We start from the raw sequence: 140771 nt of genomic DNA on the forward strand, positions 1-140771 counted from the left end.
GACACTTTGAATGCTTTTCTGGGTCTCGGTTTTCTTTTTTTGTAAAATAGAGATAATAACCTACTCCACAGAGCTGGTATAAGAATTAAATGAGAGAATCTATATGAAATATCTATTTCAGTACCTGAAATCTATGACTTTCCTTTGACCCTCTCCCCATCTCTAGACATTTTGACTACTGTGAGCCAATAGGGATGTATGGAGGGCTTCCCTGGTTGCTCAGCTGGCAAAGAATCCACCTGCAATGCAGGAGACCTGGGTTTGATCCCTGGGTTTGGAATATTCCCTGGAGGAGGGCATGGCAACCCACTGCAGTGTTTTTGCCTGAAGAATCGCCATGGACAGAGGAGCCTGGCAGTCTACAGTCCATGTGGTCACAAAGAGTTGGACACAGCTGAGTGACTAAACACAGAACAGGGATATATGGGAGCACCTCTTCCCCTCCTCTCCAGCAATGAGTGAATGAGCATCTTTCTGTTTGTAAGTGCTCTTGCAAAATAGATTGTTCTGTGTGGAAGTAATTTTATTTCTATAAATAGTATTATATATCTCATTCTATTTTTATTTAATTTTCTTTTGGTTTTGGCTTGGAGGAAGTTTTTTTTTTTTTTTATCTTCCTCTTATTGTGGTTTGGGAAAAGCATAAAATCTATTAACTATTAGTCCTTCACAATTCCTCTTCAAAGACAAATTCAAAAGCAAGATTTTCTGTTGGGTCTGCCCAAACTTGCTTGGAACAACTCTATCTGAAGAGATGATATATACATGCAAAGCTAAGACATAATGAAAGGGTGCAGACCTTTTTTTATATCATAAGTCTTTTTTTTTTTTTTTTGAGGAGGTGGGAGGGCGGAATGGATGCCCCAGGTGTACAGGGTTGAGTTAATCCTATTCTTCGCTTTGTGCTATATTATCATCACTGGTCTGTTCAAGGCCTGGCCCTTATTGTATTTATTTCCTTTAACCCCCTTTCCTCATGCCTTTCTCCTTCATTCCCCCCAGAGGCAACCATGCCAATGAGTTGAAAGGGTATCTTTCTGGTTCTTAAGTGCACTTACAAAATATATCATTTTGTGTAAATGATAATTACATTCCATCATCTTTGTGTAAAGATAATTTTGATTTATCTAAATAGTATTTTGCTACATCTTTCCATTTCTTTTATTTTTTCACTCTACACTGTGCTTTGTAAGTTCCTCTACACTGCTGCTGCTGCTGTTAAGTCGCTTCAGTCGTGTCCGACTCTGTGCAATCCCATAGACGGCAGCCCACCAGGCTCCCCCGTCCCTGGGATTCTCCAGGCAAGAACACTGGAGTGGGTTGCCATTTCCTTCTCCAATGCATGAAAATGAAAAGTGAAAGAGAAGTCATTCAGTCGTGTCCGACTCAGCGCTAGCATGTATAAATGTGCTCAGCTATTTCTGCTTATTACTTTGTTTCTCTGATGTGGAACCACCATACCCAGCCACTTTCCCAGGAATGGACTCTTTTTTTTTAATGATAGCATTTTTCTCAATTTTCTGTTTATCCTTTTTTAAATTATTTTAATTGGAGGCTAATTACTTTACAATATTGTGGTGGTTTTTGCCTTACATTCACATGAATCAGCCATGGGTGTACATGTGTTCCCCATCCTGAAGCCCCCTCCCAATTCCCTCCCCATCCCATCCCTCAGGGTCATCCCAGTGCACCAGCCCTGAGCACCCTGTCTCATGCATTGAACCTGGACTGATGATCTATTTCACATATGATAATATACATGTTTCAATGCTATTCTCTCAAATCGTGCCACCCTCGCCTTCTCCCACAGAGTCCAACAGTCTGTTCTTTATATCTGTGTCTCTTTTGCTGTCTCACATATAAGGTCATCATTACCATCTTTCTAAGTTCCATATATATGCATTAATATACTGCACTGGTGTTTTTCTTTCTGACTTACTTCACTCAGTATAATAGGCTCCAGTTTCATCCACCTCATTAGGACTGATTCTAATGCATTCTTTTTAATAACTGAGTAATATTCCATTGTGTATATGTACCACAGCTTTCTTATCCATTCATCTGCAGATGGACATCTAGGTTGCTATTGTAAACAGTGCTGTGATGAACATTGGGGTACACATGTCTCTTTCAATTCTGGTTTCCTCGGTGTGTATGCCCAGCAATGGGACTGCTGGGTTGTATGGCAGTTCTACTTCCAGTTTTTTAAGGAATCTCCACACTGTTCTCCATAGTGGCTGTACTAGTTTGCATCCCCACCAACAGTGTAAGAGGGTTCCCTTTTCTCCACACCCTCTCCAGCATTTATTGTTTGTAGACTTTTTGATAGCAGCCATTCTGACTGGCATGAGATGGTACCTCACTGTGGTTTTGATTTTCATTTCTCTGATAATGAGTGATGTTGAGCATCTTTTCATGTGTTTGTTAGAAGTCAATGGCGACCCACTTCATAGTCTTGCCTGGAAAATCCCAAGGATGGCGGAGCCTGGTAGGCTGCAGCCCATGCGGTTGCTAAGAGTTGGACACGACTAAGCGACTTCACTTTCACTTTTCACTTGCATGCATTGGAGAAGGAAATGGCAACCCACTCCAGTAATCTTGCCTTGAGAATCCCAGGGATGGGGGAGCCTGGTGGGCTGCCGTATATGGGGTCGCACAGAGTCGGACACGACTGAAGTGACTTAGCAGCAGCAGCAGCAGCCATCTGTATGTCTTCTTTGGAGAAATGTCTGTTTAGTTCTTTGGCCCATTTTTTGATTGGGTCATTTATTTTTCTGGAATTGAGCTGCAGGAGCTGCTTGTATACTTTTGAGATTAATTCTTTGTCTGTTTCTTTGTTTGCTATTATTTTCTCCCATTCTGAAGGCTGTCTTTTCACCTTGCTTATAGTTTCTTTTGCTGTGCAGAAGCTTTTTAATTTTAATTAGGTCCCATTTGTTTATTTTTGCTTTTATTTCCAATATTCTGGGAGGTGGGTCATAGAGGATCCTGCTATGATTTATGTCAGAGTGTTTTGCCTATGTTTTCCTCTAGGAGTTTTATAGTTTCTGGTCTTACATTTAGATCTTTAATCCATTTTGAGTTTATTTTTGTGTATGGTGTTAGGAAGTGTTCTAGTTTCATTCTTTTACAAGTGGTTGACCAGTTTAGGAATGGACTCTTAATGTACACCTACCAGTACAAATAATGATGAAATTAACATTTTTATATGCGTTCCCACATTTACCTATGTGGGATTTCCTCAGCATTCATGCCCAGGAACAGAATTGCTATATACTAAGATACATAACTTTTAATTTTATCAAGTACTGGTGGATTACACCTGTATACTGGTTCCAGCAGTCCCTGAGAGTTCCTGTAACTCCAAGCTTGGCCTGATATAGCTTTCTAATAAATGGAAACTAATATTTCACTGTTTTAATTTCTCTGATTATTGATGCAGTTAAGTATTTCTTATACATGCACTATATGGCAAATAGGAAGGAGGAAAGTAGAAGCAATGACAGATTTTATTTTCTTAGGCTCCAAAGTCACTGCTGATGGTGACTGCAGCCACAAACTTAAAAAACACTTGCTCCTTGGAAGGAAAACTCTGACAAACCTAAACAGTGTATTAAAAAGCAGAGACATCACTTTGTCAGCACAGTGATGTCAAAGTTATGGTTTTTCCAGTAGTCATGTTCTCCTCAAAGTTACGAGAGTTGAACCCTAAGGAACACCAAAGAACCCATGCTTTTGAATTGTGGTGCTGGAGAAGATACTTGAGAGTCCCTTGGACTGCAAGGAGATCCAACCAGTCAATCCTAAAAGAAATCAACCCTGAATATTCATTGGAAGGACTGATGCTGAAACTGAAGATCCAATACATTGGTCACCTAATCTGAAGAACTGACTCATTGGAAAAGACCCTGATGCTGGGAAAGATTGAGGGCTGGAGAAGAAGAGGGCAGCAGAGGATGAGGTGGTCAGAGAGCATCACTGACTCAACAGACATGAATTTGAGAAAACTCCAGGAGATAGTGAAGGACAGGGAAGCCTGACGTGCTACAGTCCAGAGGGTCACAAAGAGTTGGAAACGACTTAGTGACTGAATAACAAAGCATTTCTTCATTTGCTTGTTAGAGTTTCCTACACTGTAGACAACTCATGTTCTTATCCTTTGCACATTTTCTTATTAGAATTGTTGTCCTAGTCTCTAGAACATTACATGTTTTGAAAACTTGTCAAATCATTCCTGCCGTGGAAACATTAGGGTCTTTTCAACTAAAATACCACAATCTCTTTAGTAAGCTAAGTATGTACAAAATAATGCTTCCCAGCTTTAAATTGAGGAGTTTGGTTGCTAGAGGCAAAAAAAGGAGGGCAAAATTAAAGAAACATTCAAAATTTCATTTCTCATAGTAAAAAGTTATAGTATTAGTACAATGTTTGTACTAGGAGCCATATCAATAAAATTTATACTTTTCTCTTAGAAAGCATTTACAAAAATCTATTTATCAAATAACACTTGAATTCTGAATATCTGGAATACAGCTATGGAAGGCAATTAGTATCACATATCCAGTTTAGAAGATAATGTCTTGCTCAAAACCTGAAAATTTGCTCAAAAAACTGAAATTATGAATCACCTCTTAACTTTATATGTAGAGATGCACATGATGCCTTTATGCATTTAACGCTGAAAATACATGCTGCAGGGGGAGAAACTATGCTTAGCAAGTATTTTGTGCATCTGTGATATGAAATGAAAAATGTATGCTGGATTTATTAATGATGGAGTACCAGCTATATTCGAGCAAGGTATGTGTTGCTATGCAAATAAAAGAAGCAGCGTCTAAACTCAGATCCACAGCACAACAGGAAATCTACATACACCTGGGGGTCTTCACTCAGGTGAAGAAAATAGTGACAATTGTGCCAATGAACAAGGGCAGCTAATGAATGTTACTTCAAGTTTGCAATGAGAAGAGATATTTTAAAGAATAAAACTTTTTTCATGCCAAAGTTTGCCAACTGATCACACAAGTGTTTAAAATGAAGATTGAGAATATAAAATGAAGACTGAGAACAAAATTTTGGTCTAGATTCTGATAATGCTGCTGCTGCTGCTGCTGATAATGCTAGTGAACTCGTTTTTTAAGGTTTCAGATGACTTTCTTACGGTGCATATCTCAGAAACATGCCTAGTATTTTAACTTGCCAGAAACTTTCATTTTAAGGTGTTGTTTATAATGCTGAAGTTACAGTACTGAGATTTCATAAGAAATCTGAATTGTAGTGAAAATGATTCAAATTCAAGATTTTCATTCTGCCAATCCTTGATTCTTTTTTCTCCTCAAAGAAAAAAATCTATGGTCTATCGGGGGCATATTTTAAAACTATAACCAGATGTTGCAACAGATTATCAAGAACTAACTATAACCAGATGTTGCAACAGATTATCAAGAAATATTTCTTAGAGCCTCATACAGTAAAAGAGTGTGTTATTAGACATCCAAGTGTTTGAAACATTTGAAACGTTAGCATCTGACTGAGAAAAGAACCAAATGTGCTGTTCTGAGAAAAGTCTCTCCTACATTTTTGGATCTCTGTTCAACCCCAAAATTCAAAACTATCTGACAAAGTCAGCAAACATTTGTTTCCACTTCTGATGACTTATAAATTAGCATCTTCTAATTTAGAAGAAAATAAAGAGTAAAAAAAGAGAATATGTGCATATAACAAACTATAGTTAAGTCACCCATGATCAAGCCAATTGGAGATTATTATTAATAATTTCAATATGCTTTATTTTTAATGCTAATAGATTTTAAGGCTAAATTTGATTTTTCTCAATGTATGAGTCATGGTAGTGGGTATTATTACTATACTCACCTATTTTTAGAAACAAGAAAACTAATTTAAATAAGTAAAATGAGAAGAGTCATGCGAACTTTACACAGAAGCAGACTAAATTCAGGTCCTCTCACCCCTAATTCACACTCTACCATATACCATTCCTTCTCAGAATTGGAGCCTTTGGGGTGAATCTGGTATGTGTATGTGTGTGTGTGTGTGTGTGTTAGTCACTCAGCTGTGTCCAACTCTTTGTGACCCCATGGACTGTAGTCCACCAGGCTCCTCTCTCCATGGAATTCTCCAAGCAAGAATACTGGAGTGGGTTGCCACTCCTTTCTCCAGGGGATCTTCCCCACCCAGGGATCAAACCCAGGTCTCCTGCACTGGAAGCAGATTCTTTACCATCTGAGCCACCAGGGCAGCCCCAAATCTAGTATATCACAATGCTTTTGTTATTTAAATCATCAACCTAAAAGAATACTCACTCATCCTGGAACTCTCACTGGGTTGATGACTACTAGCTAACTGAACTTCTGACATCACCACTAGGTGCTCATTTTTAAGCTATCATTGTGAAACTTCCTGCCATCCTGAAAAATTGTCTTCTTTCTGTTCCTTGAAAGAGCATCCAGTGCAGCTCAAAGCAATGCATATTTGGGTATTATGGCTCTCTATTCTAATGGCACTCTGTTCCCTGGACCATATACAAAGGATCAGTTTCTCTCCCTATCCCACAACTTGCCTCCTCTCCCCCAGCTCACATAAGAAGTGGACATAAGCTTAGGAAAATTAGGACATAAGATCAGGAAGCATCTGAATACTTTTTAATATTTGTTTTTAAGCCTCAAACCAGCACCACATCTTGCAGTTGGACTAAAGGTTCATGTTGTTGTCGCTAAGTCACGTCCGACTCTTTTTTTTGACTCCATGGGCTATAGCCTGCCAGGCTCCTCTGTCCATGGGGTTTCCCAGGCAAGAATACTTGAGTGGGTTGCCATTTCCGTGTCCAGAAAGTGAAAGTGAAAGTCACTCAGTTGTGTCTGACCCTTTGCAACCCATGGATTATACAGTCCATGGAATTCTCCAGGTCAGAATACTGGAGTGGGTAGCCTTTCGCTTCTCCAGAGGATCTTCCCAACCAACCCAGGGATCAAACCCAGGTCTCTTGCATTGCAGGCGGATTCATCAGCCCCAAGGTTCATTCAGTTCAGTCGCTCAGTCGTGTCAGACTCTTCGCGACCCTGTGAACCGCAGCATGCCAGGCCTCCCTGTCCATCACCAACTCCCGGAATTCACCCAAACCCATATCCATTGAGTCGGTGATGCCATCCAACCATCTCATCCTCTGTCCTCCCCTTCTCTTCCTGCCCTCAATCTTTCCCAGCATCAGGGTCTTCTCCAATGAGTCAGCTCTTTGCATCAGGTGACCAAAGTATTGGAGTTTCAGCTTCAACATCAGTCCTTCCAATGAACACCCAGGATTGATCTCCTTTAGGATGGACTGGTTGGATCTCCTTGCCGTCCAAGGGACTCTCAAGAGTCTTCTCCAACACCACAGTTCAAAAATCAATTTTTTGGCTCTCAGCTTTCTTTATAGTTCAACTCTCACATCCATACATGACCATTGGAAAAACCATAGCCTTGACTAGACGGACCTTTGTTGGCAAAGTAATGTCTCTGCTTTTTAATATGCTGTCTAGCACGAGAGCGGCGGAGAGGAGCTACCCCTGGCGGGAGGTCCGCGGCGGCGGCAGAGAGGTGCTATCCGGCGCCCGAGGTCAGGGGAGGCGGCCAAGGTTCATAGTGAACACTATTTCAGTCTTTAAAAAATGAGTAAAGCTATTTCCACTAGGTGGCTGTCTTTACCAAGAACTGTAAGAGCCATGCCTACTGTAGCAATTTGCAAATTTTAAAGCCTACCTTTTACAGAGAACTGTATACATAGCCATTCAGTATATTTAATAATACAAAGCTTCTATGATTCCATTTTTGTAGCCCCCACTTTGTAAAAAGTCAGTAAATGTTAAAAACATGATATGCTTTTTAAAAAATACAGAAATTTTGTTTGCTCCTGTTTGAAATTTTTTTTCTTTTTTCTAATTGAACCTAAGATACTGTGTAAATTTTAGGTGAAAGTGAAGTCCCTCAGTTGTGTCTGACTCTTTGTGACTCTGTGGACTGTAGCCCATCATTCTTCTTTGTCCATCAGATTTTCTAGGCAAGAATACTGGAGTAGGTTGTCATTTCCTTCTCCAGGGGATCTTCCCAACCCAGGAATCAAACTGGGGTCTCCTGCATTTCAGGTGGATTCTTTACCAGATGAGCCACAAGGGAAGCCCAAGAATACTGGAGTGGGTAGGCTTTCCCTTCTTCAGGGGATCTTCATGACCCAGGAATCGAATCAGGGTCTCCTGCATTACAGGGAGATTCTTTACCAACTGAGCTACAGGGAAGCCCACCAGGGAATCCCAAATTTAAGGTGTACAGGTTAATTTGTTATATTGATATATTGTAATACAATTGCCATTATAGCAATAATTTAGCACCTCTATCACATTATATAATTGTCATTTCTTTTTAGTGGTTGGATCAGTTAAGTTCCAGTCTCTTAGCAAGTTCGATAATTATAATACAATATTGTATCTATATTTACTGCTGCTGCTGCTGCTGCTAAATCACTTCAGTCGTGTCCGACTCTGTGTGACCCCATAGACGGAAGCCCACCAGGCTCCCCTTTCCCTGGGATTCTCCAGGCAAGAACACTGGAGTGGGTTGCCATTTCCTTCTCCAATGTGTGAAAGTGAAAAGTGAAAGTGAAGTCGCTCAGTCGTGTCCGACCCTTAGCGATCCCACGGACTGCAGCCTACCAGGCTCCTCCATCCATGGGATTTTCCAGGCAAGAGTACTGGAGTGGCTTGCCATTGCCTTCTCCGATCTATATTTACTAGACTGTGCTAATGCACAGATTCCCAGAACTTGTTGACTCTTCGTTGCAAGTTGTAGACTTAAACAACAGCTGAAAATTTTCTTAAAGAAATAAGGGATTTTACCCAGAATAAAGACGGAGAGACATATATAAATGTTTTCTCTTTGTAATGTTGTTCATATTCTCTGATCAAAAAATACTTGTTGATTATAGAAATTAAGTGTTTGGTATTTCGGAGAAAAGTTTGGCTATTGCCATTTATAGTTGACATTTGTTTTACATTTCCCACCTCCCACCTCGGTCAATAAAGATGCTTTTGAGTTAAAACATAATCAATTGAGTAAAATTTATCATATGCTCGAATTTATATTTTGATCATCAGTGAGATTGTGTGTTCCCCATCACATGCTTTGCTATTGATTAGTATTTGATTTGTTATTTTATTAGCATAAAAATTGTGTACTTTGTAAACTTATTACTGAACTACAATATAACTAAAAAGAAGTGCACAAATTGTCAGTGTATATTCAATGAAAGTGAAAGTGTCCGACTCTCTGTGACCCCATGAACTATAATGTATCTCCAGGGGATCTTCCCAACCCAAGGACTGAACCCAGGTCTCCCACACTGCAGGCTGATTCTTTACCAGCTGAGCCACAAGGGAAGCCCAAGAATAGTGGAATGGGTAGCCTATCCCTTCTCCAGTGGATCTTCCCAACCCAGGAATTGAACCGGATCTCCTGCATTATAGACGGATTCTTTACCAACTGAGCTATCAAGGGTATAGTCGATAAATTTTCACAAAGTGAAATGATTATAAATGTTTTTGTGTAATTACAGTTACACAAAATAAAAGATTTTATCTTTTTAGATTTTGTTTGCTATTTGCTTGGTTATACCCAAGTTATCAGCCCCTAGATCAAAAAATAGAACACTACAGCCACCCAGAAGCCCATTCATTCTCCCTGCTGATCACCTGCCCACAATGGTGACCATAACTCTGACTTCCAATGCTATATATGACTCTTGCCTGTTTTTAAAACTTATGAGTCTTCACAATTCTTTTGCTTCCCACTGTGTTTGTGGGTCTCATCCATGTTGTTTCCATTGCTGTATATCACAACTTTTTATTCATTCTATTATTAATGGACAAGTATGCTTTTCTGTTTGAAACTATTATGAATAGAGCTTCTATTCAGTTCTTTAATGAAAACGCATTTCTTGGGGTAAATATCTACCTAGAAGTGAGATTTGCATATGTCATGTGATTTGCATATGATCAGCTTTGAAAGACAATGCCAGTTTACTAAAATGGTTGTGCTAATCTACAATCTCACCAGCAAGAACTAAGAGCTTCCATGTTCTATTTCCTCCCCAGCATTTGGTAGTTAGTCCTTTTATATGGTAGCCATTCTGATGGGTGATATCTCATTGTGATTTTAAACTGCATTTCCTAATGAAATTATTTATATGTTTATGGGTTAAGAATGTTCCAATCTTTTTTTTTTTCCATTTCTCCATAGTTTTTTATATCATTTTATTTGTTTTTGGCTGTGCTGGGTCTTCGTTGCTGCATGGGCTTTTCTCAAGCTGTGGAAAACGGGGACTACTCTCTGGATGTAGTGCATGGTCTTCTCATTGCGGTTACTTCTCTAGTTACCAGAGCCCAGGCTCCAGGCGCAGGGGCCTCAGTAAGTTACGGCACTCGGGCTCAGTAGTCGTGATGTGCAGGCTCTAGAGCACAGGCTCAACAGTTGTGGCAAATGGGCTTAGTTGCTCTGCAGCATGTGGGATCCTCCCGGGTCAGGGGCTAAAACCATGTCTCCCACACTGGCAGGTGGACTCTTCATCACTGAGTCAACAGGGAAGCCCTATGTCATTTTAAAAATTAATTTGCATGAGTTCTTTATACATCTGAGGCTTGTCGAATCAGTGGTCAGATACAAATAGATTGTAATCATCTCTTCCCATTTTGGGGTTTAACTTTTTACTGTCTCATTAATCACTGATGAACAAAATCCAATTTGTCATTTTTTTTCTTTATGGTTAACACATTCTTGGAGTCCTGGTTTTAAAATTCTTTGCCCATTCCAAATTCATGAATATATTATTCTATGATTTCTTCTTGGAGATTTATTATGTAACTGTTTACATTTAGATACAATCTATCTGCAGTTGCTTTTTGTGTATGGTGTCACGAAGGGACAAAAACTCAGTTTTTCACATGGCTACCAAGTTGTCCCCACACCATTTATTAAAATGCCCATCATGTCACTATTGTACAATAGTTTTGTCTTTGTCACAAATGAACTGTATATATCATTGTCATTGTTGTTCAGTCGCTAAGTCATGTCCAACTCTCTGCAACCCCATGGACTGCAGCATAATAGGCTCCCCTGTCTTTCAGAATCTCCCAAAGTTGGCTCAAATTCACATCCATTGAGTCAGTGAGGCTATCTTAACCCTCTCAGCCTCTGTCATCCCCTTGTCCTCCTGCCCTTAGTCTTTTCCAGCACCAGGGTCTTTTCCAATGAGTCAGCTCTTCACATCAGGCAGTCAAAGTATTGGAGCTTCAGCATCAGTCCTTCCAATGAATATTTGGGATTGATAACCTTCAGAATTGACTGGTTTGATTTCCTTGCAGTCCAAGGGACTCTCAAGATTCTTCTTCAGCACACAATTCAAAAGCATCAATTCTTTGACTCTATATATATATGTGTGTGTGTGTGTATCTGTAGATATGTATGTGTATATAATATATACATTAGGTATATATGTGTGTATGTTTATTTCTGGACTTTCTATTCTCTTTCATCTTTCTATTTTTCTCTCCTTGGGCCCATTATCTTCATTATTGTAACAATAAAACAAGTCTTGATAACTGGTAGTGTAAGTCCCCAAGCCTTGTTTTTCTTTTTCAAGGTTCTATTGACTGTTCTTGGTCTTTTACATTTGCAGATAAATTTTAGACTCAACTTGTTAATTTCTACAAAGAGAATAAAAACAGCTACTGGGATTGTTTTTGGAATTGGATTAAATCAGTAAGTCAGTTTGGGAGAAAATTCATATCTTTGGTGGCTTCATTTTTTTTAAACTTTTATTTTCTATTGGAGTATAGCCAGCCAATTAACAATATTGTGATAGTTTCAGGTTAACAGCAAAGGAATTCAGCCATACATATACGTATATCCATTCTCCCCCAAACTATCCTTCCATCCAGGCTGCCACATAACATTGAACAGAGTTCCAATGTGCTATACAGTAGGTCCTTGTTGGTTACCCATTTTAACTATAGCAGTGTGTACATGTCCATCCCAAACTCCCTAACTTATCCCTTTCCCACATCCTTCTCCCAGGTAACCATAAGTTCATACTCTAATTCCATGAGTCTCTTTCTGTTTTGTAAGCAAGTTCATTTGTATCATTTATTTTTAGATTCTACACATTAGTGATGCTAATGATATTTCTCCTTCTCTGTATGACTTACTTCACTCAGTATGACAATCTCTAGGTCCACCCATGTTGCTGCAGATGGCATTATTTCATTCGCTATAATGGCTGAGTAATATTCCATTGTATATATATAAAAGTCAGCAGTGGCCACAGGACTGGAAAAGGTCAGTTTTCATTCCAGTCCCAAAGAAAGGCAATGCTAAAGAATGCTCATACTACCACACAATTGCACTCATCTCACACGCTAGTAAAGTCATGCTCAAAATTATCCAAGACAGGCTTAAGCAATACGTGAACCTTGAACTTCCAGATGTTCAAGCTGGTTTTAGAAAAGGCAGAGGAACCAGAGATCAAATGGCCAACATCCGCTGGATCATGGAGAAAGCCAGAGAGTTCCAGAAAAACATCTATTTCTGCTTTATTGACTATGCCGAAGCCTTTGACTGTGTGGATCACAATAAACTGTGGAAAATTCTGAAAGAGATGGGAATCCCAGACCACCTGATCTGCCTCTTGAGAAACCTATATGCAGGTCAGGAAGCAAGAGTTAGAACTGGACATGGAACAACAGACTGGTTCCAAATAGGAAAAGGAGTACATCAAGGCTGTATATTGTCATCCTGCTCATTTAATTTATATGCAGAGTACATCATGAGAAACGCTGGGCTGGAGGAAGCACAAGCTGGAATCAAGATTGCTGGGAGAAATATCAATAACCTCAGATATGCAGATGACACCACCCTTATGGGAGAAAGTGAAGAACTAAAGAGCCTCTTGATGAAAGTGAAAGAGGAGAGTGAAAAAGTTAGCTTAAAGCTCAACATTCAGAAAACTAATATCATAGCATCTGGTCCCATCACTTCATGCCAAATAGATGGGGAAACAGTGGAAACAGTGTCAGACTTTATTTTTCTGGGCTCCAAAATCACTGCAGATGCTGATTGCAGCCATGAAATTCAGTTCAGTTCAGTCGCTCAGTCGTGTCCGACTCTCTGTGACCCTGTGAATCACAGCACACCAGGCCTCCCTGTCCATCACCAACTCCCGGAGTTCACTCAAACTCATGTCCACAGAGTCGGTGATGCCATCCAGCCATCTCATTCTCTGTCGTCCCCTTCTCCTCCCGCCCCCAACCTTTCCCAGCATCAGAGTCTTTTCCAGTGAGTCAACTCGTCGCATGAGGTGGCCAAAGTATTGCAGTTTCAGCTTTAGCATCAGTCCTTCCAATGAACACCCAGGATTGATCTCCTTTAGAATGGACTGGTTGGATCTCCTTGCAGTACAAAGGACTGCAACACCACAGTTCAAAAGCATCAATTCTTCGGCAATCAGCTTTCTTCACAGTCCAACTCTCACATCCATACATGACCACGGGAAAAACCATAGCCTTGACTAGACGGACCTTTGTTGGCAAAGGAATGTCTCTGCTTTTTAATATACTATCAAGGTTGGTCATACCTTTCCTTCCAAGGAGTAAGTGTCTTTTAATTTCATGGCTGCAATCAGCATCTGCAGTGATTTTGGAGCCCAAAAAAAATAAAGCCTGACACTGTTTCCACTGTTTTTCCATCTATGTCCCATGAAGTGATGGAATCAGATGCCATGATCTTTGTTTTCTGAATGTTGAGCTTCAAGCCAACCTTTTCACTCTCCTCTTTCACTTTCATCAAGAGGCTTTTAAGTTCCTCTTTACTTTCTGCCATAAGGGTGGTGTCATCTGCATATCTGAGGTTATTGATATTTCTCCCAGCAATCTTGATTCCAGCTTGTGCTTCTTCCAGCCCAGCGTTCCTCATGATGTACTCTGCATACAAGTTAAATAAGCAAGGTGACAATATACAGCCTTGACGTACTCCTTTTCCTAATTAAAAGACGCTTACTCCTTGGAAGGAAAGTTATGACCAACCTAGACAGCATATTAAAAAACAGAGACATTATTTTGTCAACAAAGGTCCATCTAGTCAAGGCTATGGTTTTCCATAAAGAAAGCTGAATTCCAAAGAATTGTTGCTTTTGAACTGTGGTGTTGGAGAAGACTCTTGAGAGTCCCTTGGACTGCAAGGAGATCCAACCAGTCCATCCTAAAGGAGATCAATCCTGGGTGTTCATTGGAAGGACTGATGTTGAAGCTGAAACTCCAATACTTTGGTCACCTGATGCAAAGAGCTGACTCATTGGAGAAGACCCTGATGCTGGGAAAGATTGAGGGCAGGAAGAGAAGGGGAGGACAGAGGATGAGATGGTTGGATGGCATCACCGACTCAATGGATATGGGTTTGGGTGAATTCCGGGAGTTGGTGATGGACAGGGAGGCCTGGCGTGCTGCAGTTCATGGGGTCGCAGAGTCTGAGACAACTGAGCAACTGAAGTGAACTGAAGTGAATATGTCAATGTATTTGTAAGCAAAAACTACATCTCCCATGGATAAATGTAAGGCTGAATCCCTTTACTATTCACCTGAAACTGTCACAACATTGTTTGTTAATTGGCTATACCCCCAATACAAAATAAAGTAAAAAGTAAATCTTGTTGCAATTTATGTCAAAGTATTCTGCCTATGTTTTCCTTTGGAGTGTTGTGGTATCCAGCCTTACACTTGGGTCTTCCATCCATTTTGAGTTTGTTTTGGCTATGGTGTTGGGGAGTATTCTGATTTCATTCTTTTACATGTAACTTTGTAATGGCATAGGGCTTCCCTGAAAATTCAGTTGATAAAGAATCCACCTGCAATGCAGGAGACCCCAGTTCTATTCCTGGGTTGGAAAGATCCGCTGGACAAAGAATAGGCTACCCACTCCAGTATTCATGGGCTTCCCTTGTGGCTCGGCTGGTAAAGAATACATCTGCAATGTGAGATCAAAATGGGTTTGATCCCTGGGTTGGGAAGATCCCCTGGAGAAGGGAAAGGCTACCCACTCCAGTATTCTGGCCTAGAGAATTCCATGGACTGTATAGTCCATGGGGTCGAAAAGAGTCAGACATGACTAAGCGACTTTCACTGTAACGCATATATGGGAAAAGAATCCAGAGTGGATATATGTGTGTATATATATGTGTGTGTGTGTGTATAACTGATTCACTTTGCTGTATACCTGAAACTAACATAACATTGTAAATCAACTGTTCCAATTAAAAAAATTTTTTTAATAAAGAAACTATATCTCCCAGAATTCGCTTCCCTGATTGCTTTGTTTTTTGGTGGGAGAGAGCCATAGGAGACTTTTTTTTGGCCTGAGACTTGGAGGGCAGAAGTGAAACAGTCGTATTTTTCATGTTCAGAATTCCAGAGCCGGCATTGTTAGAGCTCATGCACAATACCACTTATCTCTTGGCTCACTCACTTCATTGGGGTGGAAACAGCAGTTCAGCCTGTGATTACTCTAACTTCCTCTGAATCCTCTTTCAGCGTCTCTGACTCCTTGGCAGTGGGCACCAGTATCTCCTACAGGATGCCCATATCATTGAGGTTAGAGGCAGAAAGAGCTGAGCTCACACGTGTCCTCATGTGTTCCAACTCGTCCTTGTTCTACCCACTTATAGACATCCTCCCTTCTCCCATGGAGATTTCAAGGTCCAGCATGAGACACAAAGACAACAGCTTTACAGAGACCCTTTAATCAGCTTCCACATCATGAAAGGTCAAATTTCTATAACAAATCTCACACATATATACATAAACATAGATACACATGTGTGTATATATGTGTGTATTTATTCATCGTCTTAGTGATTCTGCTTTTCTGATTGATACATTTTTATAAATTGAGTCTTCCCATTCATGAACATGGTATTGACTTCTATTAATTTTATCATTTTAAATTTCTTTGAATAATTATTTGTAATTTTATTTATATTTTATTATTTAGTTTTGGCTGCACTTATTTATCTTTATCTTTGTTGCTCCACACAGGGTTTCTCCAGCTGTGGCAAGCAGGAGCTACTCTTCGTTGCAGTGCATGGGTTTCTCATTGAGGTGACTTTTCTTGTTGCAGAGCATGGGTGCATTAGTTGGAGCCCATGGGCTTAGCTGCCCCATGGCAAGTGGAATCTTCCAGGATCAGGGATCTAACCTGAGTGCCCGGCATGGGCAGGTGCATTCCCAACCCCTGGACCACCAAGGAAGCCCTGATTTGTATTTTTCAGTTAAGGTCAATTCAGTTCACTTTTTTTTTTTTTCCGTTTAAAGTAAGTTAGAAGTGTTCCATCTTTTTCTTTTCCCTGGAAAAGTTGTATAAAATAATATTTCTCTGTTAAATATTTGGGAGAATTCACCCATAAGGTCATGTGGGCCTGAAGACTTCTTTATTGGAAGGTTTTAAATTATCGAATCAACTTGTTTAGATGTGAGACTATACAACATGTGTTATGTACATCATTTTATTATATTTTTAATGTTTATAAGATCTGTAAAAATTTCTTATTTTATTCCTGATATTTAAATTTTGTGTTTTCTCTCTTTTTTTCCTTGACTTATCTTGATAGAGGTCTGTCAAATTTACTAGTCTTTTCAAAGATCCAACTATTTTTTAATGTGATTTATTTATGATAAAATAACTTTTACTTCTAGGATTACCAGTGGCCTATGCTTTCTCCAATTCAGGACAATACTTGTCAGCATCTCATATAAGCTCTATATTGTCACACCCCATGGTCACGTCCCTGTTCTCATCTTATTCATTTTTGACATAGCAGATATTTCTCAAAATAACATTTTTTTCCCTACTTCCTTATCTATTTCTCTCCAATCTCACTTGCTGTTTGTTTCCCTCTTCAAGGCTGCCTGGGGCTGCTGGTCTCTCATCCCTTCATCTGTATGCTTTCCGGGTGAGTGGTTTCAGTCCATCATGTGGGGCTGACTCACGAATCTATATCTGCAGTCCTACCTCTCTCTGGAGCCCTGGTCTTTTACAAACAACTGCACACTTGGTATCTCTCCTCAGATATCAGATACCTATATCACATCTAACATACCCCATATATCTCTTGACGTAGTCGCCCAACTTAGTTCCATGCTCTCCCCATCTTAAGAAACACCAGAATTCACAGAGTTGCTGAAATTCCAAGCTTGATTCAAAAGATCTAACTTCTTGCTCCGTTGGTTTTCTCTATTGTGCATTAGTTATATATTTATTTCTGCTTTTATCTTTATTTACTCTTCTACTTTTGTAGGTTTGTTTTGCTGTTTTACATCACACCCAGATGGTTTTTATCTTTCATTTATTATTTTATTTTGGTTTAATCAAGCAATGCTATATTATTTTTATTATTAAATAATACTATATTTCCCATCTATTAGTTATTTATACTTTTAAGCTATTCTTTTAGTGGTTAGCCTAAATAATGTAATTTATTACAGTATGTACTAGTTTCCTAGGGCTGCCATAATAAAGTACTACAACCTAGATGGCTTAAACCAACAAAAAGGTATTCTGTCATCGTTCTGGAGTCTAGAAGTCTAAAAATCAAGGTGCCAGAGGGTTGATTCTTTCTGAAGGCTCTGAAGGAGAACTATTCCATGCCTCTCCTCTAGATTCTAGTGATAGGCAGCAATCCTTGGCATTCCTTGGTCTGTAGATATATCATTCCAATCTTTACCTCCATCTTCATATGACATTCTTCTCATGGCTCTGGGTCTTCACATGGCTGTTTTCTTATAAGGATATTATATTAGAATGCGATTCTACCAACTCCAGTATGACCTTATCTCTATTTCACTCATAGTTCTCCAACGATCCTATTTCCAAATAAGATCACATTCTGAGTATCTGGGGTGAGCATTTCAACATATCTTTTTGGAGAAACACAATTTAACCCACAACACAGCCTAAAATTAATTATTACTTTTATTATTTCCCTGACAATGCTAAGACTTTAGAACACTTTAACTCAATTTACCATTTCCTGTCTGTTGTATTATTGTTATCATGGATTTAATTCCACATATTTTCAATTTCAAAGAACACTGCTATTGTTTTATACACTCATAATCCATTCACATTTATCCATATGCTTAGCTTTTTCACTGCCTTTCACTTTTTTCTTGCATTTTCTTTTCCATCTTGGAGCATTTGCTTTTTCCCTTAGTCTGATGGAATTATAGTTATATATGTTTTAGATCTATGTGCTATGTCCTATTTATTACTGGTGAAATTATCCTTCTCTTTTTTTAAAAAAATATTTTTATTTGGCTGCACCAGAGCAAGACCTTTAGTTGCAGCATGTGGCATCTAGTTCCCTGACTAGGGATTGAACCCAGCCCCTGCCTTGGGAGCATGGAGTTTTCGCCCCTGGACCACCAGAGAAGTCCCCTGTCCTTTTCTTAATCTAGCTCTTCCTTCTTTTCCTCTTTTTTTATGACTATATTTATCAATATTATATTAAAATTTTCTACCAGTGTCTATAATTCTGAATCACCTGTCTGATCCTGTCTGATTTTCCCCTTATGTTTTTGGTTACTGTGTCCTATTTCTTGGCATGCCTAATACTCTTAGTTGATGGTCAGACATTGTGTTGAGAAGTTGTAGAAATTCTGGATGATGAGGAACTCTCTAGAGAGTTCACGATTTCCTCTGCTAGGCAGGCTGAGTTAGGACTGATTACCTTAATCCAATCACATGTTAACATGTTAATTCACTTTCAGTGTGTCTGACTCCTTGTGACCCTGTGGACTGTAGCCTGCCAGGCTCCTCTGTCTATGGGATTCTCCAGGCTGAAGTGGGTCTCCATGCCCCTCTCCAGGGGAATCTTCCCAACCCAGAGATTGAACCCACATATCTTATGTCTCCTGCATTGGCAGGCGGGTTCTTTACCACTAGCGCCAGGTGATGCTGCAGTTTTACTAAAGCTCTTCCTTCATTACTCCCCACTTAGGGCACAACCTGTTGTTCAGTAGCTCATTTCCTGTCCTACTCTGTGACCCCACAGACTGCAGCATACCAGGCTTCCCTGTCCTTCACCATCTTCTGGATCTTGCTCAAATTCATGTCCGTTGAGTCACTGATGCCATCCAACCATCTCATCCTCTGTCTCCCACTTTTCCTCCTGCCCTCAAACTGATGCCCAGCATCAGTGTCTTTTCCAATGAGTTGATTCTTGGCATCAGGTGGCCAAAGTATTGGAGCTTCAGCTCCAATATCAGTCCTTCCATTTCCATTCAGCATTGAATTCCAAACCAAATTTCCATTAATTTCATTGACTGGTTTGATCTCCTTGCTGTCCAAGGGACTCCCAAGAGTCTTCTCCAGCACCATAGCTTGAAAGCATCAATTCTTCAGTGCCCAGCCTTCTTTATGGTCCAGCTCTCACATGTGTACATGACTAGTGGAAAAACCATAGCTTCAACCATATGGACCTTTGTCAGCAAAGTGACGTCTCTGCTTTTAATATGCTGTCTAGGTTTGTCATAGTTTTTCTTCCAAGGAGCGTCTTTTAATTTCATGGCTGCAGTGACTGTCCACATTGATTCTGGAGCCCAAGAAAATAAAATCTGCCACTGTTTCCATTGTTTCCCCATCTATTTGCCATGAAGTGATGAGACCGAAAGCCATGATCTTCATTTTTTCAATGCTGAGTTTTAAGTCAGCTTTTTTTACTCTCCTCTTTCACCTCTATCAAGAGGCTCTTTAGGACCTCTTTGCTTTCTGCCGTTAAAGTGGTATCACCTGCATATCTGAGGTTGCTGATATTTCTCCTGTGAATCTTGACTCTAGCTTGTGATTCATCCAGTCCAACATTTCACAAGATAAAAGTAAAATAAGTAAAATAAAATAAAAGTAAAATAAGCAGGTGACAATATACAGCCTTGAGGTACCCTTTTCCAATTTTGGACCAGTCTCTTGTTCAATGTCCAGTTCTAACTGTTGCTTCTTGACCTGCATACAGTTTTCTCAGGAGGCAGGTCAGGTGGTCTGGTATTTCCATCTCTTTAAGAATTTTCCACATTTTGTCATGATCCACAGAGTCAAATGATTTAGCATAGTCAGTGAAGTAGAAAGACATGTTTTTCTGAAGTTCCCTAGCTTTTTCTATGATCCAGTGATGCTGGCAATTTGATCTCTGGTTCTTCTGCTTTTTCTAAATCCATCTTGTACATCTGGAAATTCTTGGTTCACATACTGTTGAAACCTAGCTTGAAGGATTTTGAGCATTACCTTGCTAGCATGTGAAATATTTATCAAGAATGTACCCTCATCTTCTCCTGTGAGAACACTAAAATCACAAATATTGCTGAACAATCAATGACAGGAGGATGCTGGAACCCACCAAAAAAAGATACCCCAGGTCCAAGGACAAAAAAAGTCACTATGAGATAGTAGGGGAGCCACAGTCACGTTAAAATCAAACCCCAAACTCGCCAGAGATTTTTGAAGAGCACAAACAAAACCATGGGCACACCAGAACCCAGAAGAAAGGAGCAGTGACCCCCACAAGAGACTGAGCCAGACCTGCCTGAGTGTTTGAGAGTCTCCTGCAGAGGCATGGGTCAGTAGTGGCCTGCTGCTGGGACAGGGGCCCTGGCAGCAGCAGTCCTGGGAGGGACAGTGTGTGGCATAAGACCTCTTGGAGGAAGTTGCCATTAGCCCTACCATAGGGCCTGTAGACCTACCATAGAGCCGCCAGGTAAGTGACTCACAAATTGGAGAACAATTATACCAAAGAAGTTCTCACACTGTTGGTAAGGTTCTAGGCCCCACATCAGACTTCTCAACCTGGGGATCCGGCAAAGGAACTGAGAATCCCCAGGGAATCTGACTTGGAATGTTAGCAAAATTTGATTACAGAACTTCCACAGGACTGGGGGAAACATAGCCATCCATCAGATCTCCCTCTAAAAGCTTGGGTAGTTCCCCAGAGCCCCTCCTCCATGACTTGAACTTTGACTGCTGAGTAGCCTAGGGCAGTCAGAAACCACTCTGCTTTTCAGAAACCTTCTGTCCAGCTTCTTAGCCTCCTATACCTCACAGCCTCAGAGTTCAACAAAATGCTTTAAAAAAAAAACAAAAAAAACCTAACCAGTTGGATTCAGTTTTCTGCCCCTTCCAGCTCTAACTTGTTTCTTTAGATGCACAGGATTACCAAATGCTCAGGTGGTTGGTTTCTTGGCCCAAGACTTTTATTGCACATTCAGCCACATTCCCTGAGCCCAGAATTGTGAAATATCCCTTGGAAAACCATATCTGCACAATGTCAGTTCAACTCTCCATGGTTTTTCCCTCTCCAGAATCTTGACCTCTGAAGTTCCAAGTTGGCTTAGCAGCTTTCCCAATAACCATTAAAAGATTTTATTTGTTGCTGCTGTTTTATCCAACTTCTCTCTAGTTGTTCTAGAAGAAAGCATTTTTTTGATGCATGGCAAAAACCATCACAATATTGTAATTATCCTTCAATTAAAATTAATTTTTAAAAAATGAAATGTAAGAGAAATGAAGTTGAACAAAAAAGAGCAAGCAATTCTATCAACAGAAATTCTGTGGAATAAATTACAGTAAAATTATGCATTCGCGCTGGAAGGCAGCTGGCTCTGCAAGGTCTGTTCAGGGGCGAATTGATCGCCATAGCCAGCATAAGGCCGAGGCCCAGCATTCGCGCTGGAAGGCAGCTGGCTCTGCGGGAGAGAGGAGGTCTCTCCCGATCCGGAATCTGGTGGGCAGTGGACGCCCTTCGGTAAGGTTACTTTAAACTGCAGGAAGCCTCAGAGGTCTCAGAGACCTAGTAGTGTGTTTTTGGCCGACGTTTGTCCTCCGTTTGTCGTGTTATCGTGTGTGCCGGCATTGTTTCTGTCTCTCTCCTGTGTCTTTTCTCTCCCGTAATCTATTCTGTGGTCACGGGTCAAGGAAGCTCTACCCTGCTCTCCCTCATGATGGATCATTTCTCTGACTTTAAATCTAGGGCACGAGACTTGTCTCTGCTAGTGAAGAGGAATAAGCTGGTGACACTCTGCTCCTTGGAGTGGCCCACTTTTAATGTCGGGTGGCCGAGAGAGGGAACCTTCAGCCTGCCCACCATCCGGGCTGTTGGGGGAAGGTTCTCACGCCCGGCCCTTCCGGCCACCCGGACCAGATGCCCTATATCCTGGTCTGGCAAGATCTGGTGGAAAACCCACCAGCATGGATAAAGCCTTTTGTTTCTATCCTTTTCACCCATAATCCCACCTGGGATGACTGTCAGTAGCTGTTACAGGTGCTCTTCACCACGGAAGAACGGGAGCGGATTCTATTGGAAGCTCGGAAACATGTCCGGGGTGTGGATGGGAGGCCTACCCTGCAGCCGAACCTAATTGATGAGGGATTTCCATTGACCCGGCCCCAGTGGGACTTTGAGCGCGCAGAAGATAGGGAGCATCTCCAAGTGTACCGCCAGACTCTTATGGCAGGCCTCCGAGCAGCTGCCCAGAGACCAAGGAATTTGGCTAAGATAAAGTTGTTCAGGGATTGGTTTTGGCTATGGAGATTAAATTAAAATTACGCTGCTAATACAATCCCCAGAGCTCGGGTCAAGTAAAAAGGATGAATCGGACCCTAAAGGAAACATTGGCAAAATTGGCAATAGAGACTGGCGGGGACTGGGTGACTCTCCTTCCTTATGCCCTTTTATTGTTTATGGGGTCTCTCCACCGACCCCCTATATAATCGGTCCAACTGTTTTATAAACTAGTAAATTTTATATTGTAATGTCTAATTCATGACTAAAGACTCACACTGTGTCTGTCTTAATATGTCTTGGTATGTCTTTGTCTCTGAGTAATATTTTTGAAGTTAATTTGTAAATGAGCTCTATTTAATTGGCTTAAAGGGTAAGCGCTTACAAATCAGATAATTCTAAATTAATAAATTCCAGGTTCAAGTAAAGTGGAAAATATTCAGTATTAAATACCTGACATTAATGTTTGTTGATCTATCTAATATAGACATGTCTTAGAGTAATTAACATTAAGTAGAATATTTTCATTGCACCTAGGTTCAATATAAATTAAATATCATATTTGTTACAAGTTTGTCGACAAAGAAATTACCTTGAGTGAAAAAAAAAACTTCTAAGAAATGTAAATGAGACATGAGCTTTTAGATAAACTCTATTAAGATTAAAAATGTCTGTCTAAAACAGTTTCTCTAGATTTTGGTAACCTGAATTTCTAAGGTTGTGCTAAATTAAGTAACAAAAGTTTATTGAATAGCTAGGTCATTTCCAAATAAAATAAGATTCTGAAACATTCACTACTGAATACTAACTTACAGAAAAACTATTTTAGACTATTAATAAATAATGTTTTATGCCATCCTGAGATGTTTGCTAAAATTTTTTAAGTTATCACTGGTATTTATGTTCACCAATCTATAGAATGCTAATATAAAGGTCAATTCTTGGTTGCTTAAGGGAAGTAAGATGTGTGTGTTCAGTAAAGAAGTTATGAATAATGAAATTACATTTTATGAAGGAAAAAGGTAGTAGGTCTGACTTATAGTTGGCTGTTTCAGGATGGGAGAACAAATGGGTACAGAAAGTGATAAAATGGTTTTGTGGAAAGTGGACCCCAAGGAAAGAGTTTTGTGTATAAATAAACGTTTTCTTGAGATGTTAAAAAAAAAAATTATGCCATAAAAAGAAAGAATGCATGCTTTCTGCCAAAGTTACTCTATCATGCTAAAAGTAGAAGCTCCAACCACAGAGTTTAAGAGTTTTCCCTTCAGTGAAGCTACTGATTATGCTTTAGAAAGTCAGATTGCTCAATAAGAGAGTGTTTCTCTCTTTTTTAAGTCAGGTATATGATGGTCTCTAAATATTAACTATATAGTAATTAGTGTGTCCTTTGGCAAAATGTGAATTTAAATTAATTAATAGAAATTTCCATTGGACTATTTTCTCAAGAAATAAGTAAGAAAAATAAATTAAAAATAAAAAACAAACATGTAATTAATAAAGGACGTTGAAAGCAAACTTCATTCAAGATTGAAGCAAAAAGAGAATTTGGAAAGGTTTTCATGGAAATGGAAAATAAATTATACAGTTGATAATCAGTGCTCAAAAAAAAGAAGCAAAATGTTAATTTTATTTCATTTATTCATATTGGTATAAATGAACTAAAATATTTATAAAACAAAAATAGAATACTTTCAAAAGTGTTACACCTTAGTAAACTATTAACGGAGGTTTCTTTTTTACCTCAGGGATATAGAATTGAATTAATATTAATTTCATGGCAAGTTATCATTATCCATCTAAGTCTAATTAACATTTTTAATGTATTTATTCTCTTTTCTTATTTCTGTCCCCAGTCTCCAATTCTATTTTCTTTCTACATCATAAGCTCTGTCCCTTATGTATTAATATAATGTATGGCCTTATGGTCTACTTTTCATACATGTATTGTCCTTGAAAATATGTGGTATTATTTTGTGTATTTCTTAATTTACAAACATGAAACTATGCTTTCAACTGCATTCTTTTTCAGTTTTTGTACAGTCTTGTTTATGAGGTCTATCCATATTGCTCTATGAAAATTCAGTTCATTTCTTCTGGGCATTTCATCATATTCAATCATATGCTTATGATTTTATGCTCATTTTCCTTATCCATTCCTTTATGAAGGACATGTAAGTTGTCTCCAGCTCTTGGCTACCATGAGTAACTGCAGAGAACATCCTGAGCATGTCTATTTGTGCATTAGGTAAAAACTCCTGAAAGGAACTGCTACATCATAGCATATACACATATTTAACTTTATTGAATATTGAGAGCCTGCTCTCTAGAACAGCAGAATTGTACCATTCGACCATAAACAGTTTCCTAGTATTTCCACCTGCTCCTAATATTATCTGATGATCTAATGAGTATACATCAATCTCTTAAGTCTCATCATAAATGTCAGTCTTTCCCCCAATCATTAATCAATAAAAGCTATTTTAATTAGAATTCCAGAATTTTTGATGAAACAAACATTTTCATAGCCGCCAGCTTCCTCTGTCCATGGGATTCTCCAGGTATGAATATTGGAGTGGGTTGCCATGCCCTCCTCCAGGGGATCTTCCCAACCCAAGGATTGAACCCACGTCTCCTGAGTCTCTTGTACTGGCAAGTGGGTTCTTAACACTAGCGCCACCTGAGAAGCCCCAATATATATGTAGAAAAATTAATTCCACATATAGAAAAATCAATTTTATAAAAGAAAAGGAAAGAGGAGGAAAGTTAACCTACAAGATATGAAAGTATATTACACAGTTACAATAATAAAAACAGCTGTTTCTATTGCAGGAATAGACCATTGAAAGAGAACTGAAATTAAAATAATAATAACAAGAATATATGGAAGACAATATTGTCACAAATCTTCCTTTCATTTTGGCCCCTGCTGTAGTTTCACTGGGCTTCCCTTGTAGCTCAGTTGGCAAAGAATCTGCCTGCAGTGCAGGAGACCCGGGTTCGATCCCTGGATTGGGAAGATCCCCTGAAGAAGGAAATGGCAATCCAATCCAGTATCCTTGCCTGGAAAACCTCATGGACAGAGGAGCCTGGCAGGCCGCAGTCCATGGGGTCACAAAGAGTCAGACATAACTGAGTGACTAACACTTTCACTTTCTTTCACTGATTTGGCCATAGGACTTGCTTTGGTCAATGGAATGTGAGTGAATGTGACATGAGCAGAGCTTTACATGTGTTTCATGGTTTGGCTTCTCTTGTATATCTGCCATTTGCCATGAAACACACACACACAGATGACACACGTATCACAGAAAGAGCTAACACAAATATTAATAACCAATACTTACTATAGATTTTTTATTTACCAGGTACTGTCCTAAGTATTTTAGTTGTAACAACACAATTAATTACTTACCCCAGTCACCTCATGAGGTAAGTGCTATTATTATCATCATTTTACAGAAGAGGCAACTGAAACATAGAACTTGCATACAATTAAAGAATGAAATCAGAATTCTAGGTAATACCACAATACAATGGGGGAAATGGATTATTTAATACATGTTGTTGGGAAAATAGTTTATCCTATTAATTTTCATAATAATTTCACATCAATTTTTAAAAAGGTAAATTTGATATTGATCAAAGGCCTAAGTGTGAAATGCTAAGAGAATGAAAGAGTATATCTCTATGATCTTTGAGAGTGGAAAAACTTGTTTAAAAAGGCCCGAAAAGCACAAATCTTAAGGTAAAAATGAAAGGATCTGACTACATTAAAATAAAGGATTTTTTAAAGTAAGAAAACCATAGAAAAGTTAAACACCCAAGGATCCCATGCAGAAGATATTTGTAATGTCAACAACAACAAGGTTTTACAAACTAGGCCAGTGGTCAGTAAGCTTTTCCTGTAAAAACCCAGATACTCAATATTTTAGGTTTTGGGAATCAGACTGTTGCAACTACTCAATTCTGTTATAGTAAGAGAATCCCATGGACAGAGGAACCTGGCAGGCTACAGTCCATAGGGTCGCAATGAGTCGGACACAACTGAAGCAAGTTAGCACACATGCATTCACAAAAGCAACCATAGACAAGCCATAAATGAGTCGGCATGACTGTGCCCCAGTAAAAACTGAACAAGTCCCATATGATATCAGCTGTGCAAGAGGATTCTGGTTTCTGGTTTCTCCATATCATCCCCACATCTGACTTCCTTTTGTCATTCTGATCAATATAAAGTGGTAAGTCTGTTGTTTTAAATTTTCTAGTAACCACATTTTAAAAGTAAAATAGAAACTGGGTAAATTAATTTTAATGATAAATGTTCTTTAACCTAATATATCAAAATATTTTCATTTTATATGTAATATTAATGAAATATATTTATGCAGATGTATTTTAGGTTTATGGCACATCTCAATTCAAACTAGCTAAGCAGGCAAATTTGGCCTTGGAGCATGGAATGAAGCAGGGCAAAGGCTAATAGAGTTTTGCCAAGAGAGCGCACTGGTCATAGCAAACACCCTCTTTCAACAACACAAGAGAAGACTCTACACATGGACATCACCAGATGGTCAACACCAAAATCAGACTGATTATATTCTTTGCAGTCAAAGATGGAGAAGCTCCATACAGTTAGCAAAAACAAGACCAGGAGCTGACTGTGGCTCAGATTATGAGCTCCTTATTGCCAAATTCAGACTTAAATTGAAGAAAGTAGGGAAAAACCACTAGACCATTCAGATATGACCTAAATCAAATCCCTTATGATTATACAGTGGAAGTGAGAAATAGATTTAAGGGACTAGATCTGATTGACAGAGTGCCTGATGAACTATGGACGGAGGTTCATGACATTGTACAGGAGACAGGGACCAAGGCCATCCCCTTGGAAAAGAAATGCAAAGAAGCAAAATGGCTGTCTGAGGAGGCCTTACAAATAGCTGTGAAAAGAAGAGAAGCGAAAAGCAAAGGAGAAAAGGAAAGATATAAGCATCTGAATGCAGAGTTCCAAAGAATAGCAAGGAGAGATAAGAAAGCCTTCCTCAGTGATCAATGCAAAGAAATAGAGGAAAACAACAGAATAGGAAAGACAAGAGATCTCTTCAAGAAAATTAGAGATACCAAGGGAACATTTAATGCAAAGATCGGCTCAATAAAGGACAGCAATGGTATGGACCTAACAGAAGCAGAAGATATTAAGAAGAGGTGGAAGAATACAGAGAAGAACTGTACAAAAAAGATCTTCATGACCAAGATAATCATGATGGTGTGATCACTGACCTAGAGCCAGACATCCTGGAATGTGAAGTCAAGTGGGCCTTAGAAAGCATCACTACGAACAAAGCTAGTGGAGGTGATGGAATTCCAGTTGAGCTATTTCAAATCCTGAAAGATGATGCTGTGAAAGTGCTGCACTCAATATGCCAGCAAATTTGGAAAACTCAGCAGTGGCTACAGGACTGGAAAAGGTCAGTCTTCATTCCAATCCCAAAGAAAGGCAATGCCAAAGAATGCTCAAACTACCGCACAATTGCACTCATCTCACACGCTAGTAAAGTCATGCTCAAAATTCTCCAAGCCAGGCTTCAGCAATATGTAAACCGTGAACTTCCAGATGTTCAAGCTGGTTTTAGAAAAGGCAGAGGAACCAGAGATCAAATTGCCAACATCCGCTGGATCATGGAAAAAGCAATAGAGTTCCAGTAAAACATCTATTTCTGCTTCATTGACTATGCCGAAGCCTTTGACTGTGTGGATCACAACAAACTGTGGAAAATTCTGAAAGAGATGGGAATACCAGACCACCTGACCTGCCTCTTGAGAAACCTGTATGCGGGTCAGGAAGCAACAGTTAGAACTAGACATGGAACAACAGACTGGTTCCAAATAGGAAAAGGAGTACGTCAAGGCTGTATATTGTCACCCTGCTTATTTAACTTCTATGCAGAGTACATCATGAGGAACGCTGGGCTGGAAGAAGCACAGGCTGGAATCAAGATTGCCGGGAGAAATATCAATAACCTCAGATATGCAGATGACACCACCCTTATGGCAGAAAGTGAAGAGGAACTCAAAAGCCTCTTGATGAAAGTGAAAGAGGAGAATGAAAAGGTTGGCTTGAAGCTCAACATTCAGAAAACTAAGTTCATGGCATCTGGTCCCATCACTTCATGCCAAATAGATGGGGACACAGTGGAAACAGTGTAAGACTTTATTTTGGGGGGCTCCAAGATCACTGCGGATGCTGATTGCATCCATGAAATTAAAAGATGCTTACTCCTTGGAAGGAAAGTTATGACCAACCTAGATAGCATATTAAAAAGCAGAGACATTACTTTGTCAACAAAGGTCCATCTAGTCAAGGCTATGGTTTTTCCCGTGGTCATGTATGGATGTGAGAGTTGGACTGTGAAGAAAGCCGATCGCCGAAGAATTGATACTTTTGAACTGTGGTGTTGGAGAGGACTCTAGAGAGTCCCTTGGACTGCAAGGAGATCCAACCAGTCCATTCTAAAGGAGATCTGTCCTGGGTGTTCATTGGAAGGACTGATACTAAAGCTGAAGCTCCAATACTTTGGCCACCTCATGTGAAGAGTTGACTCACTGGAAAAGACCCTGGTGCTTGGAAAGATTGAAGGCAGGAGGAGAAGGGGACAACAGAGAATGAGATGGCTGGATGGCATCACCAACTCCATGGAGGTGAGTTTGAGTGAACTCCGAGAGTTGGTGATGGACAGGGAGGCCTGGCGTGCTGTGATTCATGGGGTCACAAAGAGTTGGACACAACTGAGCGACTGAACTGAACTGAACTGAAGGGCAACCTTAGAAGAAACTCAATGGAAAGTCAGAATTTCTAATTTCTATTACCCTGGATCCCTGAATGACCATGTGGGGAAAAAAATCTTCCCTCCATACAGCCTGTGTGTATTAGTCACTCAGTTGTGTCTGACTCTTTGCGACCCCATGAACTATAGCCCACCAAGGCTTCTCCGCCCATGGAATTCTCCAGCCGAGAATACTGGAGTGGATTGCCGTTCCTGTTTCCACCATACAGCCTAATCACATAGAATTTATGTATTTAAGAAATAAATTTCTATTAAGTCACTGCAATTTTGGTTGTTTTGTATCACTGATGAATACAGAATTAGAACCTGGAAGTTGGGTGTTGTAAAAGAAAATCTAAATTGTATATCATTGGCTTATATGTGGAGAGGTAGTGAGGAAATTACTGATTTGGGGGAAGTGGATATCCCATTCATGCAATGGTGGGATCCCTGGAGGCTCAGTTGGTAAAGAATCTGCCTGCAATGCAGCAGACCTGGGTTTGAACCCTAGGTCGGGAAGATCCCCTGGAGAAGGGAATGGCTACCCACTCCAGTATTCTGGCTTGGATAATTCCATGGACAGGGGAGCCTGGTGGGTTACAGTCCATGGGGTTGCAAAGAGTAGGACACAACTAATCAACTAACACACACACACATAAGCAATAGCAAAATATTTGGTTAACTATTGTCTGAGATAACTTGAAAGACAAACCAGGTATCTGTGAAGTTCATAGCTTAGAGGAAGACATTGGGAAAACAAAAAGTTAACTGAATGTTACGGTTCTTACTGATTAATTTAGCAAGTTATTTGAATACAAAATCATCTCAGGTAAAAATTAGCTAATTTCAAGAAGAAATAAAAATAAATAAAAAGAACCCAGAATATAGGGCCTAGGAGGGTTACAAAAGCTAGACAGAAGGAAATAGGATTGAGAAAACTCTTATGGAACTAAGGTAAGACTTGGCCAGGTAGCGGAGAATAAATTAAGATGTTGGCTCTCCTTCTCAAGCCTTATGGCCTTAATGTAGCTGTAATTATATTAAGAGAAACAGGCATGGCATCAAGGAAGCAAAAATTAAATTAAGATTGAGACTTACGTCTGTGAAAGAATTTAGCTGTGGTTACAGGCCCAAAGAATTGACTAGAAGCAAACTGACCAGAAACCTATAATGTTTTGGAAGGAATTATTTGTCTAGAACCAAAAACAGAGTTAAAAATAGAATCTACTAAAAATGCATTGAAGGAGTTTCCCAGAAGGCTCAGTGGCTAAGAATCTGCCTACCAAGCAGGAGACATGGGTTCAATCCTTGGGTCAGGAAGATCCCCTGGAGAAGGAAATGGCAACCCTCTCCAGTATTCTTGCCTGGGATCACAAAATAGCCAGACACTTAGCAACTAAAAAGCAACAGCAAAAAACCATTGACTCTTCTAATCTTCAACCTTACAATCTTCAAGTTTACATAGCTGCAAGCCAGCTGAGAAAACTACATAGTCCCCAAGAAAAGTTTACTCCTCAACTGCCTCTTCAACTACAGCCATGAAGAAGGTCTGTGTCTGTGTGTCCTCATCTTTTTTTGTAAGGACTTAAGTGATTGTATTTAGGGCCTATCCTAATTCAATATGACCTCAACTTAATCACATTAGCAAAGACCCTATTTCCAAATTAGGTCACATTCTGAAGTTGAAATTGGACATGAGTTTAGAGGGGACAATATCAGTATAGTCTGTCATCTGGTTCCCCCTGAACTTACATCCATCCTATGTACAAAATACATTCACCCATCCCACAGTCCCCCAAAGTCTTAACTCAATGCAATATTAAATCTAAATCAAAAATATTGTCAACTCATAATGATTCCAAATCTTGTCATCTAAATCAGATGTGGGTGACACTCTGGGTATGGTCCATCATGGGACAAAATCCTTTTCTGTCCACAAACCCATGAAACTAGAAAACAAACTGTCTGCTTTCAAAATACAATGATGGAATAGTCATGGGGTATAAATTCCCATTCCTAAACTAGGAAAAAAAAATAGATTAGGTGTACACAGATTACCTTTCTAAAACAGTTCACCATCCAGAAAGACAAATTCTATTAGGTTTCAAGGTTCAAGAATAGTCCTTTGTGGCTTGATGTTCTGTACTCTCAGCCCTCTTAGGTGGCAGCCCCACCCTCTCTGGCCTCTGCATTCAGAGCTCTGCTCTCAGAGGCATTCTTCCTTCATTCATCCTGTCTCTGTCCCCTTCTGTCCAGGCTGGCAGTGTTTCTGTTGGTGCAAAATTCTCCAAAACCTTGTCAGTCTTCCATGAGTGTCAAGAGAATCCATCAAACACAAGGGTTCCTGGATAACCTTGTCTTTATTGCGGGTTGCTGCTGAGATGGTTGAGAAGATCCATAAGTCACAGACACCGGATTGCTAGAGCAAAATGTTGTCCACTCACACCCTTGGCCCTATTCCAGAGTATTCTATCTGGGTAGACTAAGAATTTTCCAGTTCATCATTTGCAGGTTCCGTTTTCCTTAACCTTTTATTTCTCAAATTTACATCTCTTATTTTGCGTGCATGCACACTAAGTGATTTCAGTTGTGTCTTACTCTTTGTGACCCTATGAACTGTAGCCCACCAGGCTCCTCTATCCATGGGATTCTCCAGGCAAGAATAGTGAAGTGGGTTGCCATGCGCTCCTCCAGGGAATCTTCCCAACCCAGGGATCGACCTCGTGTCTCCTGCATTGCAGGCAGATTCTTTACCTGCTGAGACATCCAGGAAGCCCCTCTCTTATTTTACTGTAAGTGAAAAGGCGAAACCAATCTCCACTTTCTACGTGTTGCTTGGAAATCTACTCATGTTCACCTCTTTTTAAAAAAAATGTTTTTTCTTTTCTTATTTTAAATTTTATTTATTTATTCTTTTTTGGCTGTGCTGGGTCCTTGTTGCTGCATGGGTTTTTCCTCTGTTGCAAGTGGGGGCTACCATCTACTTGCAGTGTGCAGATTTCTCTAGGGCATGCAAGCTTCAGTAGATGCAGCTCCTGTGCTCTAGAGTGTAGGCTCAGTAGTTGTGGCGCACCAGCTTAGTCACCCCACGGCAGGTTAGGATCCTCTCAGACCAGGGACTGAACCCACGTCTCCTGCACTGACAGGCAGACTTTTCACCACTAAGCCACCAGAGTACCCCAAGTTCATCTCTTATAAATTATTTTCACTCAATAGCAGAACATAATTCAGCCAAGTTTGTTGTTGCTTTATTATAAGGATTACTTTTCTTATAGTGTTCAATAACACATTCCTCATTTACGTCGGAGACCTCACCAGAACTATTCTATCATTCATGTTTCTAATAACATTCTGTTAGTGATATTTAGACATCTTGGAATGTGAAGTCAAGTGGGCCTTAGAAAATATCACTACAAACAAAGCTAGTGGAGGTGATGGAATTCCAGTTGAGCTATTTCAAATCTTGAAAGATGATGCTGTGAAAGTGCTGCACTCAATATGCCAGCAAATTTGGAAAACTCAGCAGTGGCCACAGGACTGGAAAAGGTCAGTCTTCATTCCAATCCCAAAGAAAGGCAATGCCAAAGAATGCTCAAGTTCAGTTCAGTTCAGTTTAGTCGCTCAGTCGTGTCCGACTCTTTGCGACCCCATGAACCACAGCACGCCAGGCCTCCCTGTCCATCACCAACTCCCGGAGTTCACTCAAACTCACCTCCATCGAGTCGGTGATGCCATCCAGCCATCTCATTCTCTGTCGTCCCCGTCTCCTCCTACCCCCAATCCCTCCTAGCATCAGACTCTTTCCAGTGAGTCAACTCGTCGCACGAGGTGGCCAAAGTATTGGAGTTTCAACTTTAGCATCAGTTCTTCCAATGAACACCCAGGATTGATCTCCTTTAGAATGGACTGGTTGGATCTCCTTGCAGTCCAAGGGACTCTCAAGAGTCTTCTCCAGCACCACAGTTCAAAAGCATCAATTCTTCGGCGATCAGCTTTCTTCACAGTCCAACTCTCACATCCATACATGACCACGGGAAAAACCATAGCCTTGACTAGACGGACCTTGGTTGACTACCGCACAATTGCACTCATCTCACACGCTAGTAAAGTCATGCTCAAAATTCTCCAAGCCAGGCTTCAGCAATATGTGAACCGTGAACTCCCAGATGTTCAAGCAGGTTTTAGAAAAGGCAGAGGAACCAGAGATCAAATTGCCAACATCCGCTGGATCATGGAAAAAGCAAGAGAGTTCCAGAAAAACATCTATTTCTGCTTCATTGACTATGCCAAAGCCTTTGACTGTGTGGATCACAATAAACTGTGGAACATTCTGAAAGAGATGGGAATACCAGACCACCTGACCTGCCTCTTGAAAAACCTGTATGCAGGTCAGGAAGCAACAGTCAGAACTGTACATGGAACAACAGACTGGTTCCAAATAGGAAAAGGAGTACGTCAAGGCTGTATATTGTCACCTTGCTTAGTTAACTTCTATGCAGAGTACATCATGAGGAACCCTGGGCTGGAAGAAGCTCAAGCTGGAATCAAGATTGCTGGGAGAAATATCAATAACCTCAGATATGCAGATGACACTACCCTTATGGCAGAAAGTGAAGAGGAACTCAAACGCCTCTTGATGATAGTGAAAGAGGAGAGTGAAAAGGTTGGCTTGAAGCTCAGCATTCAGAAAACAAAGATCATGGCATCTGGTCCCATCACTTCATGGGAAATAGATGGAGAAACAGTGGAAACAGTGTCAGACTTTATTTTTTGGTCTCCAAAATCACTGCAGATGCTGATTGCAGCCATGAAATTAAAAGACGCTTACTCCTTGGAAGGAAAGTTATGACCAACCTTGATAGTATATTAAAAAACAGAGACATCACTTTGCCAACAAAGGTCCATCTAGTCAAGGCTATGGTTTTTCCCGTGGTCATGTATGGATGTGAGAGTTGGACTGTGAAGAAAGCTGATCACCGAAGAATTGATGCTTTTGAACTGTGGTGCTGGAGAAGACTCTTGAGAGTCCCTTGGACTGCAAGGAGATCCAACCAGTCCATTCTAAAGGAGATCAGTCCTGGGTGTTCATTGGAAGAACTGATGCTAAAGCTGAAACTCCAATACTTTGGCCACCTCATGCGACGAGTTGACTCACTGAAAAAGACTCTGATGCTGGGAAAGGTTGGGGATGGGAGGAGACGGGGACGACAGAGAATGAGATGGCTGGATGGCATCACTGACTCTGTGGACATGAGTTTGAGTGAACTCCAGGAGTTGGTGATGGACAGGGAGGCCTGGCGTGCTGTGATTCATGGGGTCGCGGAGAGTCAGACACAACTGAGCGACTGAACTGAACTGAACTGAACTGAAAAGAGAAGTTTTCTCTGCAGGGTTCTCTTCCTTTTGGACATTCATCAGAATTATGTTTTACTCCTTTTTCTACCAACCATCTCTTCAAGGCTATCTAGGCTTTTTTCTAAGATGCACTTAAAAATTCTTCCAGCCTCAAAAAGGGTAGAAAATAAATTTCTGAGGTTTAGGCCACCCACTCTCTGGTATTTTATTATGGCAAGCCACTCCAGTACTCTTGCCTAGAAAATCCCATGGATGGAGGAGCCTGGTAGGCTGCAGTCCATGGGGTCGCTACGAGTCAGACACAACTGAGCGACTTCACTTTCACTTTTCACTTTCACACACTGGAGAAGGAAATGGCAACCCACTCCAGTGTTCTTGCCTGGAGAATCCCAGGGACAGGGGAGCCTGGTGGGCTGCCGTCTATGGGGTCACACAGAGTCGGATACGACTGAAGTGACTTAGCAGCAGCAGCAGCAACAAACTGATATACCTTGTATAAGTGAAATCATATAGTCTTCGTCTTTTTGTGACTGCCTATTTCACTTAGCATAATGTCCTCAAAGTTCATCCCTGTCACAGCACATGACAGGTTTCCTTTATTTAAAGCTGAATGGTATTCTCTTGTATGTAAATACAACATTTTGTTTATCCCTGCATCTGTTCATGGACATTTGGGTTGCTTCCTCCTCTTGGCTATTGTGAATATTGCTGCTATGAACACAGGTGTGCAAATATCTGTTCAAGACCGTGCTGTCAATTCTTCTGTGCACGGCCCAGAAGTAGAATTCCTGGATCACACTGTAATTCAATTTAAAACTTTTTGAGGAAATGTCATACTGTTTTCTGAGCAGTTACACAATTTTACAGTCACACCAGCAGTGCACAAGAGTTCCAATTGGCCATGTCCTCACCAACACTTCTTATTTTGGTTTATGCTTTTTGGGTTTGTTTGATAGTAATCATTGTTATTTGCTGCAGAGCAAAATCACGATGGTGTGATCACTAACCTAGAGCCAGACATACTGGAATACGAAGTAAAGTGGGCCTTAGGAAGCATCACTACAAACAAAGCTAGTGGACATGATGGAATTCCAGTTGAGCTCTTTCAAATCCTAAAATATGATGCTGTGAAATGCTGCACTCAATATGCCAGGAAATTTGGAAACTCAGCAGTAGCTACAGGACTGAAAAAGGTCAGTCTTCATCCCAATCCCTAAGAAAAGCAATGCCAAAGAATGTTCAAACTACCACACAATTGCACTCTTCTCACATGCTAGTAAAGTAATGCTCAAAATTCTCCAAGCCAGGCTACAGCAATACTTGAACCCTGAACTTCCAGATGTTCAAGCTGGTTTTAGAAAAGGCAGAGGAACCAGAGATCAAATTGCCAACATCCGCTGGATCATGGAAAAAGCAAGAGAGTTCCAGAAAAAACATCTATTTCCGCTTCATTGACTATGCCAAAGTCTTTGACTGTGTGGATCACAACAAACTGTGGAAAATTCTGAAAGAGATGGGAATACCAGACCACCTGACCTGCCTCTTGAGAAACCTGTATGCAGGTCAGGAAGCAACAGTTAGAACTGAACATGGAACAACAGACTGGTTCCAAATAGGAAAAGGAGTATGTCAAGGTTGTATATTGTCACCCTGCTTATTTAACTTCTATGCAGAGTACATCATGAGGAACGCTGGGCTGGATGAAGCACAAGCTGGAATCAAGATTGCCGGGAGAAATATCAATAACCTCAGATATGCAGATGACACCACCCTTATGGCAGAAAGTGAAGAGGAACTCAAAAGCCTCTTGATGAAAATGAAAGAGGAGAATGAAAAGGTTGGCTTGAAGCTCAACATTCAGAAAACAAATGGCATCTGGTTCCATCACTTCATGCCAAATAGATGGGGAAACAGTGCAAACAGTGTCAGACTTTATTTTTGGGGGCTCCAAAATCACTGCAGATTCTGATTGCAGCCATGAAATTAAAAGACGCTTACTCCTTGGAAGGAAAGTTATGACCAACCTACATAGCATATTAAAAAGCAGAGACATCACTTTGCCAACCAAGGTCCGTTTAGTCAAGGCTATGGTTTTTCCCGTGGTCATGTATGGATGTGAAGAAAGCTGATTGCCGAAGAATTGATGCTTTTGAACTGTGGTGCTGGAGAAGACTCTTGAGAGTCCCTTGGACTGCAAGGAGATCCAACCAGTCCATTCTAAAGGAGATCAATCCTGAGTGTTCATTGGAAGGTCTGATGTTAAAGCTGAAACTCCAATACTTTGGTCATCTCATGCGAAGAGTTGACTCACTGGAAAAGACTCTGATGCTGGGAGGGATTGGGGGCGGGAGGAGAAGGGGATGACAGAGAATGAGAAGGCTGGATGGCATCACCAACTCGATGGAGGTGATTTGGAGTGAACTCCGGGTGTTGGTGATAGACAGGGAGGCCTGGTGTGCTGTGATTCATGGAGTCACAAAGAGTCGGACACGACTGAGCGACTGAACTGAACTGAACTGAGCGACTGAACTATAGCAGAAAGTGAAGAAGAACTAAAGAGCCTCTTGATGAAAGTGAAAAAGGAGAGTGAAAAAGTTGGCTTAAAGCTCAACATTCAGAAAACTAAGATCATGGCATGTGGTCCCATCACTTCATGCAAATAGATGGGGAAACAGTGGAAACAGTGGCTGACTTTATGTTTTTGGGCTCCAAAATCACTGCAGATGGTGACTGCAGCCATGAAATTAAGAGATGCTTACTCCTTAGAAGGAAAGTTATGACCAACCTTGACAGCGTATTAAAAGCCAGAGACATTACTTTGCCAACAAAGGTCCGTCTACTCAAGGCTATGGTTTTTCCAGTAGTCATGTATGGATGTGAGAGTTGGACCATAAAGAAAGCTGAGCGCCGAAGAATTGATGCTTTTGAACTGCGGTGCTGGAGAAGACTCTTGAGAGTCCCTTGGACTTCAAGGAGATCCAACCAGTCCATCCTAAGGGAGATCAGTCCTGAGTGTTCATTGGAAGGACTGATGTTGAAGCTGAAACTCCAATACTTTGGCCATCTTATGTGAAGAACTGACTCATTTGGAAAGACCCTGAAGCTGGGAAAGATTGAAGGCAGGAGGAGAAGGGACTGCAGAGCATGACATTGTTGAATGGCATCACCGACTCGATGGACATGAGTTTTAGTAAACTCCAGGAGTTGGTGATGGACAGGGAGGCCTGGGGTGCTGCAGTCCATGGGGTGGTAAAGAGTCGGACACGACTGAGCGATTGAACTGAACTGAATCATCCTTAATCAAGGTGTGGTAACATCTTGCTGTGGTTTTGATTTGCATTTCCTTAACAGAAATTTAGAAATTCTGTACTTTAAAGAAATGACGACTAAGATTTCTTTGTGATACCACTTATACTCACTATATTGGAAAAATTAATTGGACAATGAAAGTGAAAGTCGCTCAGTCGTGTCCAACTCTTTGTGACCCCATGGACTTACAGTCCATAGAATTCTCCAGAATACTGGAGTGGGTAGCCTTTCCCTTCTCCAGGGAATCTTCCCAACCCAGGGATCAAACCCCGGTTTCCCGCATTGCAGGCGGATTCTTTACCAGCTGAGCCATAAGGGAAGCCCTAGAATAGTGAAGTGGGTAGTCTATCCCTTCTCCAGTGGATCTTCCTGATCCAAGAATTAAACCAGGGTCTCCTGCATTGCAGGCGGATTCTTTACCAACTGAGCTTAGGGAAGCCCAGTCCTACAATACCAAGGGTTAATGAGGACAGAGATTTTAAAAACTCCTACACTCTCCTGGTAGCCATGTACATTATAAACAATCTCTTTGGAAAACAATTTGGCTTTATTTTGTAAAGTGAACATTTGCAGCCTATGATTGAGTGACTGCTCTCCTGGGTAGTCCATTTCTACTCCTGCAGTGTTTTTCAAACCTTTTGTCACCACTCATTTGTGTGTTCTGTGATCAGTTAACTGGGAGTCATAACTAACATTTTTGTAAACACTGAAGAGGTAAATATCATTTCATTATTTTGTGAAACTTTTGGTTTATATATGTGAGCATGTTTACTGGTTGAATACAGCAATCACCTTTCTTATGCTATGAATAGTGGTCAAAAAGTTCAAACACTTATCATTTTAAATACTTGCACATATGCACCAGGAGAATGTATACAAATGTTTGTAGCAGTACTTTTCACAACAAAACTTGGAAACAAATCAAATGACCAGCAGACTTCTAAGTCTGTGGTATACTCACAAGACAACTCTATAAAACAATAATGACTGCATGAGACCTACAAGCATCACAAGTGAAAAAAGACCTCATAGATTGATACTTTTAGAAAGCTCAAAAACAAGTAAAGGTGAACAATATGCTGCTGAGGAATACATACATGGTAAGGGATTAATAACTACAAATTATTAATTAGAGAATAAGAAAATTAGAGAATATACTTGGCAAGTAGATGAAACATGGAAGAAAAATGATAGATTCAATACCATTGTTGGTGTACCAGTTCTTTAGGTGGATTCACAGATACTTATCATTATGCAACATAATTTAAATCTATACTTATCGTGTGCATATATAATTATGTAGTTTCCACATTCACAAAAATGCCCCCATCCATGTAAAACCTCTTCCTTTTAACACAATAGTTAGTTGATGTTCCCAAACAAATGAACAAACACTGAATTCGCCTAAAAAAAAAAAAAAAAAACAGGTTAAGAAGTTAAGACAACACCGGGTTGTGGGGTAGGGGGAGAAGATGCTTGTCTGCATGCCAAGGGTCACATGTACCCGTTTAGGTAACCATCTGTTGTTCAGTTGCTAAGCCCTGTCCAACTCTTCGCAACCCCATGACTGCAGCATGACAGGCTCCTCTGTCCTCCACTATTTCCTGGAGTTTGCTCAAACTCATGTCCATTGAGTTGGTGATGCTATCTAACCATCATATCTTCTGCCGCCACCTTATCCTTTTGCTTCAATTTTTCCCAGCTTCAGGGTCTTTTCCACATGTATGTAACCATAGTTTTAAACAGTTTCTTAAGACCAGGGCATAGGGTAGGGAATGATCATGAACACCTGTATCGCTACCTTAGGCGTCAGCGTTAATTATGTGCTTTTCTTGCTTTCACGGCAAAAATAAATGAAATCACAATTCATTAAACTTTGTGAGCGATGTGTATACCCACTATATCCACACTTCAGCCAAGTCAGCATAATATAGACTCACGATGGGTCCTTTAGTCCAAGCTATTAACTATGGAAAGAGTAATTCATGTAAGCCATACCTCTCAATCATTAATTTAGAATTGGAACAAACTTTCAACGCTTTCCTAATTTTCTTCACATTATCTTGGGGCAGCTCATCCATACTTCCCATCAAGCAACTCATTCATTTCTGAGAAGTGGCTCACAAAAAACAAAACGGCAGTTGCAGGGAAGGGAAGAGACAGTGGCAGGGAGAAACCCCCAGGACAAAGGGCTTGTGGAAAATGCCCAAAGTAATTCATGGGGTCGCAAAGAGTCGGACACGACTGAGCAACTGAACTGAACTGAAGAAGTCCAAAATAACATCCAAATTTGGGGGGAAATTTTCACAGGTTCTTTTCTGTGCAATAAGGAAATTCAGATTAAGAAATCCATTTTTTTTATAAAGACAATAAGCAGAATATTCAACTTCAGCAAAACCAACCACAAAGATGGCGGTGGGATAAAGCCCCTACTCCACCCTCGGCCAGAGGCTCTCGCCTCACATTTCCCACAAACGCTTCCGCGCAGCCCGCTGGCTGAAACATGTCCGGCCTGCCTACCACCACTGCGCACGCGCGGCGAGACGTCACGTGCGCTCCCAGGGCTCTGCGGAGCTGGCGGGAGGGGCCTTGCCAGCTTCCGCCGCCGCGTCGCTTCTGAGCTCGAACGGCGGGTTCTCGGTGCCTCCGCCGCGGCGGGGCAGTCGGGCGTCGCGAGGCCGATCGAGGGATGAGAGGTGGCGCGGCCATGGGACTGCGCCGAGCCCGGTGACAGCAGGGAGCCAAGCGGCCCGGGCCCTGAGCGCGTCTCCTCCGGGGGCCCTCGCCCTCCTGCTCGCGGGGCCGGGGCTCCTGCTGCCGTTGCTGGCGCTGCTGCTGGCGGCGGCGGCGGCCAGAATAATGTCGGGCCGCCGCTGCGCCGGCGGGGGCGCGGCCTGCGCGGGCGCGGCGGCCGAGGCCGTGGAGCCGGCCGCCCGCGAGCTGTTCGAGGCTTGCCGCAACGGGGACGTGGAGCGAGTTAAGAGGCTGGTGACGCCCGAGAAGGTGAACAGCCGCGACACGGCGGGCAGGAAGTCCACTCCGCTCCACTTCGCCGCAGGTAAGCGAGGCCAGCGCCGCCTTGCCTCGCCCCAGACCCCACCTGCGCACCCGGGTTCGCAGGCCCGAAACCAGGCACAGTGCTCCTCTCCCCGCGGCCTTTCCCCCTGGGACTCCGATTCCGGTTCTCTTGATGTCGTCGAATGGGAGGTGAGGAGTCCCCTAGGTTTTAGGGGGTGAATGTGCCACAGTCACTGGAAGTTGTTGTTTTGCTTTGTTTTGTTTCGACAATACCTGTACCCACTTCCGGTCTTACTACCCTAAAAGGCCTCTGCAGGCTAGAAAGAGTAGGGGACGAAGTAGACCTTGTGATTTTTAAAGGCCAGTTATCTCCCAACGTATCTTTCTTGCACTTTCCACTATAACTCGTAAAAATCCTTTGTGTTTTCGTTCTTAAGCCTTTTGTAAAATGCAGGGATGTAATTTAGGAGGATCAGCTTAATGGTCCATTGACATATTAGCATTAATGGGTTTACGTGGGTAGCAGTCATTGGCAAGTTTCTGGAGACAAACTGGAAATAGTCAAGTTTGGGAGAACTGAGGTCTGACTTAGGCTGAGTGCGGGATGCGTGCGGGTAGTCTCTGCCAGACACAAGTTGGGGTGGAGGGTAGTATAATGCCAGCAAAGATGGTGCGGGGACTCTAGCTTGGGTCTAGATTTTAAATTGGAAGTAACCTCGCCCCATCCTGAGATTTAGATCGTTTGAATTACACACATACACACATATAATATATTTTTATATATGTTTACTAGGTTCATTTTGTGATATGTGTATTAAATTGAATATAAAAACTAGAGATGGGACACAGTTTATTTCTATGAAGCGTTTATACTTTTCTGTTTGGAAGAAGGATTGTGATTATGTCTGTCCTCAGGTGAGCCATGCGTGATTGAAATTGGGAATAGATTCTATTTTCAATAATGCTGGTTTTTCATGTCGTATTACATGATTATTTAAAATATTTTTTTGGAAAAGCAGAAGTCTATTTTTTAAAGCACTCTGGAATGATGAGCTGAGAAACATAAGAAAGATTTACTTGTTCACAAGCATTGCTTTTACGCTTTCAGTGGGAAATGTGTTTGTCTTAACCTGTACCTGATTTAGAATGTAAATACTACTGTATGCTTTCTCCATCAATTACAAATTTGTTAGGTTCCCATTGAGGAGCTTTTTAAGGGAGAAGGTTTGGAGGACCATTGGTGGGAGAACTAGAAACAGCCTATGGGCAGTGGAAAGGGAAGAGAAAAATACTAAAGTCTAATTTTACGTTTAGCTAGTTTTGCCTAAAATTTTGATGATCACCACTGTCTCTAACTTGAATTGTCCTGCTTGTCCGTGTAGTCAGCATTTAAGCAACTGATTTGGGAAACTGTCATAACCGAGTGATACATAATCCAAAGGGTAGTGTTACTCAGATTCTGTTTGCTTGATCTGTGGGATAAAAATAACCAAAGAAGATCTTAGTTGCTACCTTTCAAGAGTTTGTTGTATTAATGAGTTCATATCTGAAAATAGTAATATTTAGAGACTTAAGGTTATGGATTAGCTTCCTATTGACCTTGTTCCTCCCAACTCTCTCACCCTGAGCTCTGTCCCAACATTAAAGCACTTTTTACCAAACTGAAGTGGAAAACTTTGTGGTTTGTTCAAACTGAAGTGGAAAACTTATTTTAGGAACCAGTTATGCCTCACAGTTTACCCAGATTATCAGGTACAGGTTATACGATTAAGAATTTGAGGTATAAAAGAAAGTGATAAAAATTACGAATGGTCTATATTAAACCAGACTTTTAAAACTCTGCATTTAAACCCAGGTGAATAAGAAACTTTAATTAACTCTGTAAATTCCATTTGAATTATTACTTAAGATTAATGAGAGAGAACCTTCTTGCTCACATTTTTAAATAAATGCATCCAGCTGCATTTTTCCTTAATATGTGGAGAATATATTTTATAAACTCTTTGTAGGTAGTGAGTTATCAGTTATGTTAACATGCACATAAGCATGTCATTGGAAGTTCAGTGTAGGTGGGATTATGTAACTGCCTGACCAAGCAGTGTCCTGTGTTTGTACATTATAGGGTAAACTGTAGGGGAACATTTTTTTTTTTTAAGCCAATTAAAACTTGGACGTTTTATGGGAGGTGAGTAGGTATGATTTTGTCTTTTTGTTTCAGTTCCAAGGAACAGGAATGAGAGGTCAGTGCAAAGAAAAGGAATCACGATAGAACAGTTTAGAGAATTTGGTCTGTCTTTTCATCTAAAATATTTAGTTCAGTTAAAGAATAATTGCTATCTCTAAAGGAGTGAAGTTCTTGTGTCAAATGGAAAAAATAATCAGATAAACAGTAACTTTTCTATTATCAGACTAGATTCCATTTCTTAAATAAGTATGCTTCAAAAAGTTACTGCTTGTCAGAAGTTTCCTTTTCAATCCCCCTGCCACCAACCCCTTACCTATCCCCTCCCCCCAACACACACACACAGGGTGTGAATGAGTTTTTTGTGACACATTACAAAACTTGTAGAGGCAAGTTGGTGGTAGGAAAGCTGCAGCTCTAATTTTGCTAAAAGCAGTAACATCTGAAATTCTTGACAGTATAATCCCCTAGAAAACAAGCAGGTTTCAGTAAAGGAGATTGCTTCTCTGTACTTGCTTCTGAAAAAATGAAGAGGGCCAGAATCTTTGGGAGAAAGTCATCTTATTGTCCATCGTAGCCAAAGAAAGAAATTCACAGCATTCTCAAGAATCTTAGAACAAGAGAATAGAATTTTCTGGCTTGAGAATCTTTATTCTTTAAGATGTGCAGAGAATTGTGCAACGGAAAAAAAAATGTAAAATAACATTCAGTTCAAGGAATTCAGGTATAGAAATAGTAGAAAGAGATGCTATATATGTATGTATATAGTTGTAGTTGAAGAAGACAAGTTGAAAAATAACTTGCATTGTTAGAGTTCTAGTTAAGCAAAGTAACATTTGTTTTGTACTTAATATGTTACTTTTCTGTGGCTCAGAGGTTAAAGCGTCTGCCTCCAATGCGGGAGACCCGGGTTCGATCCCTGGGTCGGGAAGATCCCCTGGAGAAGGAAACGGTAACCCACTCCAGTATTCTTGCCTGGAGAATCCCATGGATGGAGAAGCCTGGTAGGCTACAGTCCACGGGGTCGCAAAGAGTCGGACACGACTGAGTGACGGAACGGAACTCAGCCATGTACTTTGGGCTAATCAGACTTCAGTTGCTATATTCAGTTATGTATAAATTATGTATATGAATTGCATATAAGAAGGCTTCCCACTCCCCCACACCAAGTGTGAACTAGAGCACCTGGAATTTATTATACAAGCAACTGATAGGAAACCTACTTATTCTAGAGAGAAGAGAAGACTAAGGCTAAACAATGTTGCTATCCACATATGTGGAAGAAGTCAGGTAGACAAAGTGAGGATATGACTTGTGTGGCCTTTGCAGTCAAAGCTAGGGGCTAGTAGGTGAAAGGTTCAGTTCAGTTCAGTCGCTCAGTCGTGTCCGACTCTCCGCGACCCCATGAATCACAGCATGCCAGGCCTCCCTCTCCATCACCAACTCCTGGAGTTCACTCAAACTCATGTCCACAGCGTCGGTGATGCCGTCCAGCCATCTCATTCTCTGTCGTCCCCTTCTCCTCCCGCCCCCAACCTTTCCCAGCATCAGAGTCTTTTCCAGTGAGTCAACTCGTCGCATGAGGTGGCCAAAGTATTGCAGTAAGGCGTCAAACTGCCTTTAACAATCTACTCAACTGTGGGATTGGCTGGGAGTCTCCAAACAGTGGTTGAATTGGCACCTTTGAGAGGTGTGGAAAGGATTTCTGTATAGGAAAGGCAATTGGACTGGTAGGTAAGAATCTGATTTGTAAAAGAAAGTGAAGTGATTGCTCCAATTGAAGATGTTAATAACTCAGCTGCCAAGGGGCTTCCCTGGTGGCTCAGACGGTAAAGAATCTGCCTGCAATGTAGGAGACCCAGGTTCAATCCCTGGGGCGGGAAGATCCTCTGGAGAAGGGAACGGCTACCCACTCCAGTATTCTTGCCTGGAAAATTCCGTGGACAGAAGAGCCTGGCAGGCTATAGTCCCCGGGGTTGTAGAGAGTCAGACACACTGAGCAACTGACACTTTACTTTTAGCTGCCAAAGATGTAATAGCTTTTGTGATTACCACTGATACCTTTTCCCAAAGTGGTGCTATTGAAGCCCTCTATTAATGTTCCAAAAGCATTTCCTTCTTTTGGCTGTAGGCCAACATCATAATTATGGGAGATCCACAAAGTACCCCCATTTTTTACCTAGGGCTAGAATTATAGACTGTTTTCAGGATTGTTTTTTGCTGTGGGGGATAATTAAATCCTGTATCAGTAGAAAACCCCTATGTCAAAGACCAGTAAGACTTCAGAATTTTTTTGTTTTTACTAACAGATCTCTTATTATAGTATATTATCAAGACTTGAGTTACATCTTTTTCCTTAGCTGTTGATGGATTTAGAGATAGGCAGTAGACTTCAGTAGCAACCAGTTTGGAGTACTTGTTTCAATATTTCTGCATTCAGATTGTCAGACTTTCATCACCCCAGAGGCCATGGCATCCTTTCCAAAGTTTCTCCTACTCTGACCAGACTATTTGTCCCAAGTTGAACTAGACAAAGACTTCTCCTGTGTAGTCCTCATTCTCAACAAATACATGCAGGAAGTACTTCTTTATGGATCTTAGTAAACTAAAGTTGTTCAGTTCAGTCGCTCAGTCGTGTCCGACTCTTTGCAACCCCATGAATCACAGCACGCCAGGCCTCCCTGTCCATCACCAACTCCCGGAGTTCACTCAAACTCATGTCCATCGAGTCAGTGATGCCATCCAGCCATCTCATTCTCTGTCGTCCCCGTCTCCTCCCACCCCCATGTTATTAGGTGGGTACAAAAGTAATTGTGGTTTTGGGCCATGAAATTTAAATCATCATAACTAGGCTGAAATACATGTCTAGTAATAAAAATAGGAACCATTACAATCAACAGATTTTTGCCAATGAGAAATCAGTTTATTCCTGTAGTGTAAAAATCCATACTTAGGGTTTTGATGAACTTTTAGAAAGCATTTTCTTCCTCCTCCTGATTGTGGAAGTGTTTTCCCTGCAAAAAGTTGTCAAGATGTTTGAAGAAGTGGTAATCGGTTGGCGAGAGATCAGGTGACTGTAGTGGATGAGGCAAACTTTGTAGCCCAATTCATTCAACTTTTGAAGGGTTGGTTGTGTGAGGTGCGGTTGGGCGTTGTCATGGAGAATTATACCCTTTCTATTGACCAATGCTGGCTGCAGGCATTGCAGTTTTTGGTGCATCTCATTGATTTGATGAGTATACTTCCCAGATATAATGGTTTCAGAAAGCTATAGTGGATTAGATGGCAGCAGACCATGAAACGGTGACCATAACTTTTTTGGGGGTGCAAGTTTGGCTTTGGGAAGTGCTTTTGAGCTTCTTCTCAGTCCAGTCACTGAGCTGGTCATCTCCAGTTTTTATATAAAATCCACTTTTTCAGTCTGATTGAGAAATGGTTCTTTGTTTTTGAGTAGAGTGAGAGAAGAAAACTCCTCAAAATGATGGGGTTTTTTTTATTTGCGGTCAGCTCATGAAGCACCCACTTTTTTCATCTTTACAATTTGCTTCAAATACCTGACAACCATAGAATGATGGACGTTGAGTTGTTTGGCAACTTGTTGTGTAGTTGTAAAAGGATCAGCTTCGATGACTGCTCTTACTTGGTCGTTGTCAACTTCTGATGGCTGGCCACTATGTTCCTCATCTTCAAGGCTCTTGTCTCCTTAGCAAAACTTCTTGAACCACCACTGCACTGTAGTTCTTGGGCCAGATGCATTGTTGATGTTTTGAGTTGTTCCCGCTGCTTTGTGACCCAGACCCTTGTTGAACTCAAGTAAAAAAATTACTCAAATTAGTTTTTTGTCTAATATCGTTTCTATAGCCTAAATATAAAATAACCAGCAAGTAGTCACTAGCAAAAAAACATAAAAGAAGGAACGTGCATTAAAATGATGTATAACATAACCACATTTACTTAAGAATGTGTTCCACTATCAAATGACAAAGTTCAACAATGTAAAACTGCAATTACTCTTGAACCAATCTAATAATAGTAAGTGAGAAGTATAAAATAATAGCCTTTAAAAAATCTGACAACAGTCCTGGCTGTGTAAGTCAAGTTGAAGGCTGCTTGATTAAACATTCCCATCTTCTGGACCACAGGAGCCTTCTGTCTTTCATGGCATTTGTTGATATTTTCTGTTTTTTAATGTTTCCTTCTAACAAAGCTCTGTGTGATGCCTTGGGTTGGCAACACATAACTGTCATTGCATATTGGACCAGCTGCATCATCAGTGGGTTATTCTGTCTTCAGATTGTAAAAAGGGAGAGATGGGGGCTCTCAATGAAACTTCCTAAGAATCTAAGTTGGTTTCTCTGTAGCGACTTCCAGTGCTTCACAACTTTTTGGAAGCCATTCAGATGAAAGCATGTTTCCAGTATAGCAGAAAAATATGATACTGTTAACAGTAGTCATGGTTGACAAGACAGTTCCTGGGACTGCGGAAACTGATGGCGTCTGGATGATAATGAAACAAAAGGGAAATTGAATAGGCTACTTTCTTAGTTGTCACAAATCATTAACTTCATATTTTCTGTGGAGGTTGTTAGCTTACTGTTCCAGTCAAAGTATCAGCTATACACTAAATAAATGTTTATCAAGTCCTCCTATATATCCAATACTGACTTTGTCCAGTGAACAGAAATGAACAGGACATCTTGCTGGCCATTTTATTGATCAGCAAATTTAGTTTCCAGGTAAGCCTGTTTTGTTTCACTGTCAGGGCTCTATGGTGGATTCAAACTCAGTGTATGATTTCACCAGGATTTTCATGTTTGAAGGTGAGTGCTATTACATAATTGTAAAATAAAATCACAGTGTATCCTGAGCAGTCATGACCGCTGACTGTAGGCTTCTGATTCCTTTGTAAAGAGATCCTTAGGATATGGAGCTGGGCATTGACTCTAAGGATATGCCTATTCATGTTTTACCTGGCCAGTGAGAGCATGATCAGAACACACCTTGCAAAACTGTTTTTTCTTCAAAAAATGAGTACTTAACAGAAATGCTTTGAATTATTCTTGAGACTGTAAGAATGGGGATTTTTATCAGGGATTAGCTCTTACAGTTTGGGAAGCCACTTAAATCTAAAGGTTTCACCAAACTTCCAAAAGTAGATTTTAAAATTTGAAATAGCTCTCTACTGACCCCTTCTAAATAATTCCTTTCATGTCAAGAAGTGACTTCAAGCACTCTAAATCTCAGACTCTTATCTACTCTGAGAATAGCAACATGACCTCTATACACATATTATAGTCCTTACACTGTGACTTGGAAAACATGCTGATCTCTCTGTCAGTCTCCAGATGGGATTCAGACCTCTTAATGGCTAGGAAATCATGTTGATACAGTTGTTGAGGTGAAAGTCCTCATCCCTGTCTTTGACTATTGGTAATTATGTAGATAAAATCTCCTTAACCCTTTCTCCCCATATCTCCTCCCTAGCTAAAACTTCAATTTCAGTATTTAATCAAACACATCAATATTGATTCTCTTGTTAACTCTGGTTTGAAGCAACCATCTTCTTTTCTCAGTGGTATTTTAACAAAAGGCTACTCTTGACCTTTCTTGAGCTTGATCACTAATCCTTTGTAACAGATAGCTTCCTGACTCTATCTCATAAAACAACTAGATGTTCTGCTATAGCTATTTCTGTGCCCACTTCACACCCCTTTTTTGGGAAGTTACTCTGTGAGTCACCACTTTGACTACTTAAGACAGCATTACCACTGAAGAAACAGTGATACTTCTCAAGGTCCTTGGGTACATAAAGTAACTTTCCAAAGAAAGAGATACCTTTCCTAACTTTTCTTTATTCTGATTTTTTTACTCTCCAACTGAAGTCTTTAATAAAAGCTTTTCTTCCAGGTGGATGCTGAGTGGCTGAAATAGCAGAACCACTGATTGGGGCAGCTGGGGGTGGCTCACTTGGGAGGACAGTGTGATCAACAGTGCCCAGACTATGATAAGGAATATTCGGGTCAGAGACCTTTCTTCCTTGAAATTTTCCCTCTTGGCTTTTGCAGTGCTATTTTTTCTAAATTTTACTTCTCAGTCTCCTTTTCTCGTACCATGATGTATTTTTTCAGCAAATATGAACAGATTTTTTTGGTTGCTGTGTGCCAGGCAATGTGCAGGACACTGGGGAAGTAGGGATGAATTGAGATAGACATTGCCCTCCTGTTACAGAGTTCAGGAGATTAGCACTGAACAGTAATTACAAGTTGTAATAAGTACCAGAGCATACTGCTGTGAATAGCAAAAACAAAAACCCCTGTATTTTTTCTGGAGCTTGAGTTCTAATGGAGGAGAGGGGGAAACCAACTGAATTGATTGTATGTGCAGAATGGACTGCTTTAGTTAGAATGATCAGGGATGGCCTCTTTAAGGTGGAGATATTAGACAGTGAATAGAAATGCAAAGAACAGGGGAGGAGGAGGAGGAGGCCAAGCAGACAGGCAGCATATACTAAAGTAAGGTTGACACACTTGATGAACCGAAAGAAAGCTGGATCATAGTTCAGAAAGGGAAAAGTGGTCTGAAATGAAGTTAGAGAAGTAGGTAATGGCCATTTCAGGCAGCAGGACTTGTAGGCCATGGTAGCATGATTGAATTTTATTCTAAGAGTGTCAATGGGAAGCCAATGAATTACTTTAAATGGAGGTGTGATATGAGGATTGTTTTTAAAAGATCGCTGGGGACAGTGAAAATGTGAGGCACAGTTAAGGAGACTTTTGCAGTGGTTCAGGAGAGTCTGATGCTAGGAGGGATTGGGGGTGGGAGGAGACGGGGACGACAGAGAATGAGATGGCTGGATGGCATCACCGACTCGATGGACATGAGTTTGAGTGAACTCCGGGAATTGGTGATGGTCAGGGAGGCCTGGCGTGCTGTGATTCATGGGGTTGCAAAGAGTCGGACACGACTGAGCGACTGAACTGAACTGAACTGAGGCTGGAGACGGCGGTGGGGTTGGGCAGTGTCAGTGGAATGAAGAGAAGTTAGGGAACGTGTTGAGCTTGAGATGCCTTTGAAATACCCAGATGGAGATATGTCTAGTAAACAGTCTGGAATTCGGGTGAAAAATCTAGACTAGAGATTTCAATTTGCAGGTATTTAAAGCCATAGGAGAAGATGAGGGGAAAAGAGAGAAGAGAACTGAGTCTTGAGGAATCCCAGCCTTTAAAAATATAAGCAAGAAGCCCCTGAGGAGGAAGGACACATCCGAAACATGAATTTCTCATCTTCTGCCACAGAGCTCTTTAGTCTGTAATCTTCCTGTCTCAGTTGATGCTAACCCCACTCCTCCATTCCCACTCCTCCAAAAACCTTAGAGTCAACCGTGACTCCCCCACCTTCTCTTATCCTCCTCACCCTCTCACCCTCACCCCACATCCAGTCTGAGAGTAAAGTATGGTGGCTCTACCTGCAGAGTAGAGCCAGATTCTACCCAGAATCTGCCGCTTAATATTCTGACAGGTGCCACCACATTATGGTCCAGACTACCATGATCTTTCATTGGTTTCTAACCTAAACCCCCTTAAATCTTGTCTCAACCCAACAGCCAGAGGGTACTTTTCAGATACGTCATATCCTGTAATTGACCCGCTCAGAATCCTCCGCTGACACTGCCTTTCTCCTCACAGTAAAAAAGCCAGAATTCCTACAGTGGTCCTGAAGCCTCTGGAGCTGGTCCTCGTTACTGCTGACCTCGCCTCCTGTTCTGCTACCCCTTTCTCGTTCCGCTCCATGTATTCCAGCCTTCTAACTGCTGGTCAGTAGGGCTGGTTCTCTCTCCTTCACGTCTTGGGTCAGATGTCACCATCTCAGCAAGGCCTGTGGTGACCTCATTGTTCTACTTTATGACCCCCTCCATATACACACTGATCACCTTTTTTTCTTTTTTTGCTGGATCTTCGTTGCTGCTCGGGCCTTTCTCTAGTTGTGATCCTCAGGCTTCTTTTTTTTTCCAGGCTTCTTATTGCAGTGACTATTTGCAGAGCATGGGCTCTCGGGCCCTTGGGCTTCCGTAGTTGCAGCTTTTGTGCTCTAGAGCACAGGCTCAATACTTGTGACGCATGGGCTTAGTTGCTTCACAGCATGTGGGACCTTCTGGATCAGGGATTGAACTTCTGTCTTCTGCATTGGCAGTCTGATTCTTTACCACTGAGCCACAAGGGAATCCCCGATCACTTCTGATTCTCTTCTTTTTCTAATTAGCTTCTAACACACTTACTTTGTGCATTTGTTGTTCATCTCCTCCACCTCCATGGAAGTTCCTCAAAGGCAGATATTTGGTCTGTTTTGTACACTAGTAAGTCAGAGGCACCCTGAAAAGTGTCTTCACATGGTTGATTCCCTGACCATTTGGTTTCTTATTTTGTTTGTTTAAGTCTTGATTGAATTTGTCCCAATATTATTTTTGTTTTTCATTTTGTTTTGTTTGGCTTCAACGCTTGTGGGATCTAAGCTTCCCAACCAGGGATCAAACTTGCACCCCCTACATTGGAAAGCGAAGTCTTAACCCCTGGACTTCCAGGGAAATCCCTCCCTGATCATTTGTTAAATAAACAGATGAGGCAAGATAAACGAGAAAGGTGTGATGTCATGGAAACTCAGAGATATTTTTCACAAGAGAGGGATTAGTCAATTGTCGAGTCAGTTGCCAAATGTTGCTGAGAGATCTAGTCAAATGAGAACAGACGTGTGTCCTTTGGGTTTGGCAACATGGAGGTTACCGGTGGCCTAGATGAAAGCAGTCATAAGAAGCCTGACTGGATTTGGAAGAGGCATAAATGCAAAATAGAGAATTGGGGACAGTCCGTAGGGTTTCCCTGGTGGTTCAGACGGTAAAGCATCTGCCTACAATGCAGGAGACCCAGGTTCGATCCTTGGGTTGGGAAGATCCCCTGGAGAAGGAAATGGCAATGCACTCCAGTATCCTTGCCTGGAAAATCCCATGGATGGAGGAGCCTGGTAGGCTACAGTCCATTGTGTCCCAAAGAGTTGGGTACAACTGAGTGACTTCACTTTCACTTTCCTAGAGGTTTGAATATGCAGGGGAGCAGAGTAATGGACATCTGAATTCAAGGAGAATATTTTTAATAAAATGGAGCATATAGAACATGTTTACATACTGTTGGGAATGATCTGGTGGAGAGGGAGAAATTGACGTGGATGGGAATACCTTGAGAAGGTGGGAAAGGACTTGAGAAGGTGAGAAAGTGTATGATGAGAAGGGATTGATCTTTGATAAGAAACATACTTCTTTCAACAGAACAGAAAACTAGTGCTCTGTACTCAGCTTCATTTTCTTGCATGGCTTCAAATACCATCTTTACGTATGGTCAAGACTTCAAAATGTCAGTTGTTAGTACATACTAATTTCCTTAGTTAGAAATACACAGAACTTTCTACTTATTGGACATTTGTTCCTCAAACAGATGTCCAAAAGCATTTAAGCATTTCCAAAAACAATCTTATCTTAGGAAACATCCTGTTTTCCTTTATCATTTGGATATCCGATTGTCATCTTTCCCCAAATTAAAGAAGTTGCCAGATACTGTCAGTTTTCTCTTTAGTTACTCCTGGCAACATTGTATGTAGTAGGAAAAAATTAGAAACAACCCAACTATTCATGAGAAAGGAACTAGTTTAATTTTGGTTGTTGTTGTTCAGTCACCCAGCCATGTCCAATACTTTGTTCCGCCAGGCCTCCCTGTCCCTCCGCATCTCCTGAAGTTTGCCCAAGCTCATGTCCATTGCATCATGTCCATCCATCCAGCCATCTCATCCTCTGATGTTCTCTTCTCTTTCTGCCCTCAATCTTTTCCAGCATCAGGGACTTTTCCAATGAGTCAGCTGTTCGCATCAGATAACCAAAAGACTGGAGTTTCGGCTTTAACATCAGTCCTTCCAACGAGTATTCAGTGTTGATTTCCCTTAAGATTGGTTTTATCTCCTTGCTGTCCAAGGGACTCTGAGGAGTCTTCTCCAGCACCACAGTTGGAAGGCATCAATTCTTTGGCAGTCTGCCTTCTTTACTATTCAACTCTCATAACCATATGTGACCACTGGGAAGACCATAGCCTTGACTGTCCAGACCTTTGTTGGCAGAGTAATGTCTCTGCTTTTCAACACACTGTCTAGGTTTGTCATAGCTTTCCTGCCAAGAGGCAAACATCTTCTGATTTCATGGCTGCAGTCACCATCCATAGTGATTTTAGAGCTGAGGAAAAGGAAATCTGTTGCTGCTTCCACCTTTTCCCCCCTCTATTTGCCATGAAGTAATGGGACCAGATGCCATGATCTTAGTTTTTTTAATATTTAGTTTTAAGCCGACTCTTTCACTCTCTTCCTTCACCCTCATCAAGAAGCTCTTTAGTTCCTCTTCGCTTTCTGCCATTAGAGTGGTATCATCCGCATATCTGAGATTGATGATGTTTCTCCCACCTATCTTGATTGCAGCTTGTAGCGCATCCAGCCTAGCATTTCACATGATGTGTTCAGCGTATCAATTAAACAAACAGAGTGACAGGAGACAGCTTTTTCGATCTTGAACCAGTCAGTTTTTCCATACGGGGTTCTAACTGTTGCTTCTTGACTCACATACAGGTTTCTCAGGAGACAGGTGAGATGGTCTGGTATTCCCATCTCTTTAAGAGCTTTCCACAGTTTATTACAATCCACACAGTCAAAGGCTTTGGCGTAGTCAATGAAAGAGGTAGTTCCTCTTCCTTTTCTAAACCCAGCGTGGACATCTGGAAGTTCTTGGTTTGCCTAATGCTGAAGCCTAGCATGCAAGAGTTTAAGCATGACCTTGCTAACATGTGAGATGAGTGCAATTGTCTGACGGTGAGCACATTCTTTGGTACTACCCTTTTGGGGGAATTAGGATAAGGATTGACCTTTTCCAATCCTGTGGCCACTGCTGGGTCCTCCAGCAGTGGAGGTAATGAAATAGATTCAAGGGATTAGAACTTGTAAGTCGTGTGCCTGAAGAACTATGGATGGAGGTCCGTAATGCTGTACAGGAGGCAGCAAACAAAACCATCCCAAAGAAAAAGATAAGCAAAAAGACAAAGTGGCTATCTGAGGAGGCCTTCCAGGTGGCTAAAGAAAGAAGAGGAGAGAAAAAAACAAGGGAGAAAGGGAAAGGTATAGCCAACTAAACGCAGATTTCCAAAGAACAGCATGGAGAGACAAGAAGGCCTTCTTCAATGAACAGTATATAAAACTAAAAGAAAACAACAGAAGAAGAAAGTCTAGAGATCTCATCAGGAAAATGGGAGATATCAAGGGAACATTTTGCCCAAAGGTGGGCAAAATAAAGGATAGAAACGGTAGAGATATAGTTGACGCTGAAGAGATCAAGAAGAGATGGAAAGAATACATGGAAGAACAGCACAAAAAAGATCTAAATGAACCAGATTACTACGATGGTGTGGTCACCCACCCAAATCAAGATATTCTGGACAGTGCAGTTGAGTGGGCCTTAAGAAGCACTGCTGTTAATAAAGCTAATGGATGCGACGGAATTCCAGTAGAACTTCAAAACCCTAAAGAATGATGCCATCAAGGTGTTGCATTCAATATGTCAGCAGATTATGGAAGAAGATAATCTGGAATATGGAAGAAGATTCATGAGAAAGGAACTAGTTTTAAAATTGTTTTTTTTTTTTTGTTCAGTTGCCCAGTCATGTCTGGCCCTTTGCGACCCCATGGACTGCAGCATGCCAGGCTTTCCTGTCCCTCACTGTCTCCCAGGTTGCCCAAGTTCATATCCATTGCATTGGTGATGCCCTAAAACTAGTTTAATTTTGATACTTGCAATCAATAAAATATGTGGCTATTGGAGTTGATTTGTAGTATATTATTAGCTTTTTTAAAAGGCAGATGCAAAACAAGGTTTTAAAATATATTTATTAGTAGGCAATTTGCTTGTCCTTCAGTGACCATTCATATTTTACAGCAGTGGTTTTCATACTATTTCTTTGAGATGCCTCTGAAGTAGAGGGATAATTTTGTTTGGGTCTTTGTAAAGGAGAAGAAGGCAGATTCAGCCTGAATAGTGTTATTTTAAATTGAATTCAGTTAATTTGCAACTCTGTGAGTGCCAACTGTGTACCAGGCATTGGGTATTTTTTCAGCAAACAAGACACATATTGGGATTTTATATAAGATTTCATTAGGAAGTGTTAACTCAGAAAGGCTTATGCACCTCCATATTCACTGCAGCATTTTTTATTTTCTTCCTATTTTTTAAAATTGATGTATAGTTATAGTTTTGTGCTAGTTTCTGGTGTACTGCACAGTGATTCGGTTTTGTGTGTGTGTGTATAAATTCTTTTTCATATTGTTTTTCCATTATAATTTATTATAAGACATTGAATATAGTACCTGTGCTATACAGTATGTCCCTGATAATTATCTATTTTATAAATATTAGTTTGTGTCTGCTAATCCCAAGCTCCTAATTTATTGATCCTGTCAATTCCCTTTTGGTAACCCTAAGTTGTTTTCTTTGTCTGTGAGTCTGTTTTGTAAATAAGTTCATTTGTATCATATTTTTGTTGTTCAGTCACTAAGTTATGTCCAATTCTTTGCCACCCCAGTGAACTGCCTAGCACTCCAGACCCCTCTGTCTTCCACTATCATACCATGTTTTAGATAGAAGTGATACTTGATATATGTCTTATCCATTCCTCTGTCAATGGACATTTAAGTTGCTTCCATGTCTTAGCTGTTGTAAATAGTGCCATTGCAACATTATTTACAAAAGCTAAGACATGGGGAAAAAACCTAAGTGCCAGTCAAGGTATGAATGGATAAAGAAATTGTGGTGTATAACACGATGGAATATAATTCAGCTGGAAAAAAAATGATATCTTGCCATTTGCAATAGCATGGATGGACTTTCAGGTATTAAGCTACGTTCAGGTATTAAGTCCTAGGGATGTAATATACAGCATGAAGACTATAGTCAATAATACTGCGTTATATATTTGAAAGTTGCTAAGAGAGTAGATGTTAAAAGTTCTCATCACAAGACAAAATACCTATATGTGGTGGTAATGTTAAGTAGATTTATTGTGTTCATTTTGCAGTATATACATGGAGAAGGAAATCCACTCCAGTACTCTTGCCTGGAGAATTCCGTGGACAGAGGAGCCTGGTGGGCTGCTGTCCGTGGGGTTGCACAGAGTCGGACACGACTGAAGCGACTTAGTATGCATGCATGCATGCAGTATATACAAATCATATCATTATGTTATACACCTGAAACTAATATAACCTTATATGTTAATTATGTCTCAGTTTTTTCTAGGCAAAAAAACATTTCCTTTCAGTCTATTGCCTGAAAGCAGCTTGAGAAACACTGTAGTCTGTAGGACAAAATCCAGATACCACCTTAGTGTGACTTAAAAGATTCTTCCTTTTCTGACTTCTGCCTACTTGGGCATTCTGTGTCCTCGCTACTATGAATGATGTGCTCTTTCACACGTGAACGTTTTGTTTCTTCCGCTTGAATTGCCGTGCTCTTTCCTCGGTTAGCTTCTTCCCACTCCCTGTTTTCTCCTGACCTCTCTTCTCACCTTTCTTCTCTCTCATTCTCCTAGTGGTCTCTTCATCTGTAATGGAAGCCTTCAGCTTAAGTGTCAGCCCTGGACTCATCTCTGTGATTGTCCTTCCCGTTCTCTGCTTTCCGCTAATTTAGATAGTCTCTTCTTTGAGCTCTAGCAGCAGCATTTTATGTATACCTCTTTTATGAGTCATAGTATATTGAAATTACTAGTTCTAATTGTTTTTCCACATCCTAAATTGTAAGCTCTTTTAGGATAAGAGATCAGTCCTGGGTGTTCTTTGGAAGGACTGATGTTGAAGCTGAAACTCCAATACTTTGGCCACCTGATGCGAAGAGCTGACTCATTTGAAGACTCTGATGCTGGGAAAGATTGAGGGCAGGAGGAGAAGGGGATAACAGAGGATGAGGTGGTTGGATGGCATCACCAACTCGATGGACATGGGTTTGGGTGGATTCCGGGAGTTGGTGATGGACAAGGAGGCCTGGCGTGCTGTGGTTCACGGGGTCACAAAGAGTTGGACACGACTGAGTGACTGAACTGAACTCAGGATAGGAAGAATCAAAGATTGAGAATAGGGGGAATCAAAGATACCCATGTCTTTGACGCAGAGTTTAGCAATATTTAGACAAAACAAAACAGTTAATCTCTTCAGTCATCTAACGCTTCCCTTAGCTACAACCAGGCCAGTCCCAGATGTACCCCTTGGAAAGATTATGTTTTTGCTTTCTCATTCAACTCCATTTTGGTCTTAGAAGGACTGCATTCAGTCTTGATGGTTGTAAGAATATTCTGGTAAAATTTCATATGAGTGAAAAGGTCTTCTCTCTCTCTCCCAATACTCATATATACCTTCCCGTCTGCTTTAATATATATCTGAAGTCCTTTTCCTTTAACAATTAATTGTAGAAAGATTTTAGGTGCTATGGAAATATGGAAATATTTATGGAAATAGTGACAGATTGAAACTCATTGGTACTAAACCTGTAAACCAATATAAATGAGTTGTCAGACTTTTTTGGATTTGTTTGTTCCGGGGGCATGGGTTTTTAAAGGAGGCCTCCTACTAGGCAGAGTTGCTTGTGTTGTGCAAGTGGCAGAGTAGGCGCTCCTTCGAAGATACCTCATGTCACACTTTTGACTAGTATCACCTCTCTTTGTCTTCAGTGCAAACTTTCTGTTGCTTTCTCATGGTCCCCCAATTCAGTGGAAACGTTTTATGAGATGGGATGTGGGAAAGGGAGTCTAGCAAGAGTTGGTTAGTACACACTTTGAATACTTGAAAATGTATGCATACAAAATACGCAGAACTCGTTATTTGCAGTTAGGAATGCTGTTGTAGAGTGGGAAACATTTGAACTTCGGGCTTTCAGTCACTGATTACATAGCCTTCCTCTGAGGTTAGTAGTAGTACTACCTAATGCATCAGAGAGACCCTTTGGCTTTCCCATTAAGATTAGTTAGTGATGTATTTCATCAATGAATTTTTGTATCTGTTAATGTTTTGCATCCAAAAACACTTTAGTATGACGTGTACTTATTGCTTCTATCTTGATATATTTTCTTTGGAGAACTTAAATGTGGATAATTTATTTTCTTCTAGGTTTTGGTCGGAAAGATGTAGTTGAATATTTGCTTCAGAATGGCGCAAACGTCCAAGCACGTGATGATGGGGGCCTTATTCCTCTTCATAATGCATGCTCTTTTGGTCATGCTGAAGTGGTCAATCTCCTTTTGCGACATGGTGCAGACCCAAATGCTCGTGATAATTGGAATTATACTCCTCTCCATGAAGCTGCAATTAAAGGAAAGATTGATGTTTGCATCGGTAAGACTGTTTATATTCCAGAATTTTTCAGAAATAGTTTGTAACTTTTCTGAATCTAAATTGAATTTATTTGTTAATGTGATCAAATTTTGCCAGATTGAATTTAAATATTTAAGAACACTTAATGATTAACCTAGTCACTGTTTACTGAGTGTCTTTTTGAACATGGTACTGAGCTTAAAATTTTTAGATGATAGAGTAGTACAGAATTTCTCTTCTTCAGAAATGTGGATTCTCTTGGGACTAATACCCACAAAGAACCAGATGAAGGCATGGTGGAAGTGAGCAGAGAGTGTTAAAGGATAATAGTGCAGTGAATGGGTAGAGAGAGTTGAGTCACTCCTTTATGAGTCTTCCTAGGAAGTATTGGGGAGAAAGGTTGAAAAGGGAAGTGTATTGACTACTTTATAAGGAGCTTTGAATTCCAGATTAAGGAGTTTTATAGTATTGTGTGGATAGTGTGGAATCATTGATAACTTTTAAGGAGGGGACAATGTGATGAGAGCAGTATATTTAGAAAGAGTGATTTGGTAGAGGGCTGAGTGGAATGCATGACATTAGAAAGACTAGTTAGGAAGCTGTAGAATAACACAAATGAAGAATGATGAAGGCATGAACTAGAATGGTTGTAGGAGAGTAGAAATGGCTGCATAAGTAAAGAAGTGTTTGGAGAAAAAATTGTCAGTCCTGTAGGATACTTTAATGAAATATAGGATTTGCCTAACAGGTTAATCACTGACAGAAAGTTACATGTGGGAAGGCTGCTTATTTGAGAATAGTCATTAGCCCAGTATTGACTTTTCTGAGCCTAAAGAGTCAGAGATTTTGGACCCTGCTACCTTACTTCTATTTCCTGACGCACAACAGGGACATTTTAAATCCCTGAGACAGATAGAAAGCCAATTCCATGTACTAGGAAAGGTCTAGGGAACCTATTTTGTTCTCTCTCCCCTGCAACCCAACCTCAAATCACTTTATACAAAAGTCATGAGCTTAGTTTGAATTAGGTTAGGTAATTTATAAAGATAAGAAAACAGAAAACAAGCTTTCAAGTAAACTTGCCTTTTAATTCTTTATCTGTCCTTGGTCATTTGTTTAACAGAGGAGAATCTGACATTAAACTCAGCAGACAGATATTTAGTGTGTTTTAATACATTAAATAATGGAATTTTTATATAGTTTTATCTTTAAAATACTACATTTTTCTACTATCAGGATATATAAAGTCTTAAAATAACTTTGAGACATCTTAGGGCTTCCCTGGTGGGAACCATAATTTTTGAGAAAATGATTTACTAAAATCATATTGTCAGAATTACCATTTTGAAAGACAGTGTTTCTATTTTGCAGTGCTCTTACAGCATGGAGCTGAGCCAACCATTCGAAATACAGATGGAAGGACAGCATTGGATTTAGCAGACCCGTCTGCCAAAGCAGTGCTGACTGGTAAGTCTGCAAGCTCTCTTTGGGTATTCGGGGAACAGTGTAACACATGAGCTTCCTAGATAGACATTCAGTTTCTTGCAGTTAATGATCTTGATTAGATTTTTTAAATAGTGTCAGTACAGTTGCTATTCTTTTCTATATCTGAATAGTTGACATTTGATTCTACTCTAAGAAAAATAAAGCTTTTTTTTTTTTTAATTAGCTTTTAAATTTTGTGATCCCTACCTTTATTGGGGCCAGAGGTGGTAGATAATTGTGTGTTACTAACCGTTCTCTTGCATTATCAAACAACATTCTGGGCTCATCAATTTCAGAACCTTGAAGAATGGCAATTATTGTATTCTACTGGGACATACTGATGTCCTGGGAACCTGTTAAGATATGTAAGACTGTCATCCCCTGGTTTAGATTTATTTTAGACTGTCAGGCTTTTTTGAGTAGTAATATGAGCTTCCTTGGTGGCTCAGGTGGTAAAGTATCTGCCTGCAATGCCAGAGACCCAGGTTAGATTCCTGGGTCAAGAAGATCTGGAGAAGGGAATAGCAACCCACCCCAGTCTTCTTGCCTGAAGAATTCCATGGACAGAGGAGCCTGATGGGCTACAGTCCATGGGGTCGCAAAGAGTTGGACACGGCTAAGGGACTAACACTTTCACCTTTTTTTCAATCTACTTCACACGTTTCTCCCTTAACAGAGATTTCCTCTGAAGCAGCTCTCTGCCATATTAGTTTTTGGACTCTTATTTACTGTGTGATAACCATTAAAATTATGTCTAATAGTCAAGAGCCCGAGGGGCTCTGCTGTAAGCTTTTGTGCTTGGGCTTTGTGACATTTCTTTTGGTGTTACTGAGAAAATTTAGACTAGTCCCCCCAAAAAGTTCTAGAAAAGTGAGCTATTATTGTAACTGACAATTCAGTGTTTATTTCTTCCTTCCCTGTTCCATGCTATTCCCTTTTTGCCTATTTTTTTTTTAAATCCTCGGGCACAAAAAAAGCCTTGCACAGCAATCAGTATACAATTCATATTGTGGACACCAGTTTGGGTTTTGTTTAAGTGAATAAATAAACACTATTATGTTGTTATATTGATTTTAAAGTTTTTGCTTGTTTTCATTGGTAAATATAAAAGCTGTAGGCATAGTTTATATTTAGTCCTGATTTTAATTTTATTTATAAATTTCTGTGATACTGTTACATTTTTATATGGATTTTGTTCTGTTTTGATTTTAAATGAAGTTGTGGAGGCAATTTGTCTGTTAAATAATACTGTTTTTAGGAAATTTGAGGGGTAAAAAGAAAAGGAAACTTTCACCCACATCCAATCCCCTAAGACACACTTTGCTAAAATTTTGATTTATTTCCTTCTTGACTTTGCTCTTACCGTGTATATTATTTTCATGTAATTGTGGTAATGTTTCATTATATAACATTGAGTCTTTTTTCTTCACTTTCATAGCACAGGTATTCCATGTTCTTCATATAAATATTTTAAACTGCAGTGTATTCTGTTGATTAACCATTTTCCATTTACTGGAATTTATTTCTAAATTTTTGTACTTTAAACATAGGTCAGTGAGCATCTTTATCCATAAAACTGATACTAGTTTTGTAATTAATTTTTTAAAAATTTCTGCTCTTCTGATTCACAGGTGAATATAAGAAGGATGAACTCTTGGAAAGTGCCAGGTGTGTTATAAATATGTACCATAAATACTTTACCATATAATTTTAATTATTTTATAATAAGCAAACTCCAAAAGAGAATGAATTTTTAATTGTCACATACATGTCTCCAAATAGGATCTGATGAAGAAAACAAATTGCTAATACATTTTTTTGTATGCTAGGAGTGGCAATGAGGAAAAAATGATGGCTTTGCTTACGCCATTAAATGTCAACTGTCATGCAAGTGATGGCAGAAAGGTACTCCCTTTTGCAACTAAGTTTTATGTAACATGAAATTGTGTTTGTCTTTCAACTTAAAACGTTTGCTGAAAATGGCTCCTTTTAAGCAATAATTTGGGCTAATTATTAATCTTAGTAAAGGTTTGTTAATAATAAATGTTTAGTTAGCTTCCTGTTTGCAATAGTGAACTTACAAACTTATACACTGTGCTTTGGTATATGTGTTGGATTTTGTAAAACCAGATTATCACTGTCATTTAGATAGTAATAAGTTATAAAGTAAGTTATAAAGTTTTTTCTCAATTTCTGGTTTTATATTTGGGTTTTTACCTTTTTATGTATATTTTTTAGCTATTGAATTTCACTGATTTGTCTGTTTAATATTTCAGTCAACTCCATTGCATTTGGCAGCAGGTTACAACAGAGTAAAGATTGTACAGCTGTTGTTGCAACATGGCGCTGATGTTCATGCTAAAGATAAAGGGTAAATCAAGCATTTGAACAAAAATGAGAATTTTTTAAATGTTTCTGTCCTCATGATAATCTCTGTAATAATCTTGTAAGAATCATATTTTTTACTAAACAGCATAAAACATTTATTGAGCTTTTGTAATATGCAGATTGCTCTGAGAGCACAGGGAATTATAAACCATTAAGGCCACCACCCATAGGGCTTATACTGTGTTTTAGGAGGCATGAAAAGACACCTAACAGTATAAGTTCTCTATTAAGTGTAAGGTGATAAATAGAAAAGGCTAATACTTATAGAAGATTTTAGGAGAGAATGCTCAGTGCTGGGTGCAGTGGTTGAGAAGTCTTTCAGTGGAAGGTGATACTTGACCTGGAGTCAGTTCAAGAAAGCAGAGAGTTTAGGAAACATCACTCTGTGCAAGAGAATTGAAGGATCTTAAGCAAGGGGAATGATGCTTCTAAAAGAGGAGTTTTGAGAAACGCACTCTGGCAGCAATGTGTTGAATAGATTGAAGAAGGAGACTAGAGGCAAAAAGAACATGAGAGTGAGCATTGTAGGGTTTCAGGTGTAATGAGATCTTCAATAGTGGTGGTGGAGGAAATGGAAATGAAAAGAAGGCAGAGATGCAGGAGATATTACAGTATAAGAATGTGTAAGATTTGTTGAATATCTGGATGTGATAAGATAGAATAAATCAGACTATTACATTTCATATTCTGAAGCCCAATGCATGAGACCCAATGGTACACATAATGAAATCCAGGGAAGTTGTTTGTGGGGGAAACCACTGAGTTCACTTTTAGAAGTCTTGGTTTTATGAGATACTGATGGAAACTTAGGTGGCGTTAGCTAGGAGAGAGGGCTCATTAAGAAATCATATAATCAAAATGGTGAGGAAAGCTGTGATACTTGATGGAGAGTTCTGATAGAATCAGAAAGACTTAGCCATGAGTAGACATCTCTTAACAAAGGACATCATGGTGATGTCTGTGATGATTAGTGAGTGAATCCCAAGGTGGAGCAACTTAAAGATATGTCAGGATTTTAAGGTTCTATTGTACCTTCCTGTTCAGAAAACTGTTCCTCTATTGCCATCATGAAGGAATTGGGTTTATGTTAAGGAATATAGCAGTTTACCTTATAGAATCTTTAAAAGTAAAAGTTTCAAAGAAGATCCAGTGTTTGGACTCTGAGTTTGGAAAAGATACAGAAGTCAGTGAAAGTCTGTCAGTCATGTCCTACTCTTTGCTACCCCATGGACTATACAGTCCTTGGAATTCTGTAAACCAAAATGCTGGAGTTGTAAGCCTTCCCTTCTCCAGGGGATCTTCCCAGCCCAGGGATCGAACCCAGGTCTTCCGCATTGCAGGCAGATTCTTTATCAGCTGAGCCACAAGGGAAGCCCAGAAGGTGACATAAGCCATTTGCTGTTTAAATTTAAGTATATAGACTAAAGCATAGGGAATCTGTAATAACGCACGGTTTTTCCCCTTCTCATATTGTAGTGATCTGGTGCCCCTGCACAATGCCTGTTCCTATGGTCATTATGAAGTAACTGAACTTCTGGTCAAGGTTAGTTCTTGTATACTTTTCTTACAGTGTGTATGTTTTTCTTTGTGTTTTTAGTGCTTGGTAGATATAGAAGAAGTATTTATAATCATTATAAAATGTGGATTATTGATAAGTCATCTGACTGCTTTGAGATTTTTAAAACACCATTATGTTTTTTTAATATAAAGTAACTTTCCTGTTTTGTGAATGTCAGACTAAATGGTTCTTTAATTTGTAGCTAAAAGTGCAGTTCAAAGTTCTTGAAAATATCAGAAAGCAATTTTTAGTGAACCACATATTATTACAACCACTAGTTAGATTTGCAAGGCCTGCCTAGGTGTGTTGAAACAGGCTTACTTGGTAAACTTCACTTCTTCCAGTACACTGGACAGAATGATGGGCGGCTATTGTTTAATGGACAGGTTCCTGGAACTGGCAAAAAACTTCTTGTTTTGCTCCCTGTTGGATGAGAATAGAGGCTACATACTCTTTTTGAGAGTGGACTCAAGGATGTTACTCACACCCATCCATTTATTTTTGTCCCCTAATCTCTTACATATGTATTTGACCACATTCTTTAGTCTTCTCTCTGCACCCATTCTGCCTTTGAAACTTTTCCTCATTCTGTCAGCAGCTATCATGGGAAGGACCTTCGTTTCCAACACCTCTATGCTTCCTCTTGGGCTACCACTGAATATATTTTCCCACAGAAACAACTTGATTATAGTGATTAGATACACCTTTATAAATGTGACCAAAATATTATTATACATTTAATAGTAATGCTTTTGCTTATTGTAAAACTGAACTGAATTCAACAGAATATTTGGAATGTTATTGTGCATAAGAATGAAGCATCAGATAGATTGCATGTCTCCCACATTGCATGTGGATTCTTTACCAGCTGAACCCCCAGAGAAACCCAGTGGTCTCATGGATATATACATTTGTCAAAACTCATCAAACTGTATACTTAAGAGCTCATATTTTGCCATATATAAATTATATCTCAGAAAAGGAAAAAACAGTTCTTATTAAATCTGAAGTTTCATTTGTAACTTTTTTAACGATAAAAGAGTTAAATAGGCACTTGTGGGTAGGCTTAGCAACTAGTGACTCTTTTTCTATGGGGGAGAAACATATTCTCTTTCTGAAGTAACTGGTTTGAAAATAACCTTTGGGGACATAACCTTTTTAAGCTTGCATGATGTAAATTACACAGTACTAGTATTCTGAGTTCTCTTTAAAGTTGAGCACTAAATATATGCTTTACCCACCCCACCACCAGCATGGTGCCTGCGTAAATGCAATGGACTTGTGGCAGTTCACTCCTCTCCATGAGGCTGCTTCCAAGAACAGGGTTGAAGTGTGTTCTCTTCTCCTGAGTTATGGCGCAGATCCAACACTGCTGAATTGTCACAATAAAAGTGCTATAGACTTGGCTCCCACACCACAGTTAAAAGAAAGGTTAGCATGTAAGTATAAAATGATGAATGTTCAGCTAAACTCTTATACCAGTAACCTAAAATTTTTTATTTCTTGGTTTTTTTTGGGGAGGGTGGTTTAAATCCTAGGCTATTTTCCTTAGCCATGGGTATCTATTGTTCTTACTAGCATATTTAATCATTTACTCTTAAGATGCTATGAAAGGAAAGTATATTTGTATTTGCTTTTTTCAAGGCAAATGCTTTTTGTGTTAGTCTTACAGATGATAGGCTTTTGGAAAGAAAGAATTTGAGTTTTGTTCCTATCTTTGATGTGACTTTCTAGTTATCTGTCATGAAGTTTTTAGGTGTTACTTGTAGAATTTCTGTCTTGTAAACATAGGCCCCGGAATGTACCATCTAATATTCTTTGGTATCTGGACAACTCTGTGCTTTTTTGTCTATAACTGAAGTAGAGATAGTGGTGAGAAATCGCCACCTCATTCAGGTATATATTACTATACATGAGTAAGAAACGTGTGTTAAACTAGAATTATTCTGGAATAATAAAGGAGAATGGGTAGTTTCGCAAGACTGATGAATAAAAGAGAGGAATCTTGAGAAAATGCCTCATTTCTAAGTGGCTCTTAGAAATATCCAGCTTGTCTAATCCCCAGTGTGTGAGCATAACCATCTGCTATTGCTATAATGTTAATATGGGAATTATGATCACCTTTTCTTTTATTTCTTTACTGAGAAAAATTCTATACTTTTGGAAAATTCTCACAACTCTGCTCTGGGAATATATTGCAATAATCCGTATACCAGACCAAAGTAGACTTTGAATTGGCCATCTTGTATACTCATGGGAATGAATTGAGTCATAACCAAGGGGCACTGGAGTACCACTATCTCCCTTTGCAAGGGTTATATTTGGAGACTATCTTTCGAGCTTCAGTCTGGCTACTTTGGTAGATAATTTTGAAAATAAGTTCAAGAAAAATACTGTGTCTCTTTTTTACAAGGTAAGTTCCATAAATTTGATAATTATGCCAATTTAAATGCTTCTTCTTCATCTAGATGAATTTAAAGGCCACTCCTTGCTTCAGGCTGCACGGGAAGCTGATGTTACACGAATCAAAAAACATCTCTCTCTGGAAATGGTGAACTTTAAGCATCCTCAAACACATGAAACAGCATTGGTAATGTTTCAGATTTAAGTCTTTGAAATAGCGAAAAACATTCTAAGTTAATCATAATGCCCTGCTTCTTTTGGTGATACCGATAACTGACATAATGTTCTACTTTTAATAATAGTATTGTTCTAAAAATCTCTGCTTTTTAAGAATTAGTGCCTCTGGATATATAAAGAAAATATTTCAAACAATACAGAAAAACAGACAACCTCATCCCTTCAGTGGCAACCCACTCCAGTATTCTTGCCTTGAGAATTCCGTGGACAGAGGAGCCTGGTGGGCCACAGTCCATGGGGTTGCAAAGAGTTGGACATGACTGAGCGACTAACACATCCCCTCAAAAGTCAATACTGTTGTTCATTTGTGCATCCTTCTAGACAAAAATTTTATCGCATACTGGTATATGTTATATGTGACTTTTCTTTTATAATCTTATATCTCATTTGCTCTTTTTATTATAAAAAGCATAAGTGTTTATGATTGAAAATTTGGAATTCACTGAAAAGTTAATCTTGCCATCAAGATAAAAACCACCTGGTTTTCCTTTTGTTATTGTAATTTTTTTTTTCAAAGTTAGATCTAAGTTTGTATATGTCCCTTTTATACTTGTGAATAAAGTATCTGTGTGAGTAGAGGCAGTTTCCCTGTTGGAGGTAATGCAGCTCTGTGGTTCTGTAACAAAGTAGATGAGAACTGGGCAGTGTATGGAAGAGCAGTAAGAAAAAAATGGAAGTGACTAAAGATAAGTGTTAGAAGATCAGAAGGAGAATGTGGTAATCAGAGGCTACCTTAGAATTAGAAATTTAAAAGGAGCAAAGCTTTGTGAGTCGCAGAATGTACTTTCAATGAGGGAAGATGACAATAAGTAAATTAATTTTTGGGGGGAAGATTTAATTGTAGCGTCCTTAACCTTTTATGGCTAATGTTCATCCTTATGCCAAGATATAGGGCATCAAGTTTATGTAGGAACCTATCTATAAAGTATTTTAGGCCTTTTTGCTACTTTACAAAAAAAAAAAATCCATGTTAAAAAAAAAAAAGCATAGTTGCAGACTGATAAGAAATGCCAGTGCAAAATTTAAATCATAACAGCATCAAGGTGGTACAGGGAAATTTGGGAAAACTGACATGGGAAGTTTTCCAGTCTGACGAATTAATTCTATATCTTGTTTCCCCTTAAGCTTTCTACTATTAAACTGCTCATTTTTGTGATTAGCCTTAGAATACAAGAAATTAACTGTTGGTGGACATTGTATTGCAGAGGCAGTGTCTTCTGAGTTTCGAGGTCCCAGGCCCTGCTGGTAAAAGGATGGGGCAGAAGAGAAAGGGTGCAATTTGAAATGGATAAGCTCAAGAATTCTTGAATATATGTGCCATCCTGATAGATGTCCTGGGATGATTATTCAAAACATGCCAAAAGAGCTGTATTCACCAATTAGAAATGATGTTATTAAGGGCAAAGGAATGAGTTTGGTGACAGCAGCAGTATCAGAATGAATCTGAAGCAAAGCCATGAAGATCAGATAAGCTTTATAATTTTTACCAAGTTAAAATCAGACACATTCATGTATACTGTGTTTAGATTTATGTGCAAGTTACCTTGACAGTTATCGAGAAGTTTTATTCCATGAATTCTCAGGTTTCAGTTTTAACTTAAAGTTCATACATTGATTAAGTCATTCACTCACTGACATTTATTGAACACCTGTTGTGTATGAGTATAATCCTGGATGTTGGAGAGATAAAGATCTGGGACATGACCATGAGAGTTTTACCGGGTTTAGGACTGGCAAATTCCTACCTCCTGTCTCCCTTCCTCCTTGATGCATCATAGACATAGCTCCTAAAGCCTCCAGCTCAGACTGTATCAATTTCCACCACCAATTTTACCAAACAGGTAATCCAAGGTCTTTATTTTGCTAGAGCAACTCATCGAGAAGGAAAGAAATACCACCTAGTTTGTCAGCTATTCCATCAGTGTTTTTACCAAGCAGAGTCTGGAGCTGACAAACGCTGTGCTATTTCTTCATTAACGAAATCCCGACCTTTGGAGTGTTTTATTAACCTTTAAAAAATAACATAAACACCATGCTCTTTGGGAACAGTTTTGAAAGGACTGTTAATCACAGTTTAAGGTTTTCATCACAGCAGTGGTAGCTTTTGCAGAGATGTAGGGCAACTATAAAACTTGATCAAAATATTTAATAACATATCACCTGGTAAATAGGATTTTCAGGCCCTGTTAGAATTTGGTAATCATTGCGCATTCTATCCAATAGAAAGTCTTTGAATAGCAAAGTTAAGTCAAAAGTGAAACAAAGACATGAAATAACTAACATCTTGATTATTTTTGTTTGGAAACACAAATATTCTTAAAAATCAGTTGTATAGTCCTTGATTAATGCTGCAATTTAAATTATCTAGCATTGTGCTGCCGCATCTCCATATCCCAAAAGAAAGCAAATATGTGAACTGTTGCTAAGAAAAGGAGCCAACATCAATGAAAAGACTAAAGAGTAAGTTTGCTTTTAATAATTAAAAATTATTTACTCTTTTGTTTTCTGGAAAATACATTCATTGTCCAGCTGACTTTTTCTCTTTAAGATTCTTGACTCCTCTGCACGTGGCTTCTGAGAAAGCTCATAACGATGTTGTCGAAGTAGTGGTGAAACATGAAGCAAAGGTATACTTCATTTTTGGTAATTTTTGGTAATCCAGTGAGTTGTTTCTGATTTTGTAGATAAAATGCCTAATTTCCTAAACTATTTACTCTCTCCTAAGTATTAGTTTTTCCCTCAAATAGTTCTGCAGATACTTTTTCTGTATCTTTTTGCTAGAAAATCTGTGAATTTACTCAAAGAAACATTATTCCTGTATATCCTTCTTTCACCCTTCTGTTAACCACACCCCACTGGTCAAGTTATTCTTCTTTTTCTAACAGTACACTCTTAACAGTATCCCTTGCCAGACATATTTATTCTGGAATTCTCTTCTGGTGTCTTCTGTTCCTTGCTTACCATGATAACTCCTATTATTTACCCTAGCCACAGTCTCTCTTACCCGCTGTTATTTCTGCTAGAGAACATGGAACAGGAGGAAATAAATTATTTAAATAAGTTGACTAAAAAGATAGCCCCTCACATTGTGAAGCTGCTGTTCTGTAGTTAGCACTTGTACAAAAAGCATTTTTTAAAAAATTAATCACAAAAGTCATTCACTCCAGAGCATTCAGGAGAGAAATGTTTTCTTTATAAGAGTTATACTTTTTATTAGGAGAATATTGTTTTTCTATTTATAGAAATGGTATACTTAAGTTTAAAGTCAAGTTGATTTCACTGTGTTGGACACCATAAGCTTAGATAATATATATCAGCTGTACCTCAAAAAAAAGTCAAATAGACTTAAAGAAGATAAAGTGTTTTATTCATGGAATAGTTAGGTTTTCATCAAGGCTAAAAGTCACTATTTCTTACCCAGGAACTTTAAAAAAAATTTCTCAGTAAACAATACACATAGCATCCCAGATTGGAAGAGATAACGGTCATTTAATTCAGTAGTTTTCACAGTTTTCTTAGCCACAGATCCTTGTCTTCTTCAAACAAAATCTTGGTAGAAATACATTATATAGTAGAATTGAGCTGCTCTGATGAAAGGAGAAGAAAGAAATAGAGATCCCTTTACCCCTTGGGGGCCCCTGAGGCTCTTCTCTAAGTGAACTTTGCAGAACGATTTTCTAAACTGTCCTTTCTTAGGTTTCCACTCAAGGAACCACTTCAAATTCTGCAGTTTTTTTTTTTTTTATGTTGCCTCTCAGTGTCCTAATTTCTCTTATTTGGGGGAATTCTTGATAATGTATAATTTCAATCTTTCCTATTGTAAAGTATTGAAAAAATAAAGTTTATTTCTGCTTGACTGCTTGGCATATCTCGTCTGTCTGTTCTATAACTTTTTGTTGATTGCTTCTTTTCTTACATGTGGTGTGTTACTTGAAGACTATCTGGATGCATATTAAACTTGAGTTGTATAACTCAATGAAACAATCTTGGCTAGTGTGACCAACCATCCTAATCCCCAAATTGAGGGATTTCTGGGAACACAGGACTTTAAGTGCTAAAACCAGAAATATCCCAGCCAAATTAGGACAAGTTGGTCACCCTAATATTGACACAGAATGGCACCCAAATAAAGTTTTCAAGTGGATATAGTTCACATTTTGGTGAATGTGAGTTCATGAATAAATAGATTAGTTGCTCTGAGCATTTTAAGTTGATTTTTCTGATTCTGTAAGCATGGAGACTAGCTTTTGTAGGTTACTTTTAGAATTATTGAGAAAGTCTTACTATATAATCCTGTTCAGATGTTCTCCGGTTCCATGAATGTGAATTGGATAGTGTCTCAAAACAAACTAGTGGTCATATAATTGGTTACTTTTCAGTTATGTTTTGAAGAATTATTTTCCAGGGTGGCTGGGGAGGGAGTTGGTGGGATGGGAATGAGATAGAAGGGGTCTTACAGATGATTTTTTTTTATTATTGCTATGAAAAATTTCAAAATACAGCCAAGTTGAGAGAATTTTACAGAGTATAACTATATACTCACCATATAATTTCTGCCACTAGCTTTTTACCATATTGTTTTCTTACATATCCATCAATTTTTCCCTCTTATCAGTATCTTATATTTTTTGACATACTTCAAAGTAATTTGCAAGTTACTATATACATCTCCCTAAATTCTTCTAATAGGCGTTAACTAGAGGCCAATATTTGTTCACAGTTTTTCTTTGGATGTGGAATTTACATACAATGAAATATACAGCTCTTAAATGTACATTTGCTGAATTTTGCCTAATGCAGACACCTGTGTAACCAAAATTCTTGAAGATAGAGAACATGACCACGTGACAGAGAGTGTCCATCCAAGGCAATCTCCTTTCCTAGAGGCAACAACCATTTGGATTTTTTCTATGGTAGATTAATTTGCCACTTTGGACCTTCATGTCCGTGGGACCGTACGGTATTCATTGACTCTTTCATGTCAAACTTTTTTTCACTCAGGTTAATGTTTTGGAGATTCAGCAGTAACAATAATTCTTTTTATTGCTGAGAAGTATTCCATTGTGTGAATATACTGTAGTGTCTTTGTACAGATTGTATTTTAAATGATAAACAAGATAGAAGATTAAGCCAATAGAAATAAGTGTTTTAATGCTAATTTAGTGTCTGACTTTGTTATCTGTTATCTTGGGGTTAGTCTCCACATTTCTGCACCTCAGTGATCCTTAAAAATACATGCATTAGACTTTCTAGGCAGTGTCTATAAATGCGGTGAGTCTATGAGTGCTTTAATGGTAAACACAACTATTACTCAACATCTTAAACTTTTAATCCAAAATTGGGTCTCCTGATGTCAGCCTTCATGAATTGGTGAATTTGTACTCTAAATTTGAGAGAAAATACTTTCTTTGCCACTGGATAATAGTCTTTATAAGAGAATACTTGAGCATTTTTAAGTTAATAACAAGTGTTGAACCTGAACCCATAATTAGACCATTTTAAATTTTGTACCACGGGCTAATTTCCATTTTTTCTGATTGTTAAGGTTAATGCTCTGGATAATCTCGGTCAGACTTCTCTGCACAGAGCTGCACATTGTGGTCATCTGCAAACCTGCCGCTTACTCCTAAGCTATGGGTGTGATCCGAACATTATATCCCTTCAGGGCTTTACTGCCTTACAGATGGGAAATGAAAATGTGCAGCAACTTCTTCAAGGTATTGAATACTTCGATGAAATTATTTTTTTAATTAACTTTTAAATTTTTTCATATATCATGTTGGAGTTGGTAGTAAAAAGAAAAATTTTCAAAATTATTGGCTGTTATTTCTTCTTGATCAGCTCGTTGTAGTCAATGCCCACATGTTGTTAAGTCTTTAATAAGTTTTTCCCAGTAGCATTTGCTACGGATCTTTGCTGAGTAAATAGCTGGCTTTTAAGTTTTTATCTAGAAATATTTTAAGAGTGAGATGCCATAGTTGCTATCTATTTCTTTTTAAAGAGAGGAAGACTGAAAAGGGTAGATATCTCCTAGTAGAGCAATCAGAGCTATAAATAATACTCTCGAGACCGGTCCTGCCTCTTCACTCTTTTCTAGATCCTTCATATAAGGCATATAGAATCCGTACAAGGTAACCAACTGTTTGACTTATGTTTGAAAACACTGATGTTCATTGCATTTTAAAGTTAAATCAGTTTATATTCAATATCTACACATTGGCATAGGTTAAACATTTCAGCCTAGAAATCTGGTCCCTTCCAATTAAAGATAAATAAATCTGGTCCCATAATTTCAAAGTGTCTTTGCCTATATCTCTGTATTTTACTAGAAATTATTAGAATGTCTTTGACACCTCAAAGCTCAAATGAGAAGAAATGTAACAGACAAAGCGTTTTGTACCTTTAATAGTCCCCCTTGATGATCAATATGCCTGTGGTTTAGAGACCACATTTTGAGAAAAACACCTCTTGACTAGACGAAGGCAGATTATAAGATCTCCTGGGAACTTCTAAAATTCTGAACTACAAGACTGCTCTCAAATTGCCTTTACTTTCCCATTTACCATGCTTTTGTTTTAGTGTCAGAGTTGAGGGTAATAGCATTAGTTCTGTTCCGTTACCTAGTGATGGACATTTACTGCCTTTCTAATTTTATGCTATATGCTTAAAATGAGTTTCTTAAAGTGGAATTTCCGAGTCAAGGTTAACATAATTGTTAAATCATCTCCTAGAAAGGCTGTTATGTACCATTTTACTTTCCTATTAATAGTGTATGACAGGACCTGTTTTCCTTGTCAGCCCCAGGTATTATGATTCTTTATATTTTCCTTGGGTGAGTGTGTGTGTGTGTTTGTATTACGGAACTTTACTCTGAGATAAGATGCCTCCCTTAAAACTTAGTCCCATCTTCCAAATAGAAGTTAATCACTCTTTCCTTCTTTTTCTTTTTTTTTTTTTAGAGGGTATCCCATTAGGTAATTCAGAGGCAGACAGACAGTTGCTGGAAGCTGCAAAGGCTGGAGATGTAGAAACTGTAAAAGTAAGACATGATCTTATGGTTTTTTTAACATTGCGTTTTTATTTTGACAGTGTTTAATGAATTCGTACTGTTAAAATGAAAAATCTAGTTATTTGTACTGTTAAAATGAAAAAATCTAGTTATTTATATGTGCATTGTTTTAAAAGGTAAATAATGCTAATTAGTTATGCTCTGCAAATAAGGATCATTGAGTAATGAAAGAAACTAGTATCACACACATCTCAGTAAATACATCACAGTTATAAATTTAGATAACGACGTGTTTATGGGAATGCATTTTGTTTAAAGAACCTATTCATTTGTCCCTTTAAAAGAATGAGCGATATGAAATTATTGTCTCTTCTTGTTTACATATGAAACATAAAACAGGAAGGGAAGAAAACTAAACAGTGTATCCCTCTGTCTTTATGTTTATTCTGATTTCTTTGCCGCCTCTGTGAGGACCCAGTGTTAAATATAATAACACAGTGTCACCACTTTTCAGAGCCACTGTCTCCCAATAATCTTCAACTTATCTGGATTGAAATTTTTTTTTTTTTTTTTCCAGAAGAGCCATCTTGAGCCCTTCTGTGGCCCATCTCCTATAATGTTCTTCCATAGAATAACCTTTCCTCAAATTTTGCTTTTACTGTAATACATATGTATTTATGTGATATATAATCATATGTACTGTCTTACTGCCTATACCAGATATTCCTGCTCCTACAGAAACTATATTAGTATATCCAGGTATATAATCCAGAAGACTGAAATTTTGAAAGAGCAAGACTGTTTTTCAAGTCAACTAATATAAATTAAAATTAATTCAGCATGTTTCATGATTAAATAATTCTTTAGTAAAACAATGTTAATTTCAATTTCCAAAGCTAGTGGGAGGGAAGGAGCCCTGTTATGTCTTCCCACCACAACAGACTTTCAAAAAAATGCTTGCTCCTATTTGAGGGAGCATTGATAGGTAATAAATTTTATTAAAAGCTAAAATTACTGATTTGATTCATGACAGAAGTCTCCATTTGGAGCAGTTTCACTATATTTCTCTATGGTGTTCTTAATTCTGAACAGACCTACCCCACAAAGTAAATTTTAGATTTCTTGAGAATAAAATGATGTGAATGATGGTCTCATCAGAACTTGAGCTCTGAGGATATTTATTCACTGTGCTTTTAAATCAAGAGATTTCTGAAAGTTGATTTTAAAAGTCCATGTGCTCTTTTCCTCCTGCTTTATCTGTGTAGATAGTACAGTCATCTCCTGGTAACTTCAGATTTCATTGTTTTGAAAGAAAAATGCTATTATGCAGCTTTATTATTTGACTTGATTTGTAGTTATGTTCTCATGCCCTTATTTAGGAGGTTAATATGGTATTGAAAGAGGGATTTTGTTTCTCTCACTGACTAATGAATGACTTATAGAAAAACAAGTCACTCAAGGGTAGTAAGCTGTTTGTTCTTGGAGGAAATGACACATTGTGCTAGATGGGCAGGTGGAGTTAAAGTCAGGTAGCTGATTTTTATGTGTATTGGATGGAGGTGGTGATAAAAAATTGTAATGCTCATCTATTTACATATATTAAAGAGCATAAAGCTACGTTCCGTACACCTACTATTAAAAGCCAGACTTTGTTTTCATAAAGATAAAAGAAGACTATAGGAAGACACAGATGAAGTGAGGATGAGACTGGGTGTAGGAATTGTACTTAGAGAATGAAATAATGCCATTTAATTGAGGAGGACCTTCCTCTCTCCCTGTGATAGGCATTAGGTTGTCTTCCCTTACCTCTACTTTTAAAGTCCCTTACTGGAAATTTCTCTCCATCAACCTTTCTGTTCCTTGGGAATCACTGAGATAATATCACCTGCATATTTCCCAGTGAACACTTAATTATGTGCTTGGTTGTGTTTGTTTACTGGTGAGCTGTCAGGCTAGATACTTAGACACCTACTATTAGAAAACTCTTCTGAATGGACAAAATTAAACTTGAGAGCTAGGGAGTTAGAGTGGCCAGTGATAACTACTGAATCTAGCAGCAGCACTTTACATGTGTTGAAAATACTTGTTCCCTAGAGCTGACTTCAGACCCACAAAACACCCTTTCTCAGTGATAGAACACTGAATGTGTGTATCTAACAAACTCTCGTGTGGAAAGCCACTGAATAGCTTTATCAGATCTCTTATTAAACCCGTTGAGGTAAAACCACTGATCCCTGGCTCCTTTGGTTTATTAGGCTTAGCTTATCTCTGTTTTTAGGGTAGGCTAGTAAAAAAGAGAAAGGCTTTTTACTAATATTCTTTTATACTAAAATATTCTTTAGACTTTTTTTTAAACACCATGATTTATTATCTGTGCTGCTTTCTTTCCTCAAATATTCATATTTTTCATGCAAACATCCTTGAGTATTTTGAACATTACAGCTTTTCTCAGCCAGACTTCCTCATCTGAACAACAACAACAACAACAAAAAAAGTGAAAAATTTGGAGTGACCTTTCTTAATTCATCCGAGGAGTACATAACCAATAGCATTCTATTAATTAATTCATTCCATATAGTACAGTATAGGAGAAGGCACTGGTGACCCACTCCAGTACTCTTGCCTGGAAACTCCCATGGATGGAGGAGCCTGGTAGGCTGCAGTCCATGGGGTTGCTAAGAGTTGGACACAACTGAGTGACTTCACTTTCACTTTTCACTTTCATGCATTGGAGAATGAAATGGCAACCCACTCCAGTGTTCTTGCCTGGAGAATTGCAGGGACAGGGGAGCCGGGTAGGCTACTGTCTATGGGGTCACACAGAGTCGGACATGACTGACGTGACTTAGCAACAGCAGCAGTACAGTGTAATTCTCTAGGTATAATTCCTTGACAGACAGCATCAGCATCATATGGGAGCTTATTAGAAATGCAACTTCTCAGGCCCAGTCCCAGACATCTGGAGGCTGGACCCAGTGCACATGAAAATTTAAGAACCACCGTTCTAGAACAGTACTCCTCAGACTTTTAATGTGCTTACAGATCACCTAGAGATCATGTCAGAATGCAGATTCTGATTCAGTAGGTCAGAGCGTCTGAGAGAGAATCTTGAGTTTTTAGCAAGTTTCAGGGTGATGCCAATGCTTCTATGAGCCAGTGTATCTGTATATATATTTCCCACAAAACGGAAATTACTGTTGCTTACTGATATTTACATTACCTTTATGTAAATAGTAGTAATGGTAATAATAAAATTTACCTACTAGCTTTAGCAAAAGAAGATGATTACAGATAAGAGGACCAGAGGGATTGCCAGTAAAGGACAAGATGAAATAAGAATAAATAGCAAAGAGTATCTGAGAAATTTCATGAGACAAAATAAATCAGGCGTTTGAATTTTCTACTAGATGAATGAAAACAAGAAGTCACAATATATAGCATCATGTGTATACTGTGTTGCATCCTACAGAAACTGTGTACTGTTCAGAGCGTCAACTGCAGAGACATTGAAGGGCGTCAGTCTACACCGCTCCATTTTGCAGCTGGCTATAATCGGGTGTCTGTGGTGGAATATCTGCTGCAACACGGAGCTGATGTGCACGCTAAAGATAAAGGGCAAGTACTAGCCATTGCTGTGGCCTCTCTGCCTTTATCTGACCTTCTTAGGAAAATCTGAAAACATTTTTATGAGATGGTGGTTCTTTTATTTTCAGAGAAGTCTGTTCTCTAACTTTGGCTTAAATATACTTCTTAATTTCATAAGATTTTATGATTTTTATGAAATAGCATTTTTATGATTTTGTGAAAAATGAAGTAGCATTTTTATGAAGACTTAGTTGCTTAATGCCTTGTTATTTTATAATAGCCAAGGAAATTGCAGCAGTAGTGTGATACTGATTTTTAATGTAGTAAATATTTTAGTTTGCATTGAGGATACTTGGTTTCTTCCAGTTTATATTAATTTAAAAAAAAACTTCTTGGGAATCCCCTTTTGGTTCAGTGGTTCTCACTGCCATGGCCCCAGGTTCAACTCAGTCCCTGGTCAGGGAACTAAAATCCCATAAACTGTGCTATGTGGCCAAAAGAGAAAAAAAAATTAAATAAAAATATGTAATTCTTAATCCTAGATATTGCAAAATAGATGCTTGTTATGTTCTCTGCAATTTTAAATATTTTAAAAAGTTCCTCTCTGCCCCTGCCAAAGTAATTCCATTTCTGCTTACAATATATTTAGGTTCTTTAAATTAAAATCAGTAAAATATATTGTACAATTCAAGAAGTTTATCATCTCTGTGTAGCTATTTAAATTAAAATATATCTTTGTGTTGTGTTTTTTATTTAACTTTTCATTTCAGAGGCCTTGTACCTTTGCACAATGCATGTTCTTATGGACATTATGAAGTTGCAGAACTTCTTGTTAAGCATGGAGCAGTAGTTAATGTAGCTGACTTATGGAAATTTACACCTTTACATGAAGCTGCAGCCAAAGGAAAATACGAAATTTGCAAACTTCTGCTTCAGGTATATTTAAGTATTTATGGACAAAGAATATAACATAGAATATGTTTATTATATTACTTGTAACTCCAAACTTTAATAGTAAAGAGGTAGGAAGCAAAACCCTAATTCTGTACCTAGATTTCAGAATAAATACCATGAACACTATAAGGTTTATTTAGCACTAGTGAAAATGATAGTACGTTGGTATCTGCACTGGTACCAGTGTAGGTATTTTATAGTAAAAACAAGACTTGTAGTTAAATTTATACTTTATGCAAATATTGAAATGTTTGTGAAAACTAAAAATAGCATATGTGAAAGGTAATTTTTAATGAAATACTACTTTGTTTTGTAGTTTAAAATTTTGGTTATATTCTTTCATTATTAAAGCTCAATAATATTTAAGTGTCTATTTTTTATTGTAATTTTTTGTGTATTAAGCATTATTAATAGTCATGTTAACCTTTAAGGTAGAGTCTCTGTATAAAATAGATTGACTATTTTCTCGTTATCCAAAGGCAAACTTAAGCTATACCTTCCCTTTCTGTTTTTCACATGCCCAGCATGGTGCAGACCCCACAAAGAAAAACAGAGATGGAAATACTCCTTTGGATCTGGTTAAAGATGGAGATACAGATATTCAAGATCTACTTAGGGGAGATGCAGCTTTATTGGATGCTGCCAAGAAGGGTTGTTTAGCCAGAGTAAAGAAGTTGTCTTCACCAGATAATGTAAATTGCCGTGATACACAAGGCCGACATTCAACACCCTTACATTTAGCAGGTAGGTGAATGAAGTGTCACAGATTTAGGCTGGTACATCTAAGATTCATTTTACCTTAGTAAAATATTTCCTGTAAGTAAATTTGAAAGATTCTAATCAGGTGTCTTCTAATACCATTATACACTAGAGTATTTGTACAGGGCCATGTTGTCTTTAGTATAGCAATTTATGTTCAGTAAATAATTGAAAGAAGCTTTGCCAATCTCCATGTGCTTTAGAACCTTTATTCCAGGTCATCATGTTGTTTGAATCATCTTTGGTGAATGTGTTTTCGCTATAGAAACTTTAAAAATATGCCTGCTTGAGTCAGCCTTCCTGATAGGAAGTTAAAATTTTCCATTCTTCTAATGATAGTTGTTAAATGGAAGCAGAAAAAAGTCTTTAGACTTCCAAAAGTTACATAAAATTCTTGTTATTTGTTGTATTAGTTTGTAAGGCCTGCCTTAACAAATTACCACAAACTAGGTGGCTTAAACAACAGAAATGTATTTTCTCAGCTTAGGAAATGTTGGCAGGATTGGTTTTTTCTGAGGCCTCAGTCCTTGGCTTGCAGATGGCCACCTTCTCTCTGAGTCCTCACATGGCCTTTTCTGTGTATGTGTGCATCCCTGATGTCTCTGTATCCTAATTTCCTCCTCTTATAAGGACAGCAGTCACACTGAGTTAGGGCTGACCCTCACGGCCTTGTTTTAACTGAATTACCTCTTAAAAGGCCTTATCTTCAAGTACAGTCACATTCTAAGGTACTAATGATTAGGGCTTCACCACAGGAAGTTTGGGGGATATAGTTGAGTAACATTTGTTCTGAGTTTTCACTCATGAAATTGGCACAGTGTATCTGTCTTCACTGCATGTAGTGCAGCATTGTGATTTCAGTACAGCTTTCTGAGCTGCATTGGAGGTGCTGGCAGGACTTGCCTGGCAGTCTAGAGGTTACGGCTGTGCTTCCACTGCAGGGGCATGGGTTCAGTTCCAGATCAGAGAACTAAGATCCCACATGCCTCATGGCCAAAAAATAATAATAAATTTTAAGTAAAAATGCATATAGCTTTAAAAAAAGAAAGTTGCTAGAGAGTGGGTCATTAAAATCACTGAGCTACTAGTCGTTTAGTGGAGTTGCATCATAGGCATGTTTGATCCATTCAGATTAATATAAATATACAAGGTTTAAAAACAGAAAAAAGGAATGCAGGTGTTTCTGCCACTTTGTGTAACGTGGGAAGTACTCTTCTCTCATTTCCTTTAGTCTCACATTGTGAGCAACTATGTTCCTAGAGAATTTTTTGTTTATTTTTTGGCCATGCCTGGTGTGGCATGCAGGATCTTAGTTTCTCAACCAGGTATCAAACCCAGGCCCCCACAGAGTCCCAGCCATTTCCACCAGCTAAGTCCCATAAGAGATCATTTTAGTGTTTGTGGTGTATACTTTTAAATTATGACCCCTTGTGAGTTGGGACCCCACAGGCCAAGGGAATTACTCCGTCTATGTGTCTCTTAGATCATTTTGGAAGTGATAAACCACAAATGCTAACAAAGTGAGGTAAGATTTTTCTTCCTCTGGCAATCAGGAGTTAGTAGTCCGTGAGAGACAAAATGTGGCCTGATCTCTGATTTGGATTGTGCTGTGCATAATTATTTACATAGACTTTGAATCTTTATGGTAGCTTATCTAGATCACTGAGTATTACTTTGTAAGTCTGTGTTGTCTTTGTAAGTGGCAAATACATTGTATACAGAAAACGTTTCTCACTTACGTAGTATTACGCTTTGACATGGAAGGACTTTTGGATATGGTGCGTTTAGCTTATGGTAGTTTTGTTTTTCTTGATTTTACTGAATTTTTTTTTTTTTTTTGCTTTAGCTGTCTCAGCAAAAGGCTGAAAACTGCAGTAAAAGTGAATGAATTATATATTTTGAACTATTTTAAAGTTTCAAGTGATAGCTGATTTTATGTTGGCAAAGTTAAATTCCACATTTGCTTTCAAACTATGATTATGTGTCAAATACAATATATCAGTACATACTTTTTTTTTTTTAACCAAAAACACGTACTAAGATAGCTGTCGGTTCCCAAGATGACAGCTGGGGGATTATCATACATTTATAAAACACTCAAGTTTTACTTTCATGGCTTTAGCAGCAGTAGATTCTGCTGCCCATAATGATGTGTACCCTTACATTCTCTCTGGCAAAAAGCATGTCTTTGTGATCTTCTGAGGAAATGGGACCCCGTGACCCACTGATGTGTTGTCTTCTGCACTGCCAGCCATTTCTGTTCCTAACTTCGCTTTTGTATGATTGGATGCCTTTTGCTTGCTGCCTTGAGACCATTTACCTGAGTTCAGGAAGTTTTATCTACAATAACCGTGAAGGCAGGGACTTTGGTAAGAAGGTTTTAAAAGGAACGATTTAAGTAAATGAATATAACTTTACAATCTCAAAAAGAAATGAATTTCACCACTGAAAACTTCCAACCTGAGGCCAGTGGGCAATTTTTTTTCATAAGTTAAATCTTTAATAGATTTCATTGGAGAATTTCAGATTTCTATAAAATCTTTTATTTTAAAAATCCTATCTTTTAGAAATAGATATATACATATATGTAGCTATTTTTATATTAACAACTAAAAGTAATCTTACTTCTTTTCTAAATTAGCTGGATATAATAATTTAGAAGTTGCGGAGTATCTCCTTCAACATGGAGCTGATGTGAATGCCCAGGACAAAGGAGGACTTATTCCTTTACACAATGCAGCATCTTATGGCGTAAGTTCTTTCGTGTTAGCTTTTACAGTGTCGGAAGTTTTCTCAGTGAAAATCAGCATTACAATTCAAAGGAAATTTAGTTTGACTTTCTCATTTTACAGAGAAGTAAATATGAGCGCTAAAGATTAAATAACTTCTAAGTTTCAATTCTCAGGCTGTTGCAGCTTGCTGGGAGCTTGCTGTGTGACATGGGATGTTTTGTCTCGTTGTTTTACCTTCCTTAGCACACATCTCTTATTTTCAGTGAGATGTTAGTGATTTTATTTGTTGGTATCCAGAAAATCCACTGGGATTCATACAGATCTGTTGAGACCAGATGCATTGTTTCTGACTTATAATTAATAGCCTTAAATATTAACCATCAGTATTGACCATCTTCAGTTGATTAGTTAAGGAAGGCTGCAGGTTTATAAATTGATGATTAGCAGTTATAACACTTAAATGAGATATTGTTGAAGTTCTGTTAGCTTAGTTTCTTTCTGTGTAGTGTTCTTATCTATTTTCTAGATATTTTCTCAAGTTATATAAATGTCTACTACTATAATTTCTAATCAATAGCCCATAAATTTTGATGGGGAAAAAACACGGTTTTTCATTTCTAGAGTCTAGCTAGTGTCTTTTTAAGAACTAAAATATAATAAAGTAATAATTCAGACTGTAACGGGTTTATTTTCTTTTACAGCATGTAGATGTAGCAGCTTTGCTAATAAAATATAATGCATGTGTCAATGCTACGGACAAATGGGCTTTCACACCTTTGCACGAGGCAGCCCAGAAGGGACGAACACAGCTTTGTGCATTATTGTTGGCCCATGGAGCTGATCCAACTCTTAAAAATCAGGAAGGACAAACACCTTTAGATTTAGTCTCAGTAAGTGATGGGATCTTTGAAAAATCTCAGTGCTTTCCTGACGGTTTGAAAATTCCCTTGGTGTGTATATATAGAACGTCTTCATGGTGAATGTGGCAAAATCTGGCTTTTAGCTTGGTTTAAATTTTGGATCTCTTTGGTATTAAAATATAATAAGTAAATAATAGAATTATCATTTATTGTAAGCTGAGTACTTTTAGAAATGAGAAAAAGAAGTATAAGGTATACTGCTTACATTAGTTGGGAAACAAGCAGGCAGGGCACTTCATGAATGCCGTTCATTGCGCACAAGATAGTATGGGCCCAGGGATCTTTATGAACTACCCAGCTGGGAGCATTGCCTTCAGCATGCAGCTGCAGAGCCTGGTTTATAGAGATTTTCTTCCCTCCAAACACTGTCTCATCTCAAAGGTTTTATTACATACCCCGCCAAAACCATTTATGAAACAAGTTTGTTCCTCCAGTTTTCTGTGAGAAGTCCTTTTTCCGTTTCCTCTCCTGAGAAAATTCCTATAGGTGTCTCGGTTGTAGCCTCCAGCCTCTGCTGTGGCCACTGTGACTCAGGTGCCTCTCTTGCCTCTGTCACTGAGGACACTGACCCAGAGCAGTAGAGGGAAAGGGAGAGGAAATTCTTCTTGAGATGGAGAAGGAGAGTCTGTCCTGCAGATTGCTTTCTACCGAGAGATTCCACGGTTGCAAGTTACATTGAGAAACTGAAATTTAGTTCAGCTGGTTGGATAGAATTTTCTAAGCAGGCTGACAGCCCAACTGTATTTGCATGATTATTTCTTAAGGGAAATGTCCTTCCAGTTCCAAACTAACTTAGAAGTGAACTTTTTTTAATTCAGTCCACCCATGTGTTAGTCCATTAGATATAATTAAGTGACACTGAAACAGGGTGCCCTAGAGAACATGCTTGGGCTTTAGAGTCAAAGAGACCTGCCTTAAAATTTTAGCTCTACCACTTAACAGTTGTGTGATTTTGAAGGTTGCTTAACCTCAAAGCCTCAGTTACCTAATCTGTAAATGGAGGTAAAATGTATTTGGTTAATATGAAAATTAAATGAGGGGATGTACCTCATGCTCTCAGGTACATAGAGGCATCCAAAAATTGTGCTATTATTATTTTACAATGTTACATACCAACTATGAGTGTCATGGGAGTCCTCAGATTCAGGGAAAGAAAGTGAGGATTGAAAAGGCAGTATAAATGACAAGCCATGAAAACACGTACTGATTTACTTCTTACTGAATGTTAATTACTTGGTGTCTTAATTGAACATTGTAAAAGAATAGTTGTTGTTTAATTGCTAAGTCATGTCTGACTCTGTGGGGACCCTATGGACTATAGCCCACCAGGCTTCTCTGTCTATGGGATTTCCCAAGCAAGAATACTGGAGTGGGTTCCATTTTCTTCTCCAGGGGATATTCCCAACCCAGGGATTAAATCCACGTTTCCTGCTTGCCAGGCAGATTCTTTACCAGTGAGCCACCGAAAGAAGAGTATTTGTTACTAATTAAAATTAATATACCAGTAAATTTGGGGATTTTTTTCCATTCTGGCATATTTGATTATATCCTTGTTCCCTACCCTCTCAAATGTTCGATTTTCAGAAACAAATATGTTGCTGAAATTTTCCCCGAAAAAATCAACCATCATTCTGTTTGCTAAAGTTCTACATAGATTGAATTATTTCAGAATGCCTTTAAAAGTTTTCAGATCTTACTTTTTCAAGTTTATATTTCTAAAATTAATTTCAGTACTTTTCAATCATGATGTTTTAGGATTTTTTCTTGCTTTGCCACATCTTACACTTTTATTTTGTATGCCTCAGAGTATATGTTCTATATTATGTTTTACATTTAATAACAGTTTAGCTGAATATCACTTATTTGCTTCACTTTTTAAAATAATCATTTTTATATAAGCGATTCTAGTGCAAATCTGCTAGGGTTTTGTCTTTTTTTTTTTTTATTCATTCTGTTGGGTATAGTCGAGTTTTACAACCTGCTTACTGTGGATTTCATTTCTCTCTGACATTTATTCCAGGCAGATGATGTCAGTGCTCTCCTGACAGCAGCCATGCCCCCTTCTGCTCTGCCTTCATGTTATAAACCTCAAGTGCTCAATGGCATGAGAAGCCCAGGAGCCACCGCAGATGCTCTGTCTTCAGGTCCATCCAGCCCATCAAGCCTTTCTGCAGCCAGCAGTCTTGACAACTTATCTGGCAGTTTTTCTGAACTATCTTCAGTAGTCAGTTCAAGTGGAACAGAGGGTGCTTCCAGTTTGGAGAAAAAGGAAGGTGAGACATTCAGCCAAAATAACTGATACTGGATTGCTGAAAAGTCATTTTTAATATTGTTATTGGAATTCTAATGAAACTTTCTCCCTCCACGTTCAGACCTGATGAGGTTCTAATGCTAACCTACTCTTTAGATGTAAACATACTTTTTGAAAGCTGTAGAAATCCTTTTGGTTGAGTACTATGCCTTTATTTATCTCTTCCAGTGTACTATAATTTTGAGGTTTTGTTTCTTTTTTTTTTTTAATGGAAAGGAATTCTGTGGTAGTCCAGTGATTAGGGCTTGACACTTTCACTGCCATGGACTGTGTTTCACTCCCTAATCGGGCAGCTAAGATCCCGAAAGCCACATGGTGCTGCCACAAAAGAAAAAAAAGACACATATACCTACAGTCTCTTTATCTTAAGATAGGGAAACTTCGTTTTCACGTTCAGATACAATTGACATATAATATTATATTAGTTTAAGCTGTATGGAAACTTAAAGATACAATTAAAAATAATTTTTTTTTAAAAGAAAAGATTTCTTTGTAACATGTGAGTGCCTCCTTGGTTAGCCCTTTTAACAATGAAATTTTATAGCTTTTCTTCACTTTTTTTTTTTCTGGGTGTGGCAGCACATATATGGGCTCTTGGTTCCCTGACTAGGGATCAAACCTGTGCCCCCTGCATTGGGAGTGCAGAATCTTAACCACTGGACTCCCATGAAAGTCCTCTTTGTAATTTTGATACTAAGTTTAATATTATATTGTGATGACTATTACATTTTGTTTCATCTTTATATTCTTTGTACATATAATATTACAAAACTTTGTTGTTTTAATGTTGATACACATTATTCCGATGTGAAATTCTGTGTTGTTTTTTTTATTTTCCAGTTCCAGGAATAGATTTTAGCATAACTCAATTTGTAAGAAATCTTGGGCTTGAACACCTAATGGATATATTTGAGCGAGAACAGGTAAGTACGTGAGTTGTTTCACTTGGTTTGCTGTTGGGGAACCTCAAGGGAAAAATAGAAACTTTTGAAAGTGCCCTGAACCATTCAAACATATTGAAGACTGAAAAGGATGTTTTTTTTTAAGGACTGGAAATCAGTCCCTCCTCTAATTTGGCTTGTTTTTTTCCATTTAGTTTGTTGCTCTTATTGTTTACTCACTAAGTCATGTTTAAGTTATTAGCACATAAAAATTGTTTTCTTGTGTGGTAACAAAATAGCTTTCTTGAATAAATCTAGCTTATGCGTTTCTTAAAGGTAAGTCGTCCTTGACTTCAGTTTGTTCAATTCTCTTACATAAATCACTATCCACTCTAAGCCTGACACAGTGCTAACCACTTTGGGAAGCTATATAGACATACAAACTATATATCTGGGCTTTTCTTGAACAGTCCTAATTTAAGTTTTCCGTCAGTATACATTTACTGATTTTTTGAGTTCAGAAAATGTAATTATTGTAGACTTGTACCTCTAAGGAATTTTACTATAGTTACGGAGCTATAGCAAGAACTTACGAAGAATTAAGTTTTTGGCATAGACATTCAAATAAAGAAAGAGTTATTACAAGCCAGACTATTCAAAGACAGCTTCATGAAAGGTTCGTAAATAATACAGGATTTTAAAGAATACCTTCAGTTTCAAAAAATGGGAATCATATATTCAGGGTTAAAAGGGTTATTTTGAACAATGATGCTGAAGTTATCAGTTAACATAGTGCAGAATCTGTAGGAACATTACATTAAGACATTGTATAAACAGATATAAAGTGATAGAAAATGTATTTTTGTTTTACAGTTTAATTCTACTCAGGTTCAAATACTAAATGAAAATAATGATGTTTTGGTTAGTTCTTGATTCAACTTTTTGTTTAATTAACTGCAACTTTTCAGTTTTAGTTTAATAGCTGGTATGCTTTCATTTCTATGTTGTGTTCAGAAGTCATTTGAAATAAATATATAAGTCTAATAACATTGTGAGAATGTCTTCCAAACAAGTCTTCTAAACGGTTTCATTCTCTTTTGTAAGATCACGTTGGATGTTTTGGTTGAGATGGGACACAAGGAGTTGAAAGAGATTGGAATCAATGCTTATGGACATAGACACAAACTAATTAAAGGAGTTGAGAGACTTATCTCTGGACAACAAGGTATTTCATTTTAAGTCATTGCTATCATCAGTTTAACAGCTTGCATAAAGGCAGCCCTCAACTTACTAAAGGATAGTTTTAAAATCTGTAACAGCCCACTTGATAAGAAGAGTACTAATAACCAGTCCATTCTAAAGGAGATCAATCCTGGGTGTTCATTGGAAGGACTGATGCTAAAGCTGAAACTCCAATACTTTGGCCACTTCATGCGACGAGTTGACTCACTGGAAAAGAGTCTGATGCTGGGAGGGATTGGGGGTGGGAGGAGACGGGGACGACAGAGAATGAGATGGCTGGATGGCATCACCGACTCGATGGACATGAATTTGAGTGAACTCCAGGAGTTGGTGATGGACAGGGAGGCCTGGCGTGCTGTGATTCATAGGGTCGCAAAGAGTCGGACACGACTGAGCTACTGAACTGAACTGAATGAGGATTCTGGAAACCTGGGGTCAAACCTTAAATCTGCCACTGTTAGGCTTCCTGAACTGCTACCTTTAACTCTGAACCTAAGTGAAGTGTCTGGGCCGTTCAGAAATATGGGTATTATTTTAGCTCTGTAGTTTTTTCTGTTATTTCCATTCACTCATTTCTGAAGTTTTTGTGGCTCAAAAACTTTTTATATGGTTCTAAAAGATCTGAAACTTGGAATATCTCATACAGTAATATAATAGGTAATAGCTAGGTGTTCAGGCCTGCCCATAAAATAATGTTGTAAATCTCTTTTGCTGTAAATAGTTACATTTACAGTAAAAGTACAAGGAAACAATAATGTTGCAACTAAGGAAACGTAGTGAAACGAAGTTGAATAATGTTTTATTTTTCTTTATTTGTTTACATAAAGAAAATGCAAATTGCATTTGTTCAGCTAATGTTCACACTTCCTGTATATCAGGTCTTGGTGTAAAAGATGAGTTATTTTAGTTGTCAGAACCACATTTTAAGTTTCTTATTCAACTGAGGGAGTGATGTACCCTGAGATTAGAAGCATCCTATAATTGAAGACCTGGCTGTACAACTGGGGTTAAAGACAAACCTCCATTAGCAATTTTGAGCAATTTTGAGGGAATTTTGAGGAAAGAATGTATCCTGTTCAGGATAGGGTCTATCTCTTGAAGAAAAAAAAGAGAACTTGAAAGTTTGGTGATTCAGGCTAAGGAATGCTTTAAACTGAAATTCTGGATTAGGATTGATTGAAGGTAGATGCACTTTATTTGCCTGATAGGAACTAGGGCAAAGCATTTAAAATGTGAGATAATCTTAGATATTCCTAGTATAGAAGACAAAATTTTATAAGATATAAAAGAGGGCAGATTTGAGGCTTTTTGGAATGTTAGTATGAAGAGGAACGGAACCCTCTAAGTTTTGGACTGCCATCGTGCCTCTACTAGAAAACATTGTGAATCTGGTAGGGAGGCAGTTAAGACTGTTTAAAAGCTCAGGAAACAATGATAGAAACAGATACACTGCTTCCAAGTGGCAGAGGTACGTCCCTCCCTGCCGCCTTTGGTCCTCTGGTCATTCTGATGACATGCAGCTGCAATTGAGTAGGAACGTTGATTCCTACATGGAGGAGAAACACCACAACAACACAGAATGACTGTGTCTGATCTAGCACATCAGGGTCACTTTCCTACACACAGTTGCCACCTGCCTTATCTTCATTTGCAGCTAGGAGTCTGTATAATACTGGCATTATACCCAGTTGCAAATTAGAACCAGTGGCAAACTTCTGACTGTCTCTTACCTTGCAGACTTAACAATCTTAGCTATAAGTCGACAGATTACATGTTCTGATCTTTCCGCACTTATGAGTATCTTCTTGGGGCATTTGAAGATGCCTTAGTCCAGTGTCTGTCACAGACTTTATTCTGTTAAGTGTTTTTCCTATAAAATGTCTTCCTCTGTATAGTTGTCATACTTCCTGTAGATATTATAATGCAGCCATACCTATACATCGTTATTAGGATTTGGCATGTTTGTGATAGTTCTGTTATTCAGACCAGAACAGTGGTCTTAGTCTCCAGAGGGAAACTGCCATGCATTAACCCAGCAGCAGAGGACTTATATGCAGAGTACATCATGTGAAATGCCAGGCTGGATAAATCACAAACTGGAATCAAGATTGCTGGGAGAAATGTCAGCATCCTCAGATATGCAGATGATACTATTTTAATAGCAGAAAGTGAAGAACTAAAGTGCCTCTTGATGAAGGTGAAAGAGAAGAGCGAAAAAGCTGGCTTAAAACTCAGCATTCAAAAAATGAAGATCATGGCATCTAGTGCTATCACTTTATGGCAAATGGATGGGGAAAATGTGGAAACAGTGTCAGATTTCATTTTCTTGGGCTCCAAAACCACTACAGACAGTGACTGTCAGTAGTCAAGAAAGTAAAAGACGCTCGCTCCTTGGAAGAATAGCTATGACGAACCTAGACAGTGTGTTAAAAAGCAGAGACATCACTTTGCCAACAAAGGTGCATATAGTCAAAGCTATGGTTTTTCCAGTAGTCATATATGATTGTGAAAGTTAGACTATGAAGAAGGCTGAGTGTCAAAGAATTGATGCTTTCAAATTGTGGTGCTGGAGAAGATACTTGAGTGTCCCTTAGACAGCAAGGAGATCAAAGCTGTCAATCCTAAAGGAAATCAACCCTGAATATTCATTGGAAGGAATGGTGTTAAAGCTGAGGCTCCAATACTTTGGCCACCTGATGCGAAGAGCTGACTCACTAGAAAAGACCCTGATGCTGGGAAGGATTGAAGGCAAGAGGAGAAGGGGACGACAGAGGATGAGATGGTTGGATGGCATCACTGACTCAGTGTACATGAGTTTGAGCAAACTTCGGGAGAGGGAGATAGTGAGGGACAGGGAAGCCTGATATGCTGCAGTCCATGAGGTAGCAAAGAGTCGGACATGACTTAGTGACTGAGCAACAGCAAGAAAGGATTTGAGTCCTACCTGAGAAAAGAGTGGAGCTCTGGAGATCTTGGAGAGGTTACAGGAGAGTTGTGTTAACAGATACAACAAAGAAATTAGAAAATCCTGTGTAAGATTCCACTTTAAAAGCTTTTGTGAGAGTAAAAATCCGAAATGTAAAATATGGTCTTAACTGTTGACATTCAGAAAATAGGATAAATTCATTGCTGAAATGAATCTATTATGGGTTAGAATAAGCATTTCCTTGTTCGTAAGCTTTACGACTTTTCATTCTTGGATAATTTAAAATTACCTGTTGCCATGCTATGGTTTTTCCCGTGGTCATGTATGGATGTGAGAGTTGGACTGTGAAGAAAGCTGATCGCCAAAGAATTGATGCTTTTGAACTGTGGTGCTGGAGAAGACTCTTGAGAGTCCCTTGTACTGCAAGGAGGTCCAACCAGTCCATTCTGAGGGAGATCGATCCTGGGTGTTCATTGGAAGGACTGATGCTAAAGCTGAAATTGCAATACTTTGGCCACCTCATGCGACGAGTTGACTCACTGGAAAAGACTCTGATGCTGGGAAAGGTTGGGGGCGGGAGGAGAAGGGGACGACCAAGAATGAGATGGCTGGATGGCATCACCGACGCTGTGGACATGAGTTTGAGTGAACTCCGGGAGTTGGTGATGGACAGGGAGGCCTGGCGTGCTGTGATACATGGGGTCGCGGAGAGTTGGACACGACTGAGCGACTGAACGGAACTGAACTGATGCTAGTTTCTTCACAGTTTTACAAAAAAGGACCAAATGCTGAAAGGGCTGCTTAGTTAATAAAGGAAATCATTTGAAGAAGAAAACGTGACACATAGGAGATAAAGAATAGAAAGATTTTCGGACCTATTCTCACAAAAACTTTATGACTTGTAAGGTCAAAAAAATAGTCATCTAAATGCGGTGTAATTTTCTGGTTTGGATCCTGGAAAAGTAAAAGGACGTTAGTGGGGAAAAACTGGTGAAATCCAAATGAAGTCTGTAATTTACTTAATTTTGATAAGTGTGCTGTGATTGTATAAAATGGGAACATTAATGTTCCTGATGGTGACTTTAGAGAGTGGAGTGAGGGCACACAGGAACTCTTGATGCTCTCAGCTTTCCTGTAAATCTAAATTGTCCCAAAATAAAAAACTTTTAAGAACTAGTAATAAGCATCAGATAAATCAGGTGGTTGTATTGGGTTGATGTTTATTGTGGGCTGGGGGCAGAGAGGGGAGGTTCTGGCAAGTTTTTTTTTTAACCTTCAAATTTCATTTGATAGGTCTTAACCCATACTTAACTCTGAACACTTCTGGAAGTGGAACAATTCTCATTGATCTGTCTGCTGAAGATAAAGAGTTTCAGTCTGTGGAGGAAGAGGTATGTTCATACACCATATAAATGTCAGGTCAGCAGCTGAATTTCCCAGAAGTTCCCAGATCTATTTGAACATGTATGTAGCAGGAGTTTTTAATTGTCCCTCACTCTACCACCTGAAAACTTACAAAATCAGCATTTAAAATACACTATCTCAGTAAGCTTTAATTCTAATAATTTGGTTCAGCATTGCAATTGATATACAGAATTCTGTTGGAGAAGGGGTTGCTAATATTCCCTTCCTTCATGAAGGCAATTGCAAAGCCCTGTATCTTAGACAAGACCCAGAACATGTGCTACTTATCTCAGAAATGTTTTTCTAACTTTCTCTCCATAAAAGTCGTGTATCCACCAAAGTCTTAAAATGGCACCTTGCACTTTGAAGAACACCATACCCTATATGTGTGAGCTGAGCACAGAGATACAAAGTTGAGTGAGGCTTAGTTCTAAATCTCAGGAAACTCCAACTCTCAGTGAAATATAATTTGTGCTTTATGAGGGCAAAATGAATGGGAACAAGTCATGGGTTTTGTTTTTCAGTATGTCAGCTGATTGGCTTTGTATGTTTAGCTCACCAGTGCATTTGCTTGTTTCCTTTTGTTCCAGTAGTTTGCATTATGTAATTTTCACCTGTAGGTATTTTTGGATTAATTGTATCAGCTGTGTACTGTCTCTCAAAAGTAGTTCTTGCAAACTTACAGAACTCATTCCTTAAACAACAAAAATATTAAAAACCTATTTTGTCTTAAGAGTCATTTGAGTCAAGAACCATGTTCCTTAAATCCGAAAAGACATACAAGCTAATACACATATTTTTGAAATGTATTTCCATCAGATGCAGAGTACAGTCCGAGAGCACAGAGATGGAGGTCACGCAGGTGGGATCTTCAACAGATACAATATTCTCAAGGTAATAAGTTAGTGAAAATAAAGTTCACTGTGACCATAGTTTTCAAAAGCCTTTCATAAGAACATCATCTGTCCAGCCCAGTAAGTCTTTCACATGGCATCAGGGGTATTTTGGGAAAGAATATGTCTTTGGCAGGTTAAGATCCTCAAATCTCTGTACTAACCACTAGTTCAGCCTCTGTTGAACATATTTAAGTTTAGAGATTATGCTTTAATCTCTAAAGAAGATTATTTTAATCTCTAAAGAAATTAAATAATCTCTAAACTTAAAATAATCTTTAATCTTTGAATCTCTAAACTTAAATAATATAAGTTTAAATGGCAAGGTATATGATTATCTTAACTGTTGACATTCAGCAAATATGACAAATTCATAGCTGAATTAAGGAATCTTTTATGAATTAGAGTCAGCATTCCATTGTCAGTAAGCTTTATGACTTCTCATTCTTGGATGGTAAATCCTGTCGGTTTAGGATTTTAAATATGGACACTACTGTTAAGGTATTCTTGCTGACTTTTTTCAGTACTTTTGAATTTTTTGTGGCTCATGGAAGGACTCCCACCTTTACAGTTGCACCATGGTTTGTTTGTTTCTAGTTTGTCCTAATTGTGACTATTCCAGGTTTCTGTGATTCCTCACACATAATACCATTTTTTGGTAATTTTAGTAGTACTCTCTCTGTACCTTTCATCTTTCCAAAAATAGTCATTTAAAAAAAATATGTTAAAGAGAGTACTGACTCTTATTAATATCAGGTACTCTTCTCAGGGCCTTTTCAGCTTTGGTAATTTGCTTGGTGTTTTTAAAAGCTGTATGACAACCAAACTATATACTCTACTTGAGATGCATAATGATTTTCTGTTAACTACATTGATATATTCTTAATCAATATAAGATTTAGAGTTATAATGTGGCAAGTATCTCTGATACCTAAATTTTAAACTGAAAGGTGAATAGTATCAAATCTTTCAATTGTGTTATATTACTGTCTCACAATAATACACTATTTTGAGTATACCAGTAGATCTCATATTTTAGAGTTATTCATCAAGATTGTTATGTTCTTACTATTTAGAAATAAGATGATATAAAATAAGTATACATTATTCAGGTACAAAGGTTATTATTTCAGGAGCTGTATTTTATTAGTTCATATCATAGTATGACCTGAGTGACATCTTGAGTTTTCTTTTCATGAACACATGTATAATAATATTTACTATAACAAGTAATTATTCCTATTATAGGTAGATTTTAGTCAAGGGCATTTTGTGTGCAGCCAGTAACAAAATGTGCCAAGGTTTGTTAAGGGTAAGGGCAAGGAACAGAATATGGGTTTGATTTCTAGAGTTTGGGAGGTATGCTGTTTTCTTTTTCTACGAAGATATTTTAGTACAATATCTAATACAAGTGTTTTCAGTGATAAAACTTCTGTTTTTGTTCTCTTTTTTAAAAAAACATTACTGAGCTCTGTTTATGCCGGTCTGTGTGATTTGATTATGTCTTTGATGGTATTTTGAATTAATATGAATGTAGACTAAAACCATCAACTCCCAGATGTGTTCTAGGACCAGCAGGGGGCTATAGCACCCTTAAATAACAGCTGAAAAGTAGCACTAGGATTGTGAGTTTTGACCTTAGAAATACTCCTAATGAAACCAGCATCCATCTTAAAACTTTTCTCCAAACAAAAGTTTTAGGAGTTGGAGGGATAGGGAAGAATAGAGGAAATATTAGGGAGGGGTGGGGTGTGTGTGTGATTGTTTGCTGTGGCTACATCAAATATTTTAATTAAAAACAGATAAAGATGGTACTTTGAGCCAGAAAAAGCAGCTGGGGGAAAGATAGTATTTTCTTTCTTACACTTCCATACAGAACTCAGCATGTCTGATTTGGAGATGTTTTAGTAATAATTCTAAAGTGAGACTACAAGTATTTTAATCACTTAATAGTACTCTTGACCTTTACATATAGCCATATGTAACTTTTTCTCATCTGTAGTTTTTGATTTCTAAGATATTTTCATCTTTATGGTTGTGACGTAGTTTTTTAGTTGACTAAAAATAATACATAATTTATATTTCAGAGAAAAGTTTTGCCTCTCTTCTGGTCCTATGTGGCCCATTTTTGGTTAAGATTAACAAGTAGGTGAGTAATTATTGTGATCTAGAGATTTTATTTTGCTGGTTTCTTTTTATAGATTCAGAAAGTTTGTAACAAGAAACTATGGGAAAGATACACTCACAGGAGAAAAGAAGTTTCTGAAGAAAACCACAACCATGCAAATGAAAGAATGCTATTTCATGGTAAGATTCCTCTCCCCCTACCTGCCATCATCCTCCTCCACATTTTTGGTCAGGTTTGAAATAATAATGAATCTGTATATTTCTCATATCATTTTTAAAAAAACAAACATTATTTCTGTAAATCTTTGCATTTATATTTGTGTTTTCAATCTCTTTTGAATTTGTATGTTTTGAATGGATATAGTTTATAAATAAGACTACCATAACAGAAAAAGTGTAGAAACGATAATACTGACTATTCATATTTTCTCTTTATATATATGTATGTATGTACGTCCTTTATTGAGCCCATCTTTGCATGAAATGTTCCCTTGGAATCTCTAATTTTCTTGAAGAGATCTCTTAGTCTTTCCCATTCTGTTGTTTTCCTCTATTTCTTTGCATTGATCGCTGAGGAAGGCTTTCTTATCTCTCCTTGCTATTCTTCGGAACTCTGCATTCAGATGCTTCTATCTTTCCTTTTCTCCTTTGCTTTTCGCTTCCCTTCTTTTCACAGCTATTTGTAAGGCCTCCTCAGGCAGCCATTTTGCTTTTTTGCATTTCTTTTCCATGGGGATGGTCTTGGTCCCTGTCTGTACAGTGTCAACGAACCTCCGTCCATAGTTCATCAGGCACTCTATATATCAGATCTAGTCCCTTAAATCTATTTCTCACTTCCACTGTATAATCATAAGGGATTTGATTTAGGTCATACCTGAACGGTCTAGTGGTTTTCTCCACTTTCTTCAATTTCAGTGTGAATTTGGCAATAAGAAGTTCATGATCTGAGCCACAGTCAGCTCCCAGTCTTGTTTTTGCTGACTGTATTTCATGCAAAGATGGGCTCAATAAAGAACAGAAATGATAGGGACCTAACCGAAGCAGATGATATAAATAAGAGGTGGCAAGAATACACAGAAGAACTGTACAAAAAGATCTTCATGACCCAGGTAATCATGATGGTGTGATCACTCACCTAGAGCCAGACATCCTGGAATGTGACGTCAAGTGGGCCTTAGGAAGCATCACTATGAACAAAGATAGTGGAGGTGGTGGAATTCCAGTTGAGCTATTTCAAATCCTGAAAGATGATGCTGTGAAATGCTGCACTCAATAAGCCAGCAAATTTGGAAAACTCAGCAGTGGCCACAGGACTGGAAGAGGTCAGTTTTCATTCCAGTCCCAAAGAAAAGCAATGCCAAAGAATGCTCAAACTACCGCACAATTGCACTCATCTCACACGCTAGTAAAGTCATGCTCAAAATTCTCCAAGCCAGGCTTCAGCAATACGTGAATCATGAACTTCCAGATGTTCAGTCTAGTTTTAGAAAAGGCAGAGGCACCAGAAATCAAATTGCCAACATCCACTGGATCATGGAAAAAGCAAGAGAGTTCCAGAAAAACATCTATTTCTGCTTTATTGACTATGCCAAAGCCTTTGACTGTGTGGATCACAATAAACTGGAAAATTCTGAAAGAGATGGGAATACCAGACCACCTGACCTGCCTCTTGAGAAACCTGTATGCAGGTCAGGAAGCAGCAGTAAGAACTGGACATGGAACAACAGACTGGTTCCAAATAGGAAAAGGAGTACGTCAAGGCTGTATGTTGTCACCCTGCTTATTTAACTTATATGCAGAGTACATCATGAGAAATGCTGGGCTAGAAGAAGCACAAGCTGGAATCAAGATTGCCGGGAGAAATATCAATAACCTCAGATATGAAGATAACACCATCCTTATGACAGAAAGTGAAGAACTAAAGAGCCTCTTGATGAAAGTGAAAGAGGAGAGTGAAAAAGCTCAACATTCAGAAAACTAAGATCATGGCATCTGGTCCCATCACTTCATGGCAAATAGATGGGGAAACAGTGGCTCTCTTTGTTTTTCTGGACTCCAAAATCACTGCAGATAGTGATTGCAGCCATGAAATTAAAAGACGCTTACTCCTTGGGAGGAAAGTTATGACCAACCTAGACAGCATATTAAAAAGCAGAGATATTACTTTGTCAACAAAGGTCCGTCTAGTCAAGACTATGGTTTTTCCCGTGGTCATGTATGGATGTGAGAGTTGGACTATAAAGAAAGCCGAGCACCGAAGAATTGATGCTTTTGAACTGTAGTGTTGGAGAAGACTCTTGAGAGTCCCTTGGACTGCAAGGAGATCCAGCCAGTCCATCCTAAAGGAGATCAGTCCTGGGTGTTCATTGGAAGGACTGATGTTGAAACTGAAACTCCAATACTTTGGCCACCTGATGCGAAGAGCTGACTCATTTGAAAAGACCCTGAGGCTGGGAAAGATTGAGGGCAGGAGGAGAAAGGGACGACAGAGGATAAGATGGTTGGATGGCATCACCGACTCAATGGACATGGGTTTGGGTGGACTCCGGGAGTTGATAATGCACAGGGAGGCCTGGTGTGCTGTGGTTCATGGTGTCGCAGAGTTGAACACAACTGAGTGACTGAACTGAACTGATGTATGTATGTATGTAGTTGATTTTGTGTATTACGGTTACTCTGGAAAATTGATGTGTGTTAAACTTTTAACTGGTTGATTGAATTAAAGGAGGATCTGAAAATTGCTTCAGAAGAATATATACATCCTCTTGTGACTGTGCTTCTAAGTGTCAAAGGTGCAAAAAGATAATTGTCATTGAACCTGTGGAGTTTTCTGAGAAGTTCTATTTTATTGGAAGCACCATTCCTTGTCATTTTTGAAATTTCCTATTTGTATTGCAGCATGGCAGGTGGTGGTGGTGGTTGATCTTTCAAGTTTATAGCACAGGTGAATATAGATATTAATGTAGTGTTTATCAAGTCTTTAAGCACATTACCCATGATAGTTCCAATCTGTTCCTTCATTTGGCTTTGATTGCAGAAAATTTTTAGAGACTTGCTAAATCTATAGAACACAGTATTTAAATTTCACAATCCCCTGGAAGAATGGCTATAGCAGACTGAATTAGTATATAATATCTAAATGGTACTTCTTATTTCAACACCCTAAAAATTGTCATGATAATCTCTTGGCACAGAACATGATATTTAGGTATCGACTTAAGGGTTGTAATGTATGACTTTATTTTATAATAGAAATGGTTTTGGTTTTTCCAAGTTAATTCAAGTGAGTTATCTGTTCTTTAGAATTTCTGTAAAGCCGAATTCAGTGTATTTCCCTTGTCCCTTTATGAACAGGGACACTGATCTTGATGTATCAGTTAGCTGTGCCATATTGGCTTTTCCCAAGCCCCAGCCTCACTGCACTCCCTGACCTGGCCTCCATGCTTAGTATCTCCTGGTCTTTGGCTGAGCTCCTTCTTGGCATGCATGCAAGGAACGAGGAGAAAGATGTCAATATGTAGAGAATGAAGGAACACACCACATTTGCAGATGGAATCTGGTACTAGCAAATGATAAAAGGCAGAGAAGTGGAAGAATAGGAGAGAAGTATAAAGAAAAGCATGAACTTGAAAAGATCACTTTAGCCACTTTGGGTATCTAGAAAAAGTACGCAGATGTTAGTGTCATTGTATGACCTAGTTTCATTCAGCCTGGCTGTTTATTCTGTGGTTAGACTCTTGATTCTGGGTTTGTATGAATTTGGGCCGGGAATTTGAGAACTCTAGCATTGATGTTTCTTTCAGGTGATCTGTACGTTTCTCCTAGTTGAATCTGTATGTGTCCTTACTTTGGCATCTGAACCACCACCCTGTTAGAAACATTCGTTCACATTAGCAATTCTTCTAAATTAACTATTCTAAAGTAGTGAGCCAGCTGACAGTTGTGTTTCAGTTTTGCTTATCATGGTGGTGATGTATGTATGTTAATTCAGAATTTAACTTCTTCTGATGTCTTTTCCTCTCAGTGCTTGGAGACTTAAATAGTGGGATTTTAGTCCATCATGTATCTAAGCTGACTTGTTTTCACTTAGGGCACCATGGGAATGGGTTGGCTGTAGTGCCTTCCGATTTTTGTGAAGTCAAACAATTGAAGAAAAAAGAATTTAACTTCTAAGACACTTTATCTTTTATTCCTTTACTTGTGATTTTAAAATGTTACCTGTTTATATGTATTTTAGGGTCTCCCTTTGTGAATGCAATTATCCATAAAGGCTTTGATGAAAGGCATGCCTACATAGGCGGCATGTTTGGAGCTGGGATCTATTTTGCCGAAAACTCTTCCAAAAGCAATCAGTATGTATATGGAATTGGAGGAGGTACTGGGTGTCCAGTACATAAAGACAGATCTTGTTACATTTGCCACAGGTAAGAGATCACTTTTCTCATTTATTTTGATAAGAATCAGATAAGAACTGGTTTCATATTGAAATTTTCGGGTAAGACGTTATCTTGGACAACTCTCAGAATCCAAGTGAGGCATAGTTCAGGTTGCTTTGGCCCTCTCACTGGTTGTAATAGTAGCTGATGTTTTTTAAATGGTCTGTAAGAGCCAAGCACAGTTACAAGCATTTGATCAGTTCACCTCATTCAATCATTAGAACACACAGTGCTTTCAGAATATGAAATAGAAAATATTGCTGGACATGAAAGAGATTTTATTGTGGACTGTTTAAAAATCTAGTATTCAAATGCTATTAGTATTCAAATGCTATTAATAAAATGGCATTATATGCTACACCTAATCATTTCATGCTGATGGGTGAGAGAATTTCTCCTCCACTATGGTATGATTTTAATTGTCAATTTGTGATATTACTACTCAGAAAAAAGTTACAATAAAGCATATCAGCATGTCAGTCCTTTTAGAAAGCCCATTACCAAAGAATTACTTTGTACTTCTTTTTTTCCTACTTTTAGTTACCCTAGTGGAACTTAGTTATTAAAATCATTCAAATGACTTGGCCCTAGTTGATAAAATCCTTGTAGGTAAATAATCTTCACCATTTGAAAAATCAAGTAAGATTAATTAATGAGATTTATTCTGTGGTTAGAGCACTGCTTATAAAGACCTAGAACAGTAGCTATCAAACATTAGCAAGTTCAGAATCACCTAGAGGGCTTATTAAAACCCAAATTCCTATGCCACGCCTTCTGAATTATTGATTTAGCAGGTCTGGGGCTAGGGCACTAGAACTTGCATTTCTACTCAGTTTCTAGGGGATGCTGAAGCTTCTTGGAGAAGGCAATGGCAACCCACTCCAATGTTCTTGCCTGGAGAATCCCAGGGACAGGGGAGCCTGGTGGGCTTCCGTCTCTGGGGTCACACAGAGTCGGACACGACTGAAGTGACTTAGCAGCAGCAGCAGCTGAAGCTTCTGATCACAGATCTAGAAACCCTAGAGCAGTAGTTCTCAGCTGTGGCAGCACATTGTAATTACCTGAGGGGCTTTAAAAACTACTAATGACTGTGTCCTCCCCTCTAGAGATTCTCACTTGGGGGCCTGGGGTCTGGTCTAGGCATGAGATTTTTAAAAGCTTCCCAGCTGATGTTGAAGGGCTGCCAAAGTGAAGGACTGGAGTCCTGAAGGGAGACAAAGACTATCTGTTTATGTTTTGTTCTTACTGTTTTCCTACTAAACTTAGACTCATGTAGGTGTCTAAAGCCAGGCCTCCTGGGTATGACCTCCCACTCGCTTCTATTTTAGATCATAGGTTGGAGTGGCTAGGAGGCTTGTAATTTCTTGAGAGTCTGTAAATTGAACACGGCTATCTTTACTTGTCATATATCATCTGGAGGCTAAATAGTTCTGACTATTAATAGTAAGCATTGTTCTAGTACCTCTTCTCAGTTGTCTTTGAAGTACAATGCTTGTATGTCTGGAAATAAATTTATTAAGTTAAGATTTCTGTATGCTGAATTATCATGGAATGATTATGACTATAATGGAAAATCTATTAGAAATGCTAAGAACATTTGCAAAGAGCATATTTAGAATAAAAAATATAACCTATCTTCTTTGGAGACAGAATCATCAGGCCACCAAATCTCCTTTTCTCCTGTAGAAAGAAAAGTAGATTAGAGAGAGCAACAGTGAAATAATAAAAAGTTTGTTGGACCTAAGGAAGGCCAATCATATGCCCTTGGGGAGTGAGAAAGTAATACAACCTAAACTTTTGGTGAGGAAAGACATATTTGAAGAAGAAGCATTTCAGCTAAACTTGAAAAATGGCTATTTGCTAGTTGAAGAGTGGTACAACATATCATTCTAGATGGTAAAAGAAACAGCGTGTCTGATGGCCTTGGGACAAGAAAGTTGACCTTCAGGAAGAAAAACTAATGTGTCTAGGTGTAATGAACACAAAGTAAAGTTGGAGAATTTGGGATCATTATAAGAAATTTGGGTTTTCTTTTAGGCACAGTGAACAGTCTCTAAAAGGTTTGAAGCAGAAAAGTAGTGTCATCTATTTATGGTATTTGCTGTTTGTTTTTTCCCTAAATCGCTAGTAGCTGAGATGGAAAATAATTTAGACAGGGACTAGAGTAAAAACAGAAAAAGTAGCTCAAAGACCATTGTTATAGTCTGGGTGAAAATTTAGGCAATTTGGTCTTAATAGTGACAGTAGAATTTAGAAGAGAGATACATTTTGAAAGTGGAATCAATAGGACTTATCTGGATAAATGTTCAACTTTGTAAGACACTTCATGGAAGTTCCTTAAAACCTCCACCTCCTCCTCACTTGAGCTATGATTTGTGCTTTTGCTTGGGATACAAGCAGGATGGCAGAGTCGGTATCACTTAAAGATTATTATAATCTGTCTAAGATAGTATTTTATAGTTACAATGAGGATTAATTAAAGTGACAAATTCTTTCATTAGTGAGAGTAGTAGAAGACATTCTTTAAAAACTCTTTAAAGGGTAAAATGGTGAAAACAATTGTGTTTATGTATAAATGCATTCAAAAGCTTATATGGTGTACAGAAATAAAACTGTCCTGTATGGCCTTGTCTCAGGGAGATCTTTTCCTTTTCATGTGTTACAGGCAGCTGCTCTTTTGCCGTGTAACCTTGGGAAAGTCTTTCCTGCAGTTCAGTGCAATGAAAATGGCTCATTCTCCTCCAGGTCATCACTCAGTCACTGGTCGACCTAGTGTAAATGGCCTAGCATTAGCTGAATATGTTATTTACAGAGGAGAACAGGTAATTCAGTTTTATTTGTTCATTTTCAGCAATACTTTAGAGCTATACTTTAACCTCTTACTAATCTTTTAAATTAACAAGGTAGAGTGCCTTACGAACTGGATTTCTTTTTAACTTTTATTTGTAAATTATTTCAGACTTAAAGTTGCAATAATAGTAAAGAGAATGCCGTTAGACCCTTTACCCAGATATTCAAAATGTTAGTACTTTAGCATTCTCTCTCCTTTATCATGTTCTCCCTACTATATTTGTATATCCTTTTTTTTTTTTCCCCGAGCTGCTTGGAAGTAGGGTATAAACATCTTCCTTTACACTTAAATACTTCAGGGTGTATTTCCTAAATACACCTAAATTTTAAGGACATTGTCTTAAAATTGTTAAAATCAGGAAAATATCATTGGTGTAGTAAGTCTAACCTACAGACCTTATTCAGATTTTGCCAGCTATTCTGAAATTATTTTTAAGCTTCTGTAAAATATAATTAATTAGAATCCTATATTTATTTTAATAGTTAACCTCTCTGTAGCAGAGAAATGTGTAATTCCCTCTTGCTCTTAGTAGCATAGATGCAGTCAGAAGCATTTCTAGAGCAGCATTATGTACTGGGGATATGTATCAGGATAACCTCAGTTCCTAAAGATGAACACATGCTCAGTAGTCATCCTAGATCTGCTGATTGAGAATCAAAGGGATTACAGTCAAATAGGCTGTTTTGAGAAGAGGCCCTTTGATTCTCATCTGCAGCACCAATTTAGAGCTTCTTCCCTAAAGATAAGGAATCCTTAGAATAAGTCTTCATTCAAAAAATTTATTTACCAATTTTTGAATTAATCTTTCTCTTCCAGGCTTATCCTGAATATTTAATTACTTACCAGATTGTAAGACCTGAAGGTATGGTTGATGGGTAAATAGTTGTTTTAGGAAACTAGCACCACCGAACCTAAAATCATCTAAGCAACTGGTGGCCTCGTAAGTTTTACTCCTTTGCTGAGAAAAATCATCTTGTCCACAACCCTGTGGCAAAAGGTTAAAAATGTGAAAGGGTTTTAACATTCTGACTTGATAAAGCTTTAATAATGTACAGTGTTTTCTAAATATTTCCTGTTTTTCAGCACTTTAACAGATGCCATTCCAGGTTAAACTGGGTTTGTCTGTACTAAATTATAAACAGAGTTAACTTGAATCTTTTATACATTATACATTGATTCTAACAGAAACTGTAATTCCCCTCAACAGAACTCATTTTACTAATATAGTACTGTGTTCTTCAAAACACAGCATTTACACTGAATACAGTTTCATTTGTAAAACTGTAAATAAGAGCTTTTGTACTAGCCCAATATTTATTTACATTGCTTTGTAATATAAATCTGTTTTAGAATGGCAGCGGTTTACAGATTTTTTTCATATGTACTGCTCATCTGTACTTCATCTTGAATCATCATGATTGAGTGATCTTTGATGTTTGATTCCAGAGGCTGTGTTGAATTGTTAGCAGACACCTTATCACTTGGGAAAGATTGATCCCGCATATTTAATTTGCTGATGAAGCATTTATCTCTCATCAATAATCTTTCCCATTTAAGAACTTGTTTCATAAATACTCTGGGAGTTTAATTTGTGATAACTTTGTATGTATAACACACATTCCAAAGAGCTCTAACTATCACGGTCCTAATTACTAAAGACACTTCTTTACAAGCCTCACACTCTGGGTTTCACATTGAAAATTTTTCTCATGTTATTTTGTGAAAATTAGAGCAAGAGCTTCTGTTTTTTAGAGAATAATTATAGTGGTGTTTTCATGGAATGTAAATAGGAAGTTGAATTTGAGATGTGGGAAGGGTAATCCTGAAATTTTTCAAATCTATTCTAATTACCTTAAATTTAAAGGGAAAAAAATAGGAGATGGGAGTGGGTAGTTTTTCTCCTGTTCTTTTTTTTTGGCCTTACTGTGTCATGTATAACCAGTTTACACACCATAGGTAAGCTCAACCCAAAACCATGACACGTGGGTGTCCCAGTTCTCTACTGGCCTGCTGAATAGGCAGATGCCATGAGATGGGTGCTTCCGCTTCTGGGTTGCCTCATTGTGACATGTTACATCCACTTGGAAATATACTCAGTGCATCGCCTGGTGACCAGGCTTGTTTGGCAGCTGTGGAGGGGAATACCATCCCATAAAATGCCATTCCTATTTTTTAAGGTAGAACTACTTTTCCATGAAATATGCTAAAGCATTTTGGTACAGAGACATGAGTTACAGCTTGGCAATCTGTTGACTCTTGTTCTCTTGGAAGTCAAGGCAAGATTGTTACCCAATTAAACCTCTGTTAATGAGACTGTTCCTATTCACTCTCTGTACCAATTCACATTAGTTTTACATTTTATTCAGTATCTCAGTTAACTGGGCCTTAGCAGTAACTTGTACATAAAGTGCTAGAAAATCATGTTTCTTGTCTTGAGTAAGAGTTATTCATAGTAAATGCATATCTGGAGTTGTTTCTATTGATGTAAATTGTGATCATTATTTAAGAGGTCAATTCCTGACCATAAAGTGCTTTTTATACAGCTCTCTAATAATTGCAAATATGATCCTAAAGTCGTTTCTTGGAACACAAATGGAGTATGCCAAATTTTATATAATTTTTCAGGTTCTGGAAGCTTCCAGGTTTTATAATTAGAAGAGAATGAGATGAGTTAGTGGAGTTTATATTTACATACCTTCTCTCTCAACATTTAGCTCGTATTGCTCACCCTATGAGTGAATCTGGAATTACTTATCATGTAAAATCATCGTGGTCTATGAGTTTACGATTTTGCAGCCTGTGTTGTTTCATCTAATTCATTTCTTAATTAGTGTGTTGCTTTTCTATGAATGATTATATTGTGGTTAATATGTTAGCATGGCATATTTCAGATAGCTTTTTGTTAGGAGCTTGGGGGTGGGGGGGACTGGGGATTTCTTTGAAGTTTTTGCATGAAATATCTTACTTTATGATGATGGAATTGCTTTTTCTTTTGTCTTATGATTTTTTTTTTTTAAAGAGATTTAACTTTTTGTGTGAGTAGTACTATTGTATCCATCTTGAGTGTCTTACTTGTACTGTATCACATTCCATACCCTCATTTGATTCTTAATAAACTGTTCACTTGTTTTTCTGGGTAGCATGGTAATTACTGGAATAGTATAAATATATTGAATGGTTTTTGAAAAAAATGGATTAAGATTACAATAAACCACAATTGCAGGAAAATAATGTAGTTTTGAGTCTACTAGTGATAGAGACTGCAGTGTAAAATTTGAAATACTGAACGCTGTGACCATACTTCCTCAGATGCTTTAAGATGAAAGTAGCTGTCATATGCTTTTAGACATTTAGTCCATGCAACCTAAGTTTTGGCAAACTTTCAAGCTCTTTCCTGGAAAATCTGTCTTTTTTTTTTTTGCCACGCTGTACAGCTTGCAGGATTTTAATTCTCTGACCAGGGATTGAACCCAGGCCCTCAGCAGTGAGAGAGCAGAGTCCTAACCCCTGGACCACCAGGGAACACCCCTGGGAAATCTGTCTTAGCTTATAAAGAGGCATAGGAATATATTTGTGTCATATAGAAAAATTTTGAGTTTACAAACCTTAAAGTTAGTGGTATTTATTACTCTTAAAAGAAAAGGTATAGTAAGATATATTTATTTTAGATTTCAGTATGCTAAATGTGTGTGTATGATCAGTTCCCTGCTTTCGATAATAAGAAAATAGTGGTGCAGATAACTCATAAGTTATTTAGCTTTGAAATACTTTTCAGCAGCTTTCTTACTGCTTGAGTTGGGATAATGTTAACGTGTTCGCTTGCTAGTTCCTAAGCATGTGCGATCCTTTTCTTTGCAGGTTGATGAGGAAAGAAAATTTGCGGTAAATTTCCCTAAGCTTTTGTGATTAGTATTCCTGACTGGCCCTTTTCCTACTGTCCTGTCCTATTAGAGGAGTAGCGTAACAAGAGGAAGCAGGTGGTGGTATACATTCTTCACCAGGAGAACTGTCGGATTTGTATAAAGTTAAGCCTTTTCACTATCTACTGAATCAGTACCCACCTCCTCCTCCTCATGCTTTACTAAAATCTTAATTATAGCTTCTTAGAAGGTTCTTGCTGTCCACATACAAGCCGTCATTGTCAGAAGTGTCTTCTCCGCTTTGTTAGCCATCCACAGTTGTCATCACCATCGCAAAAATCTGCACAAAGCCCTCCAGATGGTCTGCCAGCACACTGGAGAGCAGTGCTGCGTGAAGGTGACCTGGAGTTGGGGCTAGCCTGCGGATTGTTTCCAGCCCATGGAGAGATGAAAACAAAAATTGAGAGGAAACTTTTATGGCAGTTTCACATTGATGCAGTGTTTTAAAATTCTTTCCTTTTTTTTTTCTTTAAGGCCGCACCATGTGACATATAAGATCTTAGTTCCCTAACCAGGGAATGAACCCATGCCCCCTGCATTGGGAGCACAGGGTGTTAACCACTGGACCAGCAGGGAAGTCCTTTAAATGTCTTTAACTAAGATTTTGGTCTGCAACAAATTGGAAATTAAGAGGAAAACAGAAACTCTAGTCCCTCACAGATAATTTGAAAAGTAGAAGAAAAATAATCTGTTTGGTTTACCACTTAGACCCATCACTTAGCACATGCTGACACATAATAGTTCCTCAAATAAGTTTTACTTGAGTGAAAAGAGTTATTAAGTGATTGGGCTCTAGAGTCAGATGAATCTGGATTTGAATTTTAGCCTATTCCATACCAACTATACAACCTTGAACAAATTATAGTACTTCCAGGTTTGTTGAGGGAACTAAGTGATTTTCTATATGTGCTAGTAAGTACTGTAACTGGCAAAAGCTGGTTATATTATTATTTCCCTGAATTCCCAGGACCACTGGTTGGGTTTTTTCACTTGTCATGGAGCTACAGAACATAGAATTTTAAAACAAACAAAATTGATTAGCCACTGGTTCAAATGAAAACCTTTTTCTTCATCTTTGTTCAGATGAAACCTTAAGAAACTCAAAATGTTAGGTATGTACGTCCCTGGGTGGCTAAAGATCTTAGTTTGAAAATGATTCACAAAAGCACACAGACAGTACAGCAACCTAGTTGGGAAAAGAATGCATACCCACAACCTTAACTGTATCATATTGCTACAGTACAGAAGAAACAAACTCCGCTCAGATGATCAGAAGTCCAAAATAGTCCATTGTGAGTACAGATCAGCAGATAACAACCTTAGAGGTTTAGCACCCCCACAAACTTAATATAGGATAACTATGGAATAAGAATATTTAAAATGATTGACTGGGAGAGGAAAATATAAAAACCGTTAGGAAAGATGACACTGAAAAAAGGCAGAGTAGATTTGAAAAACTAAGTCTTTTGGAACTAAAAAATGTGTGATTATTGAAAGTAAGAGCTTGGTGGACAGATTAAACCACAAATTGGGCATATGTGAAGAGAGAACTGGTAAACTAAAAGATAAATCAAGAAGGTACCCACTTATAACAGAAGAAGGGATGGGGAAAAGCTAAGAAGCAGGGAGAACAGGATGAGAAGATCCAACATAAAGAATAGGGGAGGGAAGAAGTTTGAAGTTTTTTTTTTTTTTTTTCAGAATTTATAAAAGACATAACAAATATCTAAAGTGGTGAATAAAAACAAGTCTGCTTCTAGACATGTAGTACAATTGGAAAAGATGAGAAAAATCTAAAAGCAACTAAAAAGACATTACCTGCAAAGGAATAATTGCACTGATAGGCTTTCTCAATGGCAGCAGTATGGACCAGAAGGAAACAAAGTAAGTTATAAGTGATGAAAAGAACGGGTGATAGCCTTGAATTCTGTACAGAGGTAAGTTAGCGTTTAAAAGAGAGGCTGATGGGAGGGGGGTTCAAGATGGGGAACACATGTACACCCGGGGCAGAATTCATGTCAATGTATGGCAAAACCAATACAATAAAGTAATTAACCTCCGATTTAAATAAATAAATTTAAAAAAAAATAGTAACAAATTAAAACAGAAAAAGGGAATTAAAATTGATCAAAATAAATGTCAGATAATAGAGTTGGAAATAAAATTGATTAAGAATAATACAAAGTTTCAATAATAAAAAACAGCCAATATTCAATTAAATGGAACTATGAAATAATAAACACTAAGAATATAAGAAAAAAAAAAGGCTGAAAAACACATTTTCAGATTTTGCTGTAAGAACTCAGGGTTGTTGTTCAGGAAAAAAGGCAGTTGAATCCAGAAAGGAAGGAATGGACTGCAAGAAGCATGGTGAACAAAGGTAAACAGACTGAAATTACACTCGAGTAAAACTAGAAGAACCTTATTAATACGGAATAATCTTCAAGATACAATAAATGAAAAAGCAAGAAGTTGGCAACTGTGTTTGATTTGTTACTCTCATTTGTATAAAATAGGAAAATGTACAATATACATTAGCTATGCAATATATATTTTATTCATAAAATGCCTGCAGGATACACACAAACTATTGGGAGGACTCCTGGGTACCAGGGGACAGAGTTTGTTAAAGAGACTTTTTCCTGTATATTATTTTATTCCTTTTGAGTTTTCTAGCAGGACTATAATCACTTAAAGTAGAAATAGAACAGGAAAGGGGGAAGAAAGGTAAAAGAACACTCCCAACAAAAATGGGGATCTTAAGTGACGTACTTTTTTCTCTCCCAAAATGTATGAAAGAATCTAGAATGAGTAAGAAATAATCTGTAAAGGGCTAAGAATAGGCAGGACATTCCTGAAGAGTAAAAAAAAAAAAAAAAACAGGAGGATCAGAGGTCAAGAATAGCATTAAGGCTGTAGTAATTAAGCATAATAATGATGCAGGGACATACTCATCTAACCAATGAACAGAGAATAAATGGGATTTTTGTATACACCAGAGGTAGCATTACAGATCATGTGGGAAAAAGGAACTGTTCAGTAAATTGTTATGAAACAACTGGTTATGCATATAGGAAAAACAGTATATCTAGATGCATCAGTTCAGTCGCTCAGTCGTGTCTGACTCTCCGTGACCCCATGAATCACAGCACGCCAGGCCTCCCTGTCCATCACCAACCCCCGGAGTTCACTCAAACTCATGTCCACAGAGTCGGTGATGCCATCCAGCCATCTCACTCTCGGTCGTCTCCTCCTCCTCCTGCCCCCAACCTTTGCCAGCATCAGAGTCTTTTCCAGTGAGTCAGCTCGTCGCATGAGGTGGCCAATGTATTGCAGTTTCAGCTTTAGCATCAGTCCTTCCAGTGAACACCCAGGATTGATCTCCTTTAGAATGGACTGGTTGGATCTCCTTGCAGTCCAAGGGACTCTTAAGAGTCTTCTCCAACACCACAGTTCAAAAGCATCGATTCTTCGGCGATCAGCTTTCTTCACAGTCCAAGTCTCACATCCATACATGACCACTGGAAAAACCATAGCCTTGACTAGACGGACCTTTGTTGGCAAAGTAATGTCTCTGCTTTTTAATATACTATCAAGGTTGGTCATAACTTTCCTTCCAAGGAGTAAGCATCTTTTAATTTCGTGGCTGCAATCAGCATCTGCAGTGATTTTGGAGCCCCCAAAAATAAAGTCTGACACTGTTTCCACTGTTTTTCCATCTATTTCCCATGAAGTGATGGGACCAGATACCATGATCTTCGTTTTCTGCATGTTGAGCTTCAAGCCAACCTTTTCACTCTCCTCTTTCACTTGCATCAAGAGGCTTTTGAGTTCCTGTTCACTTTATGCCATTAGAGTGGTGTCATCTGCATATCTGAGGTTATTGCTATTTCTCCCAGCAATCTTGATTCCAGCTTGTGCTTCTTCCAGCCCAGCGTTCCTCATGATGTACTCTGCATGTAAGTGAAATAAGCAAGGTGACAATATACAACCTTGACGTACTCCTTTTCCTATTTGGAATCAGTCTGTTGTTCCATCTACAGTTCTGATTCTTGTTTCAATTCCAGATGGATTTTATATAGGGCTTAATATGAAAATCGAAGTATTTTAAATGTTAAGAAAATATAGAAGACTTCCTGGTTGGGGATAACAAAGAGCTTTTAACTGAGCTTCAAAGAATATTTCATCCTATAAAGATTATAAGTTTGACTATATTAAAATTAAGAACATCCTTGTTATCAAATGATTTCTGTAAATAAAGTAAAGAGGCAGGTCACAAAGTGGGAGAAAATATTTGCAATACATTTAAAGGGCAAAGGATTCATATCCAGAATATGTTAAACTACGGAAAAAGTGAGTTAAAAACAGGCATTTCTCAAAATGGGAGACCCTAGTGGCAACTGAGCAGTCCAAAAAATGCTTAGACTTATTGGTAATCAGGGAAATTCAAATTAGGTAACATGTACTACCATTTTACACTGGCTGAAATTGACAAAAATTGAAAATTTGACAATGCAAGTATTAGAGGATATGGATCTCTTACTGATGTGCGTCTGAGTGCTTTGAAAAACAATTTGACATTACCAATAAAATGAAGGAGTCTACTTCTGGGTATATAAAGAGGAAACGAAAGAAAATAACGTCATGTAGGAATAAAATAAAATAAGAATAATACAAATAGAATACTATATGCCATTCCTGGGCAGAAAAGTTTAGTAGTATAATGATTTTGGTGCTCCTTAAATAAGTATATACATTTGCCATGACCTAATAACATGTGAGATTTACATATATACATTACTATATATAAAATAGATAACTATTAATAATAAGAACCTACTATGTAACACAGGGACCTCTACTCAGTACTCTGTAATGACCCATATGGAAATGGAATCAAAAAAAGAATGAATACCAACTTGCTTTGTGTGGCTCAGCTGATAAAGACTCCGCCTGCAGTGAAGGAGACCTGGGTTCGATCCCTGGGTTGGGAAGTTCCCCTGGAGAAGGGAAAAGCTACCCACTCCAGTATTCTGGCCTGGAGAATTCCATGGTTTACAGTCCATGGGTTTGCAAAGAGTTGGACACAACTGAGTGACTTTCACTTTCACTTCACATATATGTATAACTGATTAACTTTGCTGTACAGCAGAAACTAACACAACATTGTAAATCAACTAGACTCCAAAATTTAAAAACAACCCTTTTGAGGGAAAGAGTGGGAAACTGCACAGATTCTAAAGCTACTATGGGAAAGGAAAGTACAAGGATTCTTATAAAAAGTTACTGAGAAGATTTCTGAAAGGCTGCTAGCCGTATCACTTATTAGAAATATTTAAGAACTATTATTAAAACAGTAATACTGGCATATAAACTAATCACTGAAGTGAAATACAGAATCCAGAAATGGTCTGAAATCTACAGTATGTGGTAAAAGGTAGGATATTGTGAAACTGTGGGAAAGATAATTGTCTTGGCAATAAGTGAGGAGCCATCTGGACAAAATAAAGTTGGACCTACCAAGGTCTAGCCTCGGTTGAGTCCAGGGATACCCTCAGGATGAGCGGCGTCGGCAAGAAAAGGAAGAAAACAAAGCGAGTCGAATCTTGGTTGAGTGCTGAATCAAGACTTTTTTTACATCAGTGTTTATATACCCTAAACTAGTACAATTCTAAAAGAGGGAGTGAACAGTCAGCTCAACATTACGTCAGTTTGCCCTTTACAAAACCAGAATGCTTTCCGCATACTTCTCTGTTTACGAGAGTCTTCTATAGTAGATATTAATACATTATCTTCTGGCCTTGGGGCCTGTTAACATCTCATGACTTTTTCTTACAAGCTGAAGTGAAATTGAAAGTCACTCAGTCGTGTCCGACTCTTTGAGACCCCATGGATATAGTCCATGGAATTCTCTAGGCCAGAATACTGTGAGTGGGTAGCCTTTCCCTTCTCCAGGGGATCTTCCCAACCAAGACATAGAACCCAGGTCTCCCGCATTGCAGGTGGATTATTTACCAGCTGAGCCACAAGGGAAGCCCTCTTACAAGCTAGGTGAATGCAAAGCTGTTTTTTGTAAGCTATTCTTATTTTTCCATTTGCCTTGAGTTAAACAGAAAACGGAGAAGGCAATGGCAAGCCACTCCAGTACTCTTGCCTAGAAAATCGCATGGACAGAGGAGCCTGGTGGGCTGCAGTCCATGGGGTTGCCACTAGTCGGACACGACTGAGCGACTTCACTTTCACTTTCACACATTGGAGAAGGAAATGGCAACCCACTCCAGTGTTCTTGCCTGGAGAATCCCAGGGACAGTGGAGCCTGGTGGGCTGCCGTCTATGGGGTCGCACAGAGTCGGACTCGACTGAAGTGACTTAGCAGCAAACAGAAAACAGAAAAGTTATAATCTCATAGGGTAAAGGTTCAGCAGGTTGCAGCATATTAGAAATTTAACACAATGGTCAGTTCTTTTTAGTTACTACACACAGACTGGCTCTGGTGAGGCAGCCTCTGTCTCGCATTCCTGGTTAAATATTTACGATTGTCTTATGGTTTCTACACTAGGGCTAAACTCTTATTATTCTAAATTCTAACAATGGTAACAATTTCTACATCAAGAGCAAAAACACAGCTAGCAAACGTTGATTCAGTAACAACTTCTAGAATAATATTTTTTATGTTCTCTAATAGGGCTTCTTCACCCCCCGAAGGGCTCAGCGTTTATTAGGGCTTTTGGTGTGATCAGGTTCTTCATGCTATTTATGATTAAGGTGGTATGAGCAGTCGTGTGCATTAGTGCCAAGGGCATAAACAAGCTGATTCTCTTTGGAAAGAGATCGGGGAAGGCCTTCTGCCTGTGTCAGAAGGAGCAGTCAGAAAGATAAGCATCAGAAAGACAGATATCATCTTTAAGGTGAGCGCCGAGGCAGCTTTTTTAAATCCCTGAAGTCCTGATCTGCCTTGCTTGTCAGGTCTTCCCCTGGTGACCTTGTCATGGGTAGGATCTCACATGCAGGTTCCCGGCATGGACCCTTGTTTCTTACATCAAGATACTTCAGTTGAATTGTTTATAATGATAGAAAAATGAAACTACAAAATTACAAGAAGAAAAACATAGATAGGACAGTGTTGGTATAGTAATGCCTTTCAGTTATAACAAAATCCAGAAGTTCTGGAGAGATTAAGTCCAACTTCACAGAAGTTTTGTCTGCAAACAAAAGATAAATGGCAGACTGTAAGAAATGTTTACAGTATACAAGGAATCTTCTTATTTACAGTAAATGTTTCAAAATCAGGAATCAACACCAACAGCCTAATAGAAAATGAGCTGCTGCTGCTGCTGCTAAGTCACTTCAGTCGTGTCCGACTCTGACCCCATAGACGGAAGCCCACCAGGCTCCCCTGTCCCTGGGATTCTCCAGGCAAAAACACTGGAGTGGGTTGCCATTTCCTTCTCCAATGTGTGAAAGTGAAAGTGAAGTCGCTCAGTCGTGTCCGACCCTTAGCGACCCCACGGACTGCAGCCTACCAGGCTCCTCCATCCATGGGATTTTCTAGGCAAGAGTACTGGAGTGGCTTGCCATTGCCTTCTCCGAGAAAAGGAGCAGTATACCGAAAATTAAAACAGCATTTACAGAAGAGAGATGCAACTTAACTCTGTACTATGATACCAATTTTCACCTCTCCTACTAGTAGAGAGGAATATTCAAAATATTTCACACTGAGGCACTGGCCAGTCAACAGACTGAAAACTGCTGCTTCTACCTGGTGTTAGTCCTTTAGTTGCTGGATTTGAGGAAGTTGTGGAGGAACTAGAGCCTGTGAGAAAAATCAGTTGGGATTGGGGCCAGCAGCTAGTTAGTTACCAGTGGGTACAGAAGGGTGCTGATAGCAACTAGTAGAGTTCCACTGGTGGAGGAGAATATGTCTCTTGCTTCACTGAGAAACAACATCTAGAAGGAAAACAGCAATACTTGTCCAAATTTTAAATGGCTATACCCTTTGAGTAACAGGATCTGTGATAAGGAAATACATTACGGCATTATTTGGAAAGACAAAGTTACAAATAGCACATCTTTCCATCAGTAGGGGACTGGTTAAATTACAGTGCATCCATATACTATAATGTCTGGAATCATGAAGAGAATGAGCCAGTCCTACATGTACTGATCAAGATAGATTATGGTGTGGAAAAGAGAAAAGGTTCAGAACTATGTGGATAGTAAGTTATTGATGTAAAATATAGAGAAGAAATATTAACACAAAAGCATATTTTTGCTGAGGAAGAGATCTGGGTGGCAGGAAATTTAGGGGTAGAATGAGAGTGAAGTTTCCATCTTATATTTTAGAATTTTGTACTTTGTGCTCTCATTTAAAATTTTTGTTTAAAGATGAGATTTGAGTTAAATAATATCTAAGTGTTTTCTTTTTAAAGATGTAGAAGTCTGCAAAAGTGTAACCAAAACAGAACTAGGAAATCCCCCGAAGACGTGGGATGAATTGGGGGATTGGGATTGACATATATACACTACTATGTATAAAATAGACAACTAATGAGAAGCTACTGTATGGCACAGGGAACTCAGTGTTCTCTAGTGACCTAAATGGAAAGGAAAGCCAAGGAAGAGGGGCTATGTGAGTACGTGTAACTGATTCACTTTGCTGTACAGCAGAAACTAACACAACATTGTAAAGCAACTATACTCCAATAAAAATTAACTAAAAAATTCCTCAAACCTGCTCTGTCATCAGTCTTCATAATCAAAGTTCTCTCCATTCTTCCAGTTGTAAGTCGGACGTTCTCTTCCCCTCACTGCCTACTTCAACTTCCTGCTTTTCACTCTTGTCCGCTAGCAACCTCTCCCTAACCCCACCCCCACATCTCTTAGTCTTAACCAGTTCAGGAGCCACAGTGATCCGAAGCTTAAATCAGCTATGTCACAAAACTGCAGTGCCTCCCCATTTCACATAGAGTAAAAAGCTGAAGTCCTTAAAATGCCCAGCTTGACCCTTTGCGACCTGCTGCTGCACCCCTGTGGTGCTGTTTCCCACTCTATTCCTGGCCACTCCAGCCTTCTTAACATGAGTGTCCCCACCCTCAGATCCTTGGCAGGGGCTGTTCAAATGCTCTTCCCCAGCGTTCTCCATGATTCATCTCCCCTATTTCCTGGTTGTTCAGATGTCACCTTCTCAGGAAGTTTCTCCAGAACCACCTTATTTGGAATGCCATTGCATACTCCCCCGTCTCCCCCAACTCACTCCACATCCTTCTTACCCTGCTCTAGTTTTCCGTATTAACATAAGACATTCTTGATGATGTAATTAACATTTATTCCTGGTCTCCCCACACTGAAAGGTAAGCCTCACAAGGGTGGAGTCCATCGATGTAGCACCAGTGCCTCAAACAGTCCCTGGCACATAGATGCGCTCAATAAACAGTTGTTAAGTGAGTGAATTCACTTATATGATCTTCACTCGTTCTTTTAAGTCTGTATTGTGTGCGTTAGTTGCTCAGTCATGTCTGACTCTGTGTGACCTTGTGGACTGTAGGCTGCCAGGCTCCTCTGTCCATGGAATTCTCCAGGCAAGAATACTGGAGTAGGGACATCCCTGGCGGTTCAGTGGTTAAGGTTTTGCCTTCAGTGCAGCGGTTGAGGTTTTGATCCCCTGATGGGGGAGCTAAGATCCCACATGCCTTGGGGCCAAAGAACCAAACATTAAAAAAAAAAAAAAAGTAACAAATTCAGTAAAGACTTTATTTTAAAAAAAGAATACTAGAGTGAGTTTCCTGTAGAAAGAAATGGCAACCCAGTCCAGTACTTTTGCCTGGAGAATCCCGTGGACAGAGGAGCCTGGCATGCTAGTCTATAGGGCCGCACAGTCAGACTGAAGTGGCTTAGCACCACCATTTTATGAAGAAATGGCTAGTAGTGGCATTACCAGCGGCAACAATAAGTTATTTATCAAATCCATTACTGACAACACCAATAATCATTGTTATCATTTTTTTAATTTACCACCCATAATACCAAAAATCACAGTTATCAACTCACCATCAGTTCTATCAGTAACCACAGTCACCATGTATTAAATGTCTGCATCATAAACCAGATAATCCCACATGAAGGGAACTGGAGCTCCAGAGCTAAACTTGCCCAAAACCACGGCTGGTAAGTTTTTTCCGATTTCCTTTCACCTGTTTTCTGCAACCCTCCAAAGATGCTGTGCTCTTAGCAGCCAGTAAATCAGCCCAGGGGAGAGAGGAGTTTCTCAATCCAGGTTCTGGAAATATCACTGGTTGCCTCTACCATGTGGAGATGCAGAGTGGGTAGGTTTTTGCTGGTACTTTATAAGTTTCAGGGGCATTAACTGTTGTGTGCCTCTCCTGGAGCCAGCTCTCCTCCTCACCCTAGTTGATGTGCAGAATCTGTCAGAGGAGCTTTATGACCTTGAAGGCAGAAAACTGCACCAGCATACCTTCAAAGAGGCTTGGACCTAGAAGGAAGTTGAAATTCTGCCTGCCTGCCTTATTGCCTCCCCTCTTGAAACAGATACTGGAAAGGATGTTTTTACTTAGAATTTCAAATCAGCCCAATTGTGAACTGACCAGTTGGAGGAACAGCTGAATTCCGGAGGAAGCTGTAATCTGGAGGTTGAAACTGATTTGTTAGGTTCTTCCCTACCTTTGTTAAGAAAAAATAGGGGAGACTCTTCTGGGGCAGTGTTCTGTCCCAGAAAGAGGAGAATGTTTCTGTTCTGACCACTAAATGGAGAATGAATCTAGACAGAAATGACCTGCCTGAAGTTTAGTAGATTTAAATATAAAAAGGCTAGCAGATTCCCTGGTAGCGAAATTAGTTTGTGTTTACTGACAGGGATTGAATAAACTAATCTGACAGGAGTCTCTGTAAGCAGTTGTTTGGGAACAAGATAGATCCATCTGTGTGCAAAGAATAGTGAATGAATGACGATCATGGCTCAGTGGGCAGGCGGGGCATAGGGGAGACCACCAGTCCAGATAATCAGAAGTGCACATTTCCCACAGTTTCATTCCTTTGTATCAAAACGTGAGACAGTACTTTCCAGTCCCCCACATACAAAGCTCTTTATTGGACTTTATTGAGGCACGGTCTGGGCTGTTTTACTCCCAACTGCCAACCTCAGAAGGCGTTTTGCTTGATGGCATCTGGCAGCTCAGCTTTGCCCCCAAGTAGATTTATGAGCTGTGAAACATGGTCAAATTAACACCCTAAGCATTCCTGATAGGATTAGAAAGTCAGAGATATGCCAGGATTTGCATACCTCCCTGATGCAGTGCATCATCTTTATGGGTGGGGTTCAGAGAGGGGAGTAGGAGGTGACACCCACAGCCCTCTCCCAGCAGGCAATACAAAGGCTCACTGGGAGATTCTAGATGCTATTATTTGGCATTTAATGTGTTGTAATGTCAGCATCTCTCTGATCAAGAGGTTGAGCTCTTTCAGGGCTGGATACCCATCCATGACTCCCTCTGGAGAGAAAGAGCCAGTATCGTCTGGGGGTGGGGGATTGACGACTCCAACCTTCCTGACCAGCACTGGGGGTGCGCCTTAAAATATTACAGTAATTTTAATTACTAATTGTTTAGCTTGTAACAGTAAAGCACATTCACTGTAGAAAATTTGGGAAAGGCTGAAAGATACAGCTAAGATACAGCTAAAAATTATCTGTCATCCTATTACTTATAAACAGCTTGCCACCAACATTTTAGTGTATTTATTTACAATCTGTTTTCTGTGCATATAGACAGGTAATTTGTTGGTTTTAGCAAAGTCAGATCATATTATTTAACCTGAATCTTTTAACATTATAGCCAAAGTTTAACTCCTCTTGGAAAAGCTTTTTAATGACTGCATCCTGTTTCGTCATATAAAGTATCTCAGTCTCAATTCAGATTGCGTTACCCAAAGCAGTATGTTTTACTTGAGGCGACAATGTGCACAAACAAGTGTGTGACACACAAGATGCAGTATGAAGATTTTCCCCCGTGAATTCACATTCAGTTCAGTTCAGTCCCTCAGTCGTGTCCGACTCTGCAACCCCATGAATCACAGCACACCAGGCCTCCCTGTCCATCACCACCTCCCGGAGTTCACTCAAACTCATTACCTGATACTAAAATATACTACAAGGCTATGATAATTAAAATATGTGCTATTATTATAAGAAGAGATGGTTAAAGTTATCGAAAGAGTGAAAATGGTATTTCCAATAGATAGGGAAAGGGAAAGAATGAATTATATAGAATTATATAGAATGAATTATATCTTCCTAGTAGAAGAAATTAGGAAAAATTAAGATATTTTACATCATAGTCTAAAATACATTCCATGTGGATCTAAAAAATACCTTTTGGAACTAAAAGGTGATAAAGGTGAATGTATAATCTCAAGCATAAAAGCAAAAGTTGTAAATCAAAAGACATGATTACGTTTAAAATTTTTAATTTTATATGTAAAAAATAGATACAAAATAGAAATATGACAGAAAAAAGTTCACTAGAATTAATAAAATGAAAGAATTAAAATGAATGAAAGTTAAAATAACTTTATACCAGTTTTATCTATCAAATTGTCAACTTTTGTTTTTAAGAATGATGCTCTGTGGTGGAGGAGCTAAAAATAGGTATTCTTGTGGACTGCAGGTGGGAGTGTGCATTGGTACAACCTCTCTGGAGATTTATTTGTAGATCTGTGAATCATAAAACAGCATTTTCCAGTCTTTTCAGAGAGTAAAAGAAATAATAAATGCCACTTATTGTGTGGTGTTACATAACAGGCTTTTTACCAAAATAACCATTAATTTTCATAGCAGACCTTGAGGTTTTGTCTATAATGATCCCATTTTATAGATGAGGAAAGGGAGTTAAGATACTTGTCAGCTGTAAGTATTTCATTGTTCTGACGCTAGTTCCCATGTGTTATTTTTTTCTTTTGACCTGATTAGACCCCAATACAGATAATAAAAGCAGTAGCCCCCACTCCCCCAAATAAAGTTTAAAGGAAAATCCTCATTCACAGTTTATTTGCCTTCTGAAGTCTTCAGAGCTGCCCACTGGTGAGAGTGTGTGGGGAGTGATACTATGCACTGTGAGACCCACTGACTACAGTCATCATCGCAGCACCGCATACCCATTCAGGCCCCAGTCAGAGACAAGGAGTGGATGGTAGAAGGTTGTCTGTGTAGTTGAAATTCCACACGAGCCCTCTAAGGAATGGATGGGAGGCAAGAAATGCTATGAGAATAACCTGTGAATTAAGAAGCTTGGAGAATACTTCTTGATTCCCCAGGACTGCCACCAAGATATTTCATCCCATGTCATGGATAAGCCCTGATCTAATGTGCATCCAGAGTTGACAGCCACATTGTTTGATCCCTTGTTCAACTGCCTTTCCAAATTGGCTACCAACTCCATATACACAGGAACCATGTCAGTGTTATTCATGACTGTCTTCCAGCATCCTGCCCAATGCCATGGACATATGTTTGAGGTAAGTGCAGTGATATCCCTGGGAATTCATTGATTCAAGGCCTGAGTGGATTTTTGGGGGGATGCTGAAGGTTCTGAGACCCAGTACAATTCAGTCGCTCAGTAGTGTCTGACTCTTTGTGACTCCAGGGACTGCAGCACACCAGGCTTCCCTGTCCATCACCATCTCCTGGAGCTTGCTCAGATTCATGTCCATCAAGTCCGTGGTGCTATCCAACCGTCTCATCCTCTGCTGTCCCCTCCTCCTGCCTTCAGTCTTACTCAGCATCAGGGTCTTTTCCAATGTCAGTTCTTCACATCAGGTGGCCAAAGTGTTGGGAGTTTCAGTTTCAGAGTCAGTCCCTCCAACGAATATTCAGGACTGATTTCCTTTAGGATTCACTGATTCCTTTAGGATCGTTTATCTTGAAGTCCAAGGGACTCTCAAGAGTCTTCTCCAACACCACAGTTCAAAAGCATCAGTTCTTCAGCGTTCAACTTTCTTTATGGTCCAACTCTCACATCCACACATGACTACGGAAAAACCATAGCTTTGACTCGACGGACAGTTTGAGCCAAGTTTGGAGGTACCTGGAGGAAGCAGGTGAAGATAGCACATGATAGGTGACCAGGGTATCTGGGTCTTTTAACAAGGATTAGTGGCAGGCTTTGGAGAAGGCAGTGGCACCCCACTCCAGTACTGTTGCCTGGAAAATCCCATGGGCGAAGGAGCTGGTAGGCTGCAGTCCATGGTGTTGCGAAGAGTCAGACACAACTGAACGACTTCACTTTCACTTTTCACTTGCATGCATTGGAGAAGGAAATGGCAACCTACTCCAGTGTTCTTGCCTGGAGAATCCCAGGGACAGGGAGCTTGGTGGGCTGCTGTCTATGGGGTCGCACAGTGTCGGACACGACTGAAGCAACTTAGCAGCAGCAGCAGAGGGGCAGGCTCAGCTAACCTTTAGTTCGAGAAGACTGATTCAGTGTGAAAAGCAATTATTTATCCCTTGAAGAACTTGGGATGTCATCTGTATGAGGGAAGTGGGGTATGGGGCCAGTTAAGAGTTTGCAATTGAGAAAGAAGCTGGCCAAGCCGAGGGAGCTGTTGAGACACCCATGTATAGAGCTGTGCTTATGCTTTCCTATAATTCCAAGCACGAAATTGTGCTGTAAATCAGAGCTCTGGTGGCTCCAGCAGTCAGGGGAAGGCCCAGGGAAGATGGATGAGAATTGAGTAAGGGCGGTAGGTAGGAGAAAGGGAGATAAATAGCATGGGACAGTTCTGAAGACTAGGATGCTATAGGAAAGAGATGCTGCCTTGGGTTTTCTGCAAATCACTGTTTGAAAGGATGAAGGGAGGCCCAAGGGTTGCCTTCTTTAAAAGAGTTGTTCTTGCCCGGAACCAAAACCATAATAGCCACGCTGGGATAAAGAAGGGGGAAGCCAAGGAGTAATTTTTATAGGTTCATTCATTTTAAAACACGAACTGTTTAATTTGTGGTGCAAGGCTAAGGAAACACTAGACCCAAGAGCTCACGGGAACTGCGAACCAAAGTGAAACCCTCCTGGGTCTTGTCTAAGTGACAAGCTACCGAAAGTGATTCTTAGCAGAATCACTGGGGCAATCTGCAGGTTAAAAATAGTCTTCCCAGTGCTGCCCCAGATGGTGACTTTGGGAAGATCCAAGTGAGGTCTAAAAACCCATATTTTTCATGAGGTCTGAGGGTGGTTTAAAAAGAGCTACTGATGGTGAGCCTGATACCCAATACTAATGGTACTGAAGAAATACAGTGAGTAGAAAGAGCACTGTAAGTCAGGTTCAGGGGCAGCTGTACCCTATAGGGCACTCGCCCTAAACCTTAGTTTCTCACTAAGGTTAATTGCGGGCGGCAAGGGAGAGGGGGGCGGAAGATCACACATGCCCTGCCAACCTCACAGGGTGGCTGTGAGGCTCAGATGAGGTCATGTCAATGAAAACACTTTGTAGATTATAGACTGCATATAAACGGGAGGAGGCGTTCCCTCACTGCTCAAGAGAAAAAAGATCTTGGGAAGAGCCTGACTGACTGATCTTCGGGGCTTAGCAACAGCTCCCAGCTACCCTTGGGAAGCCTGCTGCAAAATCCACATTTATTTTCCTCCATTCCTTCTCCTTCCCTGTCCATGGGCGTTGCCTGGAACTGGCTTCATTTCAGGTCAGCTTCCAGTTGGCACGGATTTATGCTGATTGGTTGGTTTCAGAGGCTTGGTTTCCTTATTGCATCACGTATGGGACAACTAATGAGAAGAATGCTGTCTCTCCAGACCATTCCCAGCTCTGATTGAGGAGCACCTTTGTGACTTGAATCTAGGTCACAGGGATTGTTAATCCCATGGGGGTCACAGTTGCAACCACTGCTTGGAGCGGGGAGGGGTGGGGGAATGGAATAAATAAATACCTTACATTTTACTTTCCTGCAGAGATACAAAGGTTCCTAAAGGTTTATAAGATAGAGCTCTGTACGGTTCATTCCCTAGGCCTCTCCGTGAGTAGTGTGACACGCTTGTTCCCTCAGGTTTCAGAAAGTCCCCTAGAAGTCAGAATAGCACCCAGCCCCTTGAAAAAAAAAAAGTTCATATTCTGTGGTAACTGCTCTACTGAAAACATCGCCTGCCTCAGTCTGCATTACAAGAGGCTTTCTTTCCCCCTCCCTTTTAAAGTGCCCTGGGCTCCCCAGGTGGCTCAGTAGTAAAGAATCCACCTGCTAATGCAAGAGATCTGGGTTTGGTCCCTGGGTCGGAAAGATCCCCTGGAGAAGGGAATGGCTACCCACTCCAGTATTCTTGTCTGGGAAATCCCATGTACAGAGTAGCCTGGCAGGTTATAGTACAGTGGAGTCGCAAAGAGTCCCACGCGACTGAGCACATGGGCACAGCATGCAGGCATGAAACTGCCATTTACATCAGTCAGTCAGTTCAGTCGCTCAGTCATGTCTGACTGTTTTCAACTCCATGGACTGTAGCACACCAGCCTTCCCTGTTTGTCACCAACTCCCAGAGTTTAGTCAAACTCATGTCCATCAAGTCAGGGATGCCATCCAACCACCTCATCCTCTGTCATCCCCTTCTTCTCCCACCTTCAGTCTCCCAGCCTCAGGGTCTTTTCCGGTGAGTCAGTTCTTCGCATCAGGTGGCCAAAATATTGGCGTTTCAGTTTCAGCATCAGTCCTTCCAATGAATATTCAGGACTGATTTCCTTTAGAATTGACTGGTTTGATCTCTGTTTGTTTCCAAGTCATTTATATAACAAGAGGTAAATTCCAAGAGGCTATTTCATGCCCAGGTAGAATAGCATCTCAGAGAATGCTTAGCTAGGAGAGCTTGATGGGCAAATCCTGCTCTTAGAGCAGCGGGCAGAGAAAGTGGCCCCTGGGGGGAAGAGCCCTAGCTTCTGCTCTGCATGGTTTACCTCCACTCACTTGGTGGAATATTCTTTCCAGTGGCCTCCTCCTCAGGTTTTTCTTGACAGTTCATGATTAATGTACCCATAACAGCAGACGTGGTGCTTTTTTTTAGTAAAGAGGGGACAGCCATTTTCAAGATAGAAACAATAATCCTGTAACTTGTCTGAAGTCAAAGTGTTAGTTGCTCAGTCGTGTCTGACTCTTTGCAACCCCATCGATTGTAGGCCACCAGGCTCCTCTGTCCATGGAATTCTCCAGGCAAGAATACAGGAGTGGGTTGCAATGTCGTTCTCCGGGAGATCTTCCTGACCCAGGGATCAAACCTAGGTCTCCTGCATTGCACGTGGATTCTGAGCCACAAGGGAAGCCCAACAGTTGCCTGAAGTGATGTCACTCAGTCGTGTCTGATTCTTTGTGACACCATGGACTGCAGCCTGCCAGGCTCCTCCATCCATGGTATTTTCCAGGCAAGAATACTGGAGTGGGTTGCCATTGCCTATGAAGTGACAATTACACATCCCCCCGCCAATTATCAGAATGTTGCATTTTGCCTTGTCTTTAGGGGAGGACCTACCATTGTAAGTTTCAGACCCTAAGGAGTGACAGCTGGCATTCTTTTGGAGTGCTTGGTTTTCTTATATATCCAGATTTTGATTGGCTTTTTCTCCAACTTCAATAAACATTTCCTAAAATGTGTACTAGAGGCAGGCGGTACCGAGGAGAAGCTGGAAGCAAGAACAATGACTAACAACTACTACATGCCTGCTGGGCAAATGTTTTCCTTCAGGAAACTGAAAAATGTCAGCTTCCCTCCATTTGCCTTAGTAATTCCCACAACTTTGCTGTACGTTGGGGTTACCTGGGTTTTAAAATACTTGTTAAGAACACTGATGCCAGGTTCTCACCCCTAGACATTCTAATTTAATAGGAGTGTGACCTTGGCAACAGGGATTTTTTGAAGCTCCCCAGATGACTTTTTTTTTCCCTGGGGTGGGGGGATCGGGGGCTGCTCTGGGTCTTAGCTGAGGCATGTGAGATACTGTCTGCAGCTTGTGAACTCTCATTTCCTGACTAGGCATGGAACCTGGCCCCCTGCGTTGGGAGCCTGAAGTCAGCCTCTGGACCACCAGGGAAGTCACTCCCCAAGTAAGTCTAATGTCCACAAAGTTAGGGAACCACAGGCCCAACTTCATTCTTCAGATTTCAGCTCAGTATTTCTTCCTCCAGGAAACCTTAACTGATTCCCCCTTTCTGTCACCTCCACACACATCCATGAGCCTGACCCAGCTGTATGTCCCTCCCATGGGCTCCTGCAGCACCTGGTACTTAACTCTTTCATAATTCTGGCCCCCTCACTCAGTGCTCTTCCTCAGGAAAACTGGGAGATTCTGAAGCGCAAGACATATCCTGAAGGGCAGGGGTGTCCTACACACTTGAATCGCCAGAGCCGGGGGCATTGTGAGTTCTGTAAGTACTAGTTGAAGGAGTGAATTTTCTATTTGCACATTTCCTTTTACTCATTCTGTACATGCCAGTTTACTTTCTCTAGTGATAATAAATGTCACTTTGTATTGCCCACTTAATCACACTTTCTGTAGTTTTCATGGTTGTTGGATAGGTGATAAAAATGAAGCATTCGCGTTATTTTATGTTTTATATATTCTATAAAATATTTTACAAAATATAACCAGCTGAAGGTATCAAAAATACGGTTATTACAAGAAGAATAATTATTAGATTTGGTGGAGCACCATATATGAACATAATATATTCTTTTCATTTAGGTCTCTCTAGAGTTAAAAACCGGTTCTGTTATTTTTTTTTAAGTTTTTATTTTATGAGATGTGCTTTATAAAGTTAGACAAGGGCAAATCGAGAAAGGTCTCTTTTGTTTGGTTCATAGGAACTTAATGAAAGGGCGCGCGCACACACACACACATTTCTCAAATTGTAACACGCTTTCTTTCCCAAGTTCAGACAAAGGAACAGATCTGCAAAGACAGGACCCCCTGTCACATCACGGAAGGGGTTAGATTACTAGGCTGGTCGACGACGGGGGCCTTCAGAACCCTGGTAATTGTTTCCCGGTCTCTAGCCCAGCATTTCTAGATTCTGCGACGTCCTCAGACTTGTTAATGTCCCGCTTTGTAACCCACATCGGGCCGCGTGAATGGTGGTGAAGATAACGTGACTGCGGAGCGCAGGGTCGGCCCCGGGAGGGGCTGGGGGCCTGACCAGTGGGAAGGTTGGATGCGGAGCGGCGACATCACCCCACCGGAATCAGACCATCGCCTCCATTCAGTAGCGGAATGTGGGCGGGCATAGGATGCACGGGCCCCTCGGCCTGCAGTTAACCCTGTGCGCGCCCGCGGTGGAGCACTCCCAGGCGCGGAGCATCGCCGGACACACACAATACGTCACCAGGGGTGCGGAGCATCCCTTGCTCCCATGGACCATGCGCGGTACTTTGGTTTGCCAAATTTATTTTCCTCTAGATATACTCGTGGCTCTTTTAGTGTTGCCTTCTTTTTTTCCCCACTCTCATCATTTAATCACCATAGATAGTTTTATTTCTCAGGACCACATTTTCTCACTGCAATTCAAATAATTTAGAAAACATTTTAAGATAATCATGGGGCTAGATTAGGGTTAGGGTTAGAAAAGTTGAAAGTGAAAAGTGAAAGTGAAGTCGCTCAACCGTGTCCAACTCTTAGGACCTCATGGACTGCTTACCAGGCTTCTCCGTCCATGGGATTTTCCAGGCAAGAGTACTGGAGTCGGGTGCCATTGCCTTCTCCAGAAAATGTAATACAACAAGACAAATGAACGTTTCTCTACCCTTCATCTGCATTCACCATTTGTTAGCATTTTGCCATTAGCTTTATCATATATCTGCATAGAGGTTTCTTTCTCCTGAATTACTTACAATTTCAGATCTAACATTTTGCCCTGAAATAATTCACATGAAGGAATTGGCATAAGGACGTTTTTCTTCATAACCACAGTACTGTTATACCTAAGATGATTAACTCTGCTTAAATAATGCCACTTAAAATAGAGGCCATATTTAAAATTTCTCAATTGTTCACAAAATACCTTTTAACTAAATTTTAAAAAAATCCAAAATCCAGTAAATTTCATGTTTTACGCTTGCTTTTTCTTTTTACAGTAATTATGTTATATAATTGTTATTATTTTCAACCTCCCTGGCATATTTCTGTAGTTTAAATTTGTACACTGTGCCCAACAGTGCATTATGGATCTTGACCATAGTTCCGTATGCTCTATGGTAGGACCTTGTTTATCCATATTACACTTTATTTTTTAATCCCTTAGATCACTGAAAATGAATTGCTTATCAAGATTGTGAGAGAAAATATTCAAATTGAACTCATAGCAGGAAAAAAACTGAAGAAAAAAAGGAAATAGAACATTTTCAGAGAGATCTGTTTATTTTTTTAAACCCTAAACTGTAGGTTAAGACCATACAGAATGTGAATATATATATATATATATATATATATAAATTATTTAATGGCTATTTAACTAAGTGGAGAAGTAATGACTAATCAAAGCAATTAAAAATTTAAAAGAATTATCCATTTTAAATCATAAAACCTCAAATGCTATTTTGGACTATTACCTGATAAAGAAAATTGCATCCATGAAGTCAGCAAGCTAGATGAAAAAGAGGAGACCTCTGGCACTTTTGTGGGGGGCGGGTAAGGATCCTTGAAAATGACAGTTACATCTTTCCAGCATGAAGATGTTCCTGGCATTACATTTTTTAAACTTAATTTTTTAAAAAATATTTTCTTGGCATAGCATGTAGGATCTTAGTTCCCCAACCACGGATTGAACCTGCTCCCCTTGCATTGGGATGCACAGAGTCTTAACCACGGCACCACCAAGGAAGTACCTTTTTGTTTTGTTTTGTTTTAGCCCTGCTGTTCGGCAAGTGGAAATCTTAGTTCCCCAATCAGGAATCAAACCTGTGTCCCTGCAGTGGAAGCACAGAGTCTTAACCACCGGACCACCAGGAAAGTCCCACATATATGTGAATTCATTTTTTTTTTATATTTACCAACTTTCACTCATATAAAAATTATAGTTTTCATATGTATATATTTAAATTTTTGTTGTTCAAAGGTATAGTTGAGACAGGAGGATAGACTATATTTACTAGCCTGTGTCATGATTATTTACTATTCACACATACAGTAAGTGGACTTCCCTCCACTGGAACTCTTGCTCCAGACTCTGCAAATGTTGGAGGAGGACCTAAAGAGGGAAATGCTACTTGGTGTGATGTCTCTGCCTAAATAATCCTCGCATTCCCATCCCTGTTTTCACAGCTCTGAGAACCAATTCCTTCCCGCCGTAGCCTCCCCTGGCACATTTCCAAAGAAACTCTAGTGGGACAGACCTTCCTTCAGATGTGCTTCTGGGTTTAGCACAGCCCACCGCTCCTTGGGGACCTAGCAGGGCCCTTTTCCTGGGGGTTAAGTGGGAAGTCAGTTTGAGCAAAACCACACAGTGCAGGGTGCCTTTGATCCCCACCAGCTGTTCACCTGGGAGGTTAACAGGCAACCATGTTCCCCAAAACATGCAGGGTTCAGACTTAGGAACAGGCCACCAACGCAAGTTCACAAACTCATTAACCCTTCTTGCTCTTAGAACTGAGCTCTCACTTTCAGTATTTAACAAGGAGCAGGAAAGACTATGAAATTCAATTAGGATCTAATGGCAAACTTTGAGATAAAACAATAGAATGATAAACTTTTATGATGTTGATACAGAATTTTGTGAACCAGCATTCATTACCAAAATAACACACCAGTCCTGGACATGGCAACCCACTCCAGTATTCTTGCCTGGAGAATCCGAGGGATGGAGGAGCCTGGTGGGCTGCCATCTATGGGGTTGTATCGAGTTGGACACGACTGAAGCGACTTAGCAGCAGCAGCAGCATGTTTAAATGGTTATGTCTAAGTTATTTTCAAAATTCAAGAAGATCATTGACATTAAACTATAGTTATTATTTAAGTGGCAAATGAAACTTCATGGCTATTAAAAGAGAAGGCCTCCTCTACTATTTTGAACAAATTTACCATTAAACAGTAGCCAGATTTTGAGGCTGCAGTCCAATGCCCCTGCTGGCGGCTTCCAGCCTCTGCCCTCTTCCATGCTACCAGCTGGTTCCATGAGGCTAATTATCCCTCCTGCAAATAACTTCAGCTCTCCCAACTTCTGTCGGCCCCCAGCCTTCCTAAGCCAGCCAACCTGCTTTCAGGCAAGCATGCTGTCATCTTGCACTGGGGTCCTCCTTCATTCTCAGTGACTCACTCAAAGTTTTTATAACGGTGTAGGTCCAGCCATGCACAGTTACTCAAAGTGATTTCACCCTCCAGATTTTACTGAGGGTTTATGTTGTGGATTTTAACAGGGCTTTGCAGGAATATCCAAAGCCATCTAAGAAGCTGGTTGCCTACACACATGGTGGAGACTGTTGGTGTGAGCTCAGGAATAAAAGATGTGACTGTCCTAACCAGCTTCCTCCTCTGGAGCACACTGCCAGCAATAAGTTTTCAAAGTACTCCAATCCTCTGTGTGTGTGTGTGTTCTGTTGTGTTGTGTGTTCTTTTGCTTTGCCTTTTTAAATATAATTGAGAGCCCTCCCAAGCCTTGAGCAATAATCAGAAGGGAGAAAAGAAAGAAGGTAAAGAGCTGTCTCCAAATGCTGGAAAATATTTCATCCTGTGACACTCCCAAGGAGTACTGACACTTGATTAAATGTAAACTGTGACCTCTCACCCTTCTGGGGAGCCCACACTAGTCTTCTTCCCTCCAACCCCTCTGCTGCTGCTGCTGCTAAGTCACTTCAGTCGTGTCCAACTCTGTGTGACCTTACCTACATCTTAATGCGTAAGGGCCCTCTCCCTGTCTCCATGTGGAGAAGAATCGTCCTCATTGTGATCATTATGCGTGGGAAGAAAAGAACATACGGATCAAAGGTTTAGGGTCCTCAGCCCTGCCGCGATCACATGACCACCTGGCTCAAAGGCAGCAACTGGCAACTGAAGTGCTGGTCGGTAGCTTCTGACCTTTTATGGAGAGTCTCTGTGGTTACCTAGAAACAGTGCCCTCACGTCATTTACATTGTTTTGCACTGTGCTGCTGACAGTCCTTTGGGAGATTCTGTATTTAGCCATTTCAAGTTGTGCCCTGAAAGCATTCTTTTTTCTCTTCCTCTCTGAAACATGCAACCCTGCACCCGTTCAGTCCCCAAATTCATTTTGGTTTTCCTTTGGAACTTTCGAATCAGTCTACCTAGTTCTCATACCACAAAATCCTTTTGGCATTTTGTTGGTGTCATGTTTAAATATGTAGATTAATTGACATTTTTAAATATTAAGCCTTCTTTAATAATAGTCATAATCATAATCCATATATGTTTTAATTTACTCAGGTCTTTCTGTTCTGCCCTCAAGTGTATTTCTGTGTTCTACATGTAGCTCTTGCATATTTTTTCATTGAGTTTATTCTTAGATATTTTACCTTGTGTGTGTGTGTGTTTGTCACTTAATCGTGTTCAACTCTTTGCAACCCCCCAGGCTACTCTGTCTATGGGATTCTCCAGGCAAGAATACTGGAGTGGGTTGCCATTTCCTTCTCCAGGGGATCTTCCTAACCCAGAGATCGAACCCAAGTCTCCTGCATTGCAGGCAGATTCTTTACCGTCTGAGCCACCAGGGAAGCCCAAAGTATTTTGCCTTGGCTAGTCATTATTAGTGGCACTTTACATTATCTTAGTTCTGTTTTCTGTATATAATGACCGTTGAATAATTTTAATATGGCTGAAGCAGCTGTCTTGCTTTACAAAAGGGAGAGGAGAGCTTTGGAGCCTGTTTTTAACAATTGAAATGGGGAAGAGTTTGAATGTGGTGAGTCAGAGGTCACAGGAGAGACAAACTTGGGGTAAGTTCATCAAAGCTCTGAAGTCCATAAGCATCTGGCAGGAAGTAAGGAGAACTGCTCTTTGAAGTTGTTAAGAGAGCCACGGAGCTGGGAGGGCAGCTGTGGTTCCAAAAGCCTCCAAAAGCAGAAACATTCTCATCTCCTTTCACATGGTTGTCATTGAAAAACATCTCATCAATCTCAATGTTTTGCCAATTGTGTGAAGAATGTACAGAACAAGTAAAAGCTTACATTTTATAGGGGCTGTTCAAGGAAGGAGAAGTTCAGGAGATATTCAGTATCTGTCAGATTGTTGCATTTATGATTGTTTTAAAGGATAGGAGTTGAGAAGAACAGGTCAGCCAAAAACCCTTCTATCTGGTGGTGGCTCAAATGTCTCAGAGGTTGAGCCCTGTAAGAGAATAAAGTCGATTGATAAGATGTGTAGGAGTAGTGGGAAAACTCAGGAAAATATATCTAGGGGCTTCCCTGGTAGTCCAGTGGTTAAGAATCCACCTTGCAATGCAAGGGACACCGGGTTTGATCACTGGTCTGGAAAGATCCCACATGTGGCAGAACAGCTAAGCCCGGGCACCAAAACTACTGCTAAGTCACTTCAGTCGTGTCCGACTCTGTGTGACCCTATAGACGGAAGCCCACCAGGCTCCCCCGTCCTTGGGATTCTCCAGGCAAGAACACTGGAGTGGGTTACCATTTCCTTCTCCAATGTATGAAAGTGAAAAGTGAAAGTGAAGTCGCTCAGTCGTGTCCGACCCTTAGCGACCCCACGGACTGCAGCCTACCAGGCTCCTCCATCCATGGGATTTTCTAGGCAATAGTACTGGAGTGGCTTGCCATTGCCTTCTCCGCCAAAACTACTGAGCCCTTGTTTTAGAGCCTGGGAGCCAAAACTATTGAGCCCACTTGGAGCAACTACTGAAGCCCACACTCCTGCACCCTAGAGCCCCTGCTCTGCAACAAGAGAAGCCACTCAGTAAGAAGCCCTTGAACCACAATGAAAAGTAGCCCCTGCTAGACACAACTAGAGAAAGCTTGTGGGCAGCAATGAGGATCCACCATAGCCAAAAGTAATGAAATAAATAAATCTTAAGGAAAATTAATCTAAAGAGGGCAGCCAACTTCAGCATCATGTTGCCTTATAGAAAGGTGTGTCAAATATTGTTAGATCTAATTTTACACGAGAATTCAAACATCTGGCTTTTTATATGAAATTATTTGATTTTCAATGCTGGCAACAAGTCCCAATTGGGAGGAAGGAAGGAAGAGCAGAAAAATGCTATAACTACATGCAGGGCCAACAGAGGAATGCTAGGGCCCAGGTTTGCCAGTTTGTGATTTTTCCCTTATGCAGATTTCTTACTTCTTGTCTTCCCCCAGCAATTCAAGATATTTTTAGGAACTTAACTTCAAGGTTTAGTCAGAACTAGATCAAATGCAATCAAAATTTCCATTGTCCTGCCAGTTCTTTAAATCTAGCCATACAGTTTTTATTGAGCACCTAACGTGTGCAAAGTCTATTATTACATCTTATTTAAAATGGAATATGTTAACAATTAATTACATGAAACAGAGATATGACTTCCATTCTGAGATGTGTGCTTACATTTTAGCTGTTTTTAAAAACACGATCAAACACAGAATTGTTTTTTTAAAACCAACTTCTATCATTAACTTCTGAATTTGGAAGGTTAATGGGAAAGTTTCAGAATACCAGGCATTACTCTGTTTAAAAGCAATACTTCTAAAAGAATTCAGAGGTAAATCATCTGGAAAATCTTTTCACTGGAGTCAATTTTGAGCTCCCATTGGCTTTGATCCCCATAGGGATCATCTATGACTGGAGACAGCACCCAAGTTCATACCAATTCCTAAAGAGAAAAAAAGTTGGTAATCTTGTAAGTTGAGTAGATGAGAAGACACTGAAAATTCAGTCTGGCTCAGGTTATCAATTGTAATATAAATGTGTTAAATAGTGTACATCGTATCCTGCTTCCCACAGGAGTCACATCATTTTAGTCACTTTTTCCCACTTCCTTTTTTCAGCCTCTCTCTACCCATCTCTCTCCCCAGTCTACAGTTTTTGCACATTTAAGGTATGCCTACTTACGTCTGTTTCCACTGTTTCTTCTGCTCTTAATCAGGCTCGACTCAATAATTTTTAACTTCTCTGCTGTCTCAGGGACTGCCCATACCCTTTACACTCCCATCCCAAGCCCCCCACCCCCAGCCCCACTCTACCCTCCAGGCCCCTTCTAGAAGGGACTACCCCACTCTCCTGCATCTCCTGGCCTAGGATGCCCTTAGTTTTCCCTCCCCGGCTGGGCACAGACCCCTGTCCCCCGCGCCCCACCCCTTTTCCCCAGGCTTCCCCAGGCCCGCATCCTCAGCCATTCCAGAAATTGACAAAGAAGTTGCAGAGAGAGTGCCACTTCTCAGCACAGTAGGTGTCCGTGAGCTTCGCGTTCTCGTCCAGCCCGTCGGGATCAGGCCCGGTCCCCAGTGGTCGCTCCTCGTCTGGGTCCCAGGCCGCCTTCCTCTTGCCCTCTTTGGGCTTCAACTCAGAGGGCTTCCCTTTGGGCGGCGCGCTCGGGGGAGGCGGGGCCCCTGCCGCGGGGCCGAGCGCGGGCTCTCCGGGCTGCCCCCGACTCCTGGCCCGGGGCTTGGGATCCCGAGTTAAGCCCGCCGCCGCCTTGGGGCTGACGACTGGGAATGCCTGGGGCACAAGGCGCAGCTCCGCGCCTCGGCCCTTCTTGCCGGCGCACAGGCGGGCCTTGAGCGGCGCGGGATCGTGGCAGGGCCTCCGCTTCCTGCGCAGCCCGCCCAGCACCTGCTTCCAGTAGTGCGAGCGGCGGGCGGCGTAGACAGCGCAGCGCCCGGGCTCTCCGCGGTAGGCGCACCGGTGGCGCGCCCCGTCCGGGCCTTGGCAGCGCAACGCCAGCTCGCTGCGGGCTTCGGGCCCTGGGGCGGGCGGCAGGAGCTGCCAGCTGCACGTGTGCCGCTCGGGGCTGACAAAGCGGCCGGAGGAGCCGCCTGCGGAGCCCGAGGCCGGCTCAGCCGCGACGCCGGCCGCCCCCTGCTTTCTCCCGGCGGCCGCGAGGAGGCAGCCGCCCAGCAGCAGAAGCGAGAGCGACGCTCGCCACCTCAGAGGGCTCATGGCTTGTGGTGTCTGCGCTCAGGTCGGCTCTCCAGGGACCCCCTGGGCGCTTCAGCGGTAGCGGGGCCAGGAGAGCAGCATCCTTTGGTCCTAGGGACAGAGGCAGAGACGGCTACTGACGGAGTACAGGCATCTGCCATCCCGCCTCCCCAGGCTCCCTGGGCGCTGATTTCCAGGGGGCAGTAGCAGCTTTCGAAAGTCCCTTCTGAAAAGTTTTCCTGAGAAAAAGCCAATTACTGTCTAAACAATCTTTTTGAAACTATTCGCGCATTGAAGTTATCTCCCCAGTGCAAATACTATAGCAAAGCGACGCCTGGTAATTACTACCTCCCCCAATTCCTATACCCGCTCTCTTCACCCTCCAGTAATTATATACAAAATCGTTTCAAATTAGTCTTTGGAAAAATGCACTTTTACTGCACTTTGAACTTACCGAATTCTGGGAGAGGTGGCAGGGCCTTATTAAGGTAGTGCGAATTACTGCGTGAAGGATTAGTCTGTTTTAGCCGACTCCCAGTGAATGAACGTGTTATCAATGGAACAGAAGGGGCCTCCCGCACTACGCCCCTCCCAAACTTCTCTTTCACTGGGAGATTTCCCATCACCGCGCCACACACACACACACACACACACACACACACACACACACATACGTATGATGGAAGTGATGATATAACATGAAGCATAAATCTTTTTTTGATCCCAGGGTTTAATCATGCGAATTTTAACGTCATTCTTTTCTTTCCTCTTACATATTTTTTCTTACTTGAACTGTATTTACTTTAATTGAATTATCGTTGATTTACCCTACTGTGTTAATTTCAGGTGTACAGCATAGTAACTCAGTTATACATGTATAGCAATATTCCTTGTAAAAACTCTTTTCCATTGTAGTTTATTACAAGAGATTGAATATAGTTCCCTGTGATCTACAGTAAACCCTTGTTGTATATCTATTTCATAGACGGTAGTGTGCATCTGTTAATCCCATACTTCCCTTTTATCCCTCCCTCCAAATCAGTTGTTCTCAATACTCTTTTTAAAATAGGCATTCATAATTATATTTGCAGTAATAGAAAAAAAAATGTTTGAATAGTGCTTCTTTCATCTTTTAGTAACAGCTTTATTTACCATTTTGCTGTGCTTAGTCGCTCAGTCGTGTCCGACTTTTTGCAATCCCATGGACTGTAGCCTGCCAGGCTTCTCTATCCATGGGGATTCTCCAGGCAAGAATACTAGAGAGGGTTGCCATGCCCTCCTCCAGGAGATCTTCCCAACTCAGAGATCGAACTCAGGTCTCCCAAACTGCAGGCAGATTCTTTACTGTCTGAGCTACCAGGGAAGCCCTTTTATACAGTTCACCCATTTAAAGTGTACAATTCAATGGTTTTTAATATATTCATAGATATGTGCAACTATCACTATAGTTAATTTAGGAACATTTTTATGACCACAAAAAGCAACCCCGTACCCTTTAGCTACTATATGTCCTCTCCTTTTACATATTTAATCATTTGGAAATGAAAGTTAAAACAGAAAGATCTGAGTTTTAACAGTTAAATGAAATGAAGCAAAAACAACTGTAAATAGCCTAAACTGGGCACTATTTACACTCTGATTTTTATATCATTCTGAGTTCTTTATTTTCACCCATTTCGAATAATTTTTCTCATCCTAATAATATTAATCCTAATAGCTGTTACTACTGATAAAAATGTAATATCCTAGTTTATTGACTTATTATATTGTCCAGCATTTCACCCAGGAGTGAGCATTGATCTTTTGATTATTTTTAGGTTATAAATCAAACTTCTTACAGAAATTAGAAGTTTAAAAAATTGTTATTATAGTATAATATTACCAATTCAAATGGTTAATCTTTAAGAATTAACATAGTCTTTTTTTCTTTCTCCAATCTTTATTTTTTAATTTATTGATTTTTTAATTGAAGGAAAATTGCTTTATAGAATTTTGTTGTTTTCTGTCAAACCTCAACATGAATCAGCCGCAGTATACATATTAAGAATTAACATGTTCTTGAATCTTAAAAATATTTACATTTAAACAAAGCACTTTTTTCTACATTTCAGGATACTCCATTATCTTTTTAAAATGGTTCTCAGTAATACATGTGATATTTTTTAATTCACGAGTTTATACCTCTGACTATAATTGTTTGATACAAGTAAATATTTTCCTAAAATACTCCTTCGGGAGATCAAGAAGTCTCATTATACTTCCTAATGTCTTCTTGTGGACAGTATTTTCTGTTACTGAATTCCCACTGGTATTATATTTCAACAATTACAATTTGATTCAGTTCAGTTCAGTTCAGTCGCTCAGTCGTGTCCGACTCTCCGTGACCCCATGAATCACAGCACGCCAGGCCTCCCTGTCCATCACCAACTCCCGGAGTACACTCAAACTCATGTCCACAGAGTCGGTGATGCCATCCAACCATCTCATTCTCCGTCGTCCCCTTCTCCAAATTTGATTACCACTATAAAAATCAGAGTATTTTAGTATTAGAATGTATTTAAATATGTTTTTGCACAAAATAAACATCCAATAGTGTATGTTGACCTAAGAAAGGACATTTCTACCACTCTGGTGAAATGAGAGAAATTAAAGGACTTCGCCAGTGTCACACATCATTTAGTGTTAAAGCCAGAAGCCACCTGACTTTACAAAGATAAAAGATCTTTACAATTCAGCTTTACATTTCACTACTATCACTTGCAAAGTTAGTTAGGTCTTGATTGCTGCTACTGCTAAGTCACTTCAGTCATGTCCGACTCTGTGTGACCCCATAGACGGAAGCCCACCAGGCTCCCCCGTCCCTGGGATTCTCCAGGCAAGAACACGAGTGGGTCGCCATTTCCTTCTCCAAGGTCTTGATTACACCAATTCAATTTAAACTGAAAAACAATTAGTACCAATGAAGTTAATAAATATTAATATAGATTTTATAAGTAGAGTAGCTTATTAATCCATTTCACAGATTTAAAATGGATTCTCTTTCCCAGAAAACCTTATTTGTACAAGCAAAAGGCTTTTATCTGATGCTCTGGCATTACTTACAGTTACTGGCCACTGAACCAAATAGGAATAATTTTTCAGCTAAAGAGTGACATCTTGTGACATTTTTCACTAATTACAATGAAAAGTTTGTTACTGAAAAGTCCTAATTATTAAGGGAGATAGATATCTGAGACCACTTTTCCTGTAGAAGGGGCACATAGATGTGCTCCACCATGTCAGAAAGGGGTAACTTCTTGTAAATTATCATTAAATACACAAAACACAGAATTTAACGATTTAAACAATTTTAAGTGTACAATTCAGTGACATTAGGTATATTCACACTGTTGTGCAACCATTACCACCATCCAGCTCCAGGATTTTTTTCTTCTTCCAAAACTGAAATTCTGTACCCATTAAATGCTAACTCTTCATTCCTCCCTTCCTCCTCCCCGTGCAACCTTCATTCTACTTTCCGTCTCCATGAATTGACTACTCTAGGTACTTCATGCAAGTGGAATCATACAGTATTTGTCCTTTAGTTTGTTGGGTTTTGTTTTTGTTTTGGCTGTGCTGGGTCTGCGTTGTGGTGTGCGGGCTTCTCTAGTTGTGGCTCAGAGGCATTTGTCCTTTTGTGACTGGCATATTTTACTTAGTCTAACTTCTTCAGGTTTCATCAATGTAAGTAGCATGTGTCAAAATTTCCTTCCTTTTTAAGGCTGAATAATATTCCATCGTATGTATAATCCACATTGTGCTTATGCATTCATCAGCTGATGGACACTTTGGTTGCTTCCACCTTTTGGTTATTGTGAATAATGCTGCTATGAATATGTGTGTACAAATATTTGTTTGAGTTTCTCCTTTCACTTCTTTTGGTCATCTACCCAGAAGTGGAATTCCTGGATCATATGTTAATTATTTATTTATTTTTTTTAGCTTTTTTAGGAAACTCTGCACTGTTTCCTATAGTGGCTGCACCATTTTACATTCCAACCAACAGGGAACAAGGGTCCCAGTTTCTCCAAATCCTTTCCAATACTTGTTATTTACCTTTTTTGTTGTTGTTGGTTATCTTGTGTGTGTTTGCATGTGTGTTTTATAACAGCCACTTTTCTAGGAGTGAAGTAATCTTAATTTACATTTCTCTGATGATAGTGATGTTGAGCATCTTTCCATGTGCTTCTTGGCCATCTGTGTGTATCTTCTTTGTAGAAATGCTATTCAAATCCTTTGTTTCTCAATTAGATTGTTTTTTGTTGTTATTGAGTTATGGGAGTTCCTTATTTAGTCTAGATATTAACCTCTTATAGATATATTATGCAAATATTTTCTCCCATTTTGTGGCTTGCATTTTTACTCTGTTCATAGTATCCTTTGATGCACAAAAGGGATTTTTAAGCAGATTAATCTCAAAACTATAATGGTGAGCAAATGAAGTCAAACACAAAAGAGCCCATATTAAAAGTGAAAGTTGCTCAGTCGTGTCCAACTCTTTGTGACCCCATAGACTACACAGTCCATGGAATTCTCCAGGTCAGAATACTGGAGTAGGTAGCCTTTGCCTTCTCCAGGGGATCTTCCCAACCCAGGGATCAAACCCAGGTCTCCTGAATTGCAGGCAGATTCTTTACCTGCTGAGCCGCCATATCTATTTTAAGTTCCACATCTATATAAATTTCAAGAACAAGCAAAACTAATCAATGATGGAAAAAGATCAGAACAGGGCTGCCTCTAGGGCATGAGTGAGGCTTGTATTGACCATGAAGGGATTTAAAAACAAAAACAACTTCTAGGGGTTATGGCAATATACTATATCATGATAGAGGCTTCAGTTCAGTTCAGTCACTCAGTCGTGTCCGACTCTTAGCGACCCCATGAACCACAGCATGCCAGGCCTCCCTGTCCATCACCAACTCCCGGAGTTCACTCAAACTCATGTCCATCGAGTCGGTGATGCCATCCAGCCATCTCATTCTCTGTTGTCCCCTTCTCCCGCCCCCAATTCCTCCCAGCATCAGAGTCTTTTCTTGAGAGTCCCTTGGACTGCAAGGAGATCCAACCAGTCCATTCTAAAGGAGATCAATCCTGGGTGTTCATTGGAAGGACTGATGCTAAAGCTGAAACTCCAATACTTTGGTCACCTCATGCGATGAGTTGATAGAGGCTTAGGTTACATTTAAGATTTATATATTTCATTGTATGAAAAATTTCCCAAAGAACAACCCCAAACCTCTAAACAATTATTAAACCCAAGTTGTTGATATCCATGCTGAAGTGTTTAGGGGGGAAGTTTCGCTAGTAAAGTCATGCTCAAAATTCTCCAAGCCAGGCTTCAGCAATATGTGAACCGTGAACTTCCAGATGTTCAAGCAGGTTTTAGAAAAGGCAGAGGAACCAGAGATCAAATAGCCAACATCCACTGGATCATGGAGAAAGCAAAAGAGTTCCAGAAAAACATCTATTTCTGTTCTTCATTGACTATGCCAAAGCCTTGGACTGTGTGGATCACAATAAACTGTGGAACATTCTGAAAGATATGGAAATACCAGACCACCTGACCTGCCTCTTGAGAAACCTGTATGCAGGTCAGGAAGCAACAGTTAGAACTGGACATGGAACAACAGACTGGTTCCAAATAGGAAAAGAAGTACGTCAAGGTTGTATATTGTCACCCTGCTTATTTAACTTATATGCAGAGTACATCATGAGGAATGCTGGGCTGGAAGAAGCACCAGCTGGAATCAAGATTGCCAGGAGAAATATCAATAACCTCAGATATGCAGATGACACCACCCTTCTGGCAGAAAGTGAAGAGGAACTCAAAAGCCTCTTGATGAAAGTGAAAGAGGAGAGTGAAAAGGTTGGCTTGAAGCTCAACATTCAGAAAACTAAGATCATGGCCTCTGGTCCCATCATTTCATGGGAAATAGATGGGAAACAGTGTCAGACTTTCTTTTTCTGGGCTCCAAAATCACTGCAGATACTGATTGCAGCCATGAAATTAAAAGACGCTTACTCCTTGGAAGGAAAGTTATGACCAACCTAGATAGCATATTAAAAAGCAGAGACATTACTTTGCCAACCAAAGTCTGTCTAGTCAAGGCTATGGTTTTTCCCGTGGTCATGTATGGATGTGAGAGTTGGACTGTGAAGAAAGCTGATTGCCAAAGAATTGATGCTTTTGAACTGTGGTGTTGGAGAAGACTCTTGAGAGTCCCTTGGACTTCAAGGAGATCCAACCAGTCCATTCTAGAGGAGATCAGTCCTGGGTGTTCATTGGAAGGACTGATGCTAAAGCTGAACTCCAATACTTTGGCCACCTCATGCGACGAGTTGACTCACTGGAAAAGAGTCTGATGCTAGGAGGGATTGGGGGTGGGAGGAGAAGGGGATGACAGAATGAGATGGCTGGATGGCATCACCAGCTCGATGGACATGAGTTTGAGTGAACTCTGGGAGTTGGTGATGGACAGGGAGGCCTGGTGTGCTGTGATTCATGGGGTCGCAAAGAGTCGGAAACGACTGAGCGACTGAAGTGAACTGAACTGAACTGATACTTATATTTGCAACTTATTTTCAAACCTAATTAATTAATATGGATGATATGAATAGACAGAAATGAGTATTAGAGTTATATGATAAAGCAAATATAGTAAAATATTAATTGTAGAATCTAGGTGATAGTTATATGAATGTTGACTGCATCATTTTCTTCAACTTTTCTGTATTTTTTTTAAAATTCCATGGTAAATGTTGGGAAAAATAGAAATAGAAAATAAAGCTATTTTGAAATTACCATTAAAATTTACTATCATTCCTATAATTAAAATTAACATATATTAGTATCTTTTCAGATTTGTGTTACATAATTTTTTAAAGGAAACAAAGGTCATGTAATTCTTACATTTCCATTACCCTTCACAAATTTCATTTTGCTCCCCACCCTACTTCTACCCAGGGGTAATCAGCATTTTATCATAAGTTTGGAGTGTATTCTTACAATCCACTTGTAAAAATTTTATACTTGTCTATGCATGTATGTAAAACTAATGTCAAGTACAGTCATCATGTCATTTATAATAATGAAAAATTGGAAAAACCTAAATGCCAATCAGTGGAGAAATGAATAAGCTATGGGTTTTTATATGATGCAATTGATCTTGGAAACAATGTTAATTAATGAAAGCAAGTTTATAAATTATACTTTTATTGTTAACGGATACACATATATATGGCAAAATTATAAAAACATGGGCAGGAAGTACACACACAAACTTTACAGTAACAGTCATTTCTGGGAAGGTAGGGAGAGGAATGTGATTAGAAAGGAGTAAAAGACCTCAGTCACACCTTTAGTTTCTTGAAAATTTATTTGACGCAAACATGGTAAAACATTAACATTTGTTCAACTTGAGCAGTGAGTACATATGGGGATTTATTTGCTGTATTTTTCTGTATGTTGGAAATAATTCATAATTTGAAAATATAAACAGTGAGCTTTGTAAATATAGTTTTTAGAATTTATAAAAATCATATGATAGTATAAATGTTTTGCAGCATGCTTTTTAAAATTCAGCTTATGGTTTTAAGTCCATATTGGTATATGCAGATCTGGTTATCTAATTGCTGTTCTTGGTATCCAGTCATACAACTATATGACATTACATTTTAGCCATCACTCTGCTAATGGACATTTAGGTCATTTCCATGAATATTATTATCAATACAGTTTTATGCAACAGACTGTGCTTATTGTAAATTTTTCTTGACAAGATATACAGACTGTATTAGGAGGATGAAGAAAGAAAAGAAGCAGAGGAGACTCTTGGAAGCAGCATATGTGTTCCTCAATAGTCAAAACAATTGCCTGGTGATAATTAATGAGATATACAA

The 140771-nt window shown here is 39.4% G+C and overlaps 2 protein-coding genes and 1 non-coding gene across 4 annotated transcripts; 2 read left to right on the forward strand and 1 right to left on the reverse strand.

Annotated features, from left to right (window-relative positions):
• Window positions 1-40774: 40774 nt before the first annotated feature.
• Window positions 40775-109477, forward strand: TNKS2 (tankyrase 2). Of its 2 annotated transcripts, XM_055425092.2 has the most exons (27): window positions 40775-41182; window positions 58550-58774; window positions 60125-60220; window positions 61870-61906; window positions 62068-62143; window positions 62515-62609; window positions 64103-64169; window positions 65437-65623; window positions 66653-66774; window positions 69193-69284; window positions 69373-69451; window positions 72370-72541; window positions 73784-73863; window positions 77303-77448; window positions 78189-78354; window positions 78897-79116; window positions 81773-81882; window positions 82565-82753; window positions 84804-85056; window positions 85935-86017; window positions 87080-87200; window positions 91437-91534; window positions 92367-92441; window positions 94642-94747; window positions 98805-98991; window positions 101669-101825; window positions 102671-109477. In XM_055425092.2, the coding sequence occupies exons 1-27, from the start codon at window positions 40984-40986 to the stop codon at window positions 102731-102733; spliced, it is 3501 nt and encodes a 1166-aa protein (XP_055281067.1). In that variant the 5' UTR covers window positions 40775-40983; the 3' UTR covers window positions 102734-109477. The 2 variants fall into 2 exon arrangements, with proteins under 2 accessions (XP_055281067.1, XP_088698263.1); XM_088842137.1 differs by lacking the exons at window positions 69193-69284; window positions 69373-69451.
• Window positions 98573-98715, forward strand: LOC129556057 (small nucleolar RNA SNORA79). Its single transcript, XR_008685897.1, has one exon. It is a non-coding gene; the product is annotated as a small nucleolar RNA SNORA79 (small nucleolar RNA).
• A 22597-nt stretch (window positions 109478-132074) lies between the features above and the next one.
• FGFBP3 (fibroblast growth factor binding protein 3) lies at window positions 132075-132854 on the reverse strand. Its single transcript, XM_055425971.2, has one exon. The coding sequence runs from the start codon at window positions 132852-132854 to the stop codon at window positions 132084-132086; it is 771 nt and encodes a 256-aa protein (XP_055281946.2). The 3' UTR covers window positions 132075-132083.
• Between the last annotated feature and the right edge of the window lie 7917 nt (window positions 132855-140771).

The sequence above is a fragment of the Moschus berezovskii genome, chromosome 12 (assembly GCF_049115385.1).
Source record: "Moschus berezovskii isolate FMDL1 chromosome 12, NW_MosBer_1.0, whole genome shotgun sequence".
Classification (NCBI taxonomy): Eukaryota; Metazoa; Chordata; class Mammalia; order Artiodactyla; family Moschidae; genus Moschus; species Moschus berezovskii.

What these genes read in the sequence shown, in the direction of transcription:
- TNKS2 (XM_055425092.2), top strand. Translation starts at nt 40,984, where the DNA reads ATGTCGGGCCGCCGCTGCGCCGGCGGGGGCGCGGCCTGCGCGGGCGCG. An exon ending in AACACCCTTACATTTAGCAG is followed by an intron (nt 79,117 to 81,772) that starts GTAGGTGAATGA and finishes TTTCTAAATTAG; the next exon opens with CTGGATATAATAATTTAGAA. An exon ending in ATATATTTGAGCGAGAACAG is followed by an intron (nt 86,018 to 87,079) that starts GTAAGTACGTGA and finishes CTCTTTTGTAAG; the next exon opens with ATCACGTTGGATGTTTTGGT.
- FGFBP3 (XM_055425971.2), bottom strand. Translation starts at nt 132,854, where the DNA reads ATGAGCCCTCTGAGGTGGCGAGCGTCGCTCTCGCTTCTGCTGCTGGGC.